Source organism: Molossus molossus, unplaced genomic scaffold (genome assembly GCF_014108415.1).
Source record: "Molossus molossus isolate mMolMol1 unplaced genomic scaffold, mMolMol1.p scaffold_m16_p_3, whole genome shotgun sequence".
In the NCBI taxonomy this organism is placed as follows: Eukaryota; Metazoa; Chordata; class Mammalia; order Chiroptera; family Molossidae; genus Molossus; species Molossus molossus.
In genome coordinates this window covers 18,348,341-18,492,519 of record NW_023425366.1, presented here as the reverse complement: position 1 = coordinate 18,492,519, position 144,179 = coordinate 18,348,341, and positions in this window count along the sequence as shown.

Here is a 144,179-nt window from a genome sequence, read left to right as displayed (position 1 = left end):
AGTCTGTGGTCTTATCAGTTGCACCGTATACTTTTTCTCCAATTTTTAAGTGTTATGTCCTAGATAAAATATATAACAACACTCCAAATTCTCATCATTTCTTTCACCTGAGCAAGAATTCAAGCTATGTCACTTTGTATAGAAAAGGGGACCCTAGTACACTGCTGGTGGGAATGCAGACTGGTGCAGCCACTATGGAAAACACTATGGTGTAACCTCAAAAAATTAAAAATTGAACTGTCATTTGACCCAGTGATCCCACTTCTAGGAATATACCCTAAGAAGCCTGAAACACCAATCAGAAAGAATATATGTACCCCTATGTTCATAGCAGCACTATTTACAATAGCTAAGATCTGGAAACAGCCCAAGTGTCTATCAGTAGACGAATGGATAAAAAAGTGGTGGTACATATACACAATGGAGTACTATGCAGCTGTAAGAAAGAAAGCTCTCTTACCCTTTGAGAGGTCATGGAGGGACCTGGAAAGTATTATCTTAAGTGAAACAAGCCAAGCAGAGAAAGACAAATATCACATGATCTCACTTATTTCTGGAATATAATGAACTAAACTGATGAGCAAAAGAGACCCAGAGACATAGAAGTAGGGTACAGACTGACAATCCTCAGAAGCAGGGGGAGGGAAGAGATAAACCACAGAACTTATATGCATGTACGCATAATGGATAGACATAGACAACAAAACTGGGGACAGGATGGGAGGGGATAGGGAGCAAGGAGTCAATGAGGGGGAAAACGATAAACATCTGTAACAAAAATAAATTAATAAAAATAAATAAATAAAAGAATATCAAGCTTACTAGAGATCTTATAAATATTCTTAAATATTTATTCTCAATATTATTTTTTACTATGTTCTTAAACCTGAATATGTAATGAGAGTGAAAAATGATAAACTCCTTTTCTGAAGACTACATAAGTAAGATTGTTTTAAAAAATGCATCATTCTTTCTCCAATTAAATGGAAAATATTTATTGATAAAGAAGTTGGTTGCTACCAGAATTTAGTGAAAGTGTAATCTTTAAATAAGAATAAGCACTCTGAAATACATATGTTATGCATGTCATATACTAAAAGCTACTTGAATTTGATTCAAGTCACACTATCTCTAGGCTTGTTTTCTTCTTTCTTTTTTATCTTGGGCTGAATATTGTTGTTCATTTATATTCAAATCTACTTTAGAAAATATATTATTTCATAAAAAATGTGCTTGAGTCTACTCTGCAGTCAAATTCAAAACACCTGGCAAAATCTGCCAACACTGATTTGAAAGAAAAAAAAAATCACCCAAGAGTTCGTTCAAATGAGTCACAATAAATGTTTGGGTTCTTAGTCAATCCTTGAGAACACTGATTTGACCTCTCTTCTCAGATCTGGAGACTGAATATTTGTCAGCTGCCCAATTTGTTTCGAAACTTTTAGCTCTCAGGGGAAATATGTCTTTCAGCCCTGTCTCTTCCTCACATTAGATAGACTCTAGATGTCAGTGCCATGGGGAGTATATTTCTAAGAGATGATACAAAGATTCTACGATATCTCCCAATTAGGAGGGAATATCAGTCTTTCACTCCCAACACACACACACACACACACACACACTCTTCCAAAAACACAGAGCTGTAAAATGTGGATTGGTATAGTATTTGCACCATTACTTATCTGGTTTATTCCTAAAAGTCTTAACCTTTATAAAGAATCATTCCTAGGCAAAGCTGTGAAGTAACCAAACTATGCCACTGGTGTGTGTGGTCTGACATACTGTGTATTCTTCCCTTTTGAAATACAGCTTGTGCTGTCTCTTCTGCTAACCCAAGCCCTTCGTTCTTCTTGGAATCACTCCTTCCTGCTGCACTGTCACTGACATTGGATCTGCAAAGTCCCTCACACCAATATATGCTCATATCTTGTCAGTTTCTAAGTCATTTCTATTTTATGTGCTTTGCATTTTCGCAGAGAGAAAAAAGTAGAAAAACTTGGTTGGTGGTTTGTTTTTTTTACAATTTTTTAAAATTTATTTTTGTTACAGATATTTCTCCTTTTCCTCCCCTAGACACCCTCCTCCTGATCCTGCCCTCCCCCACCCCAGCATTGTTGTCTATGTCCATTGGTTATACATACATGCACATAAGTTCTTTGGTTTTTCTCTTCTTCCTCTTCGCCCCTCTCCTCTGAGATTTGTCATTCTGAACCCTACTTCTATGGCTCTGGGTCTGTTTTGTTCATCAGCTTATTTTGTTCAATATATACCACAAAAAAAGTGAGATCATATGGTATTTGTCTTTCTCTGATTGGCTTATTTCACTTAGCATTATACTTTCCAGGGGTAGAAAACTTTTCCCTTCTATGTTCTTTGGCTAGTCTAACAATTAAATTGATATAAGACAGATTAACAGGAGAAAACTAAATGTAATTAAGTACATACAGGAGCCCCATAAAATATGAGATTCAAAGAGATGAGCAAAGAAGATAGCTTTTATACCTATGACGCAGAGAAACAATAAGGGTGTGAAGAATTGATGAGAAGGAAGTTTGAGCTTGGGGTAGGGGGCGGTAGTAAATTAGTGAAGGGGCAACAAGGTTTATTTCTCTAGCTTCTTGGCTCTAAATTCCCCAGCTCTCATGGTCAGGAGTGTCTCTACCTTCTGGTACAAGGATGACAGCTTTCACACGGAAGATTTATTTCCTGCGTTCAGAGGGACAAAGGTGGGTCAGACTGTTCTTGCACTGTCTTGAGTTGTTTCTCAAGCAACTTTAATTCAAAATAATATATCAAAGTGGTATATATTGGTGTGGCATATCCTGCTCTCCCTTCACTATCGAGAGAAACACTAGTAACTTACAACTGTGGTTGGACAGAAAAGGCAAGTAGTAATGTTGCATGATCATTGTTTATTTCACTAAATTCTGCCATATACAAAATAGTTTGAGACCCTGATCAACATTTCCCTCAGATCTGTATTAGAAATCTACTGACTTCGTTTATATGATGTTGTTCTTCATTTGTATAAATAGAAAAGATACAATTATGCATGTGCTATTTTTGGTATTTAACTTTTGGAATCCTACAAGATAACTTTAGAGGGTATATATTTTTTTTCTAAAGTGTTGCATTAAGTGGATAATAAAACCAAAACCAAAATTAATTAGGGACCTGAAGATCTTTTTTTCAAACCTTTTGTTTACAAACAAACTTTCTAGAAGTCAGTGTAAATCAATACACCTGAATAAACTTAATATGAACTAAAAAAATACAGAATCTTGACATAGTCACTCTACCTAAGGTATATACAATATCATTTGAACATTTGACTTATCTCTATCCCCATGACTAGTCTAGCTACATGGTTAGAGGCCACGATCGGTTCTGGTGTGACTCCTGACTTTGCTACTTCCTAGTTGTGAGGCCTTGGCCAATTAACTTGAATATTCTGGGCCTCAGTTCCTCAGTTATAATATGGGAATAATGACAAAACTGAAGATGCTATTTCATGTGAAACAGTCTCTCAGAATCAGGTATTATGAATGAAAGGAAATAGATTATCTTATTCTTATATTATTCCAAGTGCTCAGTCCAGTGACTGGATAGGGAGCAAATAGTGAAAGCCTACAATCTATTTGTTTCTTGTCCAGATGTCATGAGTAAGAAAAGAGATAACCTGGACAAAGCGCCTTTTAAAAGAAGAAAGCAGCCCTGGCCGGTTTGGCTCAGCAGTTAGAGTGTCGGCCAGTGGACCAGAGAGACCCGGGGTCAGTTCCCACTGAGGGCACGTAGCTCCGTTGCAGTTTGTCCCCGGCCCAGGTTGAGGTTTTGTGGGTGGCAGCCATTCGATGTGTCTCTCTCACATCAATATTTCTCTCTTCCTCCCTCTCTCCCTCATGCTCTATCTGAAAATAAATGCAAAAATGTCTTCGAGTGAGGATAAAAAAATTTAAAAATAAATTAATTAAAGAATAAAGCAGACATCTTGGCATATAATGGAACCTGAGAGCTGGAGAATCCTTATTTATGGAGCGATTGTAAAATCATATTCCTGGTCTGCCTAGGATTGTTTACAGTAAGTAAACCTGAACTCTACAGACTTACAGGCACAATGTTCTCAAAAATATCATGTAAACTATGTCTCTCTCTGATATGAACAGGAATATTCCACAATTTAGATGCCTCCCTTCTGAGTAAGCAATATAGAAACTTATAATACTGGGAGAATTCATGACATAATCTGGGACAGTCTGCTTCCTGATATAGCAAGAAAAGAAAGAGGCAGCAGGACCAGTCTCGGACCCCTCGTAGCCCTCCTTGGATACCTATAAAATTATTAAAGAGCTTGGTACTTATTAAAATCTTGGTTCACATGAGTCTGACTGCATGGTGAATTCTCAGTCATCTCGTGCATCCATAATTTGTGCTAAGTAAATTTTTATTGAATACATAAATGAGTGAACAAAAATTATAGTTTGTTTTAAAAAATTAACATGAAATGAAATTGACTATATTTATAGGCAATTAGCAGAAAGTAATAACCTTTCATATGAATGTTTTAATAAAATGTTTTGTGCTTTTGCTACAATATAATTTATCAAAGAGACATTATATGTTCCATCATTATATGTGGTATAACACTATTTTTGCCCACTGAATGACCTTGGTACCTTTGACCATATATGTGTGGTTTATCTCTAGAATTCTTATTCTGTGTCATTGACTTATTTGTTTATCCTTATACTAATACTACACTCTTAATTATTGTGGCATTGTAATTTGTTTTAAATTATGTAGGGTTTGTTCACTGCAATTATTCTCTTCCAAATTGTTTTAGCTATTCTGGGTCTTTTTCATTTATATATAAAATTTAGAATCAGCTTATTGGTTTCTCCAAAAAAAAAAAGACTGCATTAAATTTATAGAACAATTTGGGAATAATTTCTTAATATTCTATCTGTCAATCAATGGTCATTGTATATTTCTCCACTTCTAGTTTGCTTTAAGTTATTATAGTGATGTTTTACAATTTTTTGTCCTCTGAAACTTACACATACTTTATCAAATTTATCACAAAGTAGTCATGCTTGCTGATGCTACTGTAAATAGTATTCAAATTTTTCCAATTTCCAATTTTTCCTTGCTAATATATAGAAACACAATCAACTTTCAAAAATAGCATGTATTGGCCCTGGCCAGTTTTGCTCAGTGGTTAGAGCATCGACCTGTGAACCAGAGAGGTTCAGGTTCAGTTTCTGCTAATAGCACGTACCTCGGTTGCAGTTTGTCCCCGGGTTTGGTTGGGGTCATGTGGGTGGCAATCATTCAACGTGTCTCTTTCGCATCGATGTTTCTCTCTCTCTCTCTTTTCCCCTCTCTCCCTCCCGCTCTATCTGAAGATAAATGCAAATGTGTCCTCGGGTATGATAAAATAAAAAAAAAAGTAGCATGTATTGTATTCTCTCTTTTGATTCTGCAGGGGTGAAATGCAGTTGCCTTAACTTGCTTTTTTTTTTTTTTTTTAAATCAGCCAGAGTAGGAAGGAGGGAGAGTGAGAAAGAAACATTGATGTGAGAGAGACACATCAATTGGTTGCCTCCTGCACAACCTCAGTCAGGGCTGGGACTGAACCAAAACCGAGGTATGTGCCATTGAATGGAATTGAACCCATGACTCATTGGTCCTCAGGCCAATGCTCTAGCCGCTGAGCCAAACCAGCCAGGGCAAGTTGCTCTACATTACTGCCATAAAAGATACACTTTAGGCCCTTCATTTTTTTAAGGACTCACTGAGAATAAATTCTTATTCTTATAAAACTGATGAATTATAAGTCACAAATATAGGGAAGTTACAAAGAACCTAGAATCTCATAAATTAAAACAGTCACCCAGGTTTATATTTCTTCACTTTTTCATCATTATTTTTAACCTTTTGACTTTGTATATTGGATGTTTTTGGCCATTGATTTTTGTATATTGAGATTATATTCTGTTACCTTGTCCAACTTGGAATTTCTAGTGCTTTTTCATAGACTTCTGAGATATTCTATAATACACAAATATGTCAATTGTGAAGTTTTATTTCTTTCTATCCAATCTATAAAATAGTTTTGATTTCTTTCTTTTGCCTAATTTCACCAACTAATATTTCTAGTAAATTTTTAAATAGAATTATTGAGAGTGGGAAATCCTTCTTGTGTCTAATCATAAAAGTAAATTTTAGAATTTCACCATTAAGTAAAATATAGGCAGTAGTTAATAATTTAAAAGTTGTTTTGTTTTTTCTCCTAATTTTTACTGTTTGGTTCTAAGATCTATTCTGAGTTAATTTTCTGTTTAGATAAAGTAAGAGTTGAGGTTATTTAAATTTTTTCATATGTATATCCACTTGTTCCACAATATTGGCTCTAAAAAGTCTCTTTCCCCACTGTATTAGTTTGGCACTTTCTGAAAATGAATTAACTGTGTATATCTATTTTTTAATCATCTGTTTTATTGTTCTTTACTTTTATATTCACACTAATACCATATCAATGTGATTAAACAGATTTAGAGAATCTTGAAACCAGGTAGTGCCTGTGTTCCAAATTTGTTTTTCTATTTCAAGATCATTTGGGCTTTCCTAGGTTAGTTGCATGTTCATAACATATTTAGAATCACTTGTCAATTATTTTAAAAATAACTGAGATCACATTAAGTCTATACATTGATTTATGAATGACATTTTGAAAAGTCTATTAAAAAAAGAAAGTCTCATGCCTTCTTATAATTACTATCATACTTCAAACAATGTATATAACAAATGAAATAAATTATAAAAACAACCAAGAGTCTTTGGTATAAAAATATTATGATCTATCAAGTGACAATGAGGTACCTTTGGAAGCTAAGTCAGATGATGACTCAAGGGTTTATTTGATGTCCTTAGAAAGTATGGGAGTAATTGAGTGTACACACACACACATACATACACATATACACACTCACACCTTCAAAAATATATCATCAAATATCTTTTTGTTTTAAACATTCAAATAAGATACACTTATACCTAATTAAACAAATTGAAATGTTAGACCATAGGAAGGGGTTGGGAGATTGGATGAAGAACTGAAGAGATTAGCCAAAGAATGTATATGCATACCCCATGGACACAGACAACAGTGTGATGATGGCCAATTGGAGGGCAGCAGAGACTCAGTGGTGATGAGTAAAGCATGGGGGTAAATGGGGAACATTTGTAATATTGTCAATAGTAAATAAAAGAGATGGAAGAAAATAAAATGTTAGATCAGTGAAGTTATTGGTTTCTTAGGGAAAATATATGTATAGATTAAAAAGAGTAATTAAGCCCTGGCCGGTTTGGTTCAGCGGTTAGAGCGTCGGCCTGTGGTCCAGAGAGACCCGGGTTCGGTTCCCGCTAAGGGCACGTACCTCGGTTGCAGTTTGTCCCCGGCCCTGGTTGGTCGTGCGGGTAGCGGCCACTCGATGTGTCCCTTTCATGTCGATGTTTCTCTCTCTCTCTCTCTCTCTCTCTCTCTCTCTCTTCCTATCACTCTATCTGAACAAAAAAATGGAAAAATATCCTCAGGTGAGGAAAAAAAAAGTAATTAAGAAGAATATTGCAATTAAAAGTAGTTCCCACTGTGATGTGGTAGAGGTGGCCTAAACATTTTTCATAAAAACAATGACCTTTCTGGGTTACACCTTCTCAGTTAGACTTTGTCCTAGCACAACAGTTTAGAAATCCTGTTTTAAACTCATAATCTTTAGAGATTGTTGATAATTTATTTAGTGTATGGATACATTGGCTTCCAATTAATAAAATTACCATAGCACTTCTTTTATAAATACTTAAGACATTGAACTGTATTATGGCATTTTGGCTTGTTTGGTACTTCCAGTCATTTTAAATTTATCCATTATTGATAAATGGAAAGCATGAATCAGATGACTCATATTCATTTAAGTTAGACGGAACATGCATAGGCATGACTCTGTTTTGCTTTAGGAGTAGCTTTGAAATTTTGTTTTGTGGTTTTCTTTTGTTTCATAATTGCAATTGGACTTATTACATTAAGAATATGATTTTGACTTGACTGCAGTTACTGTTTTAATTTTCATTGTATCATACTTTCTTAGAAAACATAGTGAGGTATGAATTTAATCAATAAAATACACCATTTATATTAGATAGGCATGTTGGAGAGGTAAAGATGATAGTGCCGACTTCCTGTCAAGATGGTGGCAGATAAATGTATCACCTCCCCCCACAATCACATCAGAATTACAACTAAGCTACAGCACAATCGTCCTTCAGAACCATCTGAAATCAAGCTGAATGGAAGTCCTACAACTACAAAATTAAAGAAACAGCCACATCGAGGCTGGTAGGAGGAGCAGAGGCAGATGAGCTGGTCCCACACCCACGTGTGGCTGATAAAATCAGGAGGACACCTCAGCTGGGAAGGTCCTCCCTAAGAAGTGAAGGGTCCCCATCTCACACCAGCACCTAGCTCAGGTTTCCAGTGCCAGGAAGAGAATCCCCATCACTTCTGGCTGTAAAACCAGAGGAAACTGAGGCTGACAGAGCCCTAGGCAGCTCCTTTTAAAGGACTCACACATGTACTAACTTGGACTTGCTCCCTCTAAACTCAGAGGATAGGCAACTTGAAAGGCACCAGAGACATACAGGGAAGATCTGACCTCTGGAAGAGGGCTGGAGAGGCAGCTTTCTCTCAGACAGATGTGTTGGCAGATATTTCTTTGGTGAGTCCTTCCCTGGGGAAGTAGACAGCCTTCATGTCTGGGACTTGAGCAACCTGGCTCACACTGTTTGCCCTGCCCTGGTGATGCTCTGAGGTCCTTACCCCACCAACTTTTAGGCCCACCCAAGTTGTTTCCAAAGGCTTTACCATAGGATGGGTCTATCTTGGATCCTGCTTCAGAGTTTCCTAAAATCTCTCAAACAAGCAGCATTTGGCTAAGTGAGCCCCATACTTGTTGATAAGTGGCCCCATGCCCAGCACTAGAAGCAGCCACCTGCAGATCACTTTGTAGGTTATGCTGGGTGGCCCTGGGTAGAACACAGGCAGTGGCTGACCTTGCCCCAGAGACAGCACACCCAGTGGATAGTTTCAGACCACATTGAGTCACCACCACCCAACCACCTCCACAAGTGAGACACTCAATGAGTGGACTCAGGAGGTACCAAAGCCCTGTTGAAGTAAGTCTTGCTCTGTATGGTGGGCTCCTAAACAGCTGATACTCTAAGGTAGTAAGAGGCCAGTGGTCAGTAGGCACAGTCAGTCCTTGCAGCTAATCAGCCAGAATAAACTCTTCCCATTGACATGCCAATGGCAATCAAGACTCAAATACAACAGAAGGATGTACAGTCCACACTAAGGGTTCACCTCGAGGGCCCAGCTGAGGTGATCAGGGAGGCTGTGCCACTGAATCCTATAAAACACCTACAATAACAGGCCACCCTACGAAGCCTAGGAGACATAGCAAATCTGCCTAATACATAGAAAAAATCACAGGGAAGCAGCCAAAATGAGAAGACAAAGAAACATGTCCCAAATGAAAGAATAGAACAAAACTCCAAGAAAAGAATTAAACAAAATGGAGATAAGCAATCAGTCAGATGCAGAATTCAAAACACAAGTTATAAGGTTGCTCAAAGAACTTGATGAGACATTCAAGGAACTTACTAAGACCTTCAAGGAACTTAAGGAGACCTTCAAGGAACTCAGTGAGAACATCACCAATATAAAAAAGGACCAGTCAAAAATGAAGGATGCACTCACTGAAATACAGAATAATTTACAGGGAATCAATAGTAGAGTAGGTAAAGCTAAGAAGCAAACCATCCACTTTGAAAATAAGAAAGGTAAAAACACCCAATCAGAACAGTAAAAAAATAAAAGAGAGAGAGAATCAAAAAAAATGAGAACAGTGTAAGGAGCCTCTGGGACTACTTCAAGCGTGCCAACATTTGCATCATAGAGGTGCCAGAAAAAAAGAAAGAGCAAGAAATTGAAAACCTATTTGAAAAAAATAATGACAGAAAACCTCCCTAACTTGGTGAAGGAATCAGACATACAAGTTCAGGAAGCACAAAGAGTCCCAAACAAGATGAACCCAAAGAGGTCCACAGCAAGACACATCATCATCAAAATGCCAAAGGTTAAAGACAAGGAGAGAATCTGAAAAGCAGCAAGAGAAAAGCAGTGCATCACCTACAGAGGAGCTCCCATAAGACTGCCAGCTGATTTCTCAAAAGAAACTTTGCAGGCCAGAAAGGAGTGGCAAGAGATATTCAAGGTGATGAAAAGCAAGACCTACAACCAAGATTACTGTATACTGCAAAGCTATCATTTAGAATTGGTGACCATATAAAGAGTTTCCCAGAAAAAAAAAAAAAAAAAAAAAAAAGCTAAAAGAGTTCATCACCATCAAAACCAGTATTATATGAAATGTTGAAGGGTCTTCTTGAAGGAGAAGAACAATAAAATTGCAATAAATACATATCTATCAACAATTGAATATACAAATAAAATAAGCAAGCAGAACAAAAACAGATTCATAGATACAGAGAACTTTGTGTTGCTTGTCAGATGGGTGGGGGCTAGGAGGGTGAGTGAAAAAAATGAAGGAGTTAGGAAGTATAAGTTGGTTGTTAGACTGATGAACCTCAAAGGGAAGTGGGAGGGAGGGTGGGATGAGATAAACCAAAGAACTTCTATGCACATATGCATAACCAATGGACACCGACAATAGTGTGGGGAAGGCAGGAGGGGGGAGGGATTGAAGAGGAGGGGATCAATGGGGAAAAGAAGGAGGGACATCTGTAATACATTCAACAATAAAGGTAAGTTAAAAAAATAATAATAAAGATGATAGTGTCCATTGGCTCCTCTTTTCTCAGCAGCTGGTGTAAGAATCAGAGCAGCTTGATTTTGCAGCATGAAACTGGGGTATGTATTTGACCTAGAGAAGAGATAGAAGCTAGCAAAGAGTGTTAATTTTCTTCAATGGCATATTTTGTTTAGGTGAGTGTTGGCCTAAATTACAGCTTGCCATTTTTATGAGGACTTAAAGAGCTGCAGAGCCTCTGTCTTTTTTGCCAAAGAACCTGAGGAAAACAGGTTGGAAGCAACCTAGAAACATAGATGTCACATTGGGGTTGCTTATTACATATGATACAGGTATTCTACTAAAGATAGATCATCGTCGTGATCCTGTTAGAGCATTAACAAAAAGATTCTCTAATATGCATCCTTTTTAATTTAGCATAAAAGGGCTTCTTTTATTGCTCTCTTTTATTAGCACTGGTATATAAACTTCAATGTAATATAAGGTTGCCTTTAAATAGGCAAGAACTTTCCACTGTTTTATATATTTCTTATTATAATACTATCTAACTTTCAACTCATTCAAACATTAGGATAAATTGAGTTTGATGTTGCTGAACCTAGTGTAAAAAACCTAGTTATATGTCCTGGAGAAGCAAGATTCTCACCCACACGTTTCTTTTGTGGCTGTGAAAAATTATTCATTGTCCCGTAAATGCTGTTAAACTCCCTGTATGTGACCACACTGACCAACCTTGTATTTTTCTGCTTCTGATTTTACCCATTCTTGCGGGGACTTTTGAGATGCAATTTATGTGCAGCCACACTTGATTGCATTTTCACCATTATGAGATATAAAGGCCAATATCATTTTAAAGGTCCTAAATGACAGGCTATTTGCAATATTTTTATAGTCCTACAAGGAGAAAAATTAATTTGTTGCATCTGTTCACACTGGAAAAATTATCTTTGGAAAACATAACTGTAAAAGCCTTTCTTATAGTCAGGACTCCTAATTCTGCTTTGGGGGGGTATTGCCTATAGTCAATAATATTGTGAGAGTTAGAATGCAAGTGTAATGGACTAACGGCATCCATTCTGTGCCTCACATATTCACAGAATCTTAAAACGCTTCAATCATCTTCCACTCTGCCCTCAATGTTGTCTGGTCTATTATTCTTATGGACATCATGTCTTAGCCTGCGCTTCCTAGAAAGCAGAGCACGAGGAATATCTTACATGTTTAAACTTTATCAAAAGGAAGGAGCGAGATGAAAACAAGAATGTGAAAAAGAAGGCTAGGGCATAAAATGCGGTGTTCATCACACTGAACATCGCCTGAAAGAAAGCACGTATGATTACTCAGTAATGGGACATCTCCATGGGGTTACACAGCACTGCTGACATCAGACCAGTTCCCTGAAAGAAGAAAGGGAGGGCTTTTCTATGCTAGTTACTCCCCATGTCTTGCCTCTTATTAATCAAAATCTTTGTGAGGCATTAGTCCATCTGAATTAGTTCACAGACCACTAGGAAGGCAGAAATTTCTAGGTGGACCTTAGTCTGGCTTAGTGGGACTAGATGCTGGATGCTGGATATGCTGTAGCTCATGTCTTAGAGGACACAAGCGTGGCCATGGCTGATATCCACTCCTGTCCCTTACCTACCCCCAGGCTACTCGTGGTGTTCCAAGATGAGATGTAGTGACGACAGCCAGGGCTTTATGATTATTTCCTCGACTCTGGAAGCAAGGGAAATGAATGAGATCCATGTAACTATGAGCAGTGTATTAACTCAATCTGTAGCAGGTTACCCTGTATGCTATTTATACAGCACTTATGCATTCTTATGGAACACACACCTGTTATTAGAAAAAAAGGCTTTTACTACTTTTTTCAAAAAAGAAGGTACAAGTACAATCCTTCAAAGTAAATGTCAATTTCAGTATTCTCAGATACAGTACCTGATGATATAGGGGATCCCAGGATCAAAATAATACTTATCTTCTATTTTCTTCATGATTCATTGCAGATTTACTGTCCTTTGGCCAGCACTTTGGTTCTCACTTGTCTGTTTGATGGAGTGATGAGAACTCCATCCCATGAAGGAGTAAGACTGTAGAAAAGAACTACTTGTACCACTCAGTTTTCAAACCTTTAACTGTCTTGCAGGGAGGACTCCAATGATTTTGATTCCACAAAACAACATGTTGATCCTCTCTGTTAAGGATATCATGCTAATTTGACAATGGAAGCAGTAAATGGGATGTACTCTTACCTAATAAGACACAGGTAAACCAGAGGGTGTGAGAGAAACCTTTCAAAGAGTCATTGATCTGCTGCATTGGTAATGTTTATGTAGGTCTAGTGGTCTGTGACATCCCGAGAAATTCTCCTTATTTATAAGATACTTTACTATACTTTGTGCTTCCAGCCACTAAAATAGGAGGTGTGACCTTTAATGAACCACTTGGATCTTAGAGCACTTGTAGGGATTGCTCTGGTGTTTTCATATTGTGTTTTAGAAGATTGCTTGTTTTGGCTGAAACATAGAGCGAGAGCCCTGGTTGGTTTGGCTCAGCGGTTAGAGCGTCGGCCTGCAGACTGAAGGCTAAGACATAGTGTTCATAAGAATAATAGACAAGATAACATTGAGGGCAAGTTTGATTCTGGTCAAGGGCACATACCTGGGTTGCAGGTTTTCCCCTTCGTCAGGGTCCTGTGGTATGCAACCAATTGATGTGTTCCTCTCACATCAATGTCTCTTTCTCTCTCCCTCTAAAAAAAAAAAAAAATCAATGGGTAAATATCCTCAAGTGAGGATAACAAAACAGAGCAAGAGAGGGTTCTGCATCATACTGCAGCCCACCAGTTGGGCATATAATCCAATATATCTGGTGGTGATAGATGTGTCTGAAGTAAATAGTGAACCTCATTGGAGTTTTCAAGGATTCCTCCAATCGGAGGTTAGGTAGATAAGAGTGGAAAAAGACTCAGGCCTGGTTAAAAGTTGGTATGGTCGTATGTATTTTTTATTTAAAAACTCAGTTACATACTTTATTTTCCTTGGTTCCAAAAAATGGGTACCTCTTATCTTTTACAAACGTCTATCAGCTGTCTCTGCACTGGGTTCTACCCTGTCTGTTTGTTTCAGTACTGAGATCTTTAGGATTGGGCCCTTCTGCAATTTTAGTTGTCTTACCAGTCACTCTTTTGTCTGTAGGCATAAAGATACTTACATATTTCCCACAGTGAGTGATAAAATAGCAACAAAATATTTTCAAACTTATGTACTCCTGTGAGGACTGCACTATATATTTATTTATTTATTTATAGTTGTCATAAAACTATTCTGCTTCCTTTCATTCAAATGTTACTCAGACACTTCAATGTTGTGCATCTTCCTATACTGGACAGCTTTAAACAACGTTTGCAATAATTGCCAAATGTAATGGAAACTTCATCCTTCCTCTTTTATCTGATATTCACTGTATCTGTTATTACCAATAAAGTTCACATTTGCATACTCGTTGCTCTACTAAATTTTTGTCACGGTTCACCAGGTATCACTGGGAGCTGTCCATTTCTTTTGGTTTTATGGGTTCTACAGTCCTGTTAAACTTAAAAATATATATATTGATATCCTCATCTTGCAACACTAGAGTTGATTAATTACAGAATATTTACACCATGCAATACTATTTAGAATGAGAATGAATTATCTAAAATTATATACACCATGGATGAATCTCTCAAACATAATGTTTACTGAATGAACTGGGACTCAAAGAGTTCGTAGTATGATTCTTTTTCTTGATCTGAGTTTTGAGTACATGAGAATAATTCATTTGTGAATAAGCTGTGTATGTGTATATATAGAGATACACATTCATAAACCTCACTTGAGCAATCTGTCACATTGCCCTGGTTTTTCCTACTAGCCCATACATTTCTCCAGGCCTCAAATCCTGTTATCACACTGATGTCCAAATCCATATGCTTTACTTACTGCCCATCCCATGTTGCCACCAGTATATCCTATGATGTATTCAAATTCATCATTTGCAAAATTAAACATGATATTTCCTTCAAAAGCAGCTTTACTCTCAAATTGTCATCGACAAGTCAAACTGGTCTTCATTACCCTTGAACATCAGATATTAATAAAACATCTCACTAACCATCACAAATGTTAATGCTTTAGTCCAGAGCTCTCACATTAACTGTCATGGGCTCATAAGTAGTGTCCTTGGCTTGTATTTCTCATTCAATCATCCAGAGTGAATTCAAGTGGTGTTACTAAAACCAAAATGTTCATGTCACCTATTATGAAAACACTTTCAAGTATTTTAGTGGAAAAGCCCAATTCCTTACCAAAACCAGAAATAATTGTGTTAGTGTTATTTCTCAATACAACCCTCACTGACATCATATTCTTTGCTCTGACCCCCTAGTAGTCCATGCCTCCATATACTTATTTATACTACCTTTCTGCCTAAAATGGTATTGCTATCACAAGTATACTTCTGTCCATCATTTAAGCTCACATTACATTTTCTCTTATATGAAGTTTCTCCCTACGCCTTGGGAATAAATGATACACATCCTCACTGTCTCTATGAATATACATAGAAGCAAATGATTTAATACACATTGAATTAAATAGAAAGCTCTCAGCTGTTCTTAGCCTGACACAAAATAGGCACTCAAGCAATTTGTTAAGGAATAAATACATAAATTAATAAAGGTGAAACCACATTAACCATGTGACTTTAGCTGCCATAAGAAAAAAAAAAAAAATGCTCTACGGTAATATAGGGAACATTTTCTTCATTCCAGAATGTTGTTTTTTTTTCAGTATATGTTATTTTGGGTCTTAAGACATTAATGTATCCATTTGTTACTCACTTTATATATTTCCATTTATACCTCATTAGCACCAACATATCAATATTGAACATTCTCTCTCCTAACTGCTAGAAATCCCTTCACTCTGACAGAAGACAGATCCTCTTAAAATGCAAATCTATGTTGCTCTCTCACAGTAAGCTTTTTGTAATGCTCTTTTGCTTGAAATAAAATGCACTGGATTAGTGATGATAAAATCTTTTAATATTTGTCTCAACTAACTTAACTATATCATGAATCATTCACACTCCCAAACACATACAAAATTGAAGAAGAGGAATTGCAAATAATTGTAATTTGATTATAATAATTATAAATACCTACTTCTAAGTATTTATCTAAAGAAAATAAAAACACTAACTCAAAAAGAAATAAGCATCCCCATGGTCATTACAGCATTATTTATAATAAGCAGGATATGGAAACAACCTAAATGCCCATTGATGGACAAATGAATAAAGAAATTGTAATATACGTATGCAATGGAATATTATTCTGCCATACAAAGAATTCAATCTTGCCATTTGTGACAACATGAATGGAATAAAGGGCATTATGCTAAGTGCATCAAATCAGACAGAGAAATATGATGGCCAAATATCATATTAACTTTCTTGTATGTGGAATCTAAATCACACACACACACACACACACACACACACACACACACACACACACTCATAGATACAGAGAAAAAATTGGTGGTTTGGTGAAGGGGGTCAAAAGGCAAAATAACTTATTTATTTTTTTAATTAAAGAAAAATAAAGAAAGCATTGCCAATTAACTAACCAAGAAACAAACAGATGAAAACAAAACACTTTAAAGTATATAGTTTCAGTGCAAAACATAGAAGGGAAAAGGAATACCCAGTAGAGGTGTAGACCGTGTTCTGAGGAAGCAGGAAGTACTGTGTTCAGCATTTCTGAAAGCATGATGCTGTTTCCCAGACTGTCTCTCTTCAACCTCCCATCTAACAATTACCAGCAAATAGTTATCCTAGACATAGGAACACTTCTACAATGATTGGAAACATATTCATAGATATTTGTAAAATAGAATTTAAAACAATCTAAAAATAATGAAAAGAATAGATCAGACCAAATAGATACAGAAAAGAATTACACACCACAAATATTGAACCAGAAAATAGAACAATCCTGTGCTTATCCATGTTTTTATGTTGTAGAAGAGATTAAAGGAAATGGTTTTCTTTGAAAACAGTGATCTAATAAGAGATATGCCTTACATAAGAAATGATGAGACAACAGAATCCAATAAGAAGTATCCTGATTGAACTCAAGAATGAGAAATACAAGAAAGGAAAAGTAAATAGATTGTGTATAGGAAGCTGAAAACAATAAAAAATAAAGACGGAAAATAGTTAAATAGAGGAATGACAAGAAAGTAAATACTAATTATCTGGGAATAATAAACATTTATGTATTATTAGGGAAGAAATAATAGACATCTACGGCACAGAAAGAGATCTAACATACTTAAAATATTTGTTGCTGAAGGAGAGATAAGAGCAAATTAACTCACCAAAGTGAAAAAGAAAGTAGTAGAGATGAAAAGGAAATCTTCTCAAGCTGTTTGTTAATAAAGAGCAGGAAAGAAATAATACAATAATTGAGGTGAGATTTGATTGATTAAGCATATTTTTGATTAGTTTGATGGGACTTGAACATAAATAAATGCTGCTGAGATGAGTCTCTTTAGAAGAAGAGATGGTCTCTGACATACTGCAGAATTCATGTTCCGAAGCTGTAGATGGTTACATGTTATGAAAATTTTGATCTGTATATAGAAGAAGAAGTGTAGTAAAATTGAGCCATTGTAAAATGTTTTTGTTTTAAGGATTGACCCTGGGTCTATATAATCAATATTGTGCAACATTCAATGTGTAACAGAACATGGACCATTGACCAAACAAGTTGTGACAACATTCAACGCAAACTTTTCTTACTCTTATCACTTCACAGAGAACATGTTTCTCTATTCCACTGAAGCAAATCATTGTCAATACCTGCATACCTAAAGTGTTATTGGACTACATGTATCTCTTCTAGAATACAGGTCAATTTTCACATACCCAAAAGTGTGCACTCTTCCAAAAAAAAACAGCAATTAATTTGATCATATATGGCTGAGGTTTTCCCCAGTAATTCAACAACATTGTCAACTGCTGGGGCTTTTTTTCTTCCCCTTTTTTTTCCCCTTCAGTCTCCAAACCTGTGCCATGTATTATGAGTAAATGTTTTGGTACTACCAACCATCTGGCTACTCATGTGTAGCTGCCTTTCAAAGACTTCATGTGTAAGCCATGAGAATTTCATTCTATATTTTATTTAATTTGCTTTACAGTTGTATTCAATATACCCTTATTGTTAAGTACAGCGGACATTTTTCGGCCCTCATCTTTGTTGGACTCTGAAATTTATTTTCATATCTATGGCATAACATTTTCAAAGTCATACTTCCACATCCATGGCTCTCTGTATTCCTCGGTCTTATATTCTGGATTCTCCTCCTCTAACTAGCTCCTTGATGCTGAGGTTGCTTTTTTTAAATCTTGAGACATCTTCTCTTCTTTTTAAAAGATTCATACATCCCCAGATGTTTAAATTATAATGATGGTAATTACAATAACAGTTAATATTTGTGAAAATGTATAAAACTCTAGACTAATGCTAAGTGCCTTACATGTAACAGCTCATTGAATTTCCACAATAATCCTCTGAGACAAGTGCTAAGAAGTGGCATTAAAATTCCTTTGTGCCAAGGGAAGAAACGGATGTAAAACCATTTGATTAGGACAACTGTAAATGGTAAAGGAATATTTTAAACCCAATTTATCAGATACATCTGCTGGTCTCTAAGTCCATTTCGCCCACAAGCTTGCTCTTTGGCCTTGAATTATTTTATTTTTCTTACTTGATACTATGTCTAGCAGATTGGATTGCTCTATCCAAATTGTATATGCTCCAAACTTAACTCATAATATTAGTTTGTCAAAACTTCGCTTTCAGAATTCTTCTTTTAGTAAATGAAATTCATATTCCATTTATACAACTATCATGTGAGACATCTTGACACATTTGCCCACCTCTCATGAATCACCAAAAGTTCTTGATTCTACCTCCAACTTCATCTACTGTCTCTTCACTGACACTTTCCATCTCTGTTCAGCTGCCGGAACGACCCCTACCTGTTTGAACTGAATTCCACTCTTTTGCCTGCCAATCCAGTATTCACACCACAAAAAATACAAAATAATCAACATACAAAAAAAAAAAAAATTTACTCAAACACAAATTCATCCTGTTATTTCATGTAAAATATGCCCATAGTTTTTCTATTTAATAAAATTCAAAATAAGAATAATTTGGGATATTTTTCTTGACATATTCCCTTTCTACTCTTTTCAGCTCATCCCATAGTAATGTCTTCCTCTCACCTTATATTTTATTCATGTTGAACTTTCCTTTTCAGGGACCCTGTAAATACTCCAGGCTGCAACTGCCTGGGACTTCATCCATCTGTTAGGAAAGAATTCTTTGCTTGCTTCCAAATGCACCTCACTCCAGGATGTGTTATTCTTGCCTGTGGTATTGTTGTGTGACATATTTTGGCTCTGCTGAGATTACAGTAGGAAATTTATTATGTGTTCAAGATAGGAACTCATTTCAGTCCGGTGCCAGAATATGTGAGAAGTTTGAGTGTGTTTGCAAGCGTATGAAAGGGGAAATACGTGACTACACACCAGGTAAACTGGACCAAATGACAAGTAAGTACATTGCCAGAAGCTGATCTCCCCAGTTCTCTGTATGTAAAGGGTAATTTTCTCTTCATCATTGATGTTTTGTTGATGTAATGATGCGTTCCCTTTTTAAAAAATATATATTTTTATTGATTTTTTTTTTTTTGAGAGAGAGAGAGAGGAAGGAGAGAGAAATAAAAACATCAAGGTTAAAAAAAAACATCGATCAGCTGCCTCCTGCATGCCTCCTACTGGGGATCAGGCCCTCAACCCAGGCATGTGTCCTGACCAGGAATTGAACTGGGACCTCTCAGTCCATGGGACCATGCTCAATCTACTGAGCCACACTGGCAGGTCAATGCATTGCCCTTTGACCTCCTTTTCTTCCTTCCCCTTTTCTGTCTTTCCTTCTTCCCCAGTTTTTCTTCTTCTTCTTTTTTTTAATTTGAGTTAATTTCTTTAAAGTGAATTCCTGACATTTCTCCTTAATATTTAATAGAGAAAATTTGAAATTCATTGATGAAAGATTTATGAACACTGAAATAGCTACCACCACTTACATTAAAGGTCTATATACAAAGAATTCATCTAATATCAAGTGATTTTTAATGTTCTATATGAAAATTAAAAAGAAATTATTCTCTCCATGTCCCTCTCACTTTATCTAATTCTCCAATTTCTATAGATGAATAAATCAGTGAAGATTTTTCCTTAGCCTCTGATATGTTTTCATTTAATTTATCATGTTTTGCTATATTTAGCACACTACAAATTATTAATTAATTAAACTTTATTTTATATAAAATAAGTGCCCTGGCTGGGTGGCTCAGTTGATTGCAGTGTTGTCCTGTACACCAAAATGTGGTGGGTTCAATTTTTGGTCAGGGCATATACCTAGGCTTCAGTACCCTGTCCAGGCCCATGTGGGAGGCAAATGACTTCTCTCTCTCTCTCTCTCTCTCTCTCTATATATATATATATATATATATATATATATATATATATATATATATAAAATATATTTTTTCCTTTTTTAAAATAAATAAATATATATATAATAATATAAGAAAATAACTTATTTATTTTACTTCATTTTGTTTTATCTTTTCCACCTCCCCTCCCAGTGCATTGTAAGATTCTCTTCAATTCTACCCATTATGCTGCGAATATGTTCTTCAGAAATCTTAGTGGAGAAATACACTATTAAAACTAGTTTATTAATATCAGGCTAAAGATATAAGACCTTACAGAACAAGCTAGTATTGTACTAATAATGAATTAGGCTACATTTTGGCTTTAAAAAAATTTTTTTTTCTTAAGACAGTGGGAAGTGCTGACATTCCCTCAAATCTGCTCTATGGGCAGCAGGTGTCCGCGGGAGCCTTCTGAACTGCCCTTCCACTGGGCTTGGAAGCTCTACACCGTCATTAGAGTTCAGAGCCCGTTAGAGGTCTGGGGAAGTAAGTTTACTGAAGGGAAATACGTGTATATGCAAACCTAGCTCCCTCTCCCCTTTCATTACATACAAGAAAATCCAGTAAAAGGGACCTTTTTGCAAAGGTTAAGCAAAAATGTGTTCTTTTAGCATTAAACTTAATATATCAGAATCTACATTTGAAATGATAGTTTAAATGATTCAAAATTTGCATATTTTTATACATGATACCTACCCTTACCCCACCTTTGGCACTCAAAGTGACAGTTAAGAATAGTAGCAGGAAATAAGTGCTTGGAATGCAATTAAATGCAGCATAAATGGAGCCTTTAAAAGGATCCCAGTTTTAATGGTTACTTAACCCACATCTGACTTCATTTCTCCTACAGAAAAATAGGGATAATATTTATCATTCATAAAACTTTTTAATATGTCACTCATTAATCTCCCATCCCTTTGTGTGACCCCGAGAGAGAAACGTGCTAGACGAAGTACAGGAGCTGAGGCGGGCACTGCTTTAGATGCAGAAGCTGGTGTACCGAAGGCTTGAGCTACTGCTTTTCACAGCTGTTACAGGAGTTGCAATCTTTCACAAGTAGGAACTAAATAACTTGGACTTTTGCCTCACTAAGTTACTTAAAAATATAATAAGTTAGCATAGAAGAACACACCGAAGCAATCAATATTTTATAATGTTGCTGGACTGTATGATGGATTTTGAATGGTAATGGTGTTAAAAGCATCGACTCGAATGAAGAACTTAGAAATGGTCTCTTATTAACCTTACTGGGATATGACTACTTTCAAATGGCTTTTCCTTTGTCCTTGGAATTCATATGATGCATGTGACAGAGGCTTGTTCAGTGTCAACAGAGGATTAGATGAAGGAAATTAATTAAAGCTTCCTTGTAACATTTTCCCCTTGAGCTGCTCAGTATGCTAAAGTGTCGTGACAGGGGACAATCCTTTCTCTAACTCTCTTCATAAAATAACTCAGTTGGCTTTAAACACACAGCCTTTTTTTTTTCCAATCAGACCATAATTTTTCTACTTGTCTCTCTAACCTGACCCCTTCAAGTCACTGCCACCTCTGTGATTTGTAATTACTTTTCAGCTTCTGATAACAGGACAGCCATGGAGGTTTCAGGGTCCACCGATTCACTTTTTTGAGACCTGTCTTCAATTGAGATGACACATTTAAATAGGTTAGGGACATCTGTTTAAATAATCCCCTGGACAAATATATATCTAAGATGATTTCTTAGAAATGAAACCACAGCGATCAGTTCTATATGTGATATTGGAACACAGATCTACACATCTTTTAAACACTGTTCATGTCATACTTTAATAATTATAATAATCAACACTTTTCAATTTTATTTAAAAAGAACATTTTGTTCTTAAATACTTACAAATTATGATTTAACCTGTTTTTAAAACATTGTTATAAATCTATTCACTCTTAGATATGAAAAACAATTACTTATAATAAAATATAAAATAAAGTAATATTCACAAAAAGAAATATGCTTTCCTTTTTTATAAAAAAGAACAGTTGACTATGGCACAGGCATGTAAAAAGTAAACTTAGATATAATCTTTCTTTTCAAATGATATAAAATTTTCTGTTTTCAGGTAAACAAATATAAAATTCAGAGTTTCTTTCTAATCTCAATCAAATAAAAATCTCAAGCTTAAAATCTTATGATACTGCCCCTTTGATCTCACAAATGAAGATATATCAAACTAAAAAGCTTCTGCACAGCAAAAGAAACGATCATCAAAATGGAAAGGCAACCCACTGTATGGGAGAACATCATTGCCAATGATGTATCAGATAAGGGGTTAATTTCCAATATATACAGAGAGCTCACACAACTCCACAAAAGGAAGACAAAGAACCCAATTAAAAAATGGGCAGAGGAGCTGAATAGACACCTCTCCAAACAGGACATACAAATGGCCAAGAGACATATGAAGAAATGCTCAACATCACTAATCATCCGAGAGATGCAAATTAAAACAACAATGAGGTATCACCTCACACCTGTCAGAATGGCCGCCATCAACAAATCATCAAACAACAAGTGTTGGCGAGGGTGTGGAGAAAAGGGAACTCTAATACACTGCTGGTGGGAATGCAGACTGGTGCAGCCGCTATGGAAAACAATATGGTGCTACCTCAAAAAATTAAAAATTGAACTTCCATTTGACCCAGTGATCCCACTGCTGGGAATATACCCTAAGAAGCCTGAAACACCAATCAGGAAGAATATATGTACCCCCATGTTCATAGCAGCACTATTTACAATAGCTAAGATCTGGAAACAGCCCAAGTGTCCACCAGTAGACGAATGGATCAAAAAGCTGTGGTACATATACACAATGGAGTACTATGCAGCAGTAAGAAAGAAAGATCTCTTATCCTTTGAGACGACATGGAGGGACCTGGAAAGTATTATCCTAAGTGAAAGAAGCCAAGCAGAAAAAGACAAATACCACATGATCTCACTTATATACGGAATATAATGAACATAACAGTCTGAGGAATACAGTAGACCCAGACACATGGAAGTAGGGCACAGACTGACATCCCTCAGAAGAGGGGATGGGGAGTGGGGGGGTGGGAAGAGATAAACCACAGAACTTATATGCATGTATGCATGACCAATGGACATGGACAACTAAGCCGGGGACAGGGTGGAGGGGGTGGGGTGGGGGGTGCCAATGGGGTAAAAAGGTAAAATATCTGTAACAAAAAAATAAATAAAAATTCATAAAAAAAAAAAAAAAAAAAAAAAAAAACAAATGAAGATATAAAGCTTTCTCTCCAAAACTGGGGTCAGACTCAGGAGTCTTTGCCTTTTTTCATTAACATTTTTTTTTCTGCACATGATTTTGATGAGCAAAACCAACCAGAAAAGGAGGAACATGACTTCTGTTTAAAATCATTACTTAGAAAATTATAAATAAATGATCAGTAGCATGGTTGAATTAATAATGCTTTGTGATCAAAATAGAAATCAGAACTTGTTCATAAAGACAAATTTAACTCTATTTAAAGTAGTGATATTCTAATTACAAGTATGTGTATGTGTGCATGCACATGTATGTACAGTCTCACACAAACACTGTTTATCCAAATTGTTAATCTATTCTGCTGATTGCTTGTGGTAATAACTCAATGAGAGAGCCAACATTAAATTGGATTATATTTTCTGAAATAAGATAATCACATTGCCAAATTTGATCTAATTTATAACACTGATACACCAATATAAAAATTCAATTTATATGGTTACCTTTTGTTTATCCATAATCACTGTCTGATTGACAGTTTCATTCTTATATAAGTTAACATGCTTAAATTTTGAATCAATTCTGCTAATAAATCTAATGTGTAAGATTAAACACTTAAGTTAGAATGCAAATTTGACCGAGTTGAAATGTGTTTTGCCGGATATGACAATTAAGATAAGATGATAGCTATAGTTTTAAAATAAAATTCTACAAATGCAATATTTAATGAGATTTAGAAATATTATCACACATTCATGTAAAATTTTTCTCAAATCATTAGTGAAAAGCATAGTAATTCAACTGTGTTAAAACATATGCATAACATTTTATTATGAAAAGAATTGGAACATTTAAATTCTCACATATATTTAAATTCTCTGTCTTACTATGTATAATAATGAAAGTTGTATTTTACCAACTAAAAATCTGAATTGCAAAATGTCAAGATTTCTTGTAGAAAAACATAATCTCAGTTATTTTGTGGAGTTTCTGATGCATAGCTAAATAGCACAATTACAATGGAAAAATTCATATTTTTTTGCTTGTACATTAAAGAAAAATATTTTTCCCTGGCCAGGTACCTCATTGATTAGAGCATCGTCTGATCCACCAAGTTTACAAGTTTAATCCCTGGTCAGGGCACACACAAGAATCAACCAATATGTGCATAAGTGGGTGCAACAACATATCAATCTCTTTCTCCCTCTCCCTTCCTCTCTTTAAAGAAAGGAAGGAAGGAAGAGAAAGGAAAGTTATAAATCACAAAACACAAACTTTTTTTAACTAAATCACTAGAAATTCTGTCCTTGAGTTATTTTTTTAACATAATGAACCTCAGAATAAGAGCAGTTAATAAAGACAGTACCCTATGACAGTTGAGTACATCATTTATAGTAAAATTCAGGTAATAAATTGGCAGCTGATAGGGAGCCCCAAATACAGAGGCATTTCTACAATGTTTCCCTGGATTTAGGTGGGTATTCCAGTAAGGTGTGGTTCACAGTAGTTACAGTGGTATTTCTCAATATATAGTTTTTACAACACTTTCATCAGAACCAGCAACAGTGCATATTTCAAGTGTGAATTCCTATGACCCACCAGAGACTAAATGAATCAGAATCTATGTGATGAGCATGAATATGCATATCAGTGACTTGTCCAAATGATCCTTTTACATTAAGTTTGAGAATGCATGTGCATTCTTAAATCCAAGTAAAGAATATATGAAATATATGTCAAATAGCTCACAAAGCTGTCAGCCACAAATAGGATCCAGTGATCAGTGCTGATAAAATTGTTTGTATAAAAATTATAACCTGCTTCACAAACTTTGAGTACAAATGAGAAAGATTAGAAGACTTAGTGCGCTGAGGTCATGGACTTTCTCTTAGCCTTGGTGATTTTCAAGCTTTTCTGAAGAGTTCTGTGAGGTGCTTAGTAAACAACAGATAACTATGCTTCAAGGAGACCTACAGAATGAGGACCTCCTGGGGCAGAGGTCCAGTAATCAGTATATTTAACTACTATGGTAACATTTCATATCAAAAAAGTTTAGGATATACTTCCTAAAGTATTCCCAAACTGACACTACAAAATAATCATTGTAGCTTCTATCCTGGTTGTTAAGATTTCTGAATTGCTAGTGTGGCATTATATCCTTAGCACAATCACTTTAATATTCTTTTTACTATGAACTTGATATCTATTAATACTCTCTATGCTTTTACTTTTTGTTTACAAAGGCTTGACTTAAATATGACTTCTTGTTACTGTTCTTGTATTTGTCAAGCACTGTGTTTAACAAAAATTATTAATGTAATCTATTTGTACAATATAATCTCTGAGCTGTGCAATATTTTTTCTCACATGAATTCTCAAAAGTTTCTTTGCTTATGCAAATGAATTTATAGCAGTTAAAGTGGATACATACATTTTCCACAAATTCAGTATCTTGAAATATTTGTATACATAATGGCATGAAATAGACAGACTTAGAAATTATTGCTCTTAATAAAACTCACACAAATATGATCGACTCAAGGCTTATAATTTGGAAAATATGTTAATGACAACACAAACTAAAATTTGTCATCTTTGAGTTTAGGAAACAATTGTTTGAAAATAACTTTGTAGTTCCATTGTATACATTTAGAATGTATTACAATACATTAAAACAAACAAACAAAAAGTAGTTTCTTAAAAGATTACCTTTTAAGAATTAGCTGCGGTTTGTGGATTAAAGGCACAGCCACCTTCCTGTTCTTTGCTGGTGTTTTGTGTGCTGAGAAGCAGAGAACACCAAGGGCAGAGCCACGTTCTGGTCTTGCAAGAGAAACAGAATGAAAGGGAGATACACGCTGTACGAATTATGTCATAAAGACTAAACATGTCACTTTGTATACAACAATTTTAAAAAACCACACTTTTAACTCGGCATATCTGCTTGAAGAAAAGCAGTGATGATTTCCCCCATTATTATTATTTTACAACAGTAGAATCTATTTGTTATCTTTGATAATTCTATTATTTTTAAGACCTTCCAGAAAAGGGTATTATAGTTCTTCAGTTTATTTCAAACTTATATATTTTTAAAAAGAGTCAGCCTTGTAAAAGCAAAAGAGAATGAATGGTACTATATTAAAGTAAAAAGCTTCTGTGTAGCAAAAGAAACAAACAACAAAACAAAGAGGCAACCAACTGAATGGGAGAAGATATATTCAAATGATACCTCCAATGAGAGGCTGATATCCAAGTATATAAAGAACTCATACAGCTCAACTACAAAAACAAACGATAAAACAATCCAATTAAAAAATGGGCAGAGGACCTCAAGAGATACTTTTCCCAAGTAGAGATACAAATGGCAAACTGAAACATGGAAATATGTTAAACTTCACTAGCACAAGGAAAATGCAAATGAAAACCACAAGAGATGCCACCTCACACCTGTTAGAATGGCTATTATTAATAAGACAAGACATAAGAGCAGAGGTGGAAAAAGGGAACCCTCATACATTGTTGATGGGAATGTAAATCAGTACAGCCACTCTGGAAAATAGAATGAAGTTTCCTCACATAATTAATAATAGAGATGCCACAAAACCCAGCAATTTTTCATCTGAGTTTCCACTTGAGAACTTTGAAAAAAATTATTCAAGAAGATATATATACCACTGTATTCATTGCCTGGTTATTTACAGTGGCTAAGAAATGGAAACAACCTGTGTCCTTTGATAGATGATTGAATAAATATGTAGTACATAAATACAATGGAATACTACTCCGCTGTAGGAAGGATGGAAAGATGCCATGTGTGACAACATGGATAGGATGGATCTTTACAGCATCAAGCTAAGTGAAATAAGAACCATGAGATTTTAGTCATATGTAGGATATGAAACTGAAGCTGACAAACCAACAAACAAAACAAATAAACAACATCATAAACACAGACAATAGGATGGACGTTACCAGAGGAGAAGTGGGATATGTGGAGGATAAAGAGGCTTAAGGGGTTCAAATATATGTTCATGGAAGGAAACTAGACTGGGTGGTGAGCACACAAGGTAATGTAGTGATGATATATTATAGAATTGCACACTTGAAACTTATGTTATTAACCAATGTTACCCTAAAATATTTAATTTAAAAGGGTCAGCCCAAACATTAAAGTGATAATATAAATTTTCAATTATTGGCACTATCCTATAAAGCACAAGGAAGACCATCATTTTTATTGTTAAAGAGGGCCATATTGACTGGGAAATAAATCCAATATTTTTCCTTTCTTTCCTATGTATCCAATGGTGATATTTGATAAGTTAATTACTAAACAGATGCAGATTTAAAAAATAATAATAATAAAAGCCATGTTTTGCTCAAGAATGTTATTGTACAGATACTATATAGTTTGTTTGACAGCAGATACTAGTTTTCCAAACTTCAGAAGGCAAATGCTAAGTTGTGAGTTCTGTTTTGCCCAGCTAGTTGTACTCTGGAGAACTTTGTGGCTTGGATCATGGAGATACCACCATGCCAGTGTACCATTCTCACTGAATCCACTCCGGAAGAATGTGCATGTCCTTCAGATGCAAGGCTAGCCCATCGCCTCCCACAAATCCACTGGATATCATAATTTTCTGCTGGATAAATTTTGATGCTTCTTCAGTTATATTGTTGAATTCAGGTGTTGCTTTATTTACTTATTTAACCATGTCTTCTTGCATTGCTTATATCTTTTCCAACTCTGTCTCTGTTGATCTGCACATAGTCACTGTGACCGAAAAATCTGAAAGCCACCACCTACTCTAGTAGCTAGGAGTTTTTCAAATTTCTGGAGCAAAAATCTTTCGCACCAGACAGTCCACTTCATTCACTACAATGTAGGTGGCTACTGAGTATTTTGCTACCACGCTTACTGAACTGTGGAGAAATACTACATTTTACCAGTAATGGGTGTCTTCTTGTTACTGAGTTAAACCAAGATTTCATGAGAATTACCATTACTTTCATATTTAAGTGAGAGAAGCTTCATTTACACTGGCCCAGCCTTGGACTCTAGGCTCAAAAGGGGAGGATTCCGCTGTCAGCCACTGACTGGGGTTGGAGGGGAGGGTCACAGACACAGAAGCAAAGACTTTAGCCTCAAGGACATCTGTGAAAACTAAACATTTGGGATGTCTAGGTAAACAGCCTTTCTGTGCTGGACTGAAAAAAAGTTTATAGCTCTTTTTTCCAAATTCTTCAATCACTGGAATTAAGAGCTTTTATTGTTTTTCCTCATTATTATTATTTTTTTTTTAATTAAGTAACCTGTAAAATGAATAGCATTTATTTATCAAAAAATTTTAGTCTGACCAGGATACATTTGAGGACAGTTCCAATAGTTAGTTCCCCAGAAAATAATTCAGTGCAAAGATATGAGAATGTATGTCAGGGACAAAAACATTCACACAAGGACTTCCGGTCAAGATGGAGGCAGGTGACTGCGGTATCGCCTCCTCCCACAACCACATCAAGGTTACAACTAAACTACAGAACAACCATCCTTCAGAAACGCCTGAAATCCAGCTGAATGGAAGTCCTACAACTACGGAATTAAAGCAGCAACCACACCGAGACTGGTAGGAGGGCGGAGGTGGATGGGCTGGTCCCACACCCACGTGTGGCGGATAAAAATCAGGAGGACACCTGGCTGGGAAGGTCCTCCCTGAGGACTGAGGGGTCTCTGTCCTATACCAGGCACCCAGCTCAGGGTTCCAGTGACAGGAAGAGAATCCCCATAACTTCTGCCTATAAAAACCAGCAGAAAATGAGGCTGAGGGAGGCTGAAGCTGCAGGAGCCCCAGGCAGCTCCTCTTAAAGGGCTTGTGCACGGACTTACTCGGACTTGCTCCCTCTGAGCTCAGAGGGGAGGCAGCTTGAGGGGCACCACAGGACAGGGAAGAACTGAGCTGGTTGGCCTCGGGACAAGGGCTGAAAAGGCAGCTTTCTCCTGGACAGACGTGCTGGCGGAGGCTGATGTTCCTTTGGTGAGCCCTTCCCTGGGGCGGCAGACAGCCACCATATCTGGGACTCCAGCAACTGGCTCACACTGTTGGCCGTACCCTGGTGATTCCCTGAGGCCCCACCCAACTTTCAGGCCCACCCAAGCTGTTTCCAAAGACTTTACCATAGCATGGGTCTATCTTGGATCCTGCCTCAGAGTTTCCTAAAATCTCTCAAACAAGCAGCATCTGGCTAAGTGAGCCCCATACTTGTCGTTAAGTGGCCCCATGTCCAGCACTAGAAGCAGCCATCTGCAGATCACTTTGTAGCTTAAGCTGGGTGGCCCCAGGTAGAACACAGGCAGTGGCTGACCTTCCCCAGAGCCAATACACCCAGTGGACAGCTTCAAATCACGTCGAAGCACTACCACCCAACCACCTCCACAAGCAACACACTCAATGAGCAGATTCAGTGAGTCCAGAGCCCTGCTGAAGTCAGTCTTGCTCTGTGTGGTGGGCTCCTACACAGCTGATCCTCCAAGTTAGTCAGAGGCCAGTGGTCAGTGGGCACAGCCAGTCCTTGCAGTTGATCAGTCTGAGTAAACCCCTTCTATTGATGTGCCAATAACAATCAAGACTCAAATACAATAGAAGGGTGTACAGTCCACCCTAGGGCTGCACCTCGAGGGCCCAGCTGAGGTAATCAGAGAGGCCATGCCACTGGATCCTACAGGGTAACAGTCACCCTAGGAAGCCTAGGAGACATAGCAACTCTACCTAATACATAGAAACAATCACAGGGAAGCAGCCAAAATGAGAAGACAAAGAAACGTGTCCCAAATGAAAGAAAAGAACAAAACTCCAGGAAAAGAATTACTCATAATGGAGATCAGCAATCAATCAGATGCAGAGTTCAAAATACTGGTGATAAGATTGCTCAAGAAACTTGATGAGACATTCAAGGAACTTAGTGAGACCTTCAAGGAACTTAAGGAGACCTCCAAGAAAATTAGTGAGAACATCAACAACATAAAAAAAGACCAATCAGAAATGAAGGATGCACTCACTGAAATACAGAATAATTTACAGGGAATCAATAGTAGAGTAGGTGAAGCCCAGAAGCAAACCATCGATTTGGAATATATAGAAGCAAAAAATACCCAATCAGAACAGCAAAAAGGAAAAGATAATCCAAAAAAATGAGAACAGTGCCAACATTCGCATCATAGGGGTGCCAGAAAAAGAAGAGAGAGAACAAGAAATTGAAAACCTGTTTGAAAAAATGATAGAAAACTTCCCTAACTTGGTGAAAGAAACAGACATACAATTCCAGGAAGCACAAAAAGTCCCAAAGAAGATGAACCCAAAGCGGTCCACACCAAAACACATCATCACCAAAATGCCAAAGGTTAAATAAATACAAAGAGATAATCTGAAAAGCAGCAAGAGAAAAGCAGTTTGTTACCTACAAAGGAGCTCCCATAAAATTGTCAGCTGATTTCTCAAAAGAAACTTTGCAGGCCAGAAAGGAGTGGCAAGAGATATTCAAGGTGATGAAAAATAATGACCTACAACCAAGATTACTCTATCCTGCAAGGTATCATTTTAGAATCAATGGACATATCAAAAGTTTCCTGAACAAGAAAAAGCTAAAAGACTTCATCACCACCAAACCAGTAGTATATGAAATGTTGAAGGGTCTTCTTGAAGGAGAAGAAGAACAAAAATATAAACAATAAAATGACGATTAATACATATTTATTAACATTTGACTCTACAAACAAAATGAGCAAGCAGAACAGAGACTCATAGATACAGAGAATTTTTTGTTACTTGCCAGATGGGTGGGGACTGTGGGGATGGGTGAAAAAGATGAAGGAATTAAGAAGTACAGATTGGATGTTAGAATGATGAACCTCAAAGAAAAGGGAGAGGGAGGGCAGGATGAGATAAACCTAAGAACTTCTATGCATATATGCATAACCAATGGACACCAACAACAGTGTGGGGAAGGTAGCAGGGGGGCGGGATTGGGAAAGAGGTGGCCAATGGGGAAAAAAAGGGGGGAATATCTGTAACACATTCAACAATAAAGATGAGTTAAAAAAGAATATTCACGCACAAGCATTCATTGACTTTACCCAGTCTTTGATTTAAAAGATAGATTCTGAGTTTGATCAATGTTTGCCTCTTGGAATGCACTAAAATAAAATTCAGAAAAAGTTGAATAACTCAAATTATTCTTGAAACCCTCTAAAATACTGTGGTAGGATAAAAAAAAGAAAGAGCATAAGTGCATCTATCAGTCTGAGTTGTAGAACTCATATTTTTAGGTGTTGGGAGGATAGAAACTCTGGGGTAGTTGTCTCATGTGACTGATCAGATGGATATAAATGAGGAATGATGTTAAGCATATTTCCTTGGTATTATAAACAGAATCTCTTTGCTGCCTCTGACAGCCTGCTGTCAAGATTTAATTTGATATTTAATTAATTTCCTCTTTATTGATTTTTGTTTCTCTTGGTGCCATTTCCTTTTCTATACAGGTCAATAGACAACTGCAAATTATTTGTGTTTGCTGATAATGGGCAAAATAGTACTAATAAGCAGATAGTGATAGTATCTGGCCATTTTTATATACCCTGACTTATGTTATAAATACCTGTATTTTACAAGCTGCATTACTTGGCTTAAAAAGATCTGTGTTTTTTTATTGTAAGTAAAATAACTTGAATGCACAGTAACAGATATTAGTTACCAGTTTTCTTTTTTTTTTTTTTATCACGTCTTTTATGCTTACTTTAATATTTATTTCTTAGGGACCTGATATTGGCTCCATTAGTCTTATACGCAGTGGCGTTACCAGCTTGTGGCTAAATGATGCCCACAGTCACGTTTGACACATCTAAATTAGGGTGAGGAAGGTTATTTCAGGGTGTGGTCCTCTTTTAGCAGAAATTGAAGCCTGGCACTTACTCTGAATACAGAGGAAGTGGAGATTGGAAAGGTTAATTGGCTAGGAGAGAGAGAAGATTAGTCTGCAAACAGAAACTGTCACTCCCAATCTTCTTGAGCTCAGACTACAAGAACTTTGGAATGTTTGGCACGTAGTAAATGGATATGAAGATATACATCTAGTTCTTAATGTGAATCCACAAATGACTTTGAATCACAGATAACACCATTGGTGATGATGGAAACATTATTTGTGAGAAGGGATGCTTGTATAGGTATTAATAACATCTCTAATAACAAGAATACTTTTTTTGAGTGTTGGTAATGGAGGTTTAAAACATATTAGATGTGGAATCAAGCTCTCTGCATATATATGCATATAAAGAAAACCTATTAATCCTTAACACAATTGCATTCTATCACTTTAGAAGTAAACGGCAGCTTTCTTTCTTATTAGATATTTTATTGCTCATACCCATTTTTATTTGGAGGCCTTTTTAATGCTTTCTATTTTTAAGTGATATGATCCCAGGTACCATAACAGGGGATCTTCAAAATATATAAAAATGTTTTAGTCAAAATCATTTCTTACATGAGACAAAGGAACTAGAACCTCATCAAGTTACATGAATTTGTACAAAAATAAATGGCATAGGAATAGAAAAATAGGAGTTGAGCAAGAAAGGTAAGCTTCAGCATTTTTTTTTTTTCTTCTTGGAATATATACATATTCCAGAATCTATATGACACTTTTTATTTTATTTTAATTGATAATACATTTTTTATATTTAAAAAGTTGTAGGGTTCATATTAAAGCATGTATTTGAAATGTCTTACATAGTATTCTTACACATCTTTAAATAGTACAGTTTCTTTTTAAGCAGCTGTGTGATCTCTCTACCTTGTGTTAATAAAACACACAGAAATACCTCCTTATTTCCTTCCTGCTTTTACGTTTTTAGAAAATTTGAATATTAATACTCAAATAATTATTTAATCCATAAAAATAAATTTATTATTCTATGAGACTCATTTTAAGAATTATTAGCTATTATGTTCTATTTCTAGTCTTTTTCTTTCTTTTTATTTCATTTTCTCTCCTCTTTTAAAATACCTTCATAATTCTGTCATTGTTTTGCTCACAAGAAAAAAAATGTGGCATTTTTAAATATCAAGTAATGTGTGTTATAGCTTTGCTAAACATCTCATCACCAGTTTGGTGCAAGAGGTTTATAAATCACATTTTCATTAAGACCAGAAAGAATCAACACCATATGTTGTGCTAAATTCTATGCAGCTGATGCCACAGCAGCTTAATAATGTGTAAACTGGAAGGCATTCAGTACGACGTATGATATACAGGACTGTAACTTCTTTCAAATGTTGTGATTTTTAATATTAAGATTAAAATATAAGAAAGCATGGTAGAATAAAATAACTTAGAAGTGTTAACATTTATTTATACAAAAGACAGTTCTCTTTGAATCAAAAGCTGAATGAGCCTCTATAACTGAAATTAAAATACCCAAGTACTCTTGAAATTGCAGTAGAAAAGCCGACCCAAAGAAGAATGTTGTGTATTAATGCAACTCCTCTAGTAATCTTAACTTTATTGCAATGTACTGTTTGCCTAAATATCAATCTAGTTGGCATTTTTATTACAATCCTGCAAATGGAAAGAGAGTAAATGAACCATTTACTGCCTTTATTTTCTAAGTATAATCATGTTTTTGTTTTCCATTCAATGATAGTCAACTTTATTTTTCCCCCAACATGAAACATTCTGGAGTGCTAATGATCAGTTATGGTAAAAGCTTGATATTGTACTCCGTGCTCATTTATATTACAATGTACAGAATGCCAGAATCAGTTATTTATAAACTTTAGGTGAGAGGTAAGAAAACAATGCCCTATTATAAAACCTTACATAGTTTAGTAATGTTTATAGACCAACCATATATGAGCCATAAACACTACCCTACATATATACATCTTAAATTTATTGGATTTAAAATAGCAACACTGATGGAAGACAATCTTTACAAACAAACAAAAAACAAACAAACAAACAAACAAAAAACACATAAAACTAGACAGTAATTAAAAACAAAACAAAACATGTTTCTTCCACTAGAAAATGCATGCTTCTCTTCCATTCAAGAGAAACACCTCTGGGTGATGACGGTTAATTTTGCTATATTAATAGTTTGCATTGTTTCTGCATGTATCATGATAAATACAAAGTGAGTTCAAGAATTAGTGTGAAAAAAGATATTTCCTTGTCATAGAAATATGACAGGTGGCTATTTTCCTTCTAGTACAAGGACATTATAAGAACAATCTACAGACCAATAATACTAATGAATATAGGCAAAGCATCTTCAAATATATTAGCAAAATGAATCCAACAACATATCAAAAAATTACATATGACCAACTGGGATCCAGCCAAATAATGCATTAACAATTTAATATATGAAAACTATCCATGTAATACACTATAATAATAGATTAAATAACACATAGCTCACGATTATTTCAATAGACACATAAAAACATTTGATGCAATTTAACACCTTTTATGTTAATAGCACTCAAAAAGCTAGGAATAGAAGTAAAATTCCTCAACTTGTTAAAGAAAATTTATGAAAACAGCTTTATCAAAATTAATAATAAAAGACCAAATGCTTATGCCCTAAGTTAAGAATAATATACATTTAAAATAGACTAAAAAAGAATATAATTCTTCAGAAAAAAATTTTTAAAACTGCAACATATTGAATAAAAACTGCAAAACATTTTTAAAACAAAGAAAATGTAAATAAATAAAAAGATATCCCAAATTCATGGACTTCTATGTTACATGATAATACTCAAATAGTTCAATAGAGTTAATGCAATCCCTACCAAAATCCAAGCTATTTTTTTGTTCCAAAATTGACAAGGTGATTCTAAAATTTACCTGAAATGCAAGGGGCACAGAATTGATAAATGATCTTTAAAGACAAAGTACCAGTGATGGTGGAAACACATGTTTTTATTTCAAAACTTACACCAAAGCTACAGTAATCTAGATTTGTGGTACCAGCATAAGTATGTACATATATATCAATAGAATAGAACTTAGACTCCAAAAATAAACATTTACATTTATAGTCAATTTATGTTTAACAAACTACCAAAACAATCCAATAGAGAAAGAATATTCTTGTCATAATATGGAATGATACAATAGATATTCACATGCAATAAATGTAATTGGACCACTTCCTCACACCATACACTGATATTAACTCAAAATTGATCATTGGCCTAAGAATTAAAATATAAAACTGTTAGGAAAAAATGTAGGAATAAATCTTTATGTGCTTGAAATAGGCAATGGTTTCTGAGACATGCTACCAAACACAAACAACCACAAAATATTAGATACATTTTACTTCATAAAAATTTAAAACATGTTCTGGAAAGAACACCATCAAGAAAGTGAAAATACATTGTGCACTATTTGCAAATCATATATCTGATTAGAGACGTATACAAGACTACATACAGAAGTATTACAACAATTACAAAAGATCGCCCAATTTAAAAATGGGCAACAATCTTAACTGATACTACTCCGAAGTATACCATAGACAATAAACATACACAGCTGCTCACCATCATTAGCTATTGTGGAAATAAAAATACAACTCACAATGAGATATTACTTAATACCCAATAGGAAGACTAAAACCAAAAGGACAGATCATAGCAACACATAATAGTGAGGATGTTGAGAAATTGATGCTAGCAATGAAAAATAATTTAGCTGTTTCTCAAAATGTTATACATAGAGTTACTGCTGCATAGTATTACACTTTGTAAATGTACATAGATCTAGAGACATGGAAACATAGAAGAGATTGACAAAGCTCAGAGGGAAGGAGGGGGAAGAGATTAACCAAAGAACTTATATGCATTTATACATAACACATGGACACAGACCACACTGTGGTAAAGGCCTGGGGAGGGAGTGGGAGTGGGGTGGAGGGTGTCAATGGGGGTACATTTGTAATACTTTCAACAATAAAGATAGATTTTTAAAAAATAATAAAATAAAGACAAAAAAACAAACCCATAGAGTTACCATATAGCCCAGAAATCCCCCTTCTCGGTATTTTTCATAGGTACATATCTATGAATATTTTTTTTAAATAGTTATTCTTTATTTTATTGATTTTAGAGAGAGAGGAAAGGAGAGGGAGAGAGAGACAGAAACACTGATGAGAGAGAAAATTGATTGGCTGCCTCCTGCATGACCCCTACTGGGGATCAGGTTCACAGCCTGGGCATGTGCCCTGACCTGGAATCTAACCAGCAGCCTCTTGGTGCTCGGGTCAATGCTCAACCACTGCGCCACACCGGCTAGGCCCTATGAATTATTTTTTTAAAATGTAGATCTACCAAAATCTATACTCACATTTTCATAGCAACATGGTTTATAATAATAAAAAGTAGAAAAAATCCAAATATCCACTGACTGATGAATCAGCAAATAAAACATGGTATGTTCAAACAATGGAATAATATTTACTAATGAGATAGAATTTAGTACTGATATATGTTACTCTAGAGAACTGTAAAAAATGTATTTTAGAGTTAAAAAAGCATTTACAAATACCACATTTGTATGATTCCATTTATATAATATAATTAAATTAGTAATTCACTAAAAGGCACATATTAAAATATTCAAATGTATAAAAACTAAAGAATTTACTTCTCAATAACACGAAACAAAAATTCATATGGAAAATAGATACTATTGTAAAATTGAGTGAAAGTGCAACCATAGTACATCCACATGTGTTCAGTACAGCAAAAGCAGTATTGAGAAATAATGACTTTAAGTGTTTATATTGGGAGTAAAAGGAGGAATGAAAACAATTACCTAAACTTTTCTCTTAAGGTTATAGATAAAAAGAAAAATAAATTAAAATCAAAGACAGTAGAACAAAGAAATAATAAAGGTAAGAGTTGAAATTAAAACAATTATAGCTTTACCTATAATAATACCTAGATAAAAAATAGAAAGTGCAATAAGACAAACATCTGTGAACCAAAAATAGGTCTTATTAAATTGATTTCTGTAATACATGATTCATAGACCTCACAACAACTTTATCTGTGTTCCTCCATCTCCAATGTTTCACCTTCTTTTAAAGGCTTATCTAATTAGGTCAGCTCCACCTGGACAATGTCCAGTTCAGTTAATACACAGTTTATTAGTAAACTAATCACAACAGTGATATCCCATTATATTCACAGATTGCACCCATACTCGAGGAAAAGAGATTATGTAAATCAGCCACACCAGAGACAGGAGTCTTGGGGGGGGATGTCTTAGAATCTCCCTAGCACAGGATTCAAATACAACACTAGTTTTTCTGACTAGTTTTTGTAATTATTTTGTGTGGTGCTTCCCTTATATACATTAATTACTTAAAAAGTCACTTCAAATATGCTTGAAGCATTAAAAAATGTGTTACTGTTTTGGGGGTGCACTAATTTTGTTTAATATTTTAGTTTAGAAGACTTCTTCATACTAGTTTCTAGTAGCAACTCCCAAAGAAAATCACTACCTTGATTTCTGATAATATAGATTATTTTGCTCAGACAATTTTTAAAATAAGTTCAATTCCTCCAAAATTGATATTTCATCCTCCTCTCACAAAGCATAACAACAATAACAATAATAAATGTGTATTTTTTTGAAAGAATGTGAATGCTTCTTAGAATTAGGAGGGTAGCGATTGCATTTATCGACAGCGTTCTAGCACCATTCCTTACCCCAGTGTTTATTTCATTGTGTTTGCTATGTAAAATAAACTTACCAACATTAAGAATGCAGATATGACATGGACTGTCATTGTTGTTTGTCTTTCAGAGTTGGTTAACAACAACTTTCTGCTGATATAGAAAAACTGACAGGTAAATCTAGTCTAATATTATTTAAATATTTACAAATTTTACAAGCTTATCTTGCAATGAATATTTGTTCTTGAGTTTCCATCTATTTATCACTCAACATGATTCAGCCTTTATTTCATGTTTTCAGAGACTATTACTGAATTTAGTGGTTGTTAATATGTTCATTTGACTCCCATAAATCTAACATTATTGCAAATTTTCATTTAAGTCTTTTAGTCCATTTGGTCATAAAACTCCACAACTTTTTGTAAGATTGAATGAAGCTTCTGTTTCAACTATATCAAGGGTCAAAATCAGTGTTTTCTTCATGCCTTCATGAAGGTTATTATGAGAGCACAGTCCAATAAATCTCATACAAATATATCTGTCTCATGGGTTCATTTTCTCCTTTGTTTCTGTTGCCTTAAAAAGTGATGTATCAGTGAAGATTCTGCTGCATATGATGTCTGAAATTTTGTTGCCTATATTTTCTTCTAGGATTTTTATGGATTCATGGGTCACATTTAAGTCTTTTATCTATTTTGAGTTTATTCTTGTGTATGGTGTACGTTGATGGTCTAGTTTCATTTTTTTGCATGTAGCTGTCCAATTTTCCCAACACCATTTATTAAAGAGGCTGTCTTTACTCTGTTGTATGCTCTTGCCACCTTTGTAGAATACAACGTGGAATACCATGCAGCTATAAGAAAGAAAGATCTCTTATCCTTTGGGATGACATGAAGGAACCTGGAACGTATTATCCTAAGCAAAACAAGCCAAACAGAGAAAGACAAATACCACATGATCTCACTTATTTGTGGAATATAATGAACATAACAATCTGAAGAATAGGGTAGTTCCAGAGATGAGTCTTCTATGACAATCCATAGAAGAGGAGTGGAGGGGGAGAGATAAACCACAGAACGTATATGCATGTGTGCATGACAAATGGACATGGACAACAAAGCTGGGGACAGGGAAGGGAGGGAGGGAGAGAAGGGTGTCAATGGGGGAGGTTGAAACATCTGTAACATAATAAATAGATAAATAAATAAATAAATAAATAAACAAATAAATAAACAAACAAAATATAGATCTGTCTCAGAATTGATTTCCAGACCCTTAATCTAACATAACCTGTAACCCATCAGATCCTTTCCTTTCATATTCAAACTATATTGTGTTCTCTACTGTGCACTTCACTGATCCTCGCTGGTAATCAGAGAGAAATCAAAATAAGTACCAGACCATGTACTGAAGAGACTGTCTTTTCTCCACTGTGTGTCTTGACTTCTTTGTCAAATATTAGTTGTGCATATTGTCTTGGGTAGATTTCTGGTTTCTCTGTTCTGTTCCATTGATCTATATGAAGGTTCTTGGGCCAGCACCAGGCTGTTTTGATTACGATTGCTTTGTACTATTACTTGATATCTGGTATTGTGATCCCTTCCACTTTGCTCTTCTTTTTCAAGATTGCTGTGGCTATTCAGGGTCTTTTTGGGGAGGGTATGTGCCCCTAGCGGAAACCGAACTCGGAATTCTCTTGTCCACAGGTCGATGCACAAACCGCTGAGCCAAACCGGCCAGGGCTATTGAGGGTCTTTTATGGTTCCATGTACAGTTTTGGAGTATTTGTTCCAGATTTGTGAAATGTGTCGTTGGTACTTTAATAGAGATTGTATTGAATCTGGAGAGTATCATGCTGAGCAAAATAAGCCAGTCAGAGAAAAACAAGTACCACATAATCTCATTTATGAAATATAATGAACAAAATAAGCTGTTGACCAAAGAGATCCAGAGACATGGAAGTAGGGAACAGACTATAGAACCTCAGAGGATTGGGGGATGGTAGGGGTGGGAAACGATAAACCAAAGAACTTATATGCAAATATGTACAACCAATGGATGCAGACATTAGGTTAGAGAAAGCAGGAGGGTGGTGGGAGCAGGAAGGAAGGGGTCAATGGCAAAAAAGGGGGACATCTGTCGCAAAAAAGAAATAAAAACAGAAAAGGGTTGGTTAAACACAAATTGTAACTGATAATGCATTCACAAATTTAAAACATCAAAAATGTAAAGAGGTTTACTTTAAACCATGTTTGTTTCACTTTGAAGCAGAGTAAAAATCTACAAGTATTATATTTAAACTAACATTTCCCAGAGGATTTACCTTCATATATCCTCTTCTGAAATGTATTGTGCATCTGGTCCTAGAGAAATCCTGAAAGTAATATCATTTTATCACAATTGGTTTTTATAACATCCACTAACATATGTAACTGGTTTATAAATATGGAAGCAGATTTTTAAACAAGTGTCATTGTGTTAAAATGGATAATATCAATGTGTTTAATTAAGACTAGAGTCAAAGATGTCCAGCTGGTGTGCCCAAGAGGTTGCCAGTTCGATTCTTGGTCAGGGCACATGCCCAAGTTGTGTGCCTGATCCCCAGTGAGGAGACATGCAGGAGGCGGCCAATCAATGTTCTCTCTCATCGATGTTTCTATCTCTCCCTCCTTCTCCCTTCATCTCTCTCTAAAATCAATAAAAAAAAAATTATTAAAAAAAAAAAAAAAGACTAGAGGGAAAGAGAACATTCACCCTCCCATGGATGTTCCTTCAATAAATTTCCCTTAAATTACAGGTTACCATGCACCGTACAATAGTCAAGACTATAAAGAGAATATCAAAGGGTGGAATTATTTAAGCATAAGAAATATGGAATTTGTAAGAAAATCCTGAGTCACTCTTTACAGTAAAGTATATCACTTGAATGAGGTGAGCATTTCAAAGAGACTTGCTCATGTCAGGCGTATAATGAGGAAAGGTACAGTTGCCAATATGAGTAAAGTGTGTGTGTGTGTGTGTGTGTGTGTGTGTGTGTGTGTGTAAGAAAGTACAAAGGGGGAGACCTAGTAAAAATGACTTAACTAGAGGTATTGGCTTACATAGTTAAGAAACAAGCATGACCCTAAAAAAATTTATTCTGCCAGTTACAGAAAAGTCAATTCCTGAAGGATTTAATTCAATGACAAAGGCACCACAAAATAATGATATTTTATAAAATTACCTAATATAGGCACAGACCTCAGAGTAGAGCCCATCAGAGGTCCTGGGAGTAAGTGAGCATTGCAGAACAAATTGAAGCCTTCAGGTGCGGGGAGAGGGCATGCTGGGCAAGATAGGTAGATACAGAGATGCACCGGGACGGAAGAGGCTCAAGGACAACAGTAAGAGAGGCTTTTTTAAATGAAGATTACATTTGTGTGGTTGGGAGAAACTGAGGTGCAAATATTTTTAGGGTAGCTTTGAATATATAACTAAAGAAGCAAAAAGAGCCCTGGGTTGTAAATGTGAGGGTTGTGACCTCAAAGGTGATCATTGAAGGCATAAAAGTAGATGGGCAATTTGGGAGGAGCATCCAGGGGGCAGAGGGGACCCCGAGCTTAGACTAACCTTTGGACAGTTCTCAGAAAAACTCACACGCTACTCAACCAAAACTTGCTTACCAGTGAGGAATGTGTGCCCCAAGAGCCTGCACTAAGGAAAATAAATGCTTTGAACACTTTTACGACTTGCCTACCATCTGTTATTAATTGCACTGACTGAGTGAGTGACTATTCGTGCAGCTGCTATAAAGTGAACTAAATTTCAGGAATAAAAAAATATATGGCCTTCACTGAATCAAAAGTAAAGTTGGCGATAAAATGAAATACATAAAAAGGCATTCATTTAAAATTGCACTTTAACTCTTGGGTTGAATATTTTTCATATTTGCAACAAAATTCATTCAACTACATTTATAATACTAGAGAACAAACCTGGAGAGATGTAATTCAAAAATTGCAGAGTCAGGAAACTTTCTGTTTGATAAGTTTCTAGAACTGGTTGATTAAGGCTATCTGTCAAAATCTAGAAATAAAAATTTATGTTTTATTTTTGTTCCTATTTAATAAATAGTATCGGTGCCTTTTTAAGTAAAAAATTTAGAGGACTTACTAATTATTAAAAAGCATTTAATGGTCACCAATTATTAAAACTATAATCATGGCTAATTCAAGTTACATAATCTATTAGCAGATTTAGGTCCAGAGGTTAAATCATATACAAGATAAGTAAAATAAATCAGGTCAATTTGTTATTTCTGAAAAAAAAATACATCCATAACTTGCCTTAATGCAAAAAAAAAAAAAAAAAAAAAAAAGAGTATTATTGTATTATTGCATTCAGATTTTGAAAACATTTTCAGAAGTGAACATGAAAATTCACTCTGCTCCTATTTCAAACAGGCAAATAGGAAAAGGATGAAGAATCATTTATGTAATGGACAAATGTAAATTCATTCTAGTTGTAAAGAGAAGCTCCCTGCTGTCTTGATTATATTATGCTTTCCTGCTGCTGCATGAACTCACACAAAAGTGACAAAAATTAACATCGTGCAATTATGAGTTTGAAGCAAAGAAACAGCAGTGCGATGTTCCATTGATTTCTTCACCCCTAAAATCTCAGCTCATGAATTATCTCTGCTACAGATATTTGACACATAGAATCATCTGCTTGAAAGATAAACTATATGGAGTGACATATATGGGGATCCAGCTTTAACTGCTAACTTTAAAGAATTTGAGATAAAGGAAATTACATTTTATTGTGGTTGCTCATGATTGTTTGTTCAGTGAGTTGTCACAGAATCCAATTTCCACATTATCCATTTTCTGTGTAGCAAATTGATTCTTTCCACATTATCCATTTTCTATGTAACAAATTGATTCTTTTGTTTCATTTATGGTGAAGTGATATTTCTACAGACTTCTTAACTTATGAAAACCATTTCCTAAATCACCGGTCTTATGGAGGATGAAACTTACGTGTTTACATAAATAGTACTTGTTCAGTTTTAATTAGTGCCTTTGCCAGGAGCTGGCAGTATGAGAAATATATTTCTAGTAATATTTATTTTATGACACTATTGTGTCTCATACGAATGAAATGGAAAATAACATTAATAAAACTTAGGAAATAAATATAAAAATAAACACAAATACATGGCCCAAAGAAACTTGGTGTTCTAGAACTACTTTGTCAACTAGTATGTAACTCAAATGCCAACTCTTCCCCCACCCCATTCTATGAATGGAAAGTATACCAGTGTGGTGGGTGTGAGCCAAGTCTACCTACTCTGACATCCTTTGACTTTTATTTACAAGAAATTTGATCTCTGGCAAGTTTCTTACTCTTTTGGTAACTCAAATTCCTCACTGAAAACAGAGAAAACAATGGTTCTTACCTCATTTATTGTAGTGATAGTTAAATGATAATCTAGAGAAAGCACTTCAATGATACATGGGCAGAATAAGATGAAGTGTCCCTTCATGATAACAATCATTATCATTGTTTATATTATCACAACCACCATTATTGCTGTTGGCTTTATTATTCTAACTATACCTTTTAAAATTTCCAAGGGAGTTCTATTCTTGCTGAGAAATTGTGTTTCCAGAGCAGTCTGAATATTCCCAAATCTAGGTATATTATTTGCAATTGCTGACATTCTACCACTAATGTTGAAGAGTGTCTTTTTTACATTACTCTCCAAATTGTTAATAACTTCAATTGCACATAGTAAACTATTACTTAAGGTTTCAGCATAATAAAAATAAAACAACAAATTACTTTACTATGAATCTCTGGCATCCTTATCTGCCTCAATTTATCCAGAATCTAATAACCTATAGATCCATTGCAGCCTTTTGCTCCTACATCTTATTTCTAATTCTTATTCTAACTTACCCTGAGTTCTAGGCTTCCAAGAGACAAGAGCACAGATATAAATCCCTTTAGATGAAGGTCAATTTAATAACATTTCTATTCAGGCCATTTACTTAAAATAAAAAAGGAAATCAAAGTCAATGAACTAAAAATTCTGTACACGTGGTGGTGGAGGTATGTGTGGGGGTTGGTAGGGAGCAGACTTTATTGGGCAAGGATGCAGCTCAGCTGGGTGCCTGAAGGTTGAGGCTGTCACCGCTGTCTTACTTCAATAGCATTTTTACTCCAAGATAAATTCTATAAACTGCCTAAGACTTATTCATATGCATTTTAATAAAAAGCATTTAATAATATTTAAATTTGTGAAATACATTTAAAGTATTCTTTGCATAACAACCTCAATTGTGTATAAAACTTCATAAATTTGAATTTTTATATTCATGTACTTTATTAGTAGCCGTTAGTTTCCTTGAGCTAAACCCAGTTAATGATGGGGATCTGGGACTTCATAACCGATGACCTTGTGCTGAAGCACCTAATCTCTACTTATGGCAGCAAAAAGAAGTAATTTCTCAAAAGGAAAACAATATATGTGTGCTATTATTGCTTTGCTGCAATATTCTAAAACTCTGTTCTGGAAATCATTTATACCAACCTGCAAAATGGTCCTTGCAACAGTCTTGTCTGCCACAGGCACTTAAGGCAAATTGGGTCTGTTGGGTCATTTGGTCCTAGTAGTGGAGTAGCTTCCTTGGCAAATGGACTGTTTGCAGAAACTTATTCTTGGTTCCATTCAAAACATGCAGCTGTTCAAGATACTCCCTAAATGAAATGGTCAAGAGTCCTGCAGCCAAATAAGATCTATGTGATATCCCAAATCCAAAGAGGTCCATAGAGTGTTACAATTTTTCTTAAGAGTAAGAGGGGCCAGAAATAGCACCGTAACCTTTAACTTGGAAGGAATATGTCAACATACCCCATGAGGTAAACTCTAGAAATTTTACCAAGGTGTGTCAGGTCTCTGCATTTTGTGGATGCATTTGCCAAACTCTGGAATACATGTGTTTTACCCCAAATTGCTAGAGTAGCTGATACTTTCTGTTCACCAGATTCAAATCATTACATCACAAATATAATGAGTAGACATGACATCCTTTTGAATTGAGAGGTGTTTCAGGTCATTACTGATTAAACTATGACAGAAAGCTTAACAGTTGATATAACCCATATGCCAGAACAGTACAGGTGTATGTATGGCCCTGCGTGCTGAAAGCTAACTGCTCCTTGTTAACAAGTATAGATAGAAAATTTCCACACGAGTTCCACAAGATACCTGTGAGTTGCCAGGTGATATAACAATTTGCTCCAGCAATAAAACTATATCTGGATCAGCAGCTGTAACTGAAGTCATTCTACGATTATATTTTCAATAATCCAGTTTCATAATTGTCATTCATATCTGTTCTTTGCACAGAAAAAACAGGTAAGTTGCATTAGTTCTAGTAGGAATCGACTCCATTTCTTTCTTTCTTTTTTTGTCATTCAGTACAATTTTATTGAGCATCTAATATGTTCAAGGCTAACCCTAAAATAAAACTTTATTCATAACATCTCTTTGTGGAATGTTCCATCACAATACTCTTCCAATAGATGTTTAAAATTTTAATTATACTTATTATATTTCTTGAGATATAATTGGCATAGAGCATTATATTAGTTTTAGGTGTAGAACATAATAATTCAATATTTGTACATATTGCAGAATGTTCACGACAATAAGTCTAGTTACACATAGTTACAATTTTTTTTCTTGGGATAGAACTTTAAAGATCTATTGTCTTAGTAACTTTTAAATGTACAATACAGTACTACTAACTATAGTCAACATGCTGTACATTACACCCCAAGGATTTATTCCTCTTATAACTGGAAGTTTGTAGCTTTTGACAGCCAGCATTTTTTAAAAATATGTTTTTATTGATTTTAGAGAGAGAGGAGAGGAGAGGAAGAAAGAAAGAAAGAGGAACATTCATCACAGAGAAAAACACTGATAGGCTGCTTCCTGCACATCCCTTACTGGGGATCAAGCCCACAACCAGGGCATGTGCCCTGACTGGGAAATAAAGTGGCAGCCTCTAGGTGCATGGGACGATGCTTGACCAACTGAGCCACAGTGGCCTGGGTGACCACCAACATTTAAGTGCTTGATGGTAGCATTAATTTGACTTTCTTCCTCTCCTCCATCTCTGCCACACTCATATACACACACATGTGGCCAGCATTTATTCTTGAATAGAGAGATTAAAAGGGTCTATTACTATTGTAACATCTCTAACTGTTGTATCTACACTCTAGAAGCTATAGATTTTCTATGTCAACATTGAAGTTTTATTAATCAGATAAAATTTTACTAGAAATTGTTGATGTCTTAGAAATACAACACAAATATCTCTGCCTTTGCATATATAGCAGGACCCAATAGAATGCTCACTTCTAAGGGATATTATTGGCATAGAGTTTAGATTCAGATGATTTTGTCAACAGAATCTCTCCAGAAGTTTAAGTGAATCTTGCCCTAAAGTAATTTTTTTTTTCTTTCAGAAATAATACTCTACATGAGTTGTATAAATGTGGTTAAATGACAGAAAGCACTTGTTGAATCTTTAAGAGGAGATCGTATGAGTTTTTGTGTCTTCTAATTAACAAATATATTATGTCTGTGTGGTGGGCTTTTCTGTTTTTTGCTTTAATTTTGGCATCTACCTAAAAACACATGTAGGAAGAAGGAGACCTACAGCTCACATCCAACTCTATCAGAGGTAGTACAGTCTACATAAAGAACCTGTTCTTTGACCTAGTTCAAGTCCATGCACAGTAAATAGAAAAGAAGGCGGGGCTTGGGAAAAGGCTAAAATATGATCATAATATGAGAGAAAACAGTATAAATGTACTAAAAATGAATGTATGTTACCTTTAATTTTTTTTTTTCTTTATTGATTTTAGAGGAGAGAAAAGAAGAAGGAGAGAGATAGAAACATCGATGAGAGAGAACATTGATTGGTGGCCTCCCACATGCTCCCCACTGGGGTTTTGGCCCACAGTCTGGGGATGTGCCCTGACCAGGAATCAAACCAGCGATCTCTTGGTGCATGGGTCAACGCTCAACCACTGAGCCACACTGGCTGGACTGTCTGTTAACTTATATTCATCTGCTATCAAAGCAATAGACAATAAAAATAAATAATCACTGTAGACTGAGGAATTCTGGAATAGTTCACGAGGGAGATGGATTTAAACTGGGCCTTGAAACTTATTTTCACAGTTGAAGACAGCCAGGAGGAGCAGAGCAAGGTGCAGGAGCAGATGATGACAATGTACAAAACATCAAAGTATTTGCTTTCTTGTTAATATCAGAGATCCAAGCCTCCAATCCTTTCTTTTAGTAAAAACTTAAATTCGGTTGAAAGCACGCATGTTTAACAATAAATATCAACTGAGACTGTGCAGGCTTTAAAGAGAAGGCACTCTAGCCATATGTGTCCACATGGGTGAATCTGGAGGATATTGTGATGTGTGAAATGAGCAGTCGCAGAAGGGTAAGTCCTGCGTGGTTCCCGGGGGGGAAAGGCAGAAATTCCCCACCAGTCCTTCTTGACCGTGGCCTGCTCCTGTATCTTCTCTGCTACAGGTTCTATTTTATTTTTTTCTTCGTATTTATAGCTGTGCAAAATAATTCTATTTCTATACATGTTTTTCTAAGCTTGTTTCCATTAGCCACATAATAATACAAGATTCAAAAATACTTCTGAATTCCAGATATTTGAGAGTTTATATTTTTATAATGTTAATTCAAAATAGAACATGCAGCTGATTTTTAAAGTTATAGAGCAGACCATTTTTAATGAAAGCAGTAATCCGCTCCTTCACCGTTCCCTGCGAGTAGACCAATTTCCTAGAGGCAAATGCTTTAAGTAGTTTCTATTTTTACTTCCTCTAGTGGTTACTTAAATAATGTACTGTATTTTGAAAAAATGAATACTTGATAGAACTAAAGTGAACCATGTGAGTTTTGAGCAACTTTATAAGGAGGTTAACTAAATTTTTAAAATATGAAGGAAAAGTAAAATATTATATTAGGCACTTTATTATGTATCTTTTTTCTTACCAATGCAATATAAAATTTATTTATAATACTTTTTTCCAAAGTAATAAAAGAAAATTTAATATCATGTAGCAAATATTTAAGCAGGAGATGAAATATTATCAGACTTTAGCTCTAATATCCAGGTAAATCATGTTATGTGGCAAGAAAAGTAGCTCTTGGGTGGAGATGAATTAAATTTAAAGAGATAAATCCAATTAACAAAGGATTCTTGTAACAGATTGAAATGTCAAAACCTAAGATGATGCATTAAAGAGACTAGTTTTGCAACTATAACAAAATTATCTCTTTCTAAAGTGTTTAGATTCTTGAAATTATACTCCAGCAGCTAACTTAATACTGAATTGATGATTAAGACTAAAGAAATAATAACAGATAATATATATTTATTTTTAAAATGTTGTAAAACAAACATCTTATCATAAATATAGCATATGAATATAAAATTATTTATACTATTGTATTGCTAAAATAAAATGTGCTCTAAGAGTTTGTATATTCATAACAACTGTGATACGTTTCTGTTCTTTATTTATTTGGGAAGAGCACTATTTTGGTTTTATGTTTATTACAAATTTGTAAATAAGTTGTGGGGTATTATGGTTGGAATTAAATATTCACATCAACAGTTTATATAGCCCAATCACTTTGATTTAGCTAAGAGCGGGCACAAATCATTTGGAGTACAGAAATAAAATTTTAATCTTGGTTTTAAATCTCAATTCAGTGAATGTTTAATCTTTTTATTCTTTAGCTAAGACAAAAACTTTTATTAATACAATTAATATGTATGCAATTTTACTCACCATTATTATTTACAATCATAAGCAATGATACAAGACGTAATTTATCTAAATTCATTTTAATAAAGATTATTTGTTAATTCTAATACTATCATTCATGTTTCAAATTAGAGCAAAATTGAGATATTTAAATTAACTTCAAAATTTTAAGACTATGTAGATAATATAGATTTATTTTCACAACATCCACGTTTAGTTTTGTAATGAAAGAGCATAAAAGATAGTCCTTCCAATTCCTAAATTATCAGTCAGTCAAGACCCTTTTTAAAAGAGGATTCCTTAGTTTCTGTAGGTTATATTTTAAAGCAAATTACAGTTATAATTTTTAGATTTATTTATTTATTTACTCATTCATTTATTTATTTATTTTGCAACTATGATTATTAACTACATCCCATTATCTGGTCACTGGTTTTCTAAGCACCTACTCATTGTCAGGTGCTGTTCTGTCTACACAGCAGGGTTACAGTGATTGACGTCAGACTGCATTTCTGCTCTCACTGAGCTCATAATTCTCCTGGTGAAAACAGAAGATACAATTTTAAAGCTAAGTACATACAAACCATACTGAGTGCTAAACAGAGATTAAATAGTTAATATTATAAAGAAGAGCCAGTTACCAACAAAATGGTTCCCTTCAGAGAAACTTCTTGTACTTTCCTCTCTTTCTGAGGTCTTTCAATTCTTTTCCTATTTTAAAATTTGCTTCATACTAAGCAAGAATTAGCCTACAAAATAGAAAGGTAAGGCATTAAAATACTCATATTAAAATTTTTTAAAAATATACAAAGTTGCACGAGGCTTACTAAAGTTAGTTTATGTGTTCAATTATATTTTTGGAAGGGAAGGTTAAGAGTTACATGTTTGAAAGAGAAAGAAAGAGAGAGGTGGAGGGAGAGGGGGAGAGGCAGAGAGAGAGAGAGGGAGAGGAGCCTGGGGTATAATAGTTCCCAGCAGTAGCGAGAGATGATGTCTGATATCCAAGCAAGTTGACACATATTTCTACCTTGTCCATGTCACGTTAAAAGACTTATTCACATAGAATTAATGAATAATGGACAAGGTGAATATAAATGTATAGTAAAACTAATGTGTTTAAAGATTTGACCTGTTCTCAATATTCTTCTAGATAAATGAGATTGATGTAAAACAACTGGAGACAAAATTAATGATGCCCCTAACTTTCAATACAAGATACACACACACACACACACACACACACACACACACACACAGGAGTGAGCAAAAGTAGGCTTACAGTTGTGAGTACAGTAAACAGAGTTTATTCTTGCACTATTTATTAATTATTGTAATATTTATTTGTATTGCAACTGTAAACCTACTTTTGCTCACATTTGCATAATAAAGTTGCATTCACTTGTTTTATGTTTATGATTAAATTTAATTTTTAAAGGAAATATTTCTTACTATTTTTTTGTATTCTGAAAATAAAAATAGATATAAATAAAGTAAAATCAGTGAGTGTGTTTTTATTATTATCTTATAACATACAGTACTTTACATTTCCATCATACTTAAGTTATTTTATACTCAGATAATAAAATATAAAAACATGAAAAATAGAATATATATTAGTCATTCACAACAATTTTATGTGAATAATGTAGTTTATTTGATATTGACATGTTAAAATTTTTACTATTACAGTTATTATTGTGTTATTTTATCAAAATCAGTATCTTTGTAAACTTTTTCATTGTCAACCAAAGACTTTGTTAAAGTTGATACAGAACAATTTTGGTGCTATGGAGCAGTAAAACAAAATCTGTAATACTTTCCATTTGCTGTTTTTCTGAACATCTCAATCACCTTACTCAAAATAACACTGCATCTCTCCTTCTCATACTCAATACTTGTCATCGTTAGACTATGAATTTCAATCAGTGAACGGACAAGATAGTAAATATTCTGTACCTCAGGATCACACCTAATATGGTTAAGTCAAGTGCTCAGAAAAGAATACCGATGGGTAAGTTTCATTAGCCAACTGTGTGGTTTATCCTCTTGTCTTTTGAATAATGTAGGTTGAGTCAATGTGTAGGATCCTGCACAGTCAAGGTGGCTTTCTTTTTTTGCTACATTTAAAGTATCACTTATGCCTTCAATAAATATTAAAACACTGTCTTTAATTATAACATCTTTATTTGTATATTTATTTTTTACTGAACATTATTTCTTTATTTATCTATTTTTTTATTGTTGAAAGTATTACAGATGTCCTCATTTTTTTACCACTGAGCCCCTCCTTCCCACTCCCACACACTCCTGCCTTCCCCAACCTAAGGTCTGTGTCCACTGATTGTGCATATATGCACATAATGTCTTTGGATTATCTCTCTCCACGCCTTCTACTTCCATCCCTCTGAGGTTTGTCAGTCTGTGCCCTACTTCCATGACTCTGGATCTCTTTTGGTCAACAGCTTATTTTGTTCATTATGTTCCATAAATAAGTGAGATCACGTGGTACTTGTCTTTCACTGACTGGCTATTTTGCTCAGCATATTTACCAGGTCTCTCCATGTCCTCTCAAAGGGTAAGATATCTTTCTTTCTTATAGCTGCATATATTCCATTGTGTATATGTACCACAGCTTTTTTAATCTACTTATCTACTAATGGCCACTTGAGCTGTTTCCAGATCTTAGTTATTGTAAATAGCACTGCTATGAACATAGGGGTACATATATTCTTTCTGATTAGAGATTCAGGCTTCTTAGGATATATTCCCAGAAGTGGAATCACTGGGTCAAATGGCAGTTCCATTTTTAATTTTTTCAGGAAACACCATATTGTTTTCCACAGTGGCTGCACCAGTCTGCATTCCCACCAGCCGTGCACTAGAGTCCCCTTTTCTCCACACCCTCGCCAATACCTGTTGTTTGAGGATTTGTTGATGGTGGCCATTCTGACAGGTGTGAGGTGATATATCATGGTTGTTGTAATTGGCATCTCTCTGATGATGAGTGACGCTGAGCATTTCTTCATATGTCTCTTGGCCATTTGTATGTCCTGTTTGGAGAAGTGATTATCCAGGGCCTCTGCCCATTTTTTTTTTTTTCCTTTATTGATTTTAGAAAGTAAAGGGGAAGGAGAGCAAGAGTGCTGGTTTGATTCCTGGTCAGGGCACATGCCCAGGTTGTGGGCCAAATCCCCAGTGGGGGCATGCAGGAGGCGGCCAATCAATGTTCTCCCATTGATGTTTCTATCTCCCTCTCTCTCCCCCTTCCTCTTTCTGTAAAATCAATTAAAAAAAAAAAAAAACTTTTTAAAAAAGAATTTCATTGATTTCTGGATGTTAATTTTGTATCCTGCTACTTTGTCAAATTCATTTATTAAATCTAGGAGCGTTTTGATAGAATCTTTAAGGTTTTCTGTGTACAATAGCATGTCATCTGAGAATAATGACAGTTTAGCTTTCTCTTTTCCAGTTTGGATCCCTTTTATTTTTTTCTTCTTGTCTAATTGCTGTCTACTTGTCCAAGACTTCCAGTACTATGTTAAAAAATAGTGGCATCCCTGTCTTTTCTTGTTCTTAAGAGAAGTGCTTTTACTTATTGACCATTGAGTATGATGTTGTCTGTAGGTTTTCATATATGGCTTTTATTAAGTTCAGATATGATCCCTCTATTCCCATTTTGCTGAGCATTTTTATTAGAAATGGGTGCTGGGCTTTGTCAAGTGCTTTTTCAGTGTCTATTGATAAGATCATATAGTTTTTATCTTTCATTTTATGTGGTGTATCACATTTATTGATTTCCAAATATCATACCAGCCTTACATTTCTGAGATGAATCCCACTTCATCATGGTGAATAAATTTTTTAATGTACTGCCGGATCCAATTGGCTAATGTTTTGTTAAGGATTTTGGCATCTATGTTCATCAGGGATATTGGCTTGTAGTTTTCATTTTGTGCAGTATCTTTATCTAGTTTTGGAATTAGGATTATGCTGGCCTCATAAAATGAGTTTGGAAGCCTTTATTCTTCTTGAATTTTTTGGAACAGTTTGAGGAGAATGGGTGTTAGTTCTTCGAATGTTCGGTAAAACTCTCCGGTGAAGCTGTCCAGGCCCAAACTTTTGTTTGTGGGAGTTTATTGATTACATCTTCAATTTCCTTAGTTGTTATTGGTCTGTTCAAGTTTTCTGTCTCTTCTCAGTTTAGTGTTGGGAGACTATGTTATTCTAGAAATTTGTCCATTTCACCTAGGTTGTCCAATTTTTTGGCATATAGTTGTTCATAGTATTTGTTAACAATCCTTTGTATTTCTGTGGTGTCAGTTGTTACTTCTCCTCTTTCATTTCTGATTTTGTTTTTGTGAGTCCTCTCTCATTCTTTCTTAGTGAGTGTGGCTAAAGGTTCATCAATCTTTTCATAGTTTCTTTAAAGGGTTATCATTTGCACTTCAAGAACAAATTTAATATTGTTCATGGTAGATGATTATAATAAAGAATTCAAATTTAAAAAGTAGGTCTCATCCAATTTGTGGCTTTTGACCCTAAATGAGTTTTTTTGCTCAGCAGGATAAGAGCCAAATTCACAGATTGATGTTGAAAAATTGATGTATAAAACCATTCTTTAAAATTCCATAATTATTTCAGAGAAAAGTAGCAATAATGTTTTATATTCCCATAAAATGCAGCCTACAGAGAAGTAGCCTAAACAACTTCAAGTTTTATTTCTACTTTCTATTAACTATGTAATCCTTGATAGGACTTTTGAGCTCTGTGAGCCTCAGTTTTCCTTTTTAAAAGGTTTATAAATATATTTATCTTTTAGGTTGCTTTGCGATTAGTAAAGTATGAAAAAAACGAAACTTAGAAAATAATATATGTCTAAACGAATAGGGTTGGTACCAATAATATGCTGTCAAGTTCCCATTGGAGAGAGGATGTCTTTTTCAAGTATATTTTCATTTATTTTTTAGAGAGAGAGGAAGGGAGAGAGAGATAGAAACATCGATGGGAGAGAGAAACATTAAGTGGCTGCCTCCTGCATGCCCCCTACTGGGGATTGTGCGTGCCCTCAACCCAGACATGTGCCCTGACCGGGAATTGAATCGTGACCTCTCAGTCCTTGGGATGTTGCTCAATCCACTGAGCCATACTGGCTGGACAGAAAGGAGTTTCTTTGATAAAGCCTGAAACTCTGTTGAAACACAGATTCATTAGTGAGGTAGCAGTAGCCAAAGCATCTCTAATGACTAGTTAGAAGACATTTTGCAACCATGGTCACCATTTGCTATTTTAAATTTTATATCAAGTTTCCTTGTAATTATAAATAATACTTTTTAGCAAAAAAGAAATCTCACAATGGACTAAAGCTTTTGAAAGACTATTAATGACTGATACTCTGAAAACATGAAACAGAAATGTGTGAAATTGCATGCTATGTCTGAACAGACAAGGTGTTTAGTGATAATGAACTTGACTTACTTTAAATATGCATTTTTTCTTTGAACGTAACTTTGAAATTACATAACACAAAGTCCTAGATTATCTGGCTACTCTTTAATGTTGAAACAACTTTGAGGAAATACTCTTTTGATTGTGTACTTGGTAATTATTGTTGATTGATTATTAATAATAAGCAGAATCATTTCTTTTATGTCTAATGGTTAGGGGTAAGAATAAGGATTTCTTTTTCTGGTAATGGAGAAGGTGAACTATTTCTTCTTTTTGAATAAAACATTCTTTAGAAAAAATTAATTTGTTGATTACAAGCAATTACCTGAGATACATTTTTCACAATGCAGTTATTTACTTCTGTTTTTACAAATGAAAGGCCTAAATACATAGTATAAATCCACCTAAGTGAAGTAAATCTACAAGTATAGCATGATGAGGTTTACATACGTCTTCCCCCATGTAATTACCACCCAGAACAAGTTATAGGACAATTTTAGCAACCAGGTAGGGACTTTCTTGCCACTTCTCTGCCTAAACTTGTTCTTAGAGTTAACTATTTTGAATTCTTTCATCAGTTAATTTTGGCTATGCTAGAACCTTCCATAAATAGAATAATAAAGTAGATAGTATTTTTGTCTTGAGCTGATTTCATTCATTATTATATCTGTGAGTTTCTGCATGTTATATATATTAGGAGTGTGTTTTTTGTACTACTCTGTAGCATTCCATGTAAAATGTACCACAATTTATTCATTTACTGTTTAAGTATATGGAATTTTTTTCCTTTTTATGACCATCATAAAAAATCTGTTGTAAAGGTTTTGTCTTTGTTTGGACTCCCTTCACTTGTGTATAAAATTAGAAGTGGAACTAATGGAAATGGTAGTTATCACAAAGTGGTTTTATAATTTTACACTTCTACCAACAGTGAATGAGAAGTTGGTTGCTTTCTATCCCAAACACTCGGTATTTTCCAACTTAGTTGATTGCAGCTTTTCTAGCAACTTTGTGACAATATTTGTTCATAGTATTAGTATTATAAGTTTGCATTTTCCTGATAGTGATGTTGACTACCATATATCATACTTATTAATCATTAAAATATCCTTTATCTTAAAAAATTATTTTCAAGGAATCGTTCCCACTATTTTAATTTTTTTCTTATTAATCTGTGGAAGTTCTTTATGTGCTCTGGATACAGTAATATATATGTTCTTTTTCACTATTTGTGCTTTCACTTTCTTCATGAGATCTTTTGATGGAGAGAAATCTTAACTATTATGAAAGTCAATTTTTTTTTCTGTTATAATTAGTTCTTTAGTGTTTTGACTTTTATGTTAGAGACTTTTGCCCATTCCAAGGTCACATGGAATTCCCTCTGTGTTTTAATCTAGAAACTTCGGATATTTTTCTTTACCCAATTATGCCTATGAACTAAGTTTTGTCAATATTATTTCACTAAGATAAGTGTCAAATTTAATTGTTTTGTCATTATGAAGATCAAATTATTTGATTCAACATTATTTATTAATTTATTGCTTCAACATCATTTCCCTCTTTGACCTTTGATATATATCAAGTTACTAAATATATAAATCTATTTTGGTTCTAATTATATTTGTCAATTCTTATACCATTACTATATGGCGCTAATGACTGTAGCTTTTTCAGTAGCTCTTGAAATCTAGGATGTATGTACTCTAATTTTATTATTATTCAAGAATATATTGACTGTTCTAGATTATGTATATTTCAAACTAATTTTAGAAATCTCTCACTTACTACCAAATTTTAAACTTTAGATTTTTTAAATTGTGATTTTAGTGATGACATATATCAATGTGAAAAAATTTATATTTTGATATAAATATTTAAAAATATGGTACTTAGTTATCCTTTTATTGCAGAGGTATTGGAAGTCATCTGTTAAATATATTCCCCTGGTTTTATGTGTTTTTTTTTAATTAATTAATTTATTTTTGTTACAGATGTTTCTCCTTTTCCCCCCCACTGATTCCCCCCTCCCTCTCCCTCCCTGCCCTGTCCCCAGCTTTGTTGTCCATGTCCACTGTTCATGCATACATGCATATAAGTTCTGTGGCTTCTCTCTCCCCCACCACCCCCTCTTCTGGGGATTGTCAGTCTGTACCCCACTTCCACGTCTCTGGGACTACCCCATTACTCAGACTGTTATGTTCATTATATTCCACAAATAAGTGAGATCATATGATACTTGTCTTTCTTTTTGGCTTGTTTCGCTTAGGATGATAACTTCCAGGTCACTCCATGTAGTCTCAAAGGATAAGAGATCTTTTTTCTTACAGCTGCATAGTACTCCATTGTGTATATGTACCACTGCTTTTTTATCCATTCGTCTACTGATGGACACTTGGGCTGTTGCCAGATCTTAGCTATAGTAACTAGTGCTGCTACAAACATGGGGCTACATATATTCTTTCTGATTGGTGTTTCAGGCTTCTTAGGGTATATTCCTAGAAGTGGGATCACTGGGTCAAATGGAAGTTCAATTTTTAATTTTTTGAGGTAACAACATATTGTTTTCCATAGTGGTTGCACCAGTCTGCATTCCCACCAGCAGTGACCTAGAGTCCCCTTTTCTCCACACCCTCGCCAACACTTGTTGTTTGATGATTTGTTGATGGCGGCCATTCTGACAGGTGTGAGGTAATACCACATTGCTGTTTTAATTTGCATCTCTCTGATGATTAGTGATATTGAGCATTTCTTCACATATCTCTTAGCCATTTGTATGTCCTGTTTGGAGAGGTGTCTATTTAGTTCCTCTGCCCATTTTTTAACTGGGTTCTTTGTCTTCCTTTTGTTGAGTTGTATGAGCACTCTCTGTATATTAGAAATGAACCCCCTATCTGATATATCATAGACAGTTATGCTCTCCCATACAGTGGGTAGCCTTTTCGTTTTGATGATTGTATCTTTCACTGTGCAGAAGCTTTTGAGTTTGATGTAGTCCCATGTGTTCATTTTCTCCTTTGTTTCTATTGCCTTAGGTGATGTACAGGGAAAATTCTGCTGCGTATGATGTCTGAAATTTTGTTGCTACAGTTTCTTCTAGGATTTTTATGGATTCACGAGTCACATTTAAGTTTTTTTTTATCCATTTTGAGTTTTTTCTTGTGTAGGGTGTAAGTTGATGGTCTAGTTTCATTTTTTTGCATGTAGCTATCCAATTTTCCCAACACAATTTATTAAAGAGACTGTCCTTACTCCACTGTATGCTCTTGCCACCTTTGTCAAATATTAATTGAGCATATTGCCTTGGGTCCATTTCTGGGTTCTCTGTTCTGTTCCACTGGTCTATATGCCTGTTCTTGTGCCAGTACCAGGCTGTTTTGATTACAGTGGCTTTGTAGTATAACCTGAAGTCTGGTAATGTGATCCCTCCAACTTTGTTCTTCTTTTTCAAGATTGCTGTGGCTATTCAAAATCTTTTTTGGTTCCATATGAATTTTTGAATTATTTGTTCTAATTCTGTGAAGTATGCATTGGCATTTTGATGTGGATCGCATTGAATCTATAGATTGCTTTGGGTAGTATGGACATTTAATGATTTTAATTCTTTCAATCCATGAACAAGGTATGTGCTTCCACTTTTTTTATATCTTCCTCTATGTCTTTTTTCTATGACTTGTAGTTCTCTGTGAATAGGTCCTTTATTTCTTTGGTTAAGTTTATTCCTAGGTATTTTAATTTTTTTTGCCAGCATGGTAAATGGGATTGTTTTCTTAGTTTCTTAGTTTCTCTTTCTGTGAGCTCATCATTGGTGTAGAAGAATGCCATTGATTTCTTGATGTTAATTTTGTATCCTGCTACTTTTCCAAATTCATTTATTAAGTCTAGTAAATTTCTGATGGAGACTTTGGGGTTTTCTACATATAGTATCCTGTCACCTGCGAATAATGACAGTTCCTGTCCCATTTGGATCCCTTTTATTTTTTCCTCCTGTCTGATTGCTATGGTGAAGACTTCCAGTACCATGTTAAATAAGTGTGGTGAAAGTGGGCATCCTTGCCTTGTTCCTGTTCTTAAGGGAAATGCTTTTAGTTTTTGCCTATTGAGTATGATGTTGGCTGTAGATCTTTCATATATGGCCTTTATTATGTCAAGATATGATCCCTCTATTCCCACATTACTGAGTGTTTTTATCAGAAATGGATGCTGGATTTTGTCGAAGGCTTTTTCGGCATCTATTGATATGATCATGTGGTTTTTATTCTTGATTTTATTTATGTGGTGTATCACATTTATTGATTTGCGAATATTGTACCAGCCTTGCATCCCTGGAATGAATCCCATTTGGCCATGGGAATATTTTTTTTGTTGTTGTATTGCTGGATTTGATTTGCTAGTATTTTGTTCAGGATTTTGGCATCTATGTTCATCAGAGATATTGGACTGTAGTTTTCTTTCTTTGTAGTGTCTTTTTCTGGTTTTGAAATTAGAATTATGCTGGCCTCATAAAATGAGTTTGGAAGTCTTCTTTCTTCTTGAGGTTTTTGAAATAGTTTGAGGAGAATGGGTATTAGTTCTTCTTTGAATGTTCGATAAAACTTCCCCTTGAAGCCATCCGGTCCTGGGCTTTTGTTTGCTGGAAGAGTCTTGATTACATCTTCAATTTCTTCTGTGGTTATTGGTCTGTTCAAGTTTTCTGTCTCTTCCTGGTTCAGTTTTGGGAGACTATGTGTTTCTAGAAATTTGTCCATTTCGCTTAGATTGTCAAATTTGTTGCCACATAATTGTTCATTGTTGTTTTTAATGATCTTTTGTATTTCTATGGTGTCAGTTGTTACTTCTCCTCTTTCATTTCTGATTTTGTGTATTTGGGTTCTCTCTTTTTGTTTCTTGGTGAGTGTAGCTAAGGGGCCATCAATCTTGTTTTTCTTTTTCAAAAACCAGCTCTTTGTTTCATTGATCCTTTGAATTGTTTTTTGGACTCTATGTCATTTATTTCTCCTCTGATCTTTACTATTTCCTTCCTTCTACTTGATCTGGGGTTTTCTTTTTGTTTGCTCTCTAGTTCGTTTTTTTTTTTTATCCTCACCTGAGGACATTTTTCCATTTTTTGTTCAGATAGAGCAGGAGGGGGGGAGAGAGAGAGAAAGAGAGAGAGAAACATCTATGTGAAGGGACACATCGAGTGGCTGCCACTCGCACGACCAACCAGGGCCGGGGACAAACTGCAACCAAGGTACATGCCCTTAACGGGAACTGAACCCGGGTCTCTCTGGACCACAGGCCGACGCTCCAACCACTGAGCCAAACCGGCCAGGGCTGCTCTCTAGTTCTTTAAGTTGTGAGGTTAGATAGTCTATTAGAGATTTTTCTTGTTTTTTGAGGTAGGCCTGTAGTGCTATAAACTTCCCTCTTAGAACTGCTTTCGCTGCATCCCATAGATTTTGTGTTGTTGTGTCTTCATTTTCATTGGTTTTCAGGAAGTTTTTAATTTCTTCCTTGATCTCCTCAGTAACCCATTCATTGTTTAATGATATGCTACTTAGCTTCCATGTGTTCAAATGTCTTTGCATGTTCTTGTTGCAATTGATTTCTAGTTTCATGCCATTGTGATCTGAGAAGATGCTTGATATGATTTTAATATTCTTGAACTTGTAGAGACTTAGTTTGTTGTCCTAACATGTGGTCCATCTTTGAGAATGCCCCTTGTGCACGTGAGAAGAATGTGAATTCTGTAGTTTTTGGTTGTAATTCTCTGTAGATATCTATTAAATCTATTTGGTCTAGTGCTTCATTTAGAGTGTCTGTTTCCTTGCTAATTTTTTGTCTAGATGATCTATCCAGCGATGTCACTGGAGTGTTGAAGCCCCCTGCTATGATTGTATTGCTATCAATTTCTCCTTTGAAGTTTTTCAAAAGATTTTTAATATATTTTGGTGCTTTTATATTGGGTGCATATATGTTTATCAAGGTTATATCTTCCTGTTGGATAGATCCTTTAAATATTATGTAGTGGCCTTCTTTGTCTCTAGTTATGGCCTTCATTTTGAAATCTATTTTATCAGATATGAGTACTGCTACCCCAGCTTTTTTTTCCTTTCTGTTTGCCTGGAATATTTTTTTCCATCCCTTCACTTTCAACCTACGTGAGTCTTTTGTTGTGAGGTGGGTCTCTTGTAAACAACATATAGGTGAGTCATGCTTTCTTATCCAATCAGCTACTCTGTGTCTTTTTTGGGAGCATTCAATCCATTTACATTTAAGGTGATTATTGATATGTACTTATTTATTGCCATTTTTGTTTAGTGTGGTCTTATTTTTCTTCCTATTTCTCCTGCTAATTACAGCAGTCCTTTTAACATTTCTTGCAGTGCTGGTTTGGTGCTAATGTATTCCCTTAGCCTTTTTTTTTTTTTTTTTTTGTCTAGGAAACTGTTTATTTAACCTTCTATTTTGAATGATAGCCTTGCTGGGTAGAGTAGTCTTGGTTCAGATCCTTGTTTTTCATGACCTTGATTACGTCATGCCATTCCCTTCTGGCCTATAGTGTTTCTGTTGAGAAGTCCGCTAAGAATCTTATGGGGTTTCCTTTGTAGGTAACCTGTTGCTTCTCTCTTGCTGCTTTTAGGATTCTCTCTTTGTCTTGAATTTTTTGGCACTTTGATTACTATGTGTCTTGGTGTGGGCCTGTTTGGGTTCTTCTTACTTGGGGCTCTCTGTGCTTCTTGAACTTGAATGCCTTCTTCCTTCACCAAATTATGGAATTTTTCTGTCACTATTTCTTCAAACATATTCTCTAACCCTTGCTCATTTTCTTCTTCTCCGGGGACTCCTATGATGCGAATGTTATTACGTTTCCAGTTATCCCACAGTTCTCTTAAGCTGTCTTCCTGTTTTTTAATTGCTTTTTCGTCCTGGTTTTCTGATTGGTTGATTTTTTTTCTACCCTGTCTTCTTATTCACTGATCTGGTCCTCAGCTTCCTCTACTCTTCTACTTAGACTTTCCAATGTGTTTTTTATTTCTGATATGTCATTCTTCATTTCTTCTTGGTGGTTTTTAATTTCCAACTGGTTGATTTTCAACATTTCTATGTCTTTACTCATGGTGCTCATGACCTTACACATGCTGTTGAGCTTCCATTCTCAAGATCATGGCTCTGAATTCTAGTTCTGTTAACTTGCTTACCTGCACCTCATTTATCTCATCTTCGGTAGATGTTCTTTCATTGGCTTTTGTTTCTGTGTTTCACCATTTTGGCTCTCACAGTGGGCTTTGGAGCCTGCCAAATTTTCCCTGTGGGCGTTGGTGTTCTGCTGTTTGTGGCTCCCTCTCCTGGGTTTGGATGAGGCAGAGAGGACCCACACGTTAAACACCACTGTCAAGTCTTACTTTCCTGGTTAGAGTTGCTAGCCCACGGAATGGTAGTTATCCTCTAGCTTTTTTGCCTGGAGGCTATTAGTAGTGGTCACCTGAAGAACCTTGGTTTCTGAGTTGAATGAAAAACTCCCTCAGGTGCTCAGTGTAAGAGGAGTTCCCGAAGGTGGGGAAGATGTTGGTTTTTAATGGGCCTCAATTAGCATTTCAATCGTCACTGGGTGGGGTTGAGTCTCTGAGGGAGGGGCCACCTCTGCGAAGGGCCCTGGGAAGGAGTAAGATGACCACAGTCCTGCGTGGCCACAACTCAGGAAAAGCTCTGAGCGCCCTCCAAATCTCGAGTGTCCCCATATAGTTCCAGTCCAGTCTGCCCTCCCTCTGCTGGAGCCCAAGGTAAGTGTTTGCTGTTATTTTAGCCTCTGTCCTGGCTCTGCGCTGTGGAGCCCCTTGGGAGTGTAACCTGAGGGTGCGGCTCCCAGCTAAGGCCTAGCTTCCGCCGAGGGTGCAGGTCCAAGCTGAGGCCACCGCAGGTCCCAGCCGAGGCTGCCGCAGGTCCCAGCCCAGGCCACTGCAGACCGTGAGCTCCCGGCCCCCTCTCGCGTCTTCGCAAATGTACCAGGATTGAGTCAGTGTCCCTGATTATGTGGTCCTCCAAGCTGCTTTTCGGTTGCCTTTTCTTGATGATGTGTCTTTATTTTCATTGTAGTTCCAGTTTGGTCCTGAGAGATGGTTTGTGTAGTTTCCATTCACTCCCCGCCATTTTTCCTCTCCCTGGTTTTATGTTTTTAATGCCATGGTGTTTTAAATTTTTATATTTTAATTGTTCAAGCTGCTATTCAGAAATATACTTAATATATTCATGTTGACTGTGTATCCAACAACTTTGGTAAATATATTACCTGAAATACCTTGTTTAGCAATACAAAACCATGCTTATCTATATATAATTCAATGTAATATTAAGCATAAAAAACTATGAAAATAAATTGAACAGTTACTATTTGAATAAAAGATTATGAAAAGTGTTGAGCTCCAAGTAGGATCATATTAAAAAACACGAGATACATATCAGAGAGTAAGAAATTTACAGAAATAGTAAAAAAAAAAAAAAGCAAGCAAAATCATGTACTATATATGTCTTTTAAAATTAGAGGTCACTGACACATTCTGTTGTATATTTGGTATAGATACCATTCTATGTGTGTATATATATGTGTGTGTGTGTGTGTACACACACACACACACACACACACTTTTTAAAAACTTCTTACCCAAGGATATTCTTCCATTGATTTTTTTTTAGATAGAGTGGGAGGGAGGGAGAAAGAGAGAGAGAAAAACACATCAGTGATCTGTGTGAGAGAGACACATCGATTGGTTGTCTTTTGTACAACCCAGACTGGGGCCAGGGAATGGAACCTGCAACCTAGGTACATGCCCTTGACTGGGAATTGAACTTATGGCTCTGGTTTGCCGGCCTATGCTCTAACTACTGAGTCAAACAGGCCAGGACCCATTCTATGTATATTTTAATAGGCAGGTCCTGGCTGACATCTGGCAAAAATATACCTATATATTGACCTGTTTATTGGTGTGTGTAGATATACATAATTAACATCAAGCAGAAATTATAGTTTTGTGTTCTAATAATTTCTCTTATATTAAAAATTTAGAAGTAAAAAAACCAAATAAGCTAAAAATAGTATTACAGAAACACTAATATTTAAAAGGAAAGAAGCAAAAGAGACTAATTTTAAGCCCATTATTTCTTTCTTGAACACCTACTCATTATTCATAATCACTTTGAATGCTTCGTGAAGTCACCATGTGACTACAGCAATATGAATGATTAGGCAAGACCAACAGAGACCTAGCCAGACTGCCAACCCATGGCATTATAATGAATAACAGAAAGTGCTGTCCTAAATCATTTCAGTCTGGGGTGACTTTTTATGCAACACTAGATAAAGGAAATAATCACCATTATATGTAAACTCTTTCTGATAATAGCAAATGGAAAATGATTTAGTTTATTTTTTGAAGGCTTTTTTATAATACAAATGAAACCCAAAATTATAAAAGTGAAAAATACAGTACCTATAAATACAGATTATATCATCTCCAGCGAAATTCAACGAATACCTAAATTTACATCCATGACTAGTGAAAAAAATCATTCGATAAGAATTCAACTGTTCTAGTTTTAAAAAGGTGCAAGGCACTCGCACACACACACACACACCCACACTAGTATATGAAATGCCAGATTCTGTAAAACAGTACCATTCTCGCATTCCTGCCCATCTTCCCTATCCACGTGTACCATTGTCGCCTCACTCTTCCCCTTCATTTCTATCCTCCCATCCATTTCTTCATCACGTGGGATTATGGATTGAATCTTGTTCCCCCGAAACTTCCATATCGAAACTCTAATCCCCAGTACTTTAGAATGTGACCATATTTGGAGACAGGGTCTTTAAAGAAGCAATAAAAATTAAAAAGGTCGTAAGGGTGAGGCCTCACCCTGGTAGGATGGTGCCTTTACAAGAAGAGGAAGAACCCCACCTAGCACACGTCCCGGGCAATGTGAGAACACAGCAAGAGGGGCCTGTCTTTAGGCCGAGGAGAGAGACCGGGCTGCCAGCTCCTGGACCTTGGCCTTCCAGCCTTCTGAGCCGGGAGGAGGGAACTTTCTGTTGTTAAGCTACCCGGTCCGTTTATTTATTTATTTTTTTATGGCAGGGAAATGTAAGGGAAAAAGGGTTTCCTTCTGTCTCGGGGTTCAATGTCTGGGTGTAGGAAATAAACTAACCCCAGGCAGATCAGGAGGATAAAAGATACGCATTAATCGGTGATATTACGTGCACAGGGGCGTGGCAGAGCAGGAAACGGCTCTCCTCCCAGGTGGAGAGGTTTGAGAGCTTCCGAACTGTCATCATAGGGGAGAGGAATGTAGGCAAAGCAGGAGAGAGTAAATAATTTCTGAGAAAGATAAATGGGCTTTGAGAATAACACATGGGTGACGTGATAGTTGGTGAAAAGGTTGTGTGGGTGTGGTGTCAACTTCTAGTCTCCTTTCTCGTTATGAGTTCCTTGTTTCCAGTTGATGGAAGTCCTGGGAGGGGGTTCGTGACCTGCCGCCCCTTCAGAGGGTGTCTTTAGGCAGAGAGGGAGTTCAGAGAAAGCCTCTCCCTGCGCTTGCTGTTTTCCAAGGGTCTTCCGCTCAAAAGAATCAATATACCCAAGTGGCACATTTTGGGGTGGCAGATCTTAAACTCCTTCACAGAATAATATGTGTACTTTACTCCATATATTTTTACATTACTTATTTCCGAAATTCCTTTTAAAATCACGTGTCCGGTTTTCCTGCGAAAACGTGGTTGAATCTGTGCCTCTTCGCTCTCAGGGTTAATTGTGCCTCCCTGCTTCATTAATGTGTGACACTTTATTTTATTTGCAAGAGTTATTACTGGGTGTTTAAATATGTATGTCTCAGCACCCCTGCATCCAAACACAATTAAGTCTGAATTATCAGCTAGGGAAAATATTATCCTTATTATCGTTAAATCGGGCCCAAACGTAGAATAATCTGGTCCTTGGTAAATGCCATGTCTGCAGTTGTGGTACATACACCGTTCTTAAGGGGGTATACTTCACATGCAAATGAAAACCTACCATTGAAATGATTATTCTTTACTTATGTTTATCATTGGCCTTAAAATAAAACTAGAAGCTATTTTATTTTGTAAATTCAAACTTAACATATCAACTATTTACTATAAGCACTGTCAAAATACAATGAACAGAAGCATGAGCATGTTGTGTGTCTTTTGAAACAACTTAAAAACATTTCCTTTGACATCTTGTACTCAAGAGGCTAACCTGAGGGTTACACTTAACATTTTTATTTCATTTTTTAAGACTCTGTAGGTACAAGCAAACGCTTGAGTTCATTTTGTGTTACACAGATGTGATATGAAGGATTATTAGTGATTAGAAACTGCATTAGGCCAACAGAAAGTTTTACTACAGAATTCATAGCAAGACTGAAATGTTTGTCTTTCAAAGCTTGCCAGGTATTGTATCTAAAAGTAAAAAAATCACCTGGGTTTTGTATATTTTTACAAGCCTTGCAAATATTTTAGTCTAGCTCAAAATTCCCCTTGATGCCCAAACTACTCCTTTCTTACGTAAGCTAAGTGTGAGAACAAAGCACACACAATGTCGCCAGGGTGTCACTCAATATCATAGGGCAAATGACCATACCATCCTACTTTCATTGACTTATCCTCAACAAGGGTGAAGAGTTATGATAGAGCAGTACACAGAAGAAAACACTCAGCTCCTGCCTTTCACAGGGACTGGATTCCAGTATAAGAAAAAGATGTGAGAAAATGCACTGCTCAGTGCAAGTTTAGGTATGGATCTGTTAGGGATCATGGCCAAACCTAGAAAAGATGTGGATTATGTACATGTATTAAGCTAGTTGGTCCTCAGGAGCTAGAAAGGCCAGAGTATATTTCTTGATATGATCAATGAATTATACTTGAGATGGAAAGTCTGAAACCAGATCAAATGAGACATCAAGAATGGCTTGTGAGAACAAGGAATAACCAAAGAGTTAGTTAAGGTGGAAGTCTCTCTCTCCACTCTCTGTCTGTCTCTGTCTATCTCTGTCTGTCTCTGTCTCTCACTCTCTGTCACACACACACACACACACACACACACACACACACACACTCTGCTTAGAAACCCATTGAAGAAGATGAGGAGGATTTAGAACAAGGCAAAGATCTGAAGTACTGTTTTATTATGGGGAATGACCATATAGGTATTTGAATTAAGTAGACAATTACACAAAACTAAGCCCCAGGGCCATTAAAAAATTTTTTTTTCTGCCAGTAATTTTGTAAGGGAGTAAGCTAATTAAATTGTGTTTTCATCTCTCTCACACACATAAACACAACCAAAACAAAAATGATTAACGATAGTAAAAGTGATCTGCAAAACTGCCCCCAAACTAAGAGAACAGTTGAAAAGAGCTACATGATGCTAATATAACAAACAAACAAAAAAAACCCAAATGGTTTGCAACAAAATTTATTTTTTCCTGATCTTATATGTCCATTTTCAAAAGCAAATAAGGGTCCATCTCAATACATACTTTCATAATTTCAGAAAGAAGGAAAAGGGAGTATTGTAAACCACTCACCATTTCTTAAATTCTCAGGCTGTAACAAACATACATTATTTTCATTCTATTCTACTAGATAAAGCAATTCATAAACCATGTGTAAATTCAACAGGGAAACACTATCTAACATACTCCTGCATGGATTAGTACCAAGGAGAGCAACAAAGATGAACACTAACATATTTTGCAACAGTAGGAGTATATCAAGGAAATGAGCATGTGCTATTTATTGGGCTTACAGACTTAAATGCCAAAATCACTTGCAAAAATTAAAAATAACATAGCAAATACATTATTTAGTCTAAATAAGGACACAATAATTTATTATTGTTATTTGTATTGATAATAAAATTATTGCCCTGGCCTGTTTGGCTCAGCGGTTAGAGCATCGACCTGTGGTCCAGAGAGACCTGGGTTCGGTACCAGCTAAGGACATGTACCTCGGTTGCAGTTTGTCCCCAGCCCTGGTTGGGTCGTGCGGGTGGCAGCCACTCCATGTGTTCCTTTCACGTCGATGTTTCTCTCTCTCTCTCCCCCTCCCACTCTATCTGAACAAAATATGAAAAAATGTTCTCGGGTGAAGATTAAAAAAATAAAAAATAAATAAAATAAAATTATTAATTTTATTTATTATATCAACTATCATTCTTTGTCATTCACCTTTTCTGAGTGGGGGAAATAACTTCATTTTTATCTAACAACACACATCCATAGCCCCATCCACAATTTTTGAAGTTTATTGGCCTCATATTGAAGATTGTTGTAATGAAGGAGAATATAGACTACTTATGTATTATCCTTAAGACTTGAAATAGAATAAATAATCTGTAGTTTAGGTTACAGTAAAAATAGACTTTTTACTAAGGCAGAATTTTAACATGGTCCCCAAGATTTCTAATCCCTGGGGTGTATATGTCTTTTATAATCCCTTTGAATGTGGGTGGAATCTATGAACATGATGGATGTAACCCTCATGATTGTATTATGTTATATGGCAAAAGTAAAGAAAGTTTGAAGATTTTATTAAACTAGCTAATTTGTTGATTTTTACTTCTCAAAAGGGAAATGATCTTGGGTGGGATTTACTTACTAAGATGACTCTTAAAGACAGTGAAAACAGGGAGGAGATTTGAGTAATAGAAAATTAATATACAACGTTACCTTGACCATAATGATAAGATCCGGGCACGAGGATGGTTTAATTAAAGGATGGAGAAAGTCTTTGTGGGCACTTATTTTCATATTTTTATCACTAGAAAAAGTGACTAGGAGAGGTGATACTGAAAACATAGCGTATTTCACTACAAAGAAGACAATATGAATAAATACTTCAGGATAAAAAGGTATGTATCCTTCAGGATAAATACTAAACTCAAACAATTACATAGCACATATAATATGCCAGAGAGACCTCCAAAAACTTTACACACATTAATTCATTAGAGATCACTCACTAAATGACATAAAGTAATGAAAGCAATAGACTTACTGAAAATATATTTGAATAATGAACTAATTGGAAGTGGAAAGTTTTTCTTAGATGCCTTTCATCAGATTGTAAAAATTCCTTTAAAATTTTAGAGAAAATAATTTTATAATAAATGGGTATTAAAAGTATTGCCAAATTCATTTTTGCATCTTTTGAGGTTATCACAGATTATTTCTCCTTTATATTATTAACATGAAAAATACGTTAAATTTTAATGTTGAGCTAACTTTGCATTCCTAGGATAAGCCTTACTTATTCCAGCGTGCATTATTTACTAAAAAAAAAAGTGTAATTCGCTTTTCTAATACTGTGTTAAGACGGTTTGTGCTTAGGATTTATGAGGAGTATTACTCTATAATTCTATTTTATTGTAATATGATTGTCAGGTGTCGGTATTAGGTATATACAACCTCAAAAACTAGTTGGGCAAGGTTCTTTTCTCTCTTTTGTAAAAGCATTTGGGTAACACTTTTATTTTTTCTTTCTTTTAGGCTTTATATCGGTAGAAAATTTAGTGTAGGTGACAGATATTCTAAGAGATGAATGAACTAAATAAATTTGCAACTAAACTTTAGTAACTAAAGTTTAACCTTGTAGGACATTTGGTTGATTAATGTCCCTTTGGTCCTGTCCAAAGCGTTCATGGAGATCTTCTCTCCACCCTGATAAGTCCTTGAAGTGCGAAAAGAAAAACAGCAGAGACATAGACAAGTTATCACCCAGGTTCTTGGTGATTAACCACCAACCTCATGACAATACCCATAGAATCAAATTAGGATCACCAAAACTGTTCACAGGATGAGTGAAAAGCCAATAATCAGGCTGATTTATACTTGAGAGCAATCACTCATCAACTCCAGAGTAATCCTCCTGAACTTTATGAGGAGAAAGGACAAGAATAACTGTGTTAGTCAAGATTCCTCATGAATTACGAACAAAAATAGGGCCATACAATTTGCATAGTGTTTGTATCCTGTATTAAATCGTGGATGAGATGTCTCCATGGATGTTTCAGAATGGGAACAAATATCTTTCAATATTTACTTGTTTATTAGGTTTCAATGTATTTTAATAAAGGGTGATATGTCTAAACGCTGAGGACACATTGATAAATAAGTAGAGTATGTGTATTTTCACCAATATTATCTTCACATCATACACATTACACACCTGACTATACCCTTATAAACACAAAAATTAAGCAGGTACACACACTTAAGCATGTGTGGAACAAAACAGACAAGTGGATGTTAATTGAATAGTTGACAAAAAAAGAGACTCTGATTAATAATTTGTATTATTTGATTCAAGTTGCAATATAATCTAATTTTCAGTTCAATTATTCTCTTTTAAAGTAGTCATTTTACTATTTATGTCTTTTCTTTTGTCTATTTCTGAGAGACACAACCACCCATATTTTAATCTCTGTTTTAGCTTTCATTTAGAATTACTTTTGCATTACTTTCCTTTGACATTTATGTCCAAGTTACTGACCTGGTCATAGTAAGATAATCTGTCTTGAAACCTTATTATTACTAGCTTTAAGTCCCAAGATAATCTTAAAAAATTCAACAATGTGATTCACTGAGGTCTTATATAAGAATTTTTTTTTTTTACTTCTATGGAAAAGCCAACAGAAGCTTTGTTGGAACACATTCAATGAAATGACTGAATGTAATATATTTCCTTTGGGGAACCAGGCACACATTTCTCAACTATGCATATTACTAACTGAAATAAGCCAGACCGAAAAGGCTATATACTGTATGATTTCAACTTTATGACATTCTGCAAAGAGAAAAATATATAGCAACAAAAAAAAGATTGATGGTTTTTAGGGATTGTGGGGGTAAGGCTGGATAAATAGGCTGAACATGGAGAATTTTTAGGCCAGTGAAAATACTCTTTATTTTACCATGGTGATGGATACATATCATCATATATTCATAGAATATATAAAACCAAGAGTGAACTATAGAGTTTGGGTGAGTATGATCTGTCATGGTAGGTTCATTTGTTGAAACAAATGTTCCACTCTAGTGGGAGATATTGAAAATGGGGGAGGCAATGCATGTATGGTGGGAAGGGGTACATAAGAAATCTCTGCACCTTCCTCTCAACATTGCTATAACTCTAAAACTGCTCTGAAAAAATAGTCTTATAAAAAAGGATTAACATCCATTTAAAGAGGCAAAAAAAATAACATCCCAACAAAAGCAAAGTTGACCCAAACAAAGTAGGAAGAAAGAAATAAAACACATCTGAAAATAATAAAACAGAAATAAATATATAATAGTGAAAATTTAAACATAGCATAAGGAAGTTAGTAATGGGAACAAGAAGCAGGTGCTCAGAAATATGCAAAATTATAATACAAGAGACACTGGAGGGCTTAAATTGTGAACGAGGTACCAGAAAAATAGAACACTGGTACGTATAATGGCTAAGATTTTCTCAAATTAAGGAAAGGTATTTGTTTTTATATTGAAAATTACACTGAGTCACTAACAGGGTAAATTCACAACAAGCAAACAAAAAAAGACAAGAAAATAACAGAGCTATTGAATACTTTTACATTATTTCTTCTTGTACTACACTACTTCATTCCAGTTTTATGATTTTTCATGTTGAATACCTACAGAGAAAAATTATTGGTAATATACTCTCAGTAGATTTGAATGTATTTATTTTATCTTCACTATAATTGACAGTCCACTTGGTTATGAGATTTTTAGCTTTACAATAATTTTCTTTAAGACTTTGAATAGATTATTCCCTTGTATTTTGGTTCATAGTATTGTGTATAAAAAGTTGCTGTCGGTGTAACTGCTGTTCAATTGGATAGACTCTGTCTATTCTTTTTAGTGCTTTGCTATATGTTTCCTTTATTAATTCAGGTGAAAAATTTGAAGATATAATTTAATGCAAAAGAAAATGATACTTGGACACAAGAAGCAATGATGAAAAACACAATGACAAAATATTGATAAATGTTCATAATTATTCATAGAAAAGTGTAACTACTTATACATTTTTAAATATGTATGAATTAAATACCAAAAATAATACAGTACAAGATGAGAAAATGACATAAAGGAAGTTCAAGTCTCCTAAAATTTTGGCATGGTCTAAGAAGAAGCTAAAGATAGGAATTAATATTAAACACAAAGAAACCCAAACTGCCTTGGCTGGTTTGGCTCAGCAGTTAGAGCATCTGCCTGTGGTCCGGAGAGACCCAGGTTTGGTTCCTGCTAAGGACACGTAGCTCTGTTGCAGTTTGTCCCTGGCCCTGGTTGGGTCCTGTGGGAGGCAGCCACTCAATTTGTCCCTTTCACGGGGATGTTTCTTTCTCTCTCTCTTCCTCTCTCTCCCTCCCACTCTATCTCAACAAAAAATGAAAAAATGTCCTTTGGTGAGGATAAAAAAATAAAGAAATAAAGAAACCCAAACTAATGTGTATTTTTAATATATTGGTGGTTAAAAAAACTCAAGTAATAAATATAGACTTGATAAATTTAATTTATAATATAAATAAAATAAATTTTCCATTAAGAATTTATGTGGAATTAACAGCTATTTTACAGCAAATAGTGAATAATAGTGTATATGTGTGTTATAAATATAATGAGATGCCATTTTACATTCATGAGTTTGTTTAAAAAAAAATTAAGAATGAACCTTGGCATCACTGACATCTAAGGTTGGATATTCCTTGTTGTGGGAGGTGTCCTGTGTATTGTAGGATGTTTAGTATCCTCCCCATACTCAATACACTAGATGTCAGTGGCACCCTGAGACTGTGACAATCAAAGATCTCCAGGTAATTAGGAAACCAAGGGGCAGTGTTCAGGTTCATTGTCTCGAAAAATCAAAGAATGAGTCCATGGACTAAGGGATAAGTGAAAGGAAAGTTTATTTGAGAGATAGACAGACTCCACATACGGGGGAGGGGCCCAAGTGGATTGCCCTTGGAGCTCTGTTGCCTAGGGGTTGATGTATGTACTTTGCTGGCCTCTGATTGCTCCTTTAAAGGAATTCTGCCTTAGCAACATCCATACATTTTGAAGCTTGTGTTTCCCACCTGACTGGGTCATCTATAGGGGCCTTAGCAGCTTCCCTTTTTTGGTAATTTCAATTTGTCTCAGACTATTAATGAGGATAAGGGGACACGCCCTTGGCGCATCCCTATACTTGCTTTTGGTTACACCCCCAAATCCAATCTTGGTTTCCTCTAATCCTTTCTAAGGTAACCTGGCAATAGAAACACACTGTCTGGTTTCACAGCAGAGCTCATTCAGCAATCCTGTTGCCTTGCTCTCAGAAACCAGTAGGTATAGTCATTGGAATATGTCAGAATCACCAGCACTATATTCTTTAGAGGTAAATAAAATTCCTTTGCAAACCCATCAGGGTCCCAGAGAAAGGACTGGATACAATTGCTGTTCCTCTCTTGCAAGAAATCAGCCTTTCCCCTGTTTTGTTTTCTTTTGTTGTTGTTGTTGTTGTTATGTAATTGACCTTGCTCCTTCCCAGAGCTTCTAATTTGCATGTCGATACATGGGGGCTGGGAGTTTCTAGTTTTGGAGGCAGAATTTGCCAGGCTGGTTTTAGGTTTTTTGAGATCTGTAGAATCCAAACAAACCTCCAGCTATGCTGTGCACCGCCTGTGTGCTGAGCTCCAGGTCATCTCAAACTTCCTGCATGTCTCAAACTCCCTTCCCGAGGTACCATCCCTCACTGCCTAACCTGCATTGCTGGTGAGATGTAAAATGGTACAGCCACTTTGAAAAACAGTACGGTAGTTCCTAAAATGTAAACATAGAATTACCATATGATCCAGCAATTCCAATTCCTAATATGTACCTCAAAGAATTGAAAGTAGGACCTGATTGGTGTGGCTCAGTGGATAGAGCATTGTCCCATGGACTGAGAGGTCCCAGCTCCATTCCTGTTCAGGGCACATGTGTGGGTTGCAGGCGCAAACCCCAGTAGGGGGCGTGCAGGAGGCAGCCAGTGAATGCTTCTCTCACATCAATGTTTCTATCTCTCTATCCCTTCCTCTCTCTCAAAAAAGTCAATAAAAACATATTTAGCCCTGGCCGGTTTGGCTCAGCGGTTAGAGCGTTGGCCTGCGGTCTGGAGAGACCCGGGTTCGGTTCCCGCTAAGGGCACGTACTTCGGTTGCAGTTTGTCCCCGGCCCTGGTTGGTCGTGTGGGTGGCAGCCACTCTATGTGTCCCTTTCACATCGATGTTTCTCTCTCTCTCTGTTCCTCTCTCTCCCTCCCATTCTACCTGAACAAAAAATGGAAAAATGTCCTCGGGTGAGGATAAAAAAGAAATTAAAAAAATTGAAAGTAGGAACTTGCACAGATATTTTAACACCCACATTTATAAGAGCATTATTCACAGTAGCCAAAAGGTGAAAACCACCCGAGTCCATTAACAGATGAAAACCTAAGCAAAATGTGGTATATTCACACAAGATAATATTATTCAGCCTTAAAAAGGAAGTAGATCCTGCCTGGCTAGTGTGGCTCAGTGGTTGAGCGTCGACCCCTGACCAAGAGGTTTCTGGTTCGAGTCCCAGTCAGGGCACAAGCCCAGGTTGTGGGCCCAGTCCCCAGTGGGGTATGCAGGAGGTGGCCAATTGATGTTCTCTCTCATCGATGTTCTCTCATCAATGTTTCTATCTCTCTCTCTCCCTTCCTCTCTCTCTGAAATCAATAAAGAAAAAAAATTTTTTTTAAAAAAGGAAGGAGATTCTGATACATGTGACATCTTGAAAGCACCTGAGCACATTATAGTAAGTGAAATAAGCTAGGAACAAAAGACAATTACATTTTAATTTCATGTACATAATGTACTGAGAATGGTTAAATTCATAGAGATATAAAAGGATGGTTTGCATGCGCTGAGGCGAGGAATAAATGGGGAGTTTGTGTTTAGAGTTTTAGTTTAGGAAGATGAAAAATTTTGGATATGGATGGTTGTGACAGTTGTACAATATTATGAATATCCTTACTATCACAGAACTGCACATCTAAAATGGTTAAGATGGTAAAATTTATGTTTCGTATATTTTGTCATAATTTTTAAAAAAAATCCTTTTAGGAACCACACCAGGAAAAAAAGTCCAGACACTGCCAATACACTAGGGGCATGATTACACTCTCTTGAGAACTATCAAAGTATGACATCATCAAGTACTGACAAATATGGCAAAAGGAACACTTATGCATCAATGTTTTAGTTGCAGATTGTTTCACCTTTTGGAGTAAAATTTGACAGCATTTGAGGTATTTAAAAAATACACTATTCTACAAAACAGCAACTATATTTCTAAATATATACCTTAGAGAAGTTCCTGCATCTGTGCTCAAGGAGAGTTACAGAAATATTCTCATCAATGTTGTTTATATAAAAAAAATCAATAGCAGCAGCTTAAATATTACTCAATATAACAGTTTGGAATCCATCTTAGGGTATTTATCACATAGAATACACTGTATTCCTAAATACAAATTAGAATGCCACAGGTACTAGAAACAATAGGCACCCATAATGTAACATTTATAATATACAGAATAATACTCTAGAGTTATTTACAAAGATGTAGAAAGGATCTGTGAAATTTTAGGTGAATGAGAAATACATATTGTGGAGAGTATTTGTTTATGGTGGATGAGGAGGAAAGTTAAGGTGGAAGTCAGGAAACATGACACAGAAAATTTTGGAATTACTCTTATTATGTTACTTAAATTTCAATAGTGGGCACTTTGATGCTTGTTATATCATTTTTTATACATGACTATATTTCTAAAATATTGTGTAATGCATTTTAGAATCACAAAATAAAAACCACGTGAAAAAAATTATTTCATCATTCTATGAACTTAATGGACTCGGGTATAATTTTACTTTGACGGCACTAACCTCATGAGGAATTATGTAGAACAGTGTGTTTATTTGAGCAAGTGCCATTTTATAACTCTCCTCTTGTGTTTTTCAAATACTACAAAAACAAAGCTTTCTGATAAAATAGGATTTCCATATAAAATAGTTAATATTTTAAATTTCTCTCTGAAGTTGCATTTGTCAGAGGACTTCGTATATTCTTATACAGTCTACTTGCTTAGCAAATAATATGCAATTTCACTTATAGTTATTACATTAAAATGAATTTAAATAAACAGAAATACTTTTAGGGGTGAGGTTTGCCTACCTTTGCATGCAACATGAAAAACAATATGTACTATTTGCAAAGGAAGCATGACAATGCTGTAATATTATAGTGTATTTCATTTGTAAACTATGTAGAAAATATCTGAAGGTATTTTTTTCTATAGTATGTGTTTTTAAAACGGATATCTAAAACTAAAAAAAAAAAAAAAAAAAATGCTGGTAAGAATAGAAAACATAAACAGTAAAAAGGACTTTAGCCCAAGTTCAAAGCCCATACAAATTCCGACAGTGATGGCCTGTGACATGTATGGCAGCTCATTATGCTATAGGTTGATGGAATAGAGTGAATTTAAACTTTGGTATTTTGCCATCTCTCCCCTATATTGATAAATATCCATTTAAAATTTGTCAGACAGGAAGAGGTTTCGTGCACTTGGTAGGAAAAGATATCCATTTATTTTTAGATATCTCTTGCTCTAATATTAGATCATAAATTTCTTGACAGTTGAAGATGGCAATGCATTTTGCTGATCGAGTTGCTCAAAAGATGAAAAATATTATGGGGTTCTACAATTTGAAATACTGAAAAAGAGGTCAAAATTCTGAAAGATGTCATTGTCAGAGTAAGGAGTCTGTCATCTCCTTTGTATTATCTGCCAAGAATATTTGACTTTTACTCAAATTTCCACTTTTTGAATGATTCTGAAAAGTTAGTTACCTTATTAATACCCACTGGCACTAAATAAGCTAACATAACCAATTAATTAACTAGTAGTGAGCCACTCCATAAACTCAGCTAAAAGGTTGGGCAACTTCTTTATAAATATGGAAATATGTGTCCTTCAAATAAGCACATTTCCTCTGGTTTTTAATATTTCATTGGGTTAATACAAGAAGATAAAATGATTCATTTTTCTCTGTCATTGGGTATAAAAATATCTGGATCTCATCCACCAAGGCAGAAAGAATAATCAGAGAGTTCTATATACAGGTTTAAAAAATTTAATAGATGAAACTTGTTACCATGGAAGTAGGTTCTGATACAAAGACTTACATATTTTCTCCCATTTTATTGGAAGTATTTTGTAATCTATAAGAACCCCAAACCCACCAATTGTATGTGTCTCAGTCACATCTTGTCTGGCTTAAGTTTCAGAGTTGAGTTCCTTACTCCAGGCCCTCATCCCATAATCTAATCAGTAAGCTCATACTTCTTTAAACAAACTCCGAGCATAAGTCACCCCATCACATATGTTCACCTTACAAGAACATACATGAAAAGTTGACCTGTTTGCTGTCATGAGGAGGATTAGATTGAATGAGAACATAATAACATAAACTATTTAAATACTGACTGAGGAAAAATAACATTACTTTATATATACAAATAAGGAATCATGTTGTATACCTGAAACTAATATATGATATATGTCAATTATGTCTCAATAAAAAAATCCCTCCCCCTGTGTCCCTTACAGACTGTTTCATGACTTTGGACCATCCTCCTTGGGCTTGTGCGGAGCCCCTGACACCCGGGGGTCCCAGGGCCCTGCACCCACCTGCTGAGGGTCACAGAGCAGGAGAGTGAAGAGATCAGACTGCATCTGCAGAGAGCGGAGTGCCCTGGGCTCCTCCAGAGAGGCGTAGCTCCGCCTGGGCCCGGGGACAGTGCCTGGCGACACAGAGCAGAAGGTCCACACTAACTGGCTGCAGAGAGGACATTCCCACGCTCTTACCAAATGCCGCTCGGTTACTTGAATTAATTCACATCTCTCTTATCAGTGCTTAACTTTATTGTAAAAAAAAAAAAAAAGTGTGACACTATACATGCACAACTCTCTTTTTAATTTCTTTGCCCTCCTTTTTTTTTTTGGTATAACATTTGGATATAAATGATGAGATTTTTAAGATACTAACACATAAAGAGAAAAAAAAAAAAGATATGTTAGTCATTTGATAAGAAGGCATTAACATTATGTCATACTTAATTGATATATACAGATAGTAGCTGAGTCATATGTTGATATAAACTCATGGAAGATGCTGTATGAGAAGGGAAATATGGATAAATGCTTCTTTCTGCCAGGCTTACTTTTAATATTACATTATAACTCTGGTTCAGGAGACATTCAAGGCTATGATTCCTATACTCTGACACCAATAATCTTTCCTCAGTTGAACGAATGCTTTCTGCTGACATTTGTATTTCCCCAAGTTATTTTTCCCTCAAGAGTGGTGAATCTTAGTATGTTTTAATGCAAATAAATATTTCTTTCTTAATTTTAATGATAATGCAAATTATATATTGAAGCTAATGACAGTTTCAAATTTGGAAGACTAAATACTTGAGGTTTTCTCTCTAAGTTTTATTAGATGCTGCCCTTATAGCCAGTATTTAGCATCCGAAGTACACTGCCTCGCATTATAAAAGGAGGGATGATGAAAATGAATGGATAATTTTAGTGTGCACCATGTTTCACATTAACTCAAAAGTATTGTAAGCCTTCCTGGTTTCTGGACATCCAGAGTGAGGAGTTTCTCAAATAAAATTAAAGACACGAGATCATTCTTTTCTAGGATGGTTTTATATAGGTTAAATAGTATTTAGGCTATGTTTCAGTGATTTTACCCATCCTTTTTATTTTTGAATGTGTAGTGACATATTTATGTGTATGGTTGACTTAATAATTAACAATAACATCACTTATGAAAGACATAATTTCTAGTCTGAAATATCTTTGTGTGGTGATTGATGCTCAGACCTTTGAAAATACTAGAGATTGGTTCATTCTTTCAAGTCTATATTATAGTCTATACCAATATCCTGTCTTTAAAAATAATTACAGGCATGGTCACATATTTATTCCCAGTGGAGGATTCCATTCTTTGTCATTCAGATATTGTCATTTATTGTAATAAAATAACACAATCCATCTATTATTTCATCAGCAGGTAGTTTCTGTCCTCCACTTACCTGGCCTGAGGCATCCTGCAATACACCAGAGGCCAATTAGTAATTTCTCTGAAAGAAGCATCTAACGAATCCAGTCTCAGAACTTCAAAATAGAGACCTGTGCCAAAGATTCTGAGAATCAGGGTCTGCATCATTCTATCAGTTGAAAGGGCAGATAAATTCCTGAATAACAAACTAGAAACCCAAAAACAGCAGAACAGGCAGATGACTGAGTGGCACCCTGCTGACCCCAAACTGTCGGACAAGAATTAATGACATTCAACAGAGTCAGAGGTATGGGAAATGTTTATTTAAATTGTTTTCCTTGGGTTGTTTTATGATACTTTCTTTTGAAATTTTATATACTTACTGTTATATCATGAAGTCATAGTTTTCAGTGTGGTTTTATTTATAACCTTCAAATTAACAGGGTAGCTGAAATGAGTGGTTCTTTCAATAATCCTTATTCTATTTACTGCTCTTTTTTGCTGTTGCCCACTAAACAGGTGCTTTAAAAATCTACTCATTGAGAGGTTATACCAAACAGTATCAGTTGTACCAATTTCAAGTTGTAGAGAACAGAAGACTCACTCACAGAAAGTAACAAAAAGTGTACCAGGTTTATTGTAACAAAGGTAAAATGAATGAACTATTTGGAAAAGCTAGCAAAATTTGACAAAAACTCCAAAATTATTCAGCCAATATCACGAGACGGCATCTTTACCGGGCTCCCAATGGGCCAGAGAATCCAGTAAAGGTTACAGTCATTAATTAGATGTTATGTATAACAAGTGTCATCGGCTCTAAAAGCAGCTTTTTTTATCCCATTCCAGTAAGAGGAACCACAGATGTACCCTGTTAGTTATGACTGATTAGCCCACTGCCCTCTGACCTCTCAGAATTTTATGAATAAAGGCGTAAAAGAGGAATTTGAATCTTATAGTTTACAAAAAGCAGAAATGCAAATGCCACTTTTTCTTGAGGCATTTGGTAGACTTGGGAAGCTGAAATTGACATATGTGTATATTACGCTTGGCACAATCATCCCACATATGAAGAAAAGAGATAAAATAAGCCCATTCTTCTAGTTTGATCAGGTGACTCTCCATGGCCAGCTAATGACCTGGGTGTGGAGTGGGTAACATTTCTTTTAGTGTAGCAGGGTAAGCACAAAGTGAGACCACTCTACTGGTCCTATCACATAGTCTCTGCATTTTCAAGAACATGTAAGAGGAATAAACTTAACACTTGAAGCACTGAAGGTGCTTCGTGGAAATCCTAGAACCTGAACCTGAACTATTTGTCTTGGATGAGAAGGAAATTAAATGGAAATACTATTGGTTCTGTGAAAAACAATTCTTCCTCATATAAATGGTTATAAGAAGGGAACATTACGACCTCAATAAGTATAATACATTTCTGAAGATAGTATAGAGAATTTTATACTTTTTAATATATAGGAGTGGGCAAGAGTCTGTTTCGTGAGTACACAAAACATAGTTTGTTCTTGTGTTATCATTTACTAATGATGCTATTTTCCATATGAACAACTGTAAACCTGTATAAATGTAGAGCCCACACATCATTTAAATGGACAATCATACCATATTAAAAAATAAAACAGCCCTCAAAAATTGTTTGGTATAAGAAATTCTTGCAGATCAATTCTATCCAGTTGTAAATTAAGTGGGCTAAATTATTTCAAAAGCAAAATTATAAATAACCTCTCATTAGTATACAGTGTAAAAGTATATTTAATTCACTTATTGTAGTATGTGTGATATGATGTGGGGTAAGATCCATGAAAATAAGAGTTCCTGGGTCTACATTTTATTTCACACGCACATGAAAGTAGTTTATAATTTGAGGGCATTTAGAGGTGACAGTTCAGTACTGACCTGAAGACACTGACCTCTGGGAAATGTGACAGGACCAGCGTTACTGATGCCTAAGGGTGACCACCATTTCATCCACATTCTTCTGAAGGAGATCCTAGTTTTTCCTAGAGGTTTTTTCTCCATCAGTGTTAAAGCATAATTATTCTAAACCTGAGATATTTTTGCAAACCACACAAATGGGAAAAGGGGAAAAAATAGAGGCACAGACTTCCAGGAGGGGATAATGCTGTTCAAGAATTCTGGGGGCAGGTTGGGGAGAAACTATACTGTGGTATCGCAAAGGGTTTATGTGTGTTTGAATGTGAGCTAAGTTCCAGGAAAACAAAAAATAAGTTGTTTAATTTATATTTTGCTTCCTGGGTTAGTTATTTTAACCTCATTACAAATTTAAACTGAAACTGAAAGAGATGTGAATATAGAAATATTATATACAGAGATAGAACTATTAATTATAATATTATAAAAATACATATCGACAGTCAATGAGATAACTCACTATATATGAGTATTCAGATGAGGTTATTTGTTCATATTCCACATGATAATATTAAATGCAAAAAAGGTAAAAATGTGATTTAGGTAGTCTTTGCTTAATAGAAAACATAATTCTAAAATGTTGCCATTAAAGTTAATTTAGTAACTTTATCCATAACTTTTAAGTTGTATTAAAAGTTTCAATCTATTCTGAGACAGTTAAATGATCAATTTGATTCCTAGGTACATAGAATTTCGAACTGCCAGTAAGCAGTCTTATATATACAGTACTCACAGTTATCTTATCCCCTTTGATGTGGCCATTTTAACATCCCGATAAGTCAGCTGCTCCAGGAAGAGATACCTCCAACATGATCTTACCTATTTGATGCCACAAACTAGTAATGTAGCAAGTACAAGGCCCAGATACTCTCCTGAGACACATACTGGCTTAGAGAGAACTCCTGTATTGAACTTAGGTCCTCCAATATAATTCAGACACAGAGAACATAAATTAAGCTAGTCAATAGAGTAAGAACCAAGTCTAGGCTGTACCCTAACTCATAAATTACATTTCAATTTATTTAGACTGAGCAGAAAAGAATTAAACCAGTGATTCCTTTCTCTGAAGATTAGAAGGATATTCCGGCGGAAAACACGCACACAGTAGATGTGGTTTAATCTCCTTGTAAACATACCAATACCAGCTATTTTGGTAAAAAGATTAATAGTATTTACTAGAAAGAGAGGACTAGCTATGATTTCTATAAACAAAATAATTCTGATTTAGCTTTGCTTATAGTAAACAAACCTAAAATCTAGGGATTTATAAGGGATGTCTCTCTGGAGAATATCATGTAACCTATGCAGCTGTCTGGGATGCAAAATAGAGATGTTTCAGAACACAAGTATTCTCTGCAGTGGAAGATTATCCACACACCTCATTTAGAGAATTTCTCTACTGAGTCAGAAAGCATGCATCTGATGTGAAACAAAAGGATCTGGGGAGCTGCCCTGGATTTCCCCAAACCCTCCTTGTTTGACTATGCCCTTTGATTCTTTGTATGCTTGAAATTATTAACAAGGCTAGATCGTAGGCAAGACCTCTGATTCATGGGAGCACACTGATGCTTTTCCACATTGCTCAGAGCTTATGGATGTAACCACATGTTACATCACCGGGCTGCCAAAGTGCAATCAACTTTTTGTTGTTTTCTGATCTCTCACTTAAGTTAATTTCCAGTTTGGTAAGAGATGATGACTATAGGGTTCTATCGTGGAGCATTACAAATATAATTACATGCATTAAAAGAATGAAGAAAAAAGGCAGTATCTCTGATATAGGGCAGGGTTTGGGTATTTTAGTTTGAGAACTAAAAATCTGTGCTCAAAATCAAATGCTGTTCCCATTAATTATTTCTGAAACCTAAACGGATTAAAACAATAGATCCTGGCTAGTCAATGGCATGGATTATTAATTTAAGGGTAGAATTTTGTTAATGTTATAGTTAGAGAAACTTGCATTTTGTTATTTAGAACAAGATATAAAGTGAATGTACCTGTGTGTGTCTGTGAAGGTGTGTGTATTTGTGCATGAATGAATATGTGAGTTTATACAATCCTTAAATCAAATGAGACCATTTTAAACTTGAAGTTGGTAACATCTGCTCTCTGCTAGTCTTTGAAATGAGAAGGATTATATTAATCTTTCATCTTATTCAAAAGCATTCATCTGATTAAGAAATTCTTAGTGCTAATGAACATGTCCTAGAAAATCTGAGAAAGTAAAAGATCACAGACTAAATGGCCATTATACTATGATTTATATTCCCCAAAACTTAGAAGTGAGTTGTCAAAAGTAATCAATATCTTTAGGGGAGGAAATCTTCCAAATTACGAGATTTCAGTTCCAAATATTTTGTTTTAGACAGTGCATGGATAAAATTAAATAAAACTGGGAAAAAACTATGTTAATTATTCAAGTAATATAAGTTTTAATTAAAGAAAAATAGAACTTCTCAGTTCTCCCAATAGATCAGCAATTAAAAACATCTTTTGCAACAGCATGGATGGACCTAGAGATTATTATGCTAAGTGAAATACACTAGTCAAAGAAAGACAAATATCACATGATCTCACTGATAAGTGGAATGCAACAAACCAAATAAACTGATGAAGAAAATAGAGTCATGGCACAAGGAACAGACTGACAGCTGTCAGAGAGGAGGCAGTAGTGGGGACTAGATGAAAGAAAATGAAAGGATTAGCCAAAGATCATGTATGCATAACCCGTAGACACAACAGTGAGGTGATGGCCAGAGGGAAGTGGGCATGGGGGCTGGGTGGAGGTGGGCAAAGGGGGGCATAGGAACATCTGTAATAGTGTCAACAATAAAAATAAAGTTAAGTCCAGCCAGTGTGGCTCAGCGTTTGAATGTCGACCCATGCACCCAGAGGTCTCCAGTTCAATTACCGGTCAGGACACATGCCCAGGTTGTGGGCCTGATCCCCAGTGGGGAGCGCGTGGGTGGTGGCCAGTGATGTTCTCTCTCATGAATGTTTCTATCTTTCTCCTTCTCCCTTCCTTTCTCTCTAAAATCAATAAAGGAAAAAAATAAAATTAAATTAAAATATAACAACAAAAATTATGGTAGATATGTTTATAAGTAAAGTAGATAAGTTCGAAAACTATATACCTACTCTTAACTACTTCTAAGTATATCTGAAGTTTCTATAAACTGTTTTATAAGTATTTTTGTAAAATGATCATTTTAAGCAATGTTTAAAGGATGTTTAATTGGCACTAGAGTTCTATCTAAAGAAATTATTTCACAAATCACTTGTAAAAAGAATTTTAGATCGTGTGTGCATATGAATGACATGGGCCTTTTCAATAAATCTAACAAAAGGCTTAATAATAAAAAATAGTTTAAATCTTCTTGCTTCCTGTTAACAAACTGATTAAGTAGCCTGCCACATAACTACACAGATGTTCTGAGGTAATTAAAATTTTAAAAAGCTATTAACAAATAAAGTGCCTATTCAGTTTTGAGCAAACATTAACAACTTAATAGGAGAGTAATACATTTTAGACATCAAAATAAATTATTCTCTTTGAAATTGGACAGTTTATTGTAATGAGCTTCATATAGTTTTTTTATATCATTTTAAATAAATTACGTTCTTATAAGCTTCTCCCCATTTTTCTCCAATTGAAAATAATTAAAATCTAATTGAACACACAACAATAATAAATGTGATAATGGTATTAATAAGAAAAACAATATTTATGATGATGTTATATGCTCTGCATGCTGCTAAATATTTTTTATATATTATCTCTGTAATCATCACTCTACCTCTTTTAGGAATTATTATCCTAATAACAATAAAAAAAAGCACAAATCCATGCATTGTATAATTTAGTCTCCAGAATCTCTATATAGTAGGCAGTTTTATTTCCTTATTTTGGAGATGAGTACATTTTTCCTATGAGAAGGAAGGCAAATTGCCCAAGGACACACATTAATAGTGGCAGAGCCTCAATCTAAACCCACATTGTCTGAAATGAATGTGCTTAACCACACATTGATACTACCGTTAAGGAATAAAACACTGCCTGTCCAAAACAAACAAGAGCTCTAAGAGCTTCTAATAACCAGAAAGCCGAAGATGTAAATATTCCATGTTTGGTTTTTCTTTAAAAAATGTTTCTTCCAAATATTTGACATCTTTTGTAAAGCAAATAACATTCAAGTTATTGATGGAGTTACATATTAAGTATAAAAATACATTCCCAAAAGGACTCTGCAATGTTTTAGTTACATATCCATCTGAGAGATTAAAAGGTGATTGGATCAGAATTTCCCCTGTTTCAATATTATAATCAATATTCAAAAGGTCAGGACTGGCTGATTTTTTTTTAATGTTTTTTCTTTATTGATCTTAGAGAGAGAGGAAGTGAGAGGGAGAAAGAGAAACATCGATGAGAGAGAACATCGATTAGCCACCGCCTGCATGACCCCCACAGGGGATCAGGCCCACAACCTGGGCATGTGTCCTGACCAGAAATCAAACCGGCAACCTCTTGGTGCATAGATCAATGCTCAACCACTGAGCCACACCAGCCAGGCAGGAATGGCTGATTTTTATTTAATCTTGTTGTATTAGTTTTCTAGGGCCTAACAGTTGCTATAAAGTGGATGGCCTGAGAGAACAGAAATGTATTCTTTCATGATTGTTAGGTCAGAGACCAACATCAGAGTGTCATCAGGGCACTGATGTCAAAGACTCGGGGGCAAAGTCAGCTAATTGCCTCTTCCAGCTTGGTGGCTCCAGGTGTTCTTATGGTTCCTGAGTAACTTGAGTCTCTGCCTCCATCTTCCCATGGTCTTTTCTTCTGTGTCTCTTATAAGAACACTTGTTATAGGGTTAGGGGCCCATCCTATATCCAGGATGACGCTATTTGAATTATTTTAACTTAATTACATCTGCAAAACCCCATTTCCAGAGCAGGTCACAATCACAGACTCTAGGAGTTAAGATGTGGACACATCTTTTGTGGAGGGGGCATGATTCAATCCACTCTTTTTATTTTGACAAGAAAGACAGTTTTACTAACGGTGGGTTTATCTTTTATTTAAAACCACAATATCAAGGTATTCAACTTAAACTTTCCTTTTTTTCTGAGAATTCAAAGGAATCCTAAGGTTTATTTAGCTCTCAAGATGCTGAATCTTTTTTTTTTTTTTTTATTCCCCTCATTTTGCTTAAACTTGAATTCAAACATATGTCTTTGGAGTCTGCAGAATGCCATTAGGGCTTTGAGAGATCACTGCTTACGTAGAAAGACTATGACTTCCTGCCTGGGAGCTGGTGTGCATCTGCCCGAGGAAGGGTGGAAGGTTTCCTCATGGCCCCTTGTGCTGAGGCTCTGCAGAGCACAAACATGTGGGTAAGGCTGGGTAAGGTCCCAAGGTCAGCCTAATAGGGCTCCGATTCTGCTCTGCCACTTTCTTGCTATGTGATGTTGGCTAGTTTACTTAGTTCATGTCTCTAGAAAAGCTTTGCTCAAGAGACAAGGCTCGGGCTCCTAAGGTCATTGTGGGAGGATTGCAGCTTGAGACCATATTGCCCTCTCCCTGTGATTTTTGTAGGATCACATTCTGTTGTTTCCCACACTTTAACTGGCACTAAATCAAAAGTCAAGAGTTAAAGGGACTATATTTCAATACACACATTACTCCATGTCCCCTCACTATCACCTGGCTCTGTGGATCCCACATAGGAGTATTCAGTTGTTGGGTTTCTCCTCCAGCAGACCCCAAAAATGTGTCCTTGTTCTCCCCTTCTCCAGGGCAGTGAGCTCCCTACGAACTTGCATTTGCGTGAGAAGGAGAGGTTACTTGAGTTATAATTTATAGTATATAACAAAATTTTAAGTGGATGGCCTGAGAGAACAGAAATGTATTCTTTAAAGTAAATTTCTGCTTCCAACATATTTTAAGTGCAGTGTACTTAAAACTATTTGTTTTTCTTTAATACACATACATATTTGGAAACTGAGAAACAAGATGCATGATTGAAAGAATTCCTGGGAGTGGCTAAGTCTCTGTATCTTCCTCTTGCCCATATCTGTTTTAATGTAGAATCTATTACAGATGTGTGTCATACATATATATATGTGCACTCTAGGGTATAGAATGAATGTGCTTATAATTATGAAAGTGAGGAATAATTCTTTGTTTTATTTGATTATACATACTTAACAAACTAGCATTGGTAATCTTTTCTGTTTACTTTTCTTTTTCCACTCCAATTCATTCTTTAATTTGCTACACATTTAAATTTACATTTATATTCCATGCTTAAGAAATTGCAGTGGCTTCAATATATCCTTAAAATCTAGAGACTATAGTTCTCTAAATTATTTTTTGTAAATTTCAAATATCTTCCCAGTCTGTTTCTTATTTAAATAATACATAGCAATACATACACACATTAGGAAATGATATATATGTTAAAATTTGTATAAATATAATATGCAAATTCAATTTATTAACGGATACCTTGCTTACTCCCAATCCTTAAAGTTTTTAATTAACTTCTCCATATATCTTCCACTAATTACAATGATTCTTATTCTCTTATTTATATTACCAAGAACATAATATTATATTCATTTCTCAAAGTCAACTCATGTCCCAGTCATAATAATCTAATGGTTATGACAACCAACAACTAATTATCTATTATCTGATGTCAATATTTTGGATAAGGACAATATAAATATTTCAATATTATTATCACAAATCTTTATTTCAGTATATTTTTTAAGTATTAATCTCCCAAATACATTAAAATTTTCTTAAGAAAAAAAGTGATTTCTTATAAGCTTTTTATTTCTCCTATACTATAATACTACACAAATACTATTATAAACTTGAGATCATTAAAACAAATTAAACCACTTAGCTCTTAGCAATTAAAAGTTCATTAATATGTTAGAGGGAGGAATATAATACCCTTGAATTAAATAAATAGACTTTATAAATGAAAAATATTACTATTTCATCTAAAAAAAAGGTAACTATTCATTGGAAAACTATAACCACAAAACAATGTTTTCATGTTCCTGGCCTCAGTGGGTCTGGTTTAAATTTCTTTGGAATTTTCAAAATTAAGGGTGAATAAATGACAGGATATGCATGACAGACTTGAAATGTGCTACAAATATATGGAGAGTGAGAAAGAAACTCAAGTCCATAGTGCTATGTTTTGAATGACAGCCTTTAGGTAGGCTGGCAGATTTTTCTTGGTAGCCTAGTGTGATATATTTCAAAGCTACAGTTTAAGGATAATACAAAGTTGATTTAAAGTGGATGAAGTATACCGGTAAACGACCATTGATTAGCATTATGTTAACCACTGGAAAAATAATACTTGGCATTAAAATATTCTTCATTATACTTTTATTTTAATAGAAGGGAAGATTAAAGCTACCTTTCTTTGTCTAACACTAAATTTGAATTTTCTGTAGGTTTCCAATAAATTGCAGTTAAAGATTGTAATACCTTGTTCCAGGACCTGCTAATGTTTATAGAACATTTTGTCAAATAGGTTTGAAATCTAGCTATATATTTTGGTTGGATTTAGTATTTAGTTGTAATGAAACTGATAGTTTTAAGCTTCATGTGTCTACCTAATTTTATATTGTTATGCATAGTTCTTATTTTATTCATATTTCTATTTTAGATAATTAAGTCACTTAGAAAATTAATTATGATATTTATATGTCTACATACATTTCCATAAAATTCACTTTTATGTGCTAACATTTTCAATGTTTTAATTATTTAATTTAATTAATATAGGGATTAATTTTCTTATAGCTGTATTTTTTATGTTTGTGCCTTTTCTAATGATAATAGGCAGTTCATTTCACATGAGATGTGATTAAAGAAATTTCAGGAGCTAAGATCAAATTTATGAAGTGGAATCTAAAATTAATTTTAATTCATAGTTCTACAATTTATTCATTATTCTCAGACATTAATACACTATTATGCTAATTTCCATATTAGTGATTGATAGTTTTTTTATAGCATTGGAATGGTGAGAGTGAGTTTTGAATCTTATCTTGATTTATTTGAGAGATGGTTTGGATATGTTTTAAGATCATGTGTTTAGAAAATCTATTGAGTAATAAATCTATAAGTCTAGTTGCTATAAAATTTTGAAAATTGTGTTACTATTTATAAATACATTCAATAATAAATTTATACTTAACTTTGATCATTTGTAAGTATATTAAGAAAATAGTCTTTTGAAAAGTGAATGAGAAAAGAGAGAATGTCATTTGTAAATAAAATTTCATGACTATTTCCCCTCATTAGAATTCATTATTTGGATATTTTCCACTTAAAACATTATTTTTGCTTAAACTCTTAAAAAACCTTTTTTTTTTTTTTTTAATGAATTTTTTTGTTACAGATATTTTACCTCTTTACCCCATTGGCACCCCCCACCCCACCCCGTCCCCGGCTTAGTTGTCCATGTCCATTGGTCATGCATACATGCATATAAGTTCTGTGGTTTACCTCTTCCCACCCCCCCACCCCCTCTTCTGAGGGATGTCAGTCTGTGCCCTACTTCCATGTTTCTGGGTCTACTGTATTCCTCAGACTGTTATGTTCATTATATTCCGTATATAAGTGAGATCATGTGGTATTTGTCTTTCTCTGTTTGGCTTCTTTCATTTAGGATAATACTTTCTAGGTCCCTCCATGTCGTCTCAAAGGATAAGAGATCTTTCTTTCTTACTGCTGCATAGTACTCCATTGTGTATATGTACCACAGCTTTTTTATCCATTCGTCCTCTGGTGGACACAAAAAACCTTTTTTTGAGGGGGGGGATATGGTTGTCGATATCTAAGCCTTATATAATCCTATAAATATAATAGAAAGATGAACATTTCCTTAGGGTTTTATAAATATAATTAAAAATCAAGGAAGAAAGAAACTTTATATCATCTCAGCAAACCTAGCCCAAACTTATGTATTTGGTGAATTGCATTCAATATTGTGTGTGTGCAATTAATAATATTTATCACAAGTTACAAAATTGATAGAGAGCAAGCAGACAGCTCCACTGGGGACTTGTTGAGGGGAGGGATTGAGCAAAAAAGGAAAAAAAGAGAGAGAATTCATGGACATGGACAACAGTGTGGTGATTGTAGGGGGGAGGGAGTGGGTGGAGGTGGAAGAGGGAATAAAGAAGATAAATGGTGATGAAAAAATTAAAATTAAATAAAATAAATAAAAATAAAGTTATTTGGGTACTATATGTATAATATATATAAAATATATAATAAATATATGGTCTAAAATATTTATTTTATGTTGTTTTCTTAATCATGTACTATAAATTTCATTGAACAAATATTTTCAAGCCAGTTATGTGATTAAGATATAATTCTTTAATCTTTATTTGTAACTGTTTTCTGGTAAATTAAAGATATCCACATTTTTTACATCCCTTCCATCAGAGATTGGCCTCTGGTTTATACAAATTAAATCCATAAATACAATATACTTCCAATGCAATAAAGGTAAGAAAGTAAAAAGTGTCCAATGTTTGTCAGGCTTGTACTGCTATAACAAAATATCATGAACTGGATGGTTTATCAACCATATAATTTATTCCTAACAGTTCTGGAGATTAGAAGACAGATATCAAGGTGTCATCATGGTTGGATTCTGGGGAAAGCCTTTTTCTGGATTATAGGCAGCTTACTTCTCACTCTATCCTCACGTCATAGAAAGAAGGCTATCTAACTCACTGTTCTTTTCTTAAGAGGACCCTAATCCCATTCATAAGGGTCTGCTCTTATGACCTACCTACCTCTCAAAGGCCCCATATCCAAATACCACCACATTAGGATTGGGGCTTCAACATTTGACCCTTGGGAATACACAAACATTCAGCCCACTGCAATGACACTGAGTTTTGCAAGAGTGGAGAACAAACAGGAAAAGTATATGCTGCTGATAGAAACTCTAAAACATACTCACACACTACTTGCTACTATCTACTAAAACTTAATATACACATAAAACTTAATATATAAAGCCTATTACCCAATAATTTCACATCTGGTATACACCCAAAAAGTAGTGCAAAGTATATTTACAAAAAACATGCATAAAGATGTTTATCACAACATTATTTAACAATAACCAAAAACTGGGAAAAAAATCAATTCAACAATAGAATGGATAACTTATGGTGGTCATACCATGGAATATGAAAATATTCATTGAAAATGAATGCTCCAAACATTTAGGAAACAGTATAGACAGACTTTTCAAATGCTACAGAGCAAAATAACTCAAACACTAAAGTGTATTGATTTATGCAAAGTTCAAAATCAGGCCAAACGAGTCTATGATTTAAGAAATCAAAATAGTGGTTACCCTAAGGGTTGGGGTTAGAGACTAGAAAGAGCTCAACTGACTTTTGGGTTACCAATGATGTTTCTAAATTTGTGTACTCTTTACATTAGTAATTTGTGAAAATCCAGTGAGCTATGTACTCACAATATATGTGTGCTTTCTATATTGACACTGTGTATGTTGTTTCATAAATTTTTCAAAAATCTTAAGTATTAAGATCTTCAGGTGGTCTTCAAATAACTGCCCACATTCTCAATTGAGTCTCCAGGTGAACCCACAGCCCCTAGCAACAATTTGCCTTGTAACCCCATGAAAGAATCATGGAAAAGGCACCCAGCGAAGCGGCACCTGGATTCTTAATGCTGTCTCACAGAAACTGTGAGACTGCAAAGATTCTTCTGGCCATTTTTATGTGATGATAAATAAGTAATACAGACTTTAATATAAATAAGTAGCAGTAGCAAACACCTCAACTATGGAAGCAGCTCTGTGACTGGGCAAAGAGCTTTCAAGAAATGTTTGCAAAAAGGCAAAATGCCTGGAGCACAGCATGAAATTTAGACATGAGGAAGTTGCTGATGAAGGCTTAAAGGACGGTGAAGTATATCCTATTGGGATGGTGGGAGAGGGTGTTTGTTATGCAGTGGACAACATTTAAATGGAGTGTAATAGCAACATTTAAATGGAGTGCACCTAATGAACCGGGTGTATCTCTCTGCTATTTTAACCCAAGTCTTGAAGATGTCACCTGAATTATTCTTGCTTCTTATAGTAAAATGTGAGAGGACATAGGGAATTAAAAAAAAAGAACTATTAAATAAAAAGGAGTCAGACTCAATAGTTTTGAAAGTCCTGAACCTCTTCAGATGATATCTGACATTAAAACAAAGCAAAACAAAAAAAAATGACTTCCAAGCTAAGTTAAAATCCAGGGCCATGCAGAAAAAAAAAAAAAAAAAGAAAGAAAGAAAGAAAAGAAAAAATAATGGTCTGAAGATAAAGCCAAAGACAAAAATTCTCAAAGATGTGAAAGGTCTATACCACAGATCCTCTCATTCAAACAGCAGGGCTTCCGAGAATGATAAGGACAATCTCTCTCAGCAGAAGGCCAGGGAAGAAAAGGCTTTATCTTGAAAAGATCAGCAGTTGAGGTTTTTGTCTAATTCAGTAGTCCCCAAAAGATTCGCACAATATCCACACATTTCTACAAAGAGTTACATCCCCAACATTAAGTGAGGGAGACAGAAACAATACAGAACAAAGAGAGTCCTTTGAACATTCTGAATTATACTGGCAGTAAGTAGGCTGAACCTGCAACTGATACAAGCTCAAGGAAGCATGGAAAAGGAAGGATGCTTCAGAGGGTAGAAAAAGATTCCAAAGGACGATAAAAATCAGTGGAGAATGATTCCAGGGACTTGCAACGCATTCAAGAAACTTTCAACACTTACCTAACTGAAGAGCAGAATTTGTATGAGCAAGAGATTCCTTTTTTCCTCCAATTGTTCCTATTTTTTTTTTTAATGTCTGTAACAGTTATCCTATGTCTATCCCACAACTCCCTCCTGAGTGTGTGAGAAGGCAGATAACTTGCCTCCTGACTGTCACAGATAGAGATCAAATAGAAAGACTCAAGAAGTACTTAAGGAACCAAGAGGTCAAATTCACACTAGGACCTGACAGAAAACAGGACTCTGAAATTTAAGTGAGTGATTTTTGAAAACCTCTGAAGGGGTGAGTGTATTTTTCATATGGGAAGGGCATGAATCATGGGGCGGGGCAACCTTGAAAATGGTCCTCAATTCTGCCACCTCCTGGTCTTTATAGCCAGGTATTGTTATAACCCCTTTATTTAGATTCTATTAATATGTTGTGACTGTAGTAATACCTTCTGCTGAACTATGATGAAATATTAGAGATATGGGGAAAAAGTAAAGGGAAAAAAATAAGTGAAAAGGAAAACTATTCATCATTCAACCTCTTCAACCAACCATGCTTTAAATGTTCCATGTACATCCTGCCATTTGGTTATGTGTTGTTGTTTTTTTCTAAATGTTCATAAGGTGTTCACAAAATGGTGATAAACATTTTATATTTCATCAAATTGCTGGCAATTGTGCACAATTGTAATTCCATTGATACCATAATAGTGCATTATGCCTTCTTTGCTGTAGTTAAGATTTTGTTTCTTTTTAGATGTGAACTCAAAGTAGAATTACTTGGTCTAATGTTATTAATATATTAAGACTCTTGATTCAAATCAATTCCTTATCATTAAATGCATAATTATGTATAACATTATTTTTATTGCTAAAGTATAAATATAAAATGCTACGATATATTTTTCAAATATAGTTTAAATGCTGCCTTTTAAAAATAATTACCTAGTAGCTCATGGCTTTCTATTGATAATCCTGCCACCCTTCAAACTATTTAAGGATTAGTCTCTTTAAAAATGTCCCCAAATTAGTTTTAGAAACGCCTTTCATATTTACATTGTTTTGTAATTAGAAGATAAATTTCATTTCTAGAAATATGCCAAAGGCCTTATGGGAAAGCCTGGGTTAGACTGGGTAATATCACTTTTGTTAGCATTATTTGTCTGTAAATATACATATTATTGACATACCTTGAAAACTTCTCTAGCTAATTCAAAATGAGAAGAAAAAAGTTTCAACAAGAAAAGCTTCATTATAATATGATGTATTCTTTCAAAATTAATAATGTAAAGTTGAATATTCATTTGCATCTGTAAGCTTGGTATGCTTATAAAAATAATCTACCATATTATAATCACATCTAATACATTTCATTAATTGTGTCTTTATGGCTTAATAGAGTTATTTTTCCCCCAAAACCATTCAACTTAGACAACATTAATGAGATCAGACTTAATTTGCAACAGGCTCAGTGAAATGAAAAATTAGGTTAACTTGATTTAACACAATTGGCCAAAAGGCCAAACTAAATTCTTTCTCAGGTGAATTCAATGTCTCTGTCCTATGCCCTTAAGACTTGATATACTTATAGATTGTCCAAACGATTAAGTTTTTAATTACACTTTTATATGTATCTCTGATGACATTAACTCACTATGACCTTAGGCAAGTTGCCTTGGCTCTCTGTGACTCAGTTTCTAATTTTGTACAGTGGAAGTAACAATTATCTAGTGTTACCTTTGAAAGGATTAAAAGAAGTGACTCCCTCATAATGCTTAGCAGAGTGCCTCCCACCCGATAAGCTCTTAGTGATATTCAGATATCATTATAATCATATTTCTATTTAATTGTTTACTTAGTCATTCTACCTCTGCTTCAATTTCTCTCTCATCTTCTTAGGTCTCATGTACTATTTGTCAATGTTTTCCTCCACAGATGTCCATGTCCATTTTCCATTGTTGGCCTATTTTTCCTTTAGATATGTTTATAAACTCAATTTATTTACAGTCAAACTTCATAAACAGAGAAACAGTTTGTCTTTTTCAAATGCTTTTTTTATATATAAAGTTGACTTACTGAATGAGCAGGAGTAGTAAGCTAGTAGAAGTCAACTTTGATTTTTATTATTTTTATTCTTCTTTTATGTTGCTCTGTCAAATCATCCATCCCTGACACAAAAGCTCAGTCGTATCCTTTTGTTTTCTGGTGGCCTTCATTTTTTGACCAGCCATGTTATTTCCATATTAAAGAGCACAGTAGAGTCTAATGGTAAAGCTTCAACTATTTCCCCAGTTTAAGCTTTTCTCTGCCCTCACATAATGCCACCTGGACCTAGTTTGATGCTTGCATTGAAGGCAGGGTGGGGAATGACAGGATTATCATATTTATCCTGATTTCACGTTTATTCTTTCTGATCATCTACTATATTTTATTTTGTTTTTTCCATCACCATTTATCCCCTCTATGACCTCTTCCACCTCCACCTACCCACCCCCAATCATCACACTGTTGTCCATGTCCATGAGTTCTTTTTTTTTGCTCAATTCCTCTACCTCACCTCAACCTAGAGCTCTCTGTCTATGAGTCTGTCTCTATTTTGCTCGGTAGTTCAGTTTGTTCATTAAATTCCACATATGAGTGAAGTGATGTGGTATTTGTCTTTCTCTGACTGGCTTATTTCACTTAGCATAAAGTTCTCCAGGTCCATCCATGCTATCACAAAAGGTAAAATTTTCTTCCTTTTTACAGCAGGGTAGTATTCCTTTGCGTAAATGTACCACAGGTTTTTTATCCACTCACCTACTGGTAGGTACTTGGGCTGCTTCCAAATCTTGGTTATTGTAAATAATGCTGCAATGAACAAAGGGGTACCAATATCCTTTCAAATTAGTGTTTTGGGTTTCTTTAGATAAATTCATTTACTTTTAGACTCCAGATCCCAGAATGGAGGAAATCAGAGGGAAGGAAGGAGGAGACTGGTTAAAATCTGATCCTGAGACTTCTTCGGTGCTTGATTTCCTGGGTCTGTTCTATAAGCTTGTTAAGGTCTTGCTGAGAATGTTCCATTGCCTTTCTTTCTGAAACAAAAGTTCAGCTTCTTGTTGATCACCTTTCCAAATACTCCCCAGTAGTCTTATACGGTGACACATTGGCGCTTGCTTTATTTGGGCTGTGGTATTTTCAAGGAAAATCAAACTCAGCTACCTTGCACGAGGTCCACAAGAATGCTGAGAAGCCCTGCCAAACATGGACGGTCAGGGTGCTCTCTGCATTCCGTTATCACCGGTAGCCACATTAAGTCCCTTTTGTGTAGACCGGTCCAGGAAGGGGGTCTGGCACTAATCTCTGTACTCTTACAACCTCTGGTGGGCACAGGGTCATGCTTTCCAATTGCTTCTCTTAAAATCATCTCCTTCTTCGTTGGAGGAATGGAAGAAGGAGCATGCACTCACACTTCCTAATAAAAAGAAGGGAATAAAAATGCTTTGCTTTCAACAAACATTTCCCAAATAAATATTCACAATTTGAGCTATTTTTTTAATCTGTAGCTGAGGGTATATATATTTTTCATTGATTTTTTTAAAGAGAGAGAGAGAGAGAGAGACATGGATCAGTTGCCTCCCATATGTGCCCTGACTGAGGATTGAACCCACAACCTAGGTATGTGCCTGAGTGGGAATCGAACCCACAGCCCTTTGGTGTATGGAACAACTCTCCAACTAACTGAGCCACCCGGCCAGAGCCATTTGAACTTTTTTTGATCAATATTACTTCCTTTCATATACTCTCAAGTTGAGTGATAAATGGCCATCATCTGACCTAGTTTCACCATTATTTTCACAAATTTTAAGGCTCTCAACCAAAATTCTGAAGCAACAGTAATATTTCACTGAATATTCTGCTACCTATTTGTGCCCTCATTCATTATATCTTCAATTCATAATTTTAGTCTTAGCATTAAGTCTTAGTCCCATTATTTCCAAGTACTTGGGAGAGAACATTTTATTATACAGCCCCCATACTGATAATAGCTAACAGTTCTTAATTACAGTTCAATCATTAATTAACTGAATTATCCAAGGCAAGTTAATAATATATGTAATTAGCCCGGCCAGTGTGGCTCAGTGGTTGAGTATTGACCCATGCACCAAGAGGTCATCGATTCAATTTCTGGTGAGGGCACATGCCCAGGTTGTGGGCCTGATCCCCAGTGGGGGGCGTGCAGGAGGCAGCCAATTGATGTTCTCTCTCATTGATGTTTCTATCTCTCCCTCTCTCTTCCTCTCTTTCTCTCAAATTAGTAAAGAAAAAAAAATGACACTTTTATTAAAAATTTTTAATAAATTTTGTCAATGTTTCCATCTTTCTCTCTCCCTCTCCTTTCCTCTCTCTCTAAAATCAATAAAGATAAAAATTAAAAAAAAAAATATATATATATATATATCATTGTTAAAGTCTAAGGGTCCTGAATCTGGTGAAATTTGTATACAGAGCTGAACTTGCTGAGTTTCCATTCTTGCTCTATTTATAAGTTGTGTGTCCTTAGTATATTAAATCTCTCTGAACTTTAGTTTCTGTACATTGGGAATAATATAGCCACATAAATTGTGATAATCATCTCAGAATATGCACATTAATCCTTTAGCTCAGTGGTGCAATATAAACACTCAGCACGTCATGCATATTCATTGTTTCTCTGAATTCTCCCTTTCCACTGCTTCCTTCATCTCTCTTTATGAAATTCTCGTCGTGTACAGTAATGAGGGGGCGGTGCTGTGCCCAGAACCACCGAGAGCCAGGTTTTCCCGCTCCCGCTCTGTGCACTGACCCTGGCATGCACTGTAGAGATGGGCAGCAAGTCCCTTTTCTGATACTTTTGAGGACTGGAGGTGGAAGGGCAGGAAGGCATTGCAGAGGCAAACCCTGTGCAGGCCACCACATGGCCACTTGTCTTTCACTCTTATTGAACACAAGCTAATTCTCCTGGTACCTGGCCTACAGTCTCTTACTCTTCTCCAAACTTCTGATTTTCTCTATTTCTTTTTTTAAATTACACTTATTGGGGTGACATTTGTTAATAAAATTATATTGGTTTCAAGTGTACAATTCTATGATATATCATTTGTATACTGTATTGTGTGCCCACCACCCAAAGTCAAAACTCCGGTCACCAGATATGTGGCCCCCTTTATGCACTGATACCCCAACCTCTCCTTCCCTCTGGGAATCGCCATACTATCATCTGTGTCTATGAGCTTTTGTGGTTGTTGCATCTATATCTAAAAATATCTAGAATCATTTTCTGAGGCAGGCAATGAAGAACCCTGACAGATTCAATTATTATTGTTTTCTTTTGTGTCTTCAATTTTACGAGAAAAAAGGTGTGAATTAGCACACTTTTCAAAATGCAATATTTTGTGCAAAGTGCTCCTGTCACTACATCAGTGCCTCTTCCCAGTGTTCTTGCAGCTCCCTTGTCTCTGTTAGTATTTCTAATAAAGATTCCTCAGAGTCCAGGCTTTTCTCCTTCTCTGCCACATACTCATTCTTTTCTTGGCAGTGACTTCCAGCAACTATCTTTCCAGCAGAAATATCTTTGCTTTTTAAATATCTGTATTTTAAACCTAAGTTTCATGCTTATATTTATCTCTTCAGATTACAGGATGCCCATGTTAGGTATTTAGCAAATACTTAAAAATAAGTATTACTCAATTTGATTGCACCCCTTTCTATCCCAAATATCTTCTTTCCAATGCATTCTCTATCTTGCTAAGCAACCTTATATTCTATCAGTGACCCACACAGAGAAGTTTAGATAGATTTTCTTCAAATTTCCACAGCCAATTACATACTTGCAAATCCTAGGAATGCAGCTTGACAAGATATTTTTTTTAACTCAAGCTTTTTCTTTGCAATAATACTGTTGTCTTAATTTGGAGCTCATTATTTCTCTCCTGAATTGTTGGGTTTGATTCCTTACCAATTTTTATGCTTCCAGTGTCTACTCATTCAAAATACATGAATGATATGCAGTCTGCCAATAGAACAAGTCTTCTAAGCAGAAACCTACACTTAGCTATTTTATTCATTTTCCTCTAACGACTTCAGTGACCTCAGGCTGCATATGTTAGGAGCTCACTTCCGACAGCAATGTCCTTCATGCTCTCAGTAAAACTCGTAACTGGAAAAATCTGACTTTTACTGTGACAGCATCACAAACACATATGGACTTCCTTTTCACCACCACGGAGTTTGAAATCCCCTCTTTCCTTTTGGTTCCCTGTCCTCTGGTCTCCTTCTCCTCCTCATTTCTGTAAATCTCCATAGTCCTTTCTACATTTAATTTAAGGCATCCTTCCAGAGCAATGCATTTTATGTTTGGGACATCACACGTTGGTTTTGTTTCGGTGTAGCTAACGCAGTGTCTTACAGTATATGGATAGAGCTCACATTAGCTATGTTACGTCTCCCGAATCCACAGTCACATTATCTTCTGCATAATATTGCCCTACAAGACAATTGAATATTTATTTCAGCTACCAAAGTCTGTATTTCTATTCAAATAACCCTCTCGTGGTAAGCGGTGTCATAAAAGGGAATGAAGGTGAAAATCCCATAGTTACAGACATAGAATAATATTACATTTCTTGTGCTGATGTTTATTTCCGACCCTGGCCTATTTTCTAATTTATTTTCCTATTAAATTCCTTGTGATAGAGATGGTGAATTGCCTTTACACATCTTTTTTATTTATAGATCATCTGTAAAGATTTTTATTTAAGGCTATAATTTTTCAACCTGTAAAAGTCACTTTAGAGTCTCTCTTAAATTTATATACAAAATGTGAGTAGGATTTGGACAATGATATGGAAAGAGAGGTGTGGCTTGGACTTCTAAAAATCCTCTTTGTAAGAAGTGGTACCTCTGTTCTTTATCCTTTTTATCTTAATCATCCTAATTTTTCTCATCTGCAAAGTGGCTATGATGATCAAGGTCCAGCAACCTTACTGGACCAAGATACCACTTTTATATTTTGAAACTGATTTATGAACACAGCAGAGCATAGAGAAAAGACACATGAGTTCCTCTACAAACCACTGTATCAGCCCTGGACTGCTATCTTCAGAATATTTTTTACACGATAGAGAAATAAACTTGTATTTTTTTTCCCAACAGTGTTTTATGTACCTGATCCCAGGCTTAAATATACCTTCCCACTCCTCCAGTTACTTCTTCTTTATCTCAATTACACACACACACACACACACATAAATGAACAGTGGTAAACTGGAGCCAGTTCAAAGATAGAGCCAGATGGGTGCACCTTACCCCAACATTGTATTCAGTGACATCACATTGGCACCTTAAATCACCCTTGGTTGGCATGTCTGTCATAGAACTTAGCAAACATGTCATATCAGGTCCCTTATTCATATTGTTTAAATCCTAGCCCACAGTTGTGAAACCTTGCACACCGCTGCAATAGACAGTATCACTCTTTGTTTGCACACTATCTTTTCCCATTTCTTTTTCCTCATTCTATTCATCTTCCCTCAGAAGACTATGCATCTCTCCTCTGGCAGCATGCCAGTCTCTGCATGGGAAATATCAACTTATTTTTCAAGACCCTGTACAAGAATAATCACTTTATAATATGTTTTCACATCTACCTGTTCATTTCAGAATATATTCACCGACATTGACCTGATTTTCCGGTTGCAATTTCTTTGTGCCTCACATCACTGTTAGAGTTTTCTTTGCATTATTATCCCCCCGCCCCTGCCAGTAAGTTATGCCCTCCTGGAAGGTAGAGGAAGCATGTCATTCTTTCTTACATTACTCAAAGAGCCTAGCAAAATTCGCTGTACTCAGTTGAAACTGAACAAAAATGTTGCTGAGCTTAATTGGCTCTATTGTTATTTTGGAAGCATCTGTCTATAAAGAATATTTTGTTATTTTTTCTTAGAGGTGTCTAATATACTGCTGGCTTTACAGAAAAGTATATATTTCTAATTTTGGTTATTATTATTTTATTTAAGTTTTTCAAATGAATCAGTACTTTAGAGCATAAGTTCTTTTTTCTTTTCTTTAAATCTTTCTTTATTGTTGAAAGTATTACATATGTCTCCTCTTTTTGCCCCCATTGACCCCCCTCCATGGGTTCCTGCCCTCCCCACCTCGCCTTCACCACACTATTGTCTGTGTCATTGGTTATGCATATGTACAAATAAGTTCTTTGGTTTATCTCTTCTCAGCCCCCACCCTTTACCTCTGAGGTTCAACAGTCTGGTCTTTGCTTCTATGCCTCTGGATCTATTTTGTTTGTCAGTTTATTCTGTTCATTAGATTTCACATATAAGTGAGATCGTGTGATACTTCTCTTTCTCTGACTGGCTTATTTTGCTCAGGATAATACTTTCCAGGTTCCTCTGTATTGTCTCAAAAGTAAGAGATCTTTCTTATAGCTGCATAGTATTCCATTGTGTAAATGTGCCACAGCTTTTTTATCCAATCATCTACTGATGGGCAGTTGGGCTGTTTCCAGATCTTAGTGATTGCAAATAGTGCTGCTATGAACATAGGGGCACATATATTCTTTCTAATTGGTGTTTCAGGCTTCTTAGGGTATATTCCTTGAAGTGGGATCATTGGGTCAAATGGCAGTTCCATTTTTAATTTTTTGAGGAAGCACCATATTGTTTTCCACAGTGGCTGCACCAGTCTGCATTCCCATGAGCAGTGCACTAGAGTCCCCTTTTCTCCACACCCTCACCAGCACTTGTTGTTTGATGATTTGTTGATGGCGGCCATTCTGGCAGGTGTGAGGTGATACCTCATTGTCATTTTAATTTGCATCTCTCTGATGATTAGTGGCACTGAAAAATTTTTATATACATACAGCAAAATTCTTAATAGAAAAGAACAAAAGTATTGGTGTCTGAACTCAAGTTTCTCCAACTTTTGAAGTCACAACTGTTCTCATGCTCTAGTTCATTTTTATTCCATTTCATTTATATGATTTAAGTTTATACATGCACTATGTGACGATAAAATAAAAGATGACAGTATTCAGAACATCTTTTCTTTAGATTACTTGGTTTCATATTGTATTTACTAAGCAATTATTTAAAACCCTAAAAATAATTTCAGTAAAAAGTAAATAGCATTGTGCCTTTTGCATTAGTTTAGCCATGTATTTTTGATTAATTTGTTTATGTTTCTTTTTTTTTTCCTCTTATTTAAGTCATTTGCCTCTAGGTAGAGAGAGAGAGATTACAAGAAACTGACTCCCATGATAATGGAGGCTACTGGGTCCCAGATGTATAGTTGGCAAGCTGGAGACCCACGAATGAAGACATACTCCCGAGACCTGGGAACCAGAGGAGAAGAAGGTGTAGTTCCAGTCTGAAGGCTAGCATTCTTAGACCCTCTAAGAGCCGATGATTCAGTTTGTCAGATGGCAGGAAAAAAATGATGGACCACTTCAAGGGCCTCAGGAAGCAGTAATTCCCTGTGAAGTTACAAGAGACTCTATCTTTTGTTCTATTTAGGCCTTCAGTTGATTACAGGAGGCCTACTGACATGATGGTGAGCAATCTGTTTTACTCAATACATTGATGTAAATATTAATCTCAGCCAATGACATCCTCACAGAAGTACCCAGAATAATGTTTAACCAAATGTCTGGGCACCACGGGGCTGAGTAGTTGACGCATATTACTGACCATCGCATTATCATATGATATTCTCTATCTCTGGCCAATTCTTTTTTTTTTTTTTATCCTCACCTGAGGACATTTTTCCATTTTTTGTTCAGGTAGAGTGGGAGGGAGAGAGAGGAACAGAGAGAGAGAGAGAAACATCGATGTGAAGGGACACATCGAGTGGTTGCCACCCGCACAACCGACCAGGGCCGGGGACAAACCGCAACCGAGGCACATGCCCTTAGCGGGAACCGAACCCGGGTCTCTCAGGACCGCAGGCCGACACTCTAACCGCTGAGCCAAACCGGCCAGGGCTCTGGCCAATTCTTAATAGACTCTTCTTTCTGTAACTGTTCTTTAAGGCTTCCTCTTCCTCGGGGTGTTATACTAAACTTCCTGGGTAATCTAATACAAACACATGGCAAAAAAAGGTTTGAAGCCCTGGCTAGTGGTTAGAGCACTTGCCCGTGGACCAAAGAGTTACAGGTTTGATTCCATTCAAGGGCACATACCTCCATTGTAATTCTGTCCCCGGCCCTGGTTGAAGTCATGTGGGAGGCAGCCACTCAATGCGTCCCTTTCACATCAATGTTTCTCTCTCTTCCTCCCTCTCTCTCTTTCTCTTCCTTGCACTCTATCTGAAGATAAATGGAAAAGTATTCTCTGGTGAGGATTAAAAATAAATAAATACAGAAATAAAAGCTTTGAATAGTTTAGTCAGATTAAAATTGATCATAACTCATACTCTGCACTGTTTTATAGATTACTGAATAGATGAAAACACCAGGAATAAATGACCCATTATTTTATGGAAGAGATCTGATAACCCAGACGCAGCTCCCCCAACTGCCCAATGTTGTCCATAGTTGAACTTGCTTAGTTTCCGATTTAAAAGGTGAGATAGAGCCTTGGCCAGTTTGGCTCAGCAGTTGAGCATTGGCCTGTGGACCAGAGAGTTCCCACTAGGGGCACATACCACAAAATAGATAAATAAATAAATAAATAAATAAATAAATAAATAAATAAATGGTGAGGTACATTCTAGGCAATCTATGAAGAGGGGATGATTATGCGAAGGAGCCATTTCAGAACCATATCCCCAAATTGTTTTTAAAATCCACTTTTTTTTTTTTTTTTCATCAAGTAACCCACCCAAGGAATATGTTTCTGTAATATTTTATAACTAAGGACTCTTGGCTGTCTTTCTGATGGCAAATAAGACTAGTACATTTTCCAGAAAGGTTGATCTTTAGTACCTCACAAAGAGTTTATTTTGAGATTATTCTTCTTCCCAGAGGGCCCTAAAAGGTAAGAAATGAGCTAAAAGTTGGCACTTGACCTTAAAATAGGAAGATTATCCTAGATTATCTGGGTTGGTCCAAGGTAACAACATGAGTCCTTAAAAGAGGAAGAGGAAGTCTGGCAGCTGTGGCTCAGTGGTTGAGCATTGACCAATGCACCAAGAGGTCGTGGGTTCAATTCCTGGTCAGGGCACATGCCCAGGTTGTGGGCCTGACCCCCAGTGGGGGGCATACAGGAGGCAGCCAATCAATGTTCTCTCTCAATGATGTTTCAATCTCTCTCTCCCTCTCACTTCTTCTTTCTGTAAAATCAATAAAAAAAAATATATTTTTTTAAAGAGGAAAAAGAGATACTCTGTTTACAGACAGATACCAGAAGGACCTGAAATTCTTCTTACAGAAGAGGGGTAATCTGAAACCAACGAGAAAAACATGTGATGAATGACAAAGAGGGTGGTGGGTATCAATTATCCCCACGGCATAAGCTACAGCAGCAGAGACTATCATTTGTTTCATGACATTTCTTTCCTTAAGTCTTTGAAGATATTAAAGCCACCACTTTCAATGTGCCTCAGATGTGGATTTCAGGGAGGAACAGAACGTGAATAGTCAGGCGTAGCGTATGTCTGACGCTGCTTATGGACTGCTATGATTTATTGGCTCAGACTCACCTGTCTCTTCTTTCCATCTGTCTGTAACATCCAATTTTACATGGGTCACGGCCAGCTTCACGTTGGTGCAATATGACAGGACCCTTCCTCAGGACATTGCAATTCAGAAGTGCAAGGGTGTGAATTATTCATGGAGATGAACTTGTGACCCCCTCAAAGTGAATGCCTGTGAATAAGTGATCCAAACTTTCTGCCCAAGATGGATGGTCCTGGGAATATTTCATACATTTCCACGAAAGGTGTCGTGAGAGAGCTTGCCAATCGATACTGAATTTTTGCACTGTTTTTTTCTCTCCTTGATTCCTCATAAATTGGGGGTTATATTCCCCAATAAAATGGTTTTAGAAGTTCGGGGTCCATATACTTCCTACTCTGTAAAAGTAATTCTAGACCCCTATGATAATTGGAGTCTACCCTTAGAGTATGTCCTTTTAGTTTTCCCTTCATCCATTTAGAAGATAAAACTTAGTAAAGTGAAATGAGATTTAAAAAAATGCCTATATTCATGCAGACCAGAGTCTATGGAATGAGTCAAGGATTAGAGCAAAATATAAATAGAAACAGATTCTTAGTGCTTTGAAAGTTAAACTGAAGATATTATCTCATAAGTGGCTAGAGATTCATTGATAATTTTTGAGTTTGGAAGTTCCGTTTTGAAAGCTGTTATTTAGAAAAATCAAATACTCATTTAGGAAGGAATGAGGCAGAAAATGATTTGTGTATGGTCACCAGAGAGAGGCTATTTCAGTAATCCAGGTGTGAGATGATGAGCTCCAGAATAAAGGTGGTGGGAGTGAGCAAGTAAATAAAATGACACATGTAGTAAAACAAAATGACACATTTAAAGATACTTGGAGGGAGGGATTGGCAAGTTCTGATTGCCTATTAGAAATAAGTAGTAAAAGAAAGAAATATATGAAAAATAACTTTAAGTATACCAAACAGTGCACAAATAATTTGCTCTCTGAAACTCATCCTTTTCTATTTCACTAAGCAGATGGACATATTTAAAGTGACTATATGCAGATGACAAAGGGTACATCTGGGATTTGATAAATTTATTTAAGATGATATATTAATTGAGAGTATACTTTAGGCCAGGTACTAGGCATTAGGCTAGGCCTAGGGAATAATGAGTAGCAGTGAAAAAAACACCTCTTAACTGGCATTTATTCCAGTGTGTGTAGGTCAGGGAGACAGATCAGGATCACACGTTTTTATAATATTTAGAAAATTATAAACGTGATGGAAAAAAATAGTTTGTGGAGGAGGATCACAGGTGCTGGGGTGAAGAAAATTTGAACAGGGTGATTAGGATAAGCCTCTCTGAGAGGGACATTGGAACCAAGCCTAGCAGTGAGCCACTGGGGCATGTGAGGAAGGACATTCAGAGCAGAATGAACAGCAAGTGGGAAGTTATGGGGCAGACTTAGGCAGGGAACGGAAGCCAGCTCCTAGAAGCTGAAGGTGCAACTTAGGCCATGTAAGCATCTAAGAGGATGTTTTGATACCATTCGTTTTGAGCACATTCCTGATTTCTGACACACAAAAAGATTAAAGGCTGCTTAGTTTGTATTTTCTGTTCTCCAGACCTGAAATCACATATTTATCCAAGAAGCTTGCAAACAGTTTACAAAACAGACTGGAGTCTAGTTATGCTCATTGTTAGAGTGGAGTTATGCCTCTTGGTGGCCGATGTTATTTTTCCACCTGTCTTTCTTTGTAAAAGTTCATATTACTTTCAATTCCAAATCTTCCACCGTTAAAACTAAGTGCTCTTCTCAGTTTACCCATATTGGTATTTATAGCATCTGAGTACCCAATCATAGCAAGGAAATTTGTTTCTTTTTTGCAATGTGTACAAAATAGTATTAACATCGCTTCACTAATACTGCTATCTAATATCAAACCTGCTAGGTTCAACATTCCTTTCCTTTATGTCCTTAAAACTATTATCTCACAAAGGAAGTAGAAACAAAGTATAGTGTTCAGTTCCTTGAAATTGTTCTCTGTGGGAGTATGCATGAATTCTCTGCATTTTATAAAATTGATGTAGCTATTTTTTGTCTTTTTGCTATTTGCAATTACTTTTAGTTTTTCCCCTCTCTTTGATATGATTTAAATGTAATTTATTTTTTAACTTTGAGAATACTTAACAGCGTTCAGATATTAAAGTCCTACTCCATCTCTTTTGCTATTCAACCATTGCTGTCCTTTCCAGGAAGTCGTTTAATTAGTTTTGTGTTTATGGTCTGCATTTTTTTTTATTTTTTTTTATTTTCAAAAACAAGATTACATACATACTTATATGTCTTATTTTAATTTTCTCACAACTGCAAGTATCTATATGTGATATATAAATAAAATCTATCATCTATCTATTTATCTATCTGTCTACCTATTATCAATCTAAACATTGTTTTTTTCTAAGATACAGTTTGTCTTGGAAATTATTCCATATCATAAAATCTTTCCATTCTGCTTTACAGCTTTATAATAGTTTATTGTTATATAACAGTAGTTTTCAGCTAGTCTTCCAGGGTATGTTTGGAGGCTGTTTCTTATATTTTATTATTGTAAATAATACCACAATAAATATTTTTGCATATGTTTGTATTGTTAAAGATGTGACTTCGAAGAAAATTTTAATGAAATTGCTAGGTTTTAAGGTATAAATGCAAATGAAGGGTTATTTTTAAGATGCTGTCCCCTTCCATCCATAGGAGTTATACAAGGTGGCAAACCCACTAACTACATATGAGGGTGCCAGTTGATCTACAGCTTGCAAGAAAGTGTATTGTTACGATTTTAAACTTTGTCATTATGAGATGAGAAATGATACCTTAGTATAGTTTTAATTTGCATGTCTCTTATTATGTGTTGAGCATTCTTTCAAAATTTCAAGAGCCCCTTTTAAACATATATTTATGTGTACCATTCATCTTATGCATGTGTATCTGTGAGTTCATGACTTTTGCATGTTCTTTCATCAAAGGTTCAGTCTTTTTCTCTCCATATTCAAGAAACTATAATGTATACATACAAAGGAATATTATTAAGCCATAAAAAGTGGAAATTTATAGCCAAGGAGCAGGATGGAAAATTACTGAGATGAAACACCAGAGGCCAAGAGGGATTCTGGCTAAACCTACCTACAGGCTTCTTGTTGAAGTCAGGCCAGAGTGATCAGACCTCACCTGCAAAAGGGTGGAGGTTGAGGATCTAGAGTAGATATCAAGGATTCTGGCTAAACTCATTTGGGATGATTCTTGCTAAAATCGGGAATTCAGAGATAAACATAGAAGTTCAAACATCAGGGCCTAGTTGAGAAGAGAGTTCGGGGGAATCTGAGTAGAATTTTATCAACGAGAGAATTTTTGTCACAACCTCTCCCTGAAACCCATGGCCAGGTTTATGTTTCTCTATAGCCCTTATCAACATCTAATGCAGTATGCAATTAATTGATTTATTTTGTTATTGTCTCTTTTCCATGCTAAAATGCAAACATCAAGAGAACATAGATTTTTATGTCCAATCAGTTATTTGCTATTGATCCATCAACTAAAACATTGCCTGCCCTGTGCACAATACACATGTATTGATTTATTATCTATTGCATAGATTCTGTGAGGCCTTTGGAATAAAATAATTGAAGAAAATGACTTCTAATAATACCTTAAATAAATCTTCAATAAATAATAGCAGCAATGTTTTTTTTTTTTTCTGTTATATTTCAAGAAGTTAGATTAAGAATGGGTTAATACAATGCTGTAGAAAATGAAAATTGACCACTTAGCTGAGAATCCTGAATAAAAAGTATTATTAGCATCCTAGTTTGCCTCTTAGATAAAATTGATCTCACTGCTGCTCGAAGTAGTAAATGGAGAACTCACTGATTTTATTCCTGTGGATGTTTCTCCTCTCTTCCACTTAAAGCACCTGAAGTGCTGCTGAGAAGCAGGCATGAAATTTGACAAATATTCTCCAATTTACTCCTGCTTTCCAAGTGTGCAGAACATAGGGAAAAAATCAGAAAGCCAGACACCTTGCCATGAGGTCAAATAAGAATAAAAGAAGGTCCAATCTCCAAAGGAGTATTTTTAGTTGAAATATACATTTATATGTGAACATAATAAGCATTATACTTCTGAGTAACAAATTAATGGATTTCAGGTACTTGTGGAAGAAGAACTGAGATATGTTAGTCAGTGATTTGCCTAAATGTGACTTAATAGACTTCTAAGTGCTTAGGGGATTTTAGTGAATAAGGGAAGTACCCTCTATGCCCTTGCAGAAATTACTGTATCTGAAAGACATGGATGGATACAACAATGCATTGAGATGAATTTTAAGTCAATGTGCAATATACATTGCATGTTAGAAACATACAGATTGTGGACTTCCAATAGCCATAAGGTCTATGAAGGGACCCCGGAAGGTGTGATGGTTAAGTTGCCACTGCTGAAATAGGAAGATGTTAACCAGCTATAGAGGAAATCGAGGAGGGAGAACAGTATGTGGGAGGTTGTGAGGTGAGAGTTTATCTGAGCACCACAGGGAATTGAAGAGCAATCAGTTTAAAGCACAGAATTTCGAGAGAAGAGAGGAGTGTGATGAGACTCAGAAAATGAATGGTCTGATTGTGTACATAAAGAAGGATATGATTCATCTTAAAGACAAACGAAGCCATTTGAAGATAAATATGGCATCACCAAAAGGTATGAAATGAATGACAACAAGAAACCATTTGAAGACGAGTATGTGTGTCTAGGACATGGTGACTTAGACTAGGTTGGTGGCAGTAAAAATGCAAAGTGGTATATAGATTCCAGAGTTATGAGAAGTAAATGATTGGATATGTGAAATGTTCAAGGAGAAGGGACTAAGGTTGAGTTTATTACTTCTGACTTGAGCAGTTGGGTGGATATAGTTGGCCATTTATTAATATAGAAATAATGGAGAAAGTAAGTGTGGAAGGAAAGATAAATGATGAGTTCAGTTTTAGGAAGAAATGCAGACAAGGACAAGCACAGGCAGAATTCAGTAGAGAAATCTGAGCCAAAGGTACATATTTGTTATCACCAGCATGTAAGTGATATTCCAGTTGGGTTTAGTGCAGTCTAGTTCTGACATCGGACACCCAGCATTAACACCAGATTCCACATGTCTAAGGGCATAATTAAGAGAAAGAACTCATTTAAAATTACATTGTATAAGGATCAGAAAATAAGAATTAAAATAGCTATTATCACCTCAGTTGGGGATGTAACAAGCTCATTCTAGGCCTTACAGTATACGAATAGTTTTATTTTTCAGTTGTTCTTTTGAACTTGAATGCATAAGTATTTATATTGTTAATTATCTTTGTTGTACCTATACTTGCTTCTTTCAATACAAAACCCCTATTTTTTTTTCTGTTTTATTTGTGTTTTTTTCCACAAAATACAATTTTCACTTGTAGATATAACTCAATCATCTTTACTTAAAAAAGTAGTTCTAAGTTTGTAATTTTGAGTTGTAGCCACTTCCACAGGTCTTTTGCATTTTTATATTCTTGTGAACAGAGGCAATGACAGCTTTTCTCCTGGAGAAGCTTGATTAGGCTCCCCAGCTTCTGCACTTCTGTGACACAGTTCCCTCGATGTGCTCATGTCCCCTGCCCCTCTCCACATCTCCTTGTTGGGAATTGGCATGGAAAAATATTGGCCCATCTACAGCTATTGACATAAATCATGACGTTCTTTGTCTCTGACCCAGGGGTATCATGTCTTCTGCCAGCTCCCATAAATGAGAGAGAAGCTAACGTGTAAGCTTGCAAGTAAAGTAACACTTCATGGTTTTCCATTGATATAAAAATCTGGAAAAATATGTTATTTATATAAATTAATGTATACATAGAGTAATAAAATCTCTTAGGATGCAATAGACAAAATGAGAGGTAACTTTCTGGTAACCATGCAACGATAAATAGGCTAGTCAAGTTGGATTAAAATATGAAAGTGGGACTTCAAGAGATAATCCAGATGCAATACAGGGGCAAATGTAGGTTTACAGTTGCTTGTATAGAAAATAAGACAATTATTAATAAATAATGATCCAAGAATAAACTGTGTTTTGCATACTCACAACTATAAACCCTCTTTTGTCCAAACCCTGAATTATCTGAAGAGTAAATTTGTTAACTCAGCGATAAACAAATGACAGGTTGTAATTTGATTGGCTAGAACATTATTTATTATTTAAAAATTAAATTCTAATATTATTTTATAGGTTTACGTTACAGCTGAAAATATAATTGAATGCAAGGTGGAGAAGAATATAAGAACACTAGAATGTACCTAACATATCATAGCTTATATGGCATGTATACTCAGGTATGCTCCTAAGATTCGGGGTACTTGTCTAATAGCATGATCCTTAAGTTTCACAGGAAGGTGTGCACGGGGTAGAGTTCTCACTTTTGACTAGGTATTCCAGAGGCCCTTTGAGCAGCTCTGAACAGGGGCTGCTCGAGCTGAGGAATCCATAAAGGACTGAGTGATCACCAGCTAGCATGCCAGGACCCTGACTTGGTAAAGGGTCAGGTGAATTCTGCCCCAGATCCATTCTTCATCTTTTCATTTTTATTGTTTCTCTCTTTCTTTTCTTTTCTTTCTTTCTTTCTTTCTTTCTTTCTTTCTTTCTTTCTTTCTTTCTTTCTTTCTTTCTTTCTTTCTTCTTTCTTTCCTTCCTTCCTTCCTTCCTTCCTTCCTTCCTTCCTTCCTTCCTTCCTCCTTCCTTCCTTCCTTCCTTCTTTCCTTCCTTCCCTTCAGTCCTTCCTTCCTTCCTTCCTTCCTTCCTTCCTTCCTTCCTTCCTTCCTTCCTTCTTTCTTTCAAATTTTTATTTATTTATGTGAGAGAGAGACAATGAGAGAAACATCTATTCATGTATTCATTGGTTTATTTTTGTATATATTGTGGCAGGTGATTGAACCCACAACCTTAGTGTATCAGTAAGATGCTCTAACCAACTGAGCTACCTGGTCAGGGCCCAAATCTGTTACTTAAAAAAAACTGTTTTTTCTTTATTGATTTTGGAGAGAGAGGAAGGGAGAGGGAGGGAGAAGAAGAGGAAGAGGAAGAGAAAGAGGGAGGAGGAGGGGGAGGAGGAGGAGAAGGAGGAAGAGGAGAAGGAGAAGGCAAAGGTTCTAAATAGGGGCCCAGAACTAGCACACTGTCTGTTCACCTACATTCTATCAGTCAAGTCACAGGTCAGCTCAGGAATTTAAGGAATACCCAGTTCTAAATAGCATCTTCTTAGAAAAGGCTGCTTCTAACAGTTTTTTTTTTTTTAATTCTTTGATTAATACATATAACTTCAGAATCTTGAGTAATTACATTTCTGTGTTTCCTCTACTCCTGTCTTTATAGAGGATAATGTGAACACAGGGTCTTGTTCCTGCCCAAATCCCAGCAGGTAAAACAGGTCATGGCACATAGTAGGTACTCAATTTATCGTTTTTGAGTGTATCTGTGATTTATTAGCTACACAAGAATCTTCCTTTTCATGCACACCAAGCACATTCATCATTGCTTTCTAATGATATATTTCAGATCTAGGATTGAAAGGTGAGCAGGTGGAATAAATAAAACAAAGCTGGTATTTGTGAATATGTGTGCAAACAACCAAAATGAAAGAATATGCATCTGAACAGTTGTTCACTGTTTTTTTTTCACTATCAACAGGAAAAAAATCATTAATCTTTAAATATTCTTTCAATTAACAAATTATTCATTGTAACACATATCATTAAATTTTCTATTTTAAAACACACCCACAAATTAGAAAATAAAGCTATATTTGTTAACCATAGTTTTATTCTAAGGCCCGTGCTTTATCTTAATGGGAGGAAGAAATAAATTATTCACTTTAAGTGGAGAAATATATTAATACATTTTGATCACTTTTATTCCGTGAATAATCTCTTTTGCATTGTAAAAAAAATTAATGTCTCTCTCCACCCTGAATAATTTATATACTCTTTTCAGTCTCAGTAGCAGCATAATAAATGTACTGCATTCCTGGCAAGCTAGAGATTCTGTGCACAAAGTGTGGGAGATCTTTTAGCAGAGTTACCATGTCCTTCTAAGTCATCTGTCTGCTAATTATCAACTAGGCTGTCAATCCAGCACTGCAATCTAAATCTTTTTCAGATTTCTGATTGATCTACAAGAACCAGAGTCTCCATCAAAGTTAGCCAGGCAAATATCATGTATAATTTAAAAAAATTATTTCTCTAAGTAAGAGGACTTCTGTTTAATACAGACTTAAGACTGTTGACTCCTGGATTTCTTATCTTTGCTCCAACTTTAATAGCTATATGAACGCTGGAAAGTAGTTTTCTTATCAGTATGATGGCAGGAGTAAAAATTTTTAACCTTACAGGTAAGATGCTGGCATTGAATGATGCAAAAAATATAAATTGATTAGGACAGTGCCTAGCATACAGAAATTTCTCTACATATTTATTATTATTAATAAGTGTAATTTACACTTTCTTCAGTTTAAAAGTAAGTATGTTTTTATTAATTTCAGAATACATGTTGATTTGGATATCATTTCTTAGAATGGATAATTTTTGAGGAGATAAATATCATTATTTTATTTTATTGCAAAATAATAATGAAGCAAAAAAAAGTGTTATATGGTGTTTGTTTCCCACACCAAATGCATAAAATTGAGCCATGCATGTATTTTTCTTTACTTCTTTTTTTTCTTTATTGATTTTATAGAGAGAGAAAGGGAGAGGGAGAGAGAGACAGAAACATTGATGAGAGAGAACATTGATCAATTGCCTGCCTCCTGCACGCCCCCCCGCCCCGGGGGTTGGTCCCCTAACCTGGGCATGTGCCCTGATCAGGAATTGAACTGATGATCTCTTGGTGCATGGGTCAATGCTCAATCACAGAACCACACCACTGGGCCAGTCTCCACTTCGTAATAAAGTGGTGCTTAGAATAATCCCATCGTCCATTCATCCATCCATCTACCCATCCTGATAGTGAGTGAATAGATCAGTCCAACAGCAGTTCACTAAGTACTTAGCATTGTGCTGGATATTCAGTGTATACAGGTGACAAGCATTTCATTTCCTTTAATATATGGTGATACATGTTTATTTAAAATATGTGGTTATAGCTTAAAAATATGGTTAAATGCATTTATTTATAATGTTACAGTATGACTTTACCTCAATAATTTGTTTGGAGTTCAATTATGAATCAGCTTTCAGCAAAAATCCTTCACAATAGGGAGAACTATTCATGCTCCAGGTCCTCCATATCGGTGCCTGTCTAGCATTATACTAAACTTTTCATCATTTATTAGAACTCTGTGGAGAGCCTGGTTTGAATAGAAATACTCCACTGCCAATTAATGTTCATAGTGTCGATAAAATGATTTCACACTTAGTCTACTAATAAACTCTTTATTAAAATGTCAAAATATAATTTTGTACATATTAGTGTAATTTTTATATATTATATGTATATATTTAATTAGAAACAATTCTAGTGTTGCAAGAATAAAAAAGTCTAAATTGTCTCTCTAATGAAATTATTGTCATTTAAGGTCAGTATTCGCAAGAGAATTAGGTAGATGCCATTGTGATTATAGAACCTTTTGAATCCAGTTAAGACATATATGCCATTATTTAGTAACATTTTCATATAACATCAAAGTATAATATCTCCTTTATTTTATCTACAGATCAGTAATTTCAAACCTGCCTGGTTGGTGTGGCTCAGTGGTTGAGCATTGACCCATGCACCAAGAGGTCACTGGTTCGATTCCCAGTCAGGGCCCATGCCCCGGTTGTGGTCCAAATCCCCAGTTGTGGTGGGGGGACATGAGGGAGGCGGCCAGTCAATGTTCTCTCTCATTGATGTTTCTGTCTCTCTCTCCCTCTCCCTCTCTCTCTCTCAAATCAATAAAGAAAAAAAAAACAAACCTATAAAAGGAAGATATTAAAGTACTTTAATGCAAAATTAACACACATAATTTTATTTAAAAAATTATAGCTACAGACCCTCTCAGAAATAAAAATACTGAATAATGTAAACAACTACTAAACTTATAGTAAATGTTATTTGATTATATACCTATTTCCATATATTCCACTGATGATCAACAAATATTTATAATGGTGATGATGATTATCTATGCTTAGCTGATTATAGTAGACAGTAGGTGAAACACAAGTAAATAATAAACCGAGAAAAGAAGTCATAAATTATTCATAAAATCAACATTATTTTTCTGATGTTATTGGTTAATTTAAGATATCTTTTAAAATCTCTTAGGCAAATACTATCTTACTGTTATCCAGTTCAGTAACCATCAAAAGAAAAAAAAAAGATGACATTGTATTTACTAAACATAAATAACCATAATTTGGGTTAGTACTGTGATGATTCACTTTATGTGTCAACATGGCTAGATATTTGAGAAAATGTCAGTCAGGATGTTTCTGATGGTATTTTTTTTTTTTTTCGATGAGACTAACATTTAAATTACTATGCTTCGGGTAAAACAGATTACCCTCTATAATACGGGTAGGTCTTAACTAATCAGTTGAAGACAATTAAAAAACAAAACAAAAAAAAAAGAGCAGATGAAAGTTTCCCAAGAAAGAGAAAATTTTAAAAAATGAAAGAGAAAGGAAATTCAATTTCCACACTGTCTTTAAGCTCCAACTGCAACATGAACTTTTCTCCAGGTCTCCAGCCTGTCACCTTCTCTGCAGGGTTGGACTTCACAGGCTCCGTAATCATGTGAGACAACTCCTTAAAATATATTGATCTCACACACACACACACACACACGTATATGTATGTGTATATACATATCGACATATTGCTCTCTCTATATATACTCACATATGTTACCCTGTAACGTATCCTATTGGTTACATTTCTCTGGAGATATTTAACTAATACAGTAATAATACATACATTGATATTTATTCATTAATATGTCAAGTAGTAAATTATATAATGAAAATATTTCTTTGAAATTTTGAACCCTCCTTATTCATTATGAGTTTTATTATGAATGTTAAGTGATGTGTATTTTGTCCAATTTCTGGTGACCACAGGGGAAAAAAGCACTGAGAATATTTTACCATCTAATTTAATTTAATTTGGGGACAGTTTAGTCAGCTTCCTTTTCAGAATTCTGAATCATCTTCTCTAAGTGATGCTGTAACAGTGTTGTAAGGCAACTGCACCTATTGACTGAAGGAGTTAATCAATTTCTGCAAGTTCACTGCTATCATACCTGGTCTCCTGTGCATGCCCTGATTCATCTAGCAGAATATTTTAAGTTTTCTTGAATGCCTGATTTTATTGCATTGCAACTAAAATCTGTTATCTAGTTATGATTTGCCTTTCTACATTTTTTAAGTGTGGGTGCACTTGTTAATATATCTTAATGATTCTATAGTTAAATATAAACTCTCTAGTGTTAGAAATATACGTATATGTATACATATTATAAAATGTGTATCAGTGAAGTAATTCTAAAAGTTTTCTTTAAAACCTGCATAGTATTATACATATATTTGCAATTATCAATATGATTACCAAAATGTCATTTCTTTGATAAATATTCAATACACAGGTTTAGAAAACAGATTTATAGCTGTAATACAAATATATAATACAAACATTAATAAAGAGTAGTACAAGAATAAACTGTGTTTTGCCTACTCACAACTATAAATCCACTTTTGCCCACCCCTGTATATGAATTGAGAAAACCAGTGTCAGACCCCTACAATTAAAATACAATTTAAGAGTAGTGCTTGGCTTTCTATTTATCCCTAATGGCAAATAGCCTCAAAACAGAATTAAGAACAAGAAAAAGTCTCAGCCAATCTGAAATGTTCATTGTGGTGCTTTTCAATTGTTTCTCTGGACTTTAAAATCATTTTGTAAAGATCATTACAGTGATGTATTTAACAGCCTGGATTGAGCAATTTGAAACTAACAAGTATTCTAAAACAAATTGATAGAAATAGAATTAAAGAAGATACATTTGAAATACTGATTTATTAGTCACTCTAAAAAATGTAGGAATATTTTAACATACGTTTCTTCTTTTTTCTCCATTATGGCAATATGGATTAAATTTAGATCACATATAGTATTTCTCTTCCCTCTATTAAATATGTAAATATCATTTTTTTTATCAGCAGCTATACTTCAAAAACATCAGTATGTCAGCAACTGATATTTGACTCATTTCAAAAATGTACATTTGGATAAAATGTGGCAGTTATAATAAAGATTCAAGTGTCTTGAGGATACTTGTTTTTACAGAAGACAATGTTTCAAGCTGATGTGTTTGCATTTATTTTTCTGCTTCTACCTAACTACTTCCTCAGTATTGATAGAGTATAATTTTTTTCCCTTTATTGATTTGAGAGAAAGAGGAAGGAAGAGGGAGAGAAAGATAGAAACATCGATGAGAGAACATCAATTGGCTGCCTCCTGCATGCACCCCACTGGGGATCAGGCCCACAACCTGGACATGTGCCCTGACCAGGAATCAAACTGGCGACCTCTTGGTAAACAGGATGATGCTAAACCACTGAGCCACACCAGCTGGATGATAGAGTATAATTAATACCGCACTGGTTTGAATAATGACATGGAAAATTTCCAGTGTCAAGTACATACTCAGAAATTCATTCTACTAAAATTTTAACTGCTAATTCATAACTAGAACTCTTCTTCTTCAGTTAAATAAAACACCTTTTAATATTTCTCTTCTGTAAAATTACTTGAAATATTACTTCACAAATAATTATTATATTTTACCTCATTTATATATGTATGCCTTTTTTAAAAAAAATTCCTACCAAAACCAATATTTTCTTTAATACAAGATCTTATTCTGAGTCAAGTAATTATTAAGAAATAAAGATAAAAAAAACAATTTTAATAGTTTCATCCTAACATCTCTCAGATCTCAGTTCTGTACAATTTATTTTCTGTAAATTTTATTTGACATCGTGTATTTTTCATGGAAAAAACAATGGAGTATACTGAATAACCTGTACTTTTGTGTTGACAGTTGAAGTGATATGTGGTGCTTTCCTGCTAAATTGAATCCACAAATATTCTTGCTTGTTCCCATTGTCTAGAAAGATGTTTCTGTTTTCTTTGCCAGATGAATTTGTTGATCTTTGCTCAAAATACTATCACTTTCACTCTCCTCTGGGAACTTGATCTGTCCATTACTTCATGTGTCTCTATTTGTCTCATTTCTATTGGCTACCTCATAGAAGCTCATAAACATTAAGCATCTGCCATTTTAAAGTTTAAAAAATAAATAAAACGCAGTATTCAGTTTGGCCCTGAGCCTCTTTACATTTTGTAGTATATGTATCTTTTCTTTCACAGCAAATTTTGTAGAAAAAATAAACTTCTACCTCAACCTTCCAACGATTTTCTAAAACTATATTCTGGCTTTTATATTTTCCATGTTATATGAAATGCTTTCCTTCAAGTTGCTAATGTCCTCCTCATTTCTAAATTAAAGAGGCACATTTCAAAAGAGGCCTGTGCAACTAGCAGGGACTGTGCCATCTAGTTACTCGTGGGACCTGCGGGGTGCAGGGGCACCAGAGAGGCCTGTGTGACCCAGCAACCCATAACATAGGCATAGAGCCGGGTCCCCAAAGGGACTGTGCGATCCAGTTACCCGCAGGACCTGCAGGGTGCAGGGGCACCAGAAGAGCCTGTGCTACTCAGCTGCACACAAGGTAGGCATAGAAGATGTGAAAATGGAAGCTGAGTGAATAAAAGCTATGCAAACCATATCCCAGGACCAAATGGGAATTACAACTACAATAAAGACAAATCTTCAAAAAAAAAAAAAAAAAAAAAAAAAAAGGCAGCAGAAAAGCAGCAGGACATGACCATATAACCAGGGACACTGGTAGGATCTGTGGAGGCGAAAGAGGGTGGTGGGCTGGAAGCCCATGAACAGCAGCAGACTTAGCTGTGAGCAGCGCCCTTGGGGAATAAAGACAAAGCCTACTCCGCAGCACAGAGAGCCAGGACAGAGGTCTAAAATAGCCACAGCCACTCACCTCGGGCGATGGCAGAGGGAGGGCAGACTGTGCTAGAACTCTGTGGGGACACCTGGGATTTGGAGGGCACTCGGAGTTTTTGCTGAGTTGTGGCCACAAAGGACGGTGGCCAATGTGCTTCTTCCCAGAGCTGTGGGAAAAAGCAGCAGCCTCCCCCCCTCCGCCACCCCACCTCAGAGATTCAGCCTTTCCCAAGTGAGGCAAAGAAATGCAAATTGAAGCTCATTAATAACCAGCATCTATCCCACACTCTGTAAATCCTCTTATGCAGAACATTAGGGCTACATTCGAAGGCACTGAGTAACTGAGACTACTAGCCACCAGGAAAAAGCTAGAGGATAACTGAACCTTTCCTGGACTTGCAAATCTACCCAGGAAAGTAAGACTTTAGCCTAGGCTCATCCAAACCCTGTAGAGAAAGCCAGAAGCAGCAGAACAACAACACCCACAGGAAAATTTGGCAGGCTCCAAAACCCACTGAAATAGCCAAAATGGTAAAACAAAGAAACAAATCCCAAAATGAAAGAACAAGAGAACTCTGTCAAAGATAAGATCAATGAAATACAGCTAAGCAAATTATCAGAGGTGGTGTTCAGAGCCATGATCTTGAGGAAGCTCAACAGCATGAGTAAGGACATCAGCACATGAGTAAAGATATAGAAACAGTGAAAACCAACCAAGTGGAAATGAAGAATGACATAGCAGAAATTAAGAACACATTGGAAGGACTAACCAGCAGAGTAGAGGAAACTGAGGACTGGATCAGTGAATTAGAAGACAGGTTAGAAAAAAATCAACCAATCAGAAAAACAAAAGGAAAAAACACTTAAAAAACAGGAAGACAGCTTAAGAGAACTGTGGGACAACTAGAAACATAATAACATTCGCATTGTAGGCGTCCCTGAAGAAGAAGAAAATGGGCAAGCGTTAGATAATATATTTGAAAAAATAGTGACAGAAAACTTTCCTAACTTGGTGAAGAAAGAAGGCATTCAAGTTCAAGAAGCACAGAGAGCTCTAAGTGAGAAGAACCAAAACAGGCCCACACCAAGACACACAGTAATTAAAATGCCAGAAATTAAAGACAAAGAGAGAATCCTAAAGGCAGCAAGAGATAAGCAAAGAAAACCCCATAAGGCTCTCAGATGACTTCTCAACAGAAACACAACAGGCCAGAAGGGAGTGGCATGAAGTAATCAAAGTCATGAAAAACAAGGATCTGAATCCAAGACTACTCTATCCAGCAAGAATATCTTTCAAAATAAAATGTCAAATAAAGAGTTTTCCAGACCAAAAAAAAAAAAAAAAAGACTAAGGGAATATATTAACACCAAACCAGCACTGCAAGATATGCTAAAAGTATTTTGTAATTAGAGAAATGGGAAGAAAAATAGAACCACACTAAACAAAAATGGCAATAAATAAGTATACATCAATTATCACCTTACATGTGAATGGTTTGAATGCTCCCATAAAAAGACACAGAGTAGCTGACTGGATAAGAAAGCATGACTCACATATATGATGTATCCAAGAGACCCACCTCACAACAAAAGACTTACATAGGTTGAAAGTAAAGGGATAGAAAAAAATCTTTCAAGGAAACAGAAAGGAAAAAAAGCTGGGGTAGAAATACTCATACCTGATAAAGTAGATTTCAAAATGAAGGCCATAACTAGAGACAAAGAAGGCTACTACATAATATTGAAAAGATCTATCCAACAGGAAGATATAAGCTTGGTAAACATGTACCCAATATAGGAGCACCAACATATATTAAAAATCTTTGGGAGGACTTCAAAGGAGAAATTGATAGCAATACAATCATAGTAGGGGACTTCAACACCCCACTGACACTGGATAGATCTTCTAGACGAAAAATTAACAAGGAAACACAGACTCTAAATGAAGCGCTAGATTAACTGAATTTAATAGATATCTACAGACAATTACACACCAAAACTACAGAAATCACATTCTTCTCAAGTGCACATGGAACATTCTAAAAGATAGACCATATGTTAGGGCACAAACTAAGTCTCTACAAGTTCAAGAGGACTGAAATTATATCAAGCATCTTCTCAGATCACAATGGTATACAACTTAAAATCAATTGCAACAAGAACATGCAAAGACATTTGAAAACATGGAGGCTAATAGCATGTTATTGAACAATGAATGAGTTACCATGGAGATGAAGGAAGAAATTAAAAACTACTTGGAAACCAATGAAAATGAACACACAACACACTAAATCTATGGGATGCAGTGAAAGCAGTTCTGATAGGGAAGTTCATAGCACTTCAGGCCTACCTCAAGAAGCAAGAAAAATTTCTAATAGACTATCTAACCTCACAACTTAAAGAAATAGAGAGCAAACAAAAAGAAAACCCCAGAGCAAGTAGGAAGGAAATAGTCAACATCAGAGCAGAAATAAATGACATGGAGACCAAAAAAACAATTCAAAGGATCAATGAAACAAAGAGCTGGTTTTTCAAAAAGATAAACAAGATTGATTGACCATTAGCTAGACTCCCCAAGAGACAAAGAGAGAGAACCCAAATACACAAAATCAGAAATGAAAGGGAAATAACAACTGACACCACAGAAATACAAAAAATTGTTAACAAATATTATGAACAATTATACGGCAACAAATACGACAATCTAAGCAAAATGGACAAATTTCTAGAAACACATAGTCCCCCAAAACTGGACCGGGAGGAGATAGAAAACTTGAACAGACCAATAACAACAAAAGAAATTGAAAATGTAATCAAGACTCTCCCAGTAAACAAAAGCCCAGGCCCGGACATCTTCATGAGGGAATTTTACTGAACATTCAAAGAACTAATACTCATTCTCCTTAAACTATTTCAAAAAATTCAAGAAGAAGAAAGACTTCCAAACTTGTTTTATGAGTCCAGCATAATTTGAATTCCAAAACCAGAAATAGACACTACAAAGAAAGAAAACTACAGACCAATATCCTTGATGAACATAGAGGCCAAAATCCTGAACAAAATACTAGCAAATTGAATCCAGCAATACATCAAAAAATTATTCACCATGACCAGGTGAGATTCATCCCAGGGATGCAAGGCTGGTACAATGTTCACAAATCAATAAATGTGATACACCACATAAAAAAAAAAAAATGAAAGATAAAAATCATATGATCATATCAATAGATGCTGAAAAGGCATTTGACAAAATCCAGCATCCATTTCTGATAAGAATGCTCAGCAGTGTGGGAATAGAAGGGTCATATCTCAACATAATAAAGGCCATATATGAAAGACCTACAGCCAACATCATACTCAATGAGCAGAAACTAAAAGTACTTCCCTTAAGAACAGGAACAAGGCAAGGATGCCCACTTTCACCACTCTTATTTAACATATTACTGGAAGTCTTAGCCACAGCAATCAGACAGGAAGCAAAAATAAAAGGGATCCAAATTGGAAAGGAGGAAGTGAAACTATCATTATTCACAGATGACATGATACTATACGTAGAAAACCCCAAAGATTCCATCAGAAATTTACTAGACTTAAATGAATTTGGCAAAGTAACAGGATACAAAATTAATGCCAAGAAATCAATGGCTTTCTTATGCATCAATGATGAACTCACAGAAAGAGAAACTAAAAAAAAAAAAAAAAACAATCCCATTTACCTTCGTGGCAAAAAAAATTAAGATACCTAGGAATAAACTTAACCAAAGAAATAAAGGACCTATTTGCAGAAAATCACAGGTCATTGAAAAAAAGAAATAGAGGAAGATATAAAAAAGTGAAAGCACATACCTTGTTCATGGATTGGAAGAATTAACATCATTAAAATGTTCATACTACCCAAAGCAATCTATAGATTCAATGCAATCCCAATAAAAATACCAATGGCATACTTCACAAAACTAGAACAAATACTACAAAAGTTCATATGGAACCAAAAAAGACCTTAAATAGCCACAGCAATCTTGATAAAGAAAAACAAAGTTAGAGGAATCACATTACCAGATTTCAGGTTATACTACAAAGGCACTGTAATCAAAACAGCCTGGTACTGGCACAAGAACAGGCATATAGACCAGTGGAACAGAACAGAGAACCCAGAAATTCACCCAAGACAATAAGCTCAATTAATATTTGACAAAGGTGGCAAGAGCATACAGTGGAGTAAAGACAGCCTCTTTAATAAATGGTGTTGGGAAAATTGGACAGCTACTTGCAGAAAAATGAAACTAGGCCATCAACTTACACCATACACAAGAATAAACTCAAAATGGATAAAAACTTAAATGTGACTCATGAATCCATAAAAATTCTAGAAGAAAATGTAGGCAACAAAATTTCAGACATCATACGCAGCAGAATTTTCACTGATACATCACCTAAGGCAACAGAAACAAAGGAGAAAATGAACACATGGAACTACATCAAACTAAAAAGCTTCTGCACAGCAAAAGAAACAACCACTAAATTGGAAAGGCAACTCTATGGGACAGCATAATTGCCAATGATATATAAGATAAGGGGTCAATTTCCAATATATATAGAGTGCTTATACAACTCAACAAAAGGAAGACAAAGAACCCAATTAAAAAATGGGCAGGGAAACTAGACATCTCTCCAAACAGGACATAGAAATGGCTAAAAGACCTATGAAGAAAAATGCTCAACATCACTAATCATCAGAGAGATGCAAATTAAACCAACAATGAGGTATCAACTCACACCTGTCAGAATGGCCACCATCAACAAAGCATCAAACAAGTGTTGGCGAGGGTGTAGAAAAAAGGGAGTTCTAGTACACTGCGGGTGGGAATGCAGACTGGTGCAGCCACTATGGAAAACAACATGGTGTTACCTTAAAAAATTAAAAATTGAACTTCCATTTGACCCAGTGATCCCACTTCTAGGAATATACCCTAAGAAGCCTGAAACACCAATCAGAAAGAATATATGTACCCCCATGTTTATAGCAGCACTATTTACTATAGCTAAAATCTGGAAACAGCCCACGTGTCCATCAGTAGACGAATGGATAAAAAAGCGGTGGTACATATACACAATGGAGTACTATGCAGCTGTAAGAAATAAAGATCTCTTATCCTTTGAGATTACATGGAGGGACCTGGAAAGTGTCATCCTAAGCGAAACAAGCCAAACAGAGAAAGACAAGTATCATATGATCTCACTTATTTGTGGAATATGATGAACATAACAGTCTGAGGAATGGGGTAGTCCCAGAGACGTGGAAGTAGGGTACAGACTGACAATCCCCAGAAGAGGGGGTGGTGGGGGAGAGATAAACCACAGAACTTATATGCATGTATGCATGAACAGTGGACATGGACAACAAAGCTGGGGACAGTGTGTGTGGGGGAAATCAGTGGGAGAAAAAGGAGAAACATCTGTAACAAAAATAATTTAAAAAAATAAAGAATGTGAAAAAAAGAGGTACTTTTCTGTCTTATTTATTTTTTGCTCATTAATATACCTGTGATTCTCTTATCTTATTTCTTATCCCCAGACTATGTATCTTAACATCCTTGCTATCAGTCATGGTAGCATGGCTGAATTTTGATCAACAGAATGTAGGAGCCTGTGATGTTTGTCACTCTCAAGGCTACGGGATAGAAACCAGGAGGAAGGAGGGAATGGAGGGGACATCTATAATACTGTCTACAATAAAGATTTTTATTTAAATGTCTTTCTAATTTTCACTCTCAGCTGTCTCTATTTGTTCACCAACTGGTCCATCATAGAGGTTACAGAAGACTCACAAACAGTAAAAAAAAAAAAAAAAAGTGGTAGAGTTGAAAAAAGAAACCTTAGTTTCAGAATATTAGGGTGACCACGGTTTCCCAGTTTGCCTGGGGTTCCCTAGTTGTAGAACCAAACCAGATGTCTAAAACTGCATTCTAAAAACCATTCCATTCTGTACAAAGGAAGAAGGCTGGTCAGTGAACCCTGGACTGTTATTAAACCAGCAGTAATGCCCTGGCCAGTTTGGCTCAGCCATTAGAGTGTGGGCCTGTGGTCCAGAGAGAACAGGGTTCAGTTCCTGCTAAGGGTATGTACCTCTGTTGCAGTTTGTCCCAGAGTGTGGGTGGCAACCACTCTATGTGTCCCTCACATCAATGTTTCTCTCTCTCTCTTCTTCTCTCTCCTTCCCACTCTATCTGAACAAAAAGCAAAAAAAATGTCCTTGGATGAGGATTAAAAAAAAACAAAAACCATCAGTAACTATTCTGTTGGTTGAGATACAGAGATTTGAATTTGTTTGTTAAAACAATTAGCCTACTTGAATATAGGATAATTAATTATATCCATTCCTTTTACTTCAATATGCTCTTGTATTTTCTTACATTTGTAATTACTACTATCAATTATCTACTTACTCCAGAATCTGATAGTTATTTGATGTTCCATACCCTTTCTTCATTTACAGATGCTATCAAACCCTCAGTTTTGTGACTCAACTCTCTTCTCTACAGTCTTTAAATAATTTCATTTTCTCTATTTTTCTTTCCAGACATGAGTTCATGTTCTCCTCTTTCCTCACTTGGATCACTGATAATCAAATTTAGGGTTATAATATAATCATTCAGCAATTTGAATAAAGATTTTCTGGACACACCTGAAGGATTCTGATCACCGGTCTGGGATGAAGAGGGCTTATTATTTAAATTACCTTTATGACCCTAACAATAAAAATTGTTATTTAGAAACACCAACATAAACTGTTATGAAAGCCTTATTATGCTGTCTTGTGTATTAATAAAAATCACCTCCACATTAGAAATTTGGTAATCATAATTTTCTAAAAGAAGAAATACGTTTTAGCCCTGGCTGGTTTGGCTCAGCAGTTAGAGCATCGACCCGTGGACCAAAGAGTCATGGGTTCGATTCCAGTCAAGGACACAAACCTCAGTTGTGGTTCAGTCCCTGGCCCTGGTCAGAGTCATTCAGGAGGCAACCAGTCAATGTGTCTCTCTCTCTCCCTCCCATTCTGTCTGAAGATAAATGAAAGAATATCCTCAGGTGAGGATTAAAAAATAATAATATATTTTATATATCTGTGGGGAAATAATTTTTTTTTGCTTAAAAATAATTATTCTAAAATAATCTTTCTCAAACTCCATGGGGGGGGAATATATATATATGCCATTTGATTAGGACTTGATTTTAAGTGTTTATGATTTATAGGGGTCATATTTAAACATTAGTTCTTAACAACAACAAAAAACAGCCCTGGCCGGTTTGGCTCAGCGGTTAGAGCTTCAGTCTGCGGTCTGGAGAGACCCAGGTTCGGTTCCCGCTAAAGGCACGTACCTCGGTTGCAGTTTGGGTTGTGTGGGTGGCAACCACTTGATGTGTCCCTTTCACGTTGATGTTTCTCTCCCTCTCCCTCCCACTCTATCTGAATAAAATATCGAAAAATGTCCTCGGGTGAGGATCAAAAAACAAAATTCAACATGTTAGTTCCACCTCTTCAGGAAATCACTGAACTTTGATGATGATCCTTAACTCCCTAATTATACCAGTTTTCATGTAAGACATTATTAACTATACAGAGGATAGAGTACTACTACAGGATAAAAAGACATACGGCATCTAGAAGTCTGGAGGAAGTCAGGCTAGATGTAGCCGGGAAGGGTAAGGGAACAGGGAGGTGGGCTGGGAGAATTTGAGGGAGAGAGAGGAGAAAAGGACAATAGAGCAATTAGCTGCTGCTGTGAAAATTTTGGGGTGATTATTTACTAAAGAATGTTCAGAAAATTTCCCCATGTGTTATTTCAAGGCTTTTGCTCTGTGTGATAGCTGAAATAATAACATACTAAAACTGTTCTCAGAACAGTTATTTTTACTCATTTTTAACATGTCTTCACAATTTCATAGAATGTGAATGCCATTCACAATGCTGCTGTGAACCAAAGCTTTCCAAGAAATTGTTAATTATGGACAATAATTTAGATGGGTCAATATCAAATAATTTTGAGAGCCCCATAGTATAGATTTTAGGGCAAGTTATATCTAATACAAGGTATACTTGATTACTTTCTTGGAGTCAAAAATTATTCAATGTTATAAAAAATAATCAGATATTCCTAAATTTGCATATTTCTAAATATAGTTAATATCCCAATTTTTATAATTTATCTATTACCCTCGGCTGAATGGCTTTCTCTGTTGTGAACATGGTTTCCCCTGGGCCACCCAAAAAAGTAATAAGAAATAGATTTCTTATATATTTTGAAGCAATCCTTTTTAAAACCTAAGGGGTCACTGATTACTACCAAAGAGGAGTGTTAGGTAGGCAACTTAAGTATTGTATACATTTCTCTCTTGGGTATCTCTCTCATACCTAACAAGGGGTAACATCAAGTCTTAGATAAAGTTACCTTTAATAAATACAAACTGTTTTGACAAGTCTGATAAGGAACAGTTCAAACTGAAAGCTAAGCTTCAATCTGATCAAGTCAGAGCTTGCGTGACTGCAATTAACATACACTATAATCAATACAATTTATCTTCAGTCCTCTGAGCTGAAGCACAAGGTGTTCCAGAACCCATAATGTAGCAGACTGTTCCTAAACTACCAGTAGGGAACACAAACAAACCAACAAAAGGCAACATCAGTGACAGCAAACAAATAGTGCGGATTCGCTTTCCAATCTAACAAACCCAGATCCACCTGTCATCCAGAGTGCATGGAGTGCGCTCCACCTTGCCCTGTTAAAGCCCCTGTGGTCCCTACAAATATCCACAGCCTAGTCCACAAAATCTGTTAATATGTTTTCTTACTTGAAAAGGGGGACATTAGCAGAGTGATGATTACGGTTAGGGGTCTCAGGATGTAGAGGGTAGCTGAGATTACCCAGGTGGATCCATTATAACTAATGACCCCTAACAATCAGAGATACTTTGCTAACTGTGGTGGAAGAGAGAGAATTTCAATGCTGCTGGCTTTGAAGATGAAAGAAAGGGGCCATGAACCGAGAATGTGGGTGACCTCTAGATGCAGCAAATGACAAAGAAATTAATTTTCTCTCGAGCCTCCAGAAAAGAACATAACCTTTTTAATAACTTGATTTCAACCCCAAGGAACCCATGTCTGACTTCTAACTTACACACTATAAGGTAATAAATTGCATTGTTTGTAAGCTAGTGCATTTGTGGTCATATTTAATAGCTACAATAGGAAATTAATACATCCCCTAAAGTATTTTTTTAAACCTAATGGGAATATGAATTGTTTTCAGATCTTGAAAAATGTGAATATTGGCCCAGTAGATCTTGATTAATTTCCAGGATTATGCATGGCTGATGAAGTCCCCTATCATGCCAGTACTGCCGGTCCATGGACCACATTTTCTTTAGCAAGAACACAGCTCTGTGTTGTCTCTTGTGGTTTCTGCAGCACATTAGCTTACTTGCTTCTCTTGAAACCCCATGGACAATTTTTATTCTGTTTTTGAAATTCATAAGAATATAATATACTACATATTATTTTCTATCTGGCTTCTTCTGCAGAATAGTATATATTCCAGATTCATGCAGGGTGTTACATGGAGCTGTGCATTGTTGATTTAATGACTGTATTCTATTTAATTTTATAGATACACCACATTTTCTTTGTTTCTTCTATTGCTGCCAGATATTTCCATTTCTAGCTCAGATTTATTATGTTTTATTATTAATAATGTTATAAACATACACACATTGTATATATACATATACTCAAATGTATATATAATCTCAGAGTAGAATTATTTCCGGATCATAGGACATATGTGCAAATTTAAAGATAAAAAATAACAAACACTTTAGCAGTTATGTGGTAAATTACAGTAAGTGTTCCCTATTTATTTGATGAGAATATGGATTTTATCATTGTGTAATTCTATGTCTGTCATTTAACAATGCTGCTAAAATTATAGATTTGTTTTAAATTTTTTTGTCTTAAAATTTAATTATTTGTGAATACTGAACATTTTTGTTTTCTTAGTTTATTTTTTTCTTCTTAAATATACAAAGATTTTTGGTTCAATTTTGATTAGGAGTTGTGAGAACAACTACACATTTTTACATGAGATGAATATATTTACAACCCAAGCATCATGAAGAATGTATTTTTGCTTCCTCTATATCCAATCCTCATCTCAATTTTATCTGCACATATTATGCATTTTCTTTATGCCTATTAACTTTAATTACTCCATTTTTCACTGGAACTCATTATTATTTTTCTATATTAGGCTTTTTAAAATGAGATTTTGGGAAATGTTTGAGGGCTATTTTTATTGCATGTTAATTTCATTATTTATGAAACAAAATGAAGGAAAACTCTCTTGAAATCCAATGCCTCAACACTCAGTGAATATTTTAGATATTTAAACCACTATTTAAGGAATGTCTTAGTTTAAACTGCTATACCAAAATCCAATAGACTGAGTGTCTTAACAACAGAAATTGATTTTTCTCAGTGTGGAGGCGGCAAACCTGCGGTTAAGAAGTCAGGCAAGTCAGATCTCTTTGTGGCTTGCAAAAGGCTGCCTCCTCACAGGGGATGGGGAGGGAGGGAAGGAGGAAGAGGGGACGGGGAGAGAGACAGAGAGAGAGAGGTACTAAATCCATCACGAGGGACCCATGATTATAACCTCATCTAAACATCATTATCTCCCAAAAACTCTGTCTCCAAGTATCATCACCTTGGGTTAGGGTTTCAGTATATAAATTTGGAGGGATGCACAATTCAGTTCATTGTAAAAAGTACATTCCTCCCTTGTTCTTTATTTTCTTATTCCTTTCCTTTCTCCATTTCTGCCTCTTTCTCTTTCTTCTCCTTCTTCTTCCCTCCTTTGTGTTAAATATTGATAATTCTTTAAATCACAATCATTGCAGAGTATTTTAATTTTATATTAGTAATCATGTCATGATCATCTTTGAATGATTTATTATCTCTTTGGCACTTTCAAGATGTCAGATCTTTAAACCTGTGACTACTTCTCTTGTGAAGCTAAAACACTTCATAGCAATAGCAGCTTGTTACCCAATAAATTTGTCATTAAAACCTAGCAGATTAGCCCGGCCAGTGTGACTCAGTGGATTGAGTATCCTCCCATGGACTGAGAGGCCCCACTTAGATTCCCGGTCAGGACACAAGCCAGGTTGTGAGCTCTACCCCCAGTAGGGGGTGTGCAGGAGGCAGCCAATTGATGTTTCTCTCTGACATTCATGTTTTTCTCTCTCTCTCTCTCCCTTTCTCTCTCTCTAAAAAAATCAATAAATTGATTTTTAAGAAACATATATTTTTAAAACCTAGTATATTATATACAAATAAGTAATCTAATCATCTTTTCATAAAAGATCCACATATATTTCCTTTCACACAAAAGAAGTATACAACTATATACATAATTAAAGGTCAATTTAACTATAGTGGTATACTTATTTTGATTCTAGATAAAAGAATTGCAATCTTGAGACAGTTATTTCTTTTAACTTTCCACCAGTATAACAAACCTTTGTATACTGGTATAGATATAGTGTTATAGTGTTATTTCTGAATACAATAGAGAATGCTAGTAAAACATTCCTGTTACTTTTACATGGAAGACTTGGATCTAAGACATATTTGTCCTCTACTTTTGCTGATATAGTTTCTCTGGCAAATTAAAAATGAAGATCATCCAAATCCTGGTTGTTCATATCTATTATCAAAATGAATTTATTCTATTGGAAATTGTTTACTCAGAGACAATATTCACTAAACTTTTTAAAAAACTCCCATTTTTCTAAAATTACTTTTAAAATATAGATGTTCACCATTTTTTAATTGGCTTTTAGTTTTTTTTCAACTAAATTACAAATAGAAGCAATAGATGCAATATCTATCTTATTTTAAAAAGTCATTATAAAGGGACTATTGGATCAGTATTTTAAATGTAACCTGTGTAATAATACTAGTTAGAGTTGTAACATATATTAACAATCAGAGTGTTTATACTTCCTTTTCTCATTTAACTTGTATTTTGTTTCCTTTTTTACACTATTTCATCCGAATAAAATGTGTTTTTAGAGGAATGTTTCTTATCATTCAATCATATTGTCTTTAAATAACTATGAACATAAATTTAATTTATTATTTAAAAGCAATTTATTTTGCCTGAATTAGAATACATTGAAATTAGTGATCTTTACAGTTATTAGTAGTTAAAATTAATAATCACAACCTCTCTTGATTTGAACAAAAACTTTAAAACTAAAATGTATATTTTGAAGAGACATATTTTTTAAAAATGAGACAAAGTGCTGCCCTGTTAAAGTAAATTTCTTTGTGCACAAATCTTCTGCTTGTCCCATTTTTTGGCACTTACAAATGTTTCACCACTGGAAAAAAACTGCCCCTTTAAACATTTGGGTTGGGTGAAGACTGTACCTTATTTTTGTAAAGTGAGGAAAGAGTGATTGTGAAAAAACAGAACAGATTAGAATATAGAATCTCAAAGACCTCTTTGTCATAGGTTCATTTTCCAAAATTAATTTTAGAAAAGAATAAATTAATTTCTTAAAAATTATTGCTGCTAAAATATTCCTTGTAAATTCTTCATATAGCCCCCAGGTTAAAAACACTCCAGTGTGAAGATTTGTCATTCCAGGAAAAAATTTAAAAGTAATATACTTTTTCCTCTGAACATCTGGTTAAGGTCTTTCACGGTAGACTGAAGTAGGAATTTCATCAGAAAAAAATGTGAAATCACTTAAACAAGGGAGCTATGAGGCTGAGGTTGCTCTAATGTGGCAACCTCATAAGCAAACCAAAATCTAAGCCTGAAATGTCTCACGGCCATGGAATCAATATCTAAGGACAACCAATCACAGGCAACCAAGTAAGCTTGCAGCTATAGCCCATCAGAAATGTCCTTTGCTCTGCTTCCGCCTTTTCTCTGCCAAAGTCTCTCCCTGAGCTCATTCAAGGTGGCATGCTCCAAACTACTCTGTGCTTCCCCATTGGAACTGAGTTTTATTCAAATAAATTTAAGATATATATTTTTTATCCTTACCTGAGGACATTTTTTTGTTTTTTGTTCAGATAGAGCGGGCGGGAAAGAGAGGAAGAGACAGAGAGAGAAACATCAATGTGAAAGGGACACATCCAGTGGTTGCCACCCACATGCCCCATCCAGGGCCGGGGACAAACTGCAACTGAGGTACGTGCCCTTAGCGGGAACCAAACCCAGGTCTCTCCAGGCCACAGGCCAAATAAATTCAATATTTTAAAATATGCCTCAGTTTAACTTGTAACAGAAATAAATTACTAAAATCTCCGTGAAAACAAATGTTAGCAAATATTTTGGAGACAAACTTATTAGTAGTACATACCAAGAATAGTTTATTTTCGAAAGAGTTCTTACAGTGGAGGGTGAGGGACAGCAGGGAGCTCAAATTGTTAAATAGGACAATTTGCTAATTTACTAAATGCAAATAATCATTACAACATAAACAAAAATGATACGGATTCACAACTAACCTTTAAAACACATTGAAATAAATGACTAGTTATGCTTGAGCTACATTGGGAAAAAATGCTGAAGATACACTGAAAAATATAGTTGAACCAGATATATTTTTATTTTGTTAAAAATATTATAAATCAGCCCAGCCAGTGAGGCTCAGTGGTTGAGTGAAGACCCATACACCAAGGGGTCGCTGCTTCGATTCCTGGTCAGGGCACATGACCAGGTTGTGGGCCCAATCTCCAGTGGGGGACATGCAGGAGGCGGCCAATCGATGTTCTCTCTTATCAATGTTTCTGCCTCTCTCTCCCTCTCCCTTTCTCTCTCTCTAAAAATCAATAAAGAAAAAAAATGATAAATCAGTTGGGTAAAGAGATCTTTGCCTCTTCTCTTGTGCTTTAGATTTGTCATTAAAGACAAAAACTAAGGAACTATTCTGGGGCTTCGTTCAAGAATGTCATTTTCTTACTTATCCAGATCGCATTTTGGCCAATCTGAGTTGTCATCACTTGAGTAGTTTTATTAGGTCACGTCTCACTAGTGAATGAGGGTTTTATAACTTACAATAACAATTTGATATGCAGCATCTTTATTTTCCTTCTCATTTCCATGTATTAAACTTATCTGATTAGGACTTGTGTCTCTTCTTGGGGTTGAGACAAATCTTCCCTTTTCTATCCTTTTGCCTATAGCTGGATGAATATATTGAGATTTCAAGGGAACAGAATAAAAAGCCAGTTTCAAGATTTCCAGACCTAAAATGAATTCGCTAATCCACCTTTTTCCAAACAATGCAGTCTCACAGTTCTTATCAGCTTTTTGTTTGTTTTTAAAAAGGAAATTAATTTCTTATTTACATATTACTCTTTCTGTGCTTTAATTTTTGACTAGAGTTAAGGAGATAAATCCTTCGTCACATTAATCCCCAAAATGCCTTGAGATATCTTAAAAGACCAATATGTAAACTGTAATAAAAATAAAATATTCATTATAGTATTATATGTGTTTTAATAAATATTAAATAACTTCTAAAACTATACCAAAAGTAATCATAGGCATAAACAAAGATTTACATAAAAAGTTGCTTACCTATATGACCACAATTAAGAAAATATAGCATGAGAATAAACATTGTAATTTAAAATTCTGTGTTCTTAATCTAATTGCAGCATGAAAAAGTTTTCACTTATTATAGGAAAAATCTAGATAAAGTATTATTTGTAAGTACATTAGCAATAAAGCTTACATACACAAAAAGAGCAGAACTAAAAAAACAAAAATACTCAAATAGTGGAGTTTATTAGTGAATATAATTTTGTCTTCTTTAGTTTCTAAATGTATTAAAAGCTTAAATTACTACTCTAACCCAGACATACAAAAATCAATATGAGGGAAAAAAGCAAACCATGGAGATAATTTTTGTAGAACTCAATACACCTCTCAATATTTCTCATTTTCAATATTCTTTTTTTTTTTAATTTTTAATGCCTCTTTAAATCTAGTTTCACTTCTTATAAATTTAATTTATTTTGTATCTGTACCTCACAGGATGACAAATAAAAACACTTAAGTATGTATATGTATTCTTATATTTGATAGTTTGATAGCAAGTTCTTTGAGTTAAGGTTTATTCTAAGTACTTTTTTCAGTGGTATTCTTCCTGTAGTAACTTTTGAAGAACATTACAATACTTGTTAAAGACACAATAAGGTTAACCCCAATTTGAAGGCATTTTGCTGTTTGAAGGCATCTCCTTGTATTCTGTGTTGATATTGCCATTTATAATTTGCATTGACATTTTGAATATACTATACAAATATTTGTGCCCTTAAAGTTTCACTATGCAGTTGGCATGCATAGATTTTGTTAAATGTCTCTCTACTCAACTTCGGAGTCCCCTGAGACAATCAGGACAAATTTACCAATATTCATATATTAGTGTTCATTTTATTCTCCTGCACTTTATAGATAAGTGTAGGCTTAAAAAATTATAATTGACTGTGTGCAATTTCTGGGCCAAAGTTAAAACAAAAGTTCATGTTATTACTAAGAATGAAATATCCAATCATGTATACATAATTAGTACGATAGTTATTGATGAAAGTAATAATCATAATGCATTATTTCATATTCTTTCAGTAAGATTTTGTCCCCAATTATTTTTGCTAATTTTTTTCAACTTTTATTGTATTCATTAAAGAATCTTGCGTGTTCCCTTCCTTTCAGTTTCGCCATCAAATTTAAATAAAATGAATATAATACACCAGTGTAAAGAGTATGAGCTTTATATACTAGTCTGAAACAATGATCCACTTCAGGTACCAAGAAAATAACGTTTTCTCCCCATTCCTTTTATAAAGTCTGAACTGAAGAAGAATTAAGTGTGCTGATCCTGAGACAGAAGCCAGGTTACTGTGCCAAAGCCCTTCTGTTATGGTTATGGTTTCTTTGTTTTGTTTAGAATGGGTTGATTTTATCTCCAACATCTTCCTGGGTCTCAGGCTTCTTGCAAAACACTCCTTTGTGGTAGAATCACTGGGTCTTAACATATTAGCCTGTTCCTCAGGGATGCATTTTTATGACATAGATCTCACAAATCACATTGTGAGAGTGGAACCGTTCATACCACTTCTAGACTCCTAACATCTTTAATATCCACAGAGCAATGTTTTGTTTGTGTTTTCCCCCAGTAATTTCCTGTTGGATTGCATAAATAATCACAAATTTTTCTATAAAATTAATTCTCATATATGGTATATTATAGATATATAAGGAAATAAGAGTATTTCCTAGCCTCTTACAATAAAGTTTTTATCTTAGTTACCTAGAAGCTGTATGCCATTGAATATTTAGACAGTTCTTTATTTTTTGTGTATGTCATTAAGATCTAAATTTTATTCCATCTCTAGAGTAACAAATGATGCTTCATAATCACACCTACACGTCTCTCTTACAATTCAAAGTACTGACTAAAAACAATGCTAAGCATGTGCCATGAATTGCTCTGTTCTATTTATTCAAAATTATTTATTTCTCAAAAGAACTCAATGAGGCTGTGACCACCATTATTCCCATTTTACACAAGAGGAAGCTGAAGTACAGAGAGAGTGAGACACTTGCAGAAGGTCACACAGTCCTTCAGGGTGGCAGATGGGCAGTGCAGCATCAGAGTCCGCGGTCTTAACCACACGGCGGCATGGCCCTTGAGCACTGTACATGCCCAGGTACATGCTTCAGACTGCGTGTCACACACTCCCCCGTGAGTTAACCAAGGAGATGGGGACAGAAGTGGGAAGCTACTGATGACTTCTCTCTCTCCTTCTCTCCCTTCCTTCCTCTCTTGGTGGTAATAATAATTAAGACGCTGAGTTCCTCGGGCCGTAGACACCGTGGCACAAGCTCTTAGTCTCCAGTCTTTATTTTCTAGTCATGACCAGTTTTGCATCAGGATCTCTGCTATCATCCTTGGAAACCAGCTACTGAATTCGGTCCTCCAGCTCTCCAGAAGGTTTTGTAAGCTTCCTACAATCCTTTAACAAATGTAATATGTGCTCTATCATCTGAATTATCAGCTAGAGTTGCATTTATTACTTTCAACCAGGACTACTAACTAACCTTGACTCATCTTTTTCAAGGCAACTGCCTCAGGACGAATACGAACTTTGTGTATAGGCTAGACACTTACCTTGAATTCTTTGTTCTAAATCATAACTTTTAGTTTGTAGCAAGATGTGAACTAAGTCGCCACATGCTTCTTATATCCAGCTTCATACTACCAGGAGCTGAGCTGCAGTTGTTGGAGGAGTTGATTAAAGCAAGAAGGCAAAATTAAAGTTACAGTTAAGTCTATAATTGTTTATTGCAATAGTTATAAGCCAGAGGCTAAACTTGTAAGGATGTTGGCTGCTGTAATATTTCATTTTTCACCACAAATAGGTACCAGGCAAGGGCCGGGCACATCAGCATGGACAGGGTGAATTGTGTCACTGACAGGGGATCTTGGAACAAAAATCTGTTGTCATTTTATTGACCACAGGAGCCAGGAGAAGGGGAAGGGAAAGACTAGGAGTTGAAAAGTACTGAGGCAGAATGCGAAAACGCCTTCAAATGTCTTCTCCTCCCTATAAGGAGGTCCTGAGAGAGGTGCCAGTGGGTCCCTCAGGGACCCTGACAAAGAGGCTCCATAGTGGCACCTGGGTGAGGACTACAGACATGCCTAAGAGTATGGCTGGTCAGGGTGGAGCTCGATTCTTCCCTGCATCACCCTTCAGAGAAAGGGACACACTGGCCAAAGACTGTGTCTGGTGTCAAGAGCTTTTCTTGTGAAGCTCAGCTGGTAAAATCTTTGTAACTACCCGTGGCTGGGCCTAAATGACCTCTGATGGCTTTTGTTAGGAAGCAGAACTAGGAAGCTTAAACAATGAATTTATTTATTTATTTATTTGAATTCTGGATGGTAGAAGTTTGAGATCAAAGTGTGAGGAGGGTTGGTTTCTTCCAAGTTCTTTCTCCTTGGCTTGCAGATGATGTTGAGGTTCACACACCACCCCAAAACACAAGACGCTGGCATAGTGAGTACTCTAAGCTGAAGGAGACTAAGAACAGCTGAAGCAGCAGGGTCACTCTGAACTTTCCTCACCCTTTTTTCTGAAGCAGGTCATAAAACCCTCACAGTGAGAGATGCCCTCCCTATACCCAAAGGGAAGGAAAGTTCTTATCTCTGAAGACCAAGGGACATCGAGAAGAATTAGAAAACAATCAATCTTTCCTACGTTTTCCCCAGTCTATTACACTTACCTCATGGTCATTCAGCTATCACCATCCTCCATGACTACTGGCTCATCAACAAACCTAACATACAAACCCTCAGGTCTGTTTCTTCAGGTCTTCGTTTCCTGATGAAGGCTCCTGTGTTATGTAAAACTTCTATTAAATAAATCTGTATCTTTTCTTTTGTAAATCTGTCTCTGTCAGTTAAATTTTCAGACCCAGCCAGGGACTGTAAGAAGGTCAAGGAACAACCTGGCCGGTGTGGCTCAGTGGATGGAGCATCCTCTGATGGACTAGAGGTCCCGGTTAGATTCCCATTCAGGGCTCGGGTTGTGGGCTCAATACCCGATACGGGGCATGCAGGAGGCAGCTGATTATTGTTTCTCTCTCACATTGATGTTTCTTACTCTCCCTTCCTCTCTCTCTCTCTTTTTATTTTTTATTTATTTTTTTGTTCAGATAGAGCGGGAGGGAGAGAGAGGAAGAGAGAGAGAGAGAGAAAGAGAAACGTCGATGTGAAGGGACACATCGAGTGGCTGCCACCCGCATGACCAACCAGGGCCGGGGACAAACTGCAACCGAGGTACATGCCCTTAGCGGGAACCGAACCCGGGTCTCTCTGTACCGCAGGCCAACGCTCTAACCGCTGAGCCAAACCGGCCAGGGCCCTCTCTCTCTCTCTCTAAAAAAAAAAAAAAATTAGTAGAATCAGTAAAAACATATTAAAACAGAAACAAAGACAAAACAACAAAGGTCAAGGAACAGTTTTTTTCTTCCCGACAGAGTTTTAGTTTGTTTGAGTTGCTGTAGCAAAACTCAATAGACCTAATGCTTTTTAAAAAAGCAACATAAATTTGTTGTTCGTAGGAGGCTAGAAGTCTGACATCAGAGTGTCCCATGGTCAGGGCAGAGTCCTCTTCCAGGTGGAGCACTTCCAGTGATCGCTTCCTTTAGTGACAGACAAAGGTGTTTTTAGTTTCCATATGTAGAGAAAATACTTTTAACATTAATGATTTTGTTCATTAATGTTAATGCTAAAGCTACTTCTACTGTCTGCTGAGCTAAAAGCAATTGCATAAAAATATTACAATACTTAAAATAGTACCTACAATTTTTATATATTCACTATCTTTACTGTGAATGAAGTCACAAAATTGTTAATAACAATGTCATATTTAATTAGACCAAAAACAACCACACACAAAGCAAATAAAATGAACAGTCACAGATACTGGTTGTTGCGCTGCCATATAACCTTGGGGAGTCTCTACTGTGCCAAATATTGATCATTAGTTTCTGGGTCATGAGAATATTGAGACTTCTGGTGAAATTCCCTAACAGAAGAAGAGGCAGGCAGCTCCTGGGATAGTGGCTCTCTGTCCACAATTGTGGAAGTATTTGGATGTTTTAGCATCTAGTAACATGACTACCTCAATGTCTAGTAATGCCAACACTAGATATGGCAATATCTAACGCCATCGGTGTGCTGACTGCAAAACAGCTGCTATTACACTCTAAGGGGTTAAGTTCTTCCAGAATGACTATGAGACAGATGAGAGAAGAGAGATGAGAGAAGAGAGATGAGAGCTGGGCTTTTGTAGAGAAAGGTAAATGAACTGTAGCTAATAAGCTGAACATTTCCTGGAAGAAAGAGAAAAGAGGGAAGGTCTTTGAATCAGAAGAGGGATCCAAGGATGAGATGCTGGACAGAAGGTGCCAGTGAATCAAGGGGGTGGTATTTTTCATGTTCAGAACATGTGCTAGCCACGTGCTGTCAGCTCATAGTCCAGTCTCTACATCAGAAGTTACTTCCTGTATCATTTGTGCCCAGGCACCTGGGCAGGCAAACATTCAGTCCTCACTTGAATGAAAAATTCCTATTGGAATCATCAAGCCCCCGTTTTCTTGGTCAAATTTGTAGAACGTTCACTTTTCTGCATCTAGACCTCTCCCCAAAGGGAGAGAAAAGCTTAGCTTCTGGTTTTGTCCTACTAGAGCAGAGCATATATATAAATGGGGAAATAATGAACAGTCATTATTCCCATTTTGTAATTTAAAAATATATTTACCACCATGGTTTTTAAAAAAAAAAGGCTATGAGGTAATCAAATCAATATGAATGCATGAAGTGGAGGAAATGTAGACAAAAAGGTTGAACTAATAAGAACCTGGAATTTAAACATGTGTATGATATCAACAGTCACTCTTTAACTACTGTTCTGTAACGACTTTTAAGAATTGATGCATCAGAATATAAACTCATTGATGGAGATTATTTAAATATCTCAAAGACTTTGTACAATGCTTATAAATTTATAACAATAATAGTGAGAAGATATCAATCTAATAGTAAAGTAATAACAATAATGTATTACCATTTATAAAGTGTTAATAATAATTTCACAAGGAGTTCTACATCTATTATCATATTTGAACCTCAGATATATCCAGTATGTTATATTTTATCCCATTTCACTGATGAGATAAGTGGGAATCAAAGGTGAAAATTAGGTTACCCAAGAATAAGTGGGCAATGCCAGGATTTGAACATGTCTTGTTTCAAATTCCATTTATTTTCCACTGTGTTTAATCCAAGTACTAACATAGAGTAAAAATGTTATAAAACCATATTTTAACTATTTTGTTTTCAAAAGTAAGTCAGAAAATGTACTGAAAATTAATCAACTGTGTTTTGTTTTATTGGGGGTTGGCAAAGTTATACTTAGAGACTGATTTTATCTTTGCCAGCCATTTATTTAACATAGTTTTACTGTGGGAATTTTAGTAATTTTACAAGCCAGTAGCATACAGGATAATAGAATATATTCAAAACAAATTACAGATTAATCATACTATTGTTTCAGGCAAGAGGAGATAGAAGGAATAGTGTTCAAATTGCACAAAGATGCACCATTTCACGTGAGTTCGGTTGCTCGGGAGAGATGGCTTAACCAAACATGAGCTGACTTGCAGCTGCCAGGACAAAATGGAAGTCCTTTGTTGCCAGGGCACTTTTCTACAGAACGAAGGCTCGTGCTGGTGAGCAGGTAGGTCTGCTCACAGGGTGATCACTCCAAGGACCTTTGTAAGATTTAGCATCACTGCTAACCGAGGAGTCACCTTGACCACAAGGACCTTTGTAAGATTTAGCATCACTGCTAACCGAGGAGTCACCTTGACCACAAGGGTCTCATGAACTTCGGAAAATTATTTTAGTTAGCAAAGTACTCCTCTCCCAGACCAAAACTCTGAGATTATGCTCATAAACTTTAAGTATTTATAGTCCAAATGTCCCCTTTCCATAGCTGCTCCTCCGCATGTTTTTGTTAATAAGCCCCTAGCAGTATACTCCATCCACTGAGCCACGGGGTGCTTATGAATCAGCACCAGATGTGGGAGGGAGACATCCAACAACTTGCTTTATCCTCATATCAAAACACCTTTACTTCTAAAAGCAATTTATCTTGTTGTCATAAACAAGGGGATGAAAACAACTTCACCTAAGTTAAAAAAATAGATTTGAAATCATAGGAAAATAACACCCAATAAAATGGTCCATTTTAATGATTTCATTATATGCATTCATATTGAAACTACTTTAAAATATACATGATGCAATGTTAAAAACGGAGATCATGTTCACATACTCAGCCCTGCTGCTTAGTGAGAAGCAAATCAATGATTTTTTTACAGTGAACATTTACTATAAAACATTTGTTTTGAAATAGGCATATTTTATTTTTACTAATACAAAAATTTTTTGTCATTGTGTAGATTGTTTTGTGCCATTTACTCTGTAGCAATGCAGCCAGCTTTATAGTTAAGTCAATTTTTTAATATTTGTATGTTTTGGTTTTGTAAATAGCAGAGAAGTTTGAAAGAATAATAAATTAACATCAAGTCAGAGTCTAAACACTAGGTGCTTAGTGGTATCTATTTTAAAGTCTAAGTCTACTTCCTTGCCAGTTAATAGCTTCCCCTGAGCAGACATGAAAGAAAAACAAAGCCTATTGGGTGTTTGCATGCATTTAAGGATTGTTTCATTCATTATACTCTGCAGGTGTTTTCCCTCAAGATACTTTCTTGTTAACAAAAACCAAGGTTTGGCAAGGGGATATTTTAAACATCAGGGTACTGGGATAACAATCCTGGAAGGGGCGGAATAAGTTAACTGTACTGTGCTCAACTCTGTAGTTAACCTGATTTTCAAAATGTCAATTTTAATGATATGACATCAGCCTAGAGTAACTTTTGGGAATAGAAAGAGTAATTTTCTGGTTGCAAAATAGACTGAAAATTATAACATTTAGATGCATACGTGATAACTGTAGGAATTAGATTGGCAGTGGTATATAGGCATTTGGTTTTAGAAGTATATGGGCATTCTGCATTTGGCCCTATTTTCTCCACTTTAATATACGTCACTTAGTTATTATCCATCATTCCAAAGGGCCTTTCTGTGCTCTCCTAAAAGAGAAAGAATTCTGAAATTGTGGAAGATAATCACCATACAATGATTGGCAGCCACCATCAACTTTAATTGTTCTTATATTATCAGAGTCTTTGGATCCCATTAATTCAAAGGAGAGCCTGAGAATTCTTGGAGCTAGTAGGGAAAGAGCCAAATAAGGAAGCAGGGTATGAACCTGTTGACCCTAAACAAATCACAAGATATTTCTCCAGCAAATGGGTATATTCCAGGACAACAAAGAATTGTAATTCAAAACATACTGTCTAATGACTAACCACACTCAAGTACACAGACACAAAGGAAGGGAACACCCTTTTATGGACTGGTGAAAGGCTATTGTAATCAAAGAGTCATTGGAGGAAAATGAAAGTTTAAAGCATAGTGACTTCATTGGCTGAGTCATGTCAGTCTCCCATTGTCTGAGCTGTTACTGGACAAAAAAAAATCTTTCTTCTTCCTGCTGAGGTTAAAAAGTAGCATCATCCATCAGCCAGTGTGGCTCAGTGGCTGAATGTTGACCCATATACCAAGAGGTCACCAGTTCGATTCCCAGTCAGGACACATGCCCAGGTTGTGGGCCCAATTCCCATAGCAGGTCATGCAGGAGGTGGCCAATTGATGTTCTCTCTCATCAATGTTTCTGTCTCTCCCTCTCACTTCCTCTCTCTCTAACAGCAACAACAAAAAAATAGCATCATCCTGTGGGAGTTATTGATGTGTTTCCTGGTGGGGTTCATAGTGTGTGTTGAGTGATGAGTGCTTCACAGTTCTCTCTTCCAGCCTCTGGACTCTCTTTTAAATGAGGTTTCTGTTTATTAATGTTCACAAATCTAACCATGGAAACTCATTACATAGACAATTCAAGATAAAAATGACATCAGCTATTTTAGATAAAATTGAAATTAAGTATTTGCAGCATAAGTTTTGAAAAAAATATACTCCATTTATTTTTTTCTCTCTATTTCCATTTCCATTTCTCTTTCTTATTTAGTAAACACTGATGTTCTGCCTTACCCCAGATGCTTTGCTAAATTTGGGAAATGCTGTTAATTCAAACATGCCTGATCAAGGAATTGCTAATGACAATGCAAGACAATAAAACAATCTACAACATTCTATGCAAACCCAGATGTGGTAAGATATTATGATTTATAAAAAAAAAATATGTTTGGTCTTTGTCCTGCTTTCTGGCACAGAGCCAGTAAAACCCTTAGGATCTTCGAAGTGATGAAAGTTATAAAGAAGTATTCTGTTATGTGAATAAGGTGACTCAGGACCTCACCTAAGGATGGGGACTAGTTGCCAGGGGAGTCAACCAGGTGGTAATAGAGTTGGAACATTCAGTCCCATCTCCTGACCTCTACAGAGGGGAGAAGAGTTAGACATTGAATCAATCACAAATGGTCAATGATTTAATCAACCATGGCTATGTAATGAGTCCCCCAAACCCAGAGGGATAAGGTCCAAAGAGCTTCTGGGTTCCTGAACACATGGAGGTTGGGGGAGAATAATGTGCCTAGAGAAGGCATGAAAACTCTGTCCCCTTTCCTGGTGCCCTGTGCATCTTTTCCATTTGGATGTTTCTGAATTATATCTTTTTATAATAAACTGGTGATCTAGTAAGTAAAATGTTTCTCTGAGTTCTCTGAGACACTCTACCAAATTAATAAAAATAAATCAGGGGGTTGTGTGTTTTATAATCAGTTCATCAAAATTACAAGTGAGCCCTGTCCAGTTTGGTTCAGAGGTTAGAGCATCAGCCTGCGGTCCAGAGAGACCCGAGTTTGGTTCCCAATAAGGGCATGTACCTTGGTTGCAGTTTGTCCCCGGCCCTGGTTGGTTGTACGGGTGGCAGCCACTCAATGTGTCCCTTTCACGTCGATGTTTCTCTCTCTCTCTCTTTCTCTCTCTTCCTCACACTCTATCTGAACAAAAAATGGAAAAATGTCCTCAAGTGAGGATAAAAAAAAAAAAATCACAAGTGACAACCTGAGCTTGCACTGGTCTCAGAAGGTGTGGATAAGGGTAGTGTTCTTGACTGAGCCATCAACCTTATGGAATCTGATTCTATCTTCAAGCAGATAGTGTCAAAATTGAGTTGAATTATCAGATATCCTGGTGGTTTCCAAGAATTGCTTAGTGGTATATGGCAAGCCATCCCCTCCATCCCCACTCCACCTAAAAGAAAACACATTGGAACAGAGTTCAGATATACTTTCATGTGTATATAACTGTCTTGGTGAGAAATGGTTAGAAAATCCCCAGTTTGCTAAGAAAAGGAGTCATATAATAGATAGATGAACCATAAATGTAAAAAGGAGATATGAAAGCCTATAGGAAATATGGAAGATATTAGGGAGGTGGGGAAATCTACAATTTTAAAAAATTTCAATATAATGCAAATCATATGTACATTAAAGTTTGAGACAAACTGGAAATAATATATCTGCTAGTGTCTATCTGAAGAGCTTAAAAGTAATTGGCTAAAAACAGAAATCATCACCAAAGTCCTTTAACAATAGATAGAATAAGATCAACCCTGGCCGTTTTGGCTCAGCAGTTAGAGCAACCAGTTAGTGTGTCTCTCTCACATTCATCTCTCTCTCTCTCTCTCTCTCTCTCTCTCTCTCTCTCTCTCTCTCTCTCTCTCCCCCTTCCCTCTCTCTCCCCCTCCTTTCCTCCCTTCTTCCCTTGCACTCTATCTAAAAATCAATGGCAAAATGTTCTCCGGTGAGGATTAAAAAAAAAAAAAAAAGAATAGATTAAATATCAATGGAACTTGCTCTGGGAAATATTTAAAAAAAAAAGAATTTAACCACCA